This window comes from Lissotriton helveticus, chromosome 7 (genome assembly GCF_964261635.1).
Source record: "Lissotriton helveticus chromosome 7, aLisHel1.1, whole genome shotgun sequence".
Taxonomy (NCBI): Eukaryota; Metazoa; Chordata; class Amphibia; order Caudata; family Salamandridae; genus Lissotriton; species Lissotriton helveticus.
The window spans coordinates 1,819,001,985-1,819,146,163 of record NC_136068.1 but is presented as its reverse complement, the minus strand read 5'-3'; the positions used below and the strand labels follow the sequence as shown (position 1 = coordinate 1,819,146,163).

Genomic DNA, 144,179 nt, shown 5'->3' with positions numbered 1-144,179 from the left:
TAAAAGCATGTCGGTCAGTAGTAAATTCAAGATGTTATGTTGTTGTATGTGTACGCAGGACTCCTAGCTGGAGGAGGCCTGCTCGCTTCCTCCAGAAGGAACCTCTGGCCACACTATGTATATTAAATTTGGCCCTGCTGCCATAATGTTTTCCTCGTTTTGGGTGAAATACACCAAGAAAGTACCGCGGAGTTACAGTGGCCATTTTTTGGCTCCTTTGATTCCCCAGTCCTTGCAAACTTAGAGGAGCAATTAATTAAAAGAAAAACGCGCCCATCCATGTTTGAGTTTGTCCGATTTTGGAGGAAAGAGGTAGAACAGAGAGCTAGGAAACAGAAGGCGCAAGAAAGAAAACAAGAACGAATGTCTATGGCCGACCACGCCAGAGAAAATTTGCAAAATAGAATGACCAAATCGGTAGAAATAGCCGATAGGGAGCATGGGGCCCGGGTACAGAAATGTTATCCAGTCCGTGAGGAAAAAGTAAAGGTCGATATAGAGGGGGGAGAAGAAAGTGATTCCTTGCTTGATACCATGCTAGAAAGCCCTCCTGCAAATGCCCCAATGTACCCTGCCCTGACGCCTCACACCCCGCATGTCCCCCTACCACCACCCGTTCCAGCCCCCACTGCCCCTCCTACCGTTTCCCCTGTCACACCAGCCAAACAAGACTTATGTAAATTATTTAATTCCCCCCGATTAGCCTCCTTACGCTCAGCAGTCAGCTTTTCGTCCCTTCAAGAGAAAGACCTACAGAGGCAACAGTGTGAATGTTGGATGAATAACAAAGATATGTATTCCTTTAAAGATATATGGTCCACCTTTTCACAATGGACAATTATGGAACAAACCACCTGGGCTGAATACATGTGTGCTTTGGTCATGCAAAAATTTGAAAATGTGTCTGTTCAGATACCTAGAGGATTGATGGACCTTAGGTCACAAATAAAAAGGGGTGATGTTCAGGGAGAGGGGATGTTTGGGGCTATATCTGTTTTAGTAGCTTACCGTGACATGACTGGCTTTTCAAATGCCCCTTTAGAAACAGCTATGCTAATGAGAGAGGCGGCCCCTGTCTTTGTTAGTGCACTTACCGACGCCCAAAATAATGGCCGAGGGGCTGTCGAAGCACACTGGCGCAGACTCTGGGTTCATGTTCCTTGGAAAAGGTCAGAACTACTGCAGTTAAAAGGACAGTTACCAGATCCCCGGAAGAATCCGGCTGCCTTTTACAGAGAATTAGGTCAGATTATATCTGCAGGTACTCTCGTTCTTGAGGATATAGATTTACTTTTTGGTGCGGTTGTACCCACTGAAATATGGGACAAGATTCGGCATACTGATCATGAAGTGGCATTGGGAGGTAAATGGGCTGACCTAGAGGCTATGGAAGAAGCAAGGGTAGGAGGGACTAAACCAGAAGCTGCCATACTGACTTTGCCCGGTAAAATAATGACGTTATGAAAACACTTTTACCAGAAACTGTCATCAATTGGGATAAAATAAACGCCTGTAGACAGCGAAAAGATGAAAATGTGGCTGACTTCTTTACCCGTTTTGAGACTGAATAAAAGGGACATAGTGGTCTGGATCCCCGGACCCCAGGTTCTGGCACAGTGTTTGTCGACAAATTTGTCAGCAACTTACTTCCCGAGATCTCTGCCAGGTTTAAGAAGGTTGAGAGTACATGGTCTGCCCAAACTATGACCGGTATCTTGGCTATGGCTCGATATCATGAGAATAGGGAGAACGAAGATAAAGATTAGGAAAGTAAGAAGGTTAGGGATCTTAAGACTAAGGCACTTCTGCAGCAGGCTAATCCTCTCCGAGGTCCCGATGCCCGCGGAAATTTTTGACCGCAATCCCAACCCCCTCCAAGGGCTCGCCAGTCCACCCCCTCCAGTCCTCAAGGTACGGGAGCCCTCCAAACCGATCAGTGTACTTATTGTAAGGGGTACGGCCATTGGATAGATGAGTGTCCTGTATTAGCAGAAAACATAAGAACAGGGAGGACTCGGACTCGCGCTCCCAGGGAAGCGACGCCGACTCGGGATCATGGCCCGCCCCATCCACGGGATAAAGAACCTAGGCCCAGGGATGACGCCCCATCCGGCAGCGCCCGACCAACAGGTTTGATGGTAACGAAGCAACACGCACTTATTATAATGATGATTATGACGAAGTTGATGAGACAGGATCCTACCAAGCATAGGACAGCCAGGAAAGGGGTATTACCAGAGTGCAAATTCCAGTGGATCAAAAGGGCCCGTATGTTAAAATGTCAGTTGTGGGGAATGATAAGAATTCTCTTTTGGATACTGGGCCACCAGGTCTTCTATTGCACGTCTGTCAGTCCCAGAGGCACCCCTTTCTGGCAATATGAATGTCTCCGTGGGTTTTGCAGGGACGCCCGTGATCAGTCCTGTCTCTGAACCCCTCCCTCTCGATATTGGCCCTGCACATTTTGATGCTCCCTTGGTCCTTACTACAGGTTGCAGTGAGAACTTGCTAGGTTTGGATTTACTAAAAGCCCTGTATGCGACCATATCATGTAGTCCCCAAGGTGTATCCCTAACAATCTCTCCGACTGCAGCTTCCTACATGTATCTGTCCGGTCCCCTGCTACTAGAGTTGCAGTCTTTACCTTCCTCCCTCTGGGCATCATCAGACACTGATGTAGGGTGTCTCAACATACCCCCTCATGTGGTACGCATCCAGCCAGGTGTACTTCTCCCCCGCCTTCGGCAGTATCCACTGCCCGCGGAAGGAGAAATGGCCCTGTTGACAATAATATCTGAATTGATGGACAAGGGCCTAGTGGAGGAGACACGTGGCAATATCTGTAACAGTCCCATTATTCCTGTTCTTAAAAAGACTAATGGAGATGCTCTCTCCCCTAAAATATACAGATTTGTGATTGACCTGAGAGCCCTTAACAAAATAACAATATCCCAATATCCTGTTGTCCCCGACATCACTGCCCTCTTGACGATGGTTCCCTCTGAAGCCACACACTTCTCTGTCATTGACCTGAAGAACGCCTTCTTCAGCGTACCCATACATCCTGACAGCAGACAATTTTTTGGTTTCTCCCTTGGTGGGCGGAGTTTCAGTTTCTGACGCGCCCCTCAAGGATTTACCAAGAGCCCCAGTATCTACAGCCAAGCCTTAAGAAGCCAACTAGATTCCTTGGAACTTCCTAACAATTCAACACTATTGCAGTATGTAGACGACCTCCTCATTGCTGCAAATTCTGCCCCAACATGTGAAGAAGCTACTCTCTGTCTGTTACGCCACCTTGCCCTCCACAACCACAAAGTCTCTTTAAAAAAGCTTCAGTTTTGTCAAGAGAAGGTGACCTATTTAGGTCATCTCCTCTCGAAGGAGGGAAGGCAGCTCACCGCTGATCGTGTAGCCATTATCAATGATATGACGGCCCCACAAGCACAAAAGCAGGTACGAATTTTCATAGGCCTAACCTCATACTGTAGACAGTGGATTTCTAATTTTTCGGCCATGGTCAAACCCCTTCTTGCCCTCACCACCAAGGATGTATCAGACAGTTCCTTTCCATGGACTACAGAGCATGCGCAGGCCTTCAAAGATTTGAAGAGGGCCCTGTGTACTGGTCCAGTCCTCGGTACCCCTGACTATAGCAAACAAATGTTTCTTTTTGTACATGAGACAGATGGTTGTGCATGCGCAGTCCTGGCCCAGATGTTTGGAGGTCACCATCGGCCATGTGCCTATTTTTCAGCCACCTTAGATCCTGTTGCGAGGGCTCTCCCAGGATGCCTACGGGCGACAGCTGCGGCCTCATGGTCCGTCAGAGTGCGGGAATCATCATGAACTCCCCTCTGACTCTGATGGTCCCCCATTCTGTAGACACCCTCCTTAAGAACACCAAGACACAGTACCTCACTAGCGCACGACTTACAGGGTATGAACTAACACTCTTTGCCAGCCACATTAACATCAAAAGATGCACTGCACTACCCCCCACCACATTACTCCCACTGGACACTCCAGATGCCCGCTTAGACCAACATGACTGCATATTAAGGACAGAGGACAAGACAAAGGGACGGGTTGACTTACAGAATACCCTGATAGAGGACCCAGAGGTACACTATATGTGGACGGATCATGTCTCAGAAGGCCAGATGGTAACACCTCAGCGGCCTATGCACTCACAACATTAGAAAAGGTAGTCAAAACAGCTCAGATTCTGCAGTGCTCTGCCCAGGCAGCAGAACTAGTGGCACTCACTAGAGCCTGTGAGTTAAGCAAGGGTATAACGGTAAATATCTACACCGACAGTCAGTATGCCTTCGGGGTGGCCCACAACTTCGGGAGGTTATGGAAAGAAAGGAATTTCCTTACTTCCCATGGGACCAAGATCCAACATGGCCCCCTAATACACCGACTGTTAGACTTTCTGTCACTCCCCAAAAAGGTGGCCATTATGAAATGTCAAGCCCATAAGAAGGTGACAGACGATGTCGGGAAAGGCAATGCTCTGGCTGATCAGACAGCCAGACAAACAGCGCTGAGGAAGAGGGAAGGAATGTATGTAGGAGGTCCCACTAGGTGGGTGACAGAAGGGGGCATGGTTGAAAATACAGTACAAAGTGTGCTTGACATTCAGTCCCATACTATTCCTGAAGAACTAAGAGTGTGGGAAGATCACTTAGCAAAGGAGGGAAGTGATGGTTGCTGGGTCAGTACAACCACGGAGAGACAATGGATGTTGCCTGACAGTCACGTACTGGCAGTAGTTACAATGGCCCATGGTCCTGCCCACATTAGCGCGAAAGGAATTTGCAAACTGTTGGAACCTACATGGTACAACTCCAAAATACCAGCATATGCTGAAAAGCTGGTTAAAACATATATGGTTTGCCTAATGTACAACCCCGGAAAAGGCACCGTTACTCCTAAGGGAGGATTCTCTCCTCCTACCTTCCCGTTTGAAGTCCTCCAAATGGACTCCATCCAGATGGACAGGTACGTTAACTTAAAATATGTCCTAGTAGTGGTCTGTGCATTCACCCGATGGGTGGAAGCCTACCCCGTCAAAGACTGCACTGGTATCACTACCGCCAAAGTACTACTCAAGGAGTACTTCCCACGCTTTGGTTTGCCCCGCTTGGTCTGGAGCGACAACGGGACACACTTTACAGCTCAAATCATGGACCATGTCTATACAGCAATAGGCATAAAACAAAAATTTCACACCGCCAACTACCCCCAGTCAGCAGGCCTAGTGGAGGTATACAATGGCATCCTAAAAACTAAAATGGCCAAAATAGTAGTTGAGACCGGTGTCACTTGGGTTTTTGCTCTGCCCTTGGCCCTACTGTCCACTAGAACAACGGCCCACACCAGGATAGGATTATCACCACATGAGTGTTCGGGAGGCCTGCCAATGTCTGGGGTGTCCCTCGACCTAAGAAACTGTCAGATGTTGAATACCCTGTATTGACTGTTTACCTGTACAATCTAACCAACAACTTTTGTACTCTTGGTCACCAGGTGCACGAGGCCATACCGGACAAAAGCGAGGGCTCAGGACACGTCATCCAACCTGGCGACTGGGTCCTGGTGAGGAACTTCCAGCGACCAAGAGCCTCGAGCCCTGCTGGACACAACCCCGCCAAGTCCTATTGGCCACCCGCACGGCTGTGAAAGTGGATGGTCGAAAAAACTGGGTCCACTCTACCCACTGCCGGCGTGTCCCTCTGCCTCTCCCCTACAATCAATGGGTGAGGGAAGGACTGGGAGACACAGAGACAGAGACAGTTCCAACCTTTGTCCCATTCAGCAATGCCAGGCTGCATTCCACATCCACTGAAGCGGATAGTGACAGCGTCCTAAGAGGAAGGGTGGAGCCCTCCCTTAACACTGCTCAGCATCAAGAACAACTGTTTCCTGATCATACCGTCCCTGCTTCCGACAGGTATAATCTACGTTCCAGAGGGAAGGCTTGCCCTTGACTTCGCCAGGTGCCAAAGGCTGTAGGGCTGTGATCCTCCCAGGCTGAGAGTAGTGTCATTTGTAAGACTGAGGTAAACCAAAAGGGCCCTTGGCCACTGCATCTGGTGAAACAACCACCAATCACAGACAGCCACTAGGGGTCCCTGGCTTAGCACAATGGCCGCCTTCCCAAACACCCGTATCCAGAAATGAAATGCCAGTCTCCGACATAGCAGATGCTTCCTGGTCACCGTGGTGACGCTATTTGTCTCCCTCCTCCTATCAATCCTTGGTTGGCTCTTACTGATCTACCATCCTGCTACGTCACCAACTTCTATCCCGACAGAACATCAGTACTATTCCTTAGCAGCCCACGAATTACCCCGCCATGCAGAATTTTTCAATAACACCTTCATCCAAATGTTGCATCACCACCAACTGATCAGGAACACTTCCAACTGCTGGGTGTGCGGACTGATGCCACATTCCATGCTACATCCTGTCCCATTCTTTCCTTATCCATTTTCCATCTCTCGGCCTTGTCTTGCATGGTGGATGTTGATGCAGGAGGCCTTCACTGTCAACGGCACTGCCAATCCTGTCCTTGGAACATTCCGTGATGACTTCTGGTGGAACAGATCTGGCAATACCAGTGCTCCTTTTTGCCGACCAGCTCTTCCACATTGCTACTACCACCAGATGAGCTTGGTGAGATGGTAGTATTCAATTCCACCACTCGACAAACATTTTCCAGGTTCCGCACAAGAAAGATACTGCCTAATGAAAGAGACACTTTGAACGTCATAAATGTACAAGGCCGTGTCTGCATCCATGGCCTAGGGACTAAGAAAGTTGGCACCAGTATATGTGACATTACTAAGACACTAAACTCCACATCTCCTCCAAAGTTGGTGGGATCCCCCAACACCTATTTTATCTGCGGGACTGCCGCCTACACTTGGCTCCCCCGTAACTGGTCTGGTACCTGCTATCTGGCCTTCCTCCTTCCACCAACATATTCCACCCATGGAGGTTACCATCTGACAATGAAGGGTGCCCTGCGCTGCTCATGTAGAGGGGCAGAAGATACAGCAGGCCAGGAAGCTGGGGACTTCTTTAAAGGTATGCTTCCATTCTGGGGCCCCATGGCAAACAGTCGAGCTATACGAGGACTGACCAGGGTCCTTGAGGCCTCCATCACAGTAACAGCTGGTGCCCTTTCCAACATCACTTCAGAGCTGCAGGCTCCAAAATCGCATAGTCCTGGACGTCATCCTGGCTGATCGTGGTGGCGTATGTAAATTGATCGGCTCCATCTGCTGTGTGTATATCCCAGACAACGCACCTACAGTGTACGATGCCATCCAACGTCTGCATCGTCTCTCTTCCGAAGTGCATCTGGATGAAGGTAACTGGTCCCTCACCGGCTGGATCTGGGGCCTTCTTTCCCAGTGGGGTTGGAGGGTCCTCACCTTCCTTACCTTAGGAGTAGCTGTCCTGGTCTCCTGCTGTCTGTGTTTTCAGTGCCTGCCAGTGCTCTGTACTATGTGTGCCCAGACCATCAAGCCTCCGCCATCAAGCATTCACAACACTAATATGATGGTAATGGTCCAGCAAGAAACAGTTGGGCTTATGAACATTGACATTTCATGAAGTATTTGCCACTCTATGGCAAAAGGAGGGACTGAGGAAATGTATTTTTTGAACGACAATCATTGTTACAGGACTCCATTAATTTTTACATTGCCATCTTGTGGCAAACACTTTCCACATGACCCACCTGATAATTTTTCATGATGTACGAAGAAAATCTATCAAAACGACAAAAAAACAATTCTTGCAGGCCTGCATTTCTGATCAGGAACCGTCACCTGCCCAACCCCCTGTTCTCTGCAGAGTCATCAGAAAGCCACAAGTCCCTCAACCCGGGTAAATGAATCATTCTTCCTCTCCTGCTCCCAGCCTGATAACACATCCTTGACATCTTGATCAGGTTATCTGGACAATGGTCTGACTGCTGAACTTAAATCCAGACAATCGGAGAATGGCTCGTAAAGCCAGGGCTTTTTGATCAAGGCAGCTGGGCAAAGAAACCTGAGGAAACCAAGCCCCTATCAAAGCAAAACTAACATTTGGCTGTGTACCTTCCCTTGACCAGATCACCAACTGCAAACACCACCTGGATCCGGCTAATCAACTACAAACACTGCTCTGATTGGACAATGGTCTTGCAGCCAAAAGACTGGAATTTGAAACATATAAAAGGCTTGTTAGCTACGGATTTAAGTAGCAGCCTCCTCTGTCTTGTCTTTGACTGGCTTTGGACTCTGTTCCATAGCCCGGGCTATTGAAATATATCTGGGTTCCTCCTGCAGACGAAGGCTCCTGTGTCTCCTTTTACTACGTATGAAGGGTATGGAAGATTTGGGCGGTTCCCCTGCCGCCGGGACCCTGTAAGTGGGTTAATCCGGTTCTTCAGGTGTTTTAGGGTTCAGGGAAGGGTATCTGTAAGGTGTAATAGGGGTTTTAGGTTTCAGGGTTGAGTTAAGGTTCAGGGAAGGGTAGCATTAAACAGTAAGGGTTTTTGGTTGACAGACAGGTACGAGTAATGGAAATTAAGGATGTTTTTTAAGGGATGAGGGATGGGAAGGAGCTTTTTTTAACTTTGAGGAAGGGTAGCATTCTGCAGTAGTAAGGGTTTTTAGTGTTTAGTGTTCACTGAAGGTTAGAGTTAATGTGTGGTAAGAAGGTTTTGGGGTTCATAATGATAGTGTTAAGGGGTTCCAAGGGTTTTTAGGGTGCAGGGAAGGGTAGCACTAAGGGACCATAAGGTTTTTTTTAGGATTCAGGGTAGGGTAAATAAAAATTAGTGTATATTAAATAGGTACATTATTTTAATTTAATATCTAAAATTTTTACATTTGAAGTAAATTAAACATATTAGTAAGGCAATTGTCTAAATTAAATAATACATTAAAATTAATAAGTAAATCAACGTTTGGAGTAGCTTAAATAGTCTTTCCTGCCCATACATCTTAAAACTAAGAATTAGAAAGAAACAAACCATTCTCTCAAGGAGTGTCATGTTAAGTTATCTCTGAAGTGGATGATGGAAGTGGAATGGGAGGATGCAGAGCTGCAATAGAACAGCACATACCTATTGACTGCCCTCCTCCCATCTATGCTGCTGCCAGAGAAGAATAAACACCTACATTATCTAGGCGACGTATAACATTGCAGTAGCATCTGTTCGCCCAAAAGAGCAAGTTCTGTAGAAAAACAATAGTCGGATTTGGTAAAGAGCTCACAAGTTTATAAACAAATGATTAGAGCTCTTGAAGGGTAACTACTTTTTCTGTAGACACACATAAACTGTGCCCAATCATTACATGTACTCCTGTCCATCAACATGCGGGAAGTGCCAAAGCCCCCATCTGTAGTACTTTTGAAAGCTCTTTTTTACGTTAATCACATAAGTGTAGAGTGCCACCAAGCCTCTATGATGTAAAGTATCGCACGTAGCAGCCCAAGGGATGGGCGCGGCACGAGGGTATAAATAAAAGGCAGAGTGATCACTCATGATCACTTTGCGATACCCTCTGGGATACTGTGGGGCTTATTTACAAGCCTCTTGCAACACTTTTGCATCTTTTTTAACATGGGAAAAGTGACGTACGGGTGGCGCAAGGGGGTGTGTGTCTGTACAAGAGATGGATAAGTAAACTAAATATAAGTATAAACCAATGTCACCATGTTTAGGGGAGAAATACATGCGCCGTAGCACTGGTTAGCAGTAGTAAAGTGTTCAGAGTCCTTTTGGGGAATACCACCATAAGGATGGCAGGTATAACAATTATGGGTGACGTTATGATTTTTATCATTTGAGCACTGCATGCATCAGAGTAACTTTGTTTTGCAGCAGACAGGATGAACAGCACCTCATACTTAAGTTTTGCTTGTTGCTAAGCAATATTTGGCTTACGGAGAAAATAGTGCATCACAGGGTAACACATCACATCAATCTGAGAGCATTATTAAAATCTTAATATCAGCATTATAAAATAGAATGCACATTCATTTCCTTTTTACATCCTCTTGAGGGCAGGCAGGGCCAGAGGGCCCGGCCAACATGCATTACTCTGAAACAAACAGAAAGGTTATTAAATATTAAGGCAACATTCACAGGAATGACACACCAGTTATTGTGAATCAAACACCTGGGAGCTGATTAGCTCATTCTCCCCCTGGGAGCACCGTCTGGCGATTTGTTCATGAACCACCATGGGCAAGAAGCAAGGGCTAGAAAACATGGACCACTTTCAGGTCAGTTCCCCCTCTAACCTAGCCCATATCCAAAAACCCACTCAGGAAGAGAGTTGTGATAATAAACTAAGGGCACTCTGGCATCTGAATACCATTCATTGACAATGTTCCGTCACAGAGTGAGATGGTCAGTGGTAGATGCACCTTACTCCTAGTAAACAATTGTGCACATCACATACCCAAGTCCAATTTCAATGAGCCAGATCAGACCACAAACTAAATGTGGTCTTGCCACTGGTCCAATCAGCTGCTCAGAATTCTGTGAGACCCTTTAACTTTGTTGCTTTTGGTGGCCTTATGTAGAGCTTGATATTTTCCTGACACAACTGGTAGTGGAACCCATTCCCAATATACCCACCATGTCTCAAACCACACAAAAACCCTTTGTCACTGGTATTTCCTAGGAGATTATGTAATGCTGCCTACTTTCCCGGTTCAGCACTCACTGGTTGACCACACCAGAGCCTTCTATTGTTGGCCATATAATGACTGTAGTCCGTGTTATATCATGTTATGTTACATTGATGAATATAGTGCACTAAGCAGGTATCCAGGTGCTTGGGAATGTGTGTGTGTGTGTAGTCCCCAAGAAAGTCAAAGTCTTCAGATTCTTGCGAAACTCAAGAAGTGAGGAGGCGGCTCTGATGTGTTGAGGGAGGTTGTTCCATGTCTTGGGTGCAATGTAGGAGCTTTTGCTGATGGGAGTGTGTGCTTGTGAGAGTGAGGTAGAGCGTAGGTGTCTGGTGTCTGGTGAGTTGGCGAAAGTGTATGCGGCTGTTCACGTATTTTGGTCCTGTACTGTGTAGAGTAATAATTTTCTTTATTTAGATATAAAAACAATATCTTTAAAAGTTTTCCCAAATCACATTATATACAGTTTTATGAATAAAAATAATTAAAAGAGTAGAAAGAGTAAAATTTGACCATAACCATACTTGCTACAAAATTTCAATTTGTGGTGTGACCCTCCCAGTCGTTACAAGATCTATTAAAGTACATATTCAATCTAAACAGTGAGCAACGGGGCCTTAGCAGTTTCCATTTTATCTAAATTGCAATACGCTTGCTGAATAAATTTGGCCAATTTTATATTTAAAACAATATTATCCGAAGACAAAGCAGCAATAATGGCATGCCTACAAGTCCGAACTCCCAACCTGTTCCATTCTGACCTAAGCAAACACCTGCGTTGGGAATTGAAAGAGCGACAGATACAAACCACATGCAAAATTGTTTCTGTTTCTAATCCGCATCCTCTACATGTTGTGTTCTCCTTCTTACGACGCCAGGTGGGTAGATTTTGAAGAAAGCGCCAATCTCCCATTCTTAGGGCGATAAAGCAACGCTTTAAATAGAGTGAAAATGTCGTAGAGAGGTACATGGCAGGGGATAGCCATTTGTAGGAGTTGACTACTGCCCAGGAATGACTGCCTTTCGTGAGAAGAGTTTTATCTGTAGCAAGGGATGTCAGTCTTACACATTTTTTAATTGTGTTTTTAAAGGAAGTCTGACTGGGGTTAAGGGCCCAGAGGTCGGCAGCAGACATTTGATGGAAGTAATCTTTCAAAAAGCAGCCGAATGATCCCCCTGGATTGATCTCATTAATTTCTTTCCAGACTAGAGATTCTAGAGTACCTGGTTCAGCCTGTCTTAATTTATGGCAAAGCTTGAGATATGTACCAACATTAGAGGCTTCGTAATTGGTTAACCCCAGCTCTAATCTAATCTGTGCAGGGGATGCGGTACTCGGCAAATGAAGTACTTTTTTGTAGATTTTAGTTGTATGTTTATTTAAAACAGTATTCATTTTACCTTTGAAGATCTCTATGCCATATGAAAGTGTTGGCCCGATCTTTGCTCTAAGAACTTCCAGTAGAGGAGAAAAAGTTGGACTGCAAAGTTTCTTCGATAGCTTAGCCAAAGATACCACTAGAGCCGTGGCTTTGGCAGCGATCACACTACTCTGCTTTATAAAGCAGCCCCTGGAATCCAGATAGACACCTAAATATTTATATATTAGGCCAGTTGAAAGACTTATTTTGTTAATTGACCAGCCACCACCACAATAACGTTTCTTACCAAATGGAACTATCAAGGTCTTTTTCATGTTAATTTCTAATTGATTGCTGATCGTGTATTGCGTTAATGAGTCAAGGAGCCTTTGTAACCCTACCCTTGTGAGGCTGAACAGGGCCAGGTCATGGTCATATAAAAGATTACATAGTGCCATACCTCCTACTTTGGGCGGGTGACTGTTTACCTTATCTAAGGTAATTGACAGATCAGCTATAAATAGGTTGAAGAGAAGGGGGGCCAGCACGCATCCCTGCTTGACACCACGTGAGGTCATGATTTTTCGCGAGAGATGCGTGCCGGACCCTAACTTCACTCGAACCCATGTATTAGAATACAATTGAATGATAGGGTTCAGGATTTTATCTGGAATTCCCCACTGGCTCAGTTTTTTCCAGAGTGCCGCCCTGGGAACCCTATCAAATGCTGCTTTAAAATCGACAAAGCAGCAAAATGCCATCCTAGATGTTGAGAGAGCTTTGTCGATGATGGTGGAAACTGCTAGTAGGTTTGTCATGGTTCCTGAGTTGGCAACAAACCCTGTTTGATTCAGAGGAATCAGATTATGATCCTTTGCCCATTGCCTAAGGTCCTCCAAGATGAGCCCTGCATAATGTTTCGCCTCTATGCCCAGAAGAGCAATTAATGTACTGTGTAGAGCTTTGTATGTGCATGTGAGAAGTTTGAATTGGCTGTGCTTGTGAATGAGGTGAAAATGAAGCTTCCTGAGGTGTGGTGTGCTGTGGGTGTGGCATGGGAGATCACATATGAGTCTTGCAGCGTTGCTCTGGAAATTCTGGAATCTGTGTAGGAGTTGTTTGGGGATTCCAATATAGAGAGTGTTGCTGTAGTCCATCCTGCTGGTGATGACTGCTTGTACTTTGGTCCACCTGGTGTCCTGAGGTAACCATTTGAAGATATTTCATAGCATGCGTAGGTGCACATTCCGTTGACTTGAGCTGTCATGTTGAGCATGTCATCTAGGATGATCCCTCGATTTCTTGTGTGGTCTGTGGGTGTGGGCGATGGTCCTGCCTCTGATGACCATCAGGTGGAGTTCCAAGGGGAAGCCTTGTTGCCAAAAGACTTGTACTGCCGTCTCCTCAGAGTGGAGCTGCAGGCAGTTGGTTTGCATCCAGTCTGCTACCACAGACATGAAATTGGTGAATTTGGTTCTGGTGGTAGTTGTCTTGTCTGTCAAGGTGAGGATGATTTGGGTGTCATTGGCTTAGGAGATGACGGTGATAACTTGTGATCGGAAGATGTTGGCGAGCAGTGTCATATATGCTGAAAAGGGTGGGGCTGATGGATAATCCCTGTGGGAATGGCATCACCAATTTTTTGGTCTTTGACGTGAAGGGTGGCAACCTGACCCTTTGTAATCCCCTGAGACCCCGGGGTTGAGAAGGTAGAACTCTAAGACCTTACCGATCAGTACAGACACAACCAGGCTTGTGTTTTATGGGCAAAACCCTGTTTATTCACACGAGTAGAGACCACGTAATACAGCCAGCAATAAGTCAGTGGGCTACACTCCTCTTTGTACAACCGTCCTCTGCACGAATGCCGGTCCCGGCATTCCCCAACAGAGGACACCGTGCTAAGAAGTGGCCGGCAATGCCACTCGAGTTAGAGGGTGAGAACACCGCGTCCTGGTTAATTCGTCCTCCGCATTGATGTCGGTCCCGACACCATCCAACGGAGGGCAACGTAAAGTATAGAAAAGCAAAGGTTCTTAGCCAGCGCTGATTCCTCAAGCGTGACCGGAAAGCAAAGATAAACTGTCTGTCTAATCCCACTTGTTTAGTTACCCTCGAACGGGGATAGAGGGTCTTGGTTTGCCTAGGCGCTGGTTCAGTGCGCTCGATAACCCTCGAGCGGGGACTGAAGCTCAGCTGGCCCCTTAGGGCTTGTATTCAAACGTCTTGCAAACCCTCGAGCGGGGACTGGGTTTGAAGCGCTGCTTTGCGCTTCTCCACTGGCTCGAAACCCTCGAGCGGGGACTGGGGTTAGAAGCGTAGCTTCGCGCTATTCTTAACGCTCGATACCCTCGAGCGGGGACTGGGGTTAGAAGCGTAGCTTCGCGCTATTCTTAGCGCTCGATACCCTCGAGCGGGGACTGGGGTTAGAAGCGTAGCTTCGCGCTATTCTTAGCGCTCGATACCCTCGAGCGGGGACTGGCGTCGGGGACAAAGCTTCACGCAGTTCTAAGTGCTCTAAACCCTCGAGCGGGGACTGGCGTCTGGGACAAGGCTTCGCGCAGTTCAAGTGCGTGTATCACTTGGTTGCAGGGACAAGGTCAAGTGCGCTGTTGTCTCGGCAAGGAGACGTTCCTCGGGTCTGTGGCTCACCTCGGTTGTTGCACAGCGTCCAGCTGTGTTCCCGGAATATCCGACATCTGCCTCGGCTCCTTCGGTCGGCTTTATGCCTTTACTTCCGCCTGGTTGCTGTGCGCATGCGCCGCGCACAGGATGCTGGGAAATGTAGTTCCAGGCGTGTTGGCTCCGGGGCTTGTAGTTCGGGAGGGTCCTGGCTGCGCTGTCGATCCGCGTACACCGTTCTGTGTCTTAACAGTACATCCCCCTTCCACCGATGGCCTCACCACAGGGCCAGGTTTTTCCGGATGTTTCCTGTGAAACGCGGACACCAACCGCGGCGCGCACAATCCGGACACCGGCTCCCACGACTGTTCCTCCGGCCCATATCCTTTCCACGCCACCAGATACCAGAGCTTGCCCCGACGCCATTTGGAATCCCTGATACCTGCGACCTCATACTCCCGGTCGGCTTCCACCTGAACAGGAGAAGGGGCAGACCGTATGGCCGAGCGTGCTGGTTTGAGCAGTGACACGTGAAACACCGGATGTATCCGCATGCTGGCCGGTAGCTCCAATCTCATAGTCACCGGGCTGAGACAAGCCTTGATCTTATAAGGTCCGATGAATCGTGGGTGGAACACGCTGTGCTTGCGAAACCTCAGGTTCTTGGAAGACACCCACACGTACTCCCCCGGCCTGTAAAGCGGACCCGGCTGCCGTCTACGGTCCGCGTACGCCTTATACGCCTCCTTGGCCTCCTCCAGACATCGTCTGGTGTTTAAGATCGTGTCCTTGATATGAGCTACCCTTCTGTTGGTAGCGGGCACTCCCGAATGGGCCACAGGATGGACCAGCGGAAGGAACCTGGGATGATGCCCATAGTTGCAGTAGAAAGGTGATACCTTCGTGGAGCTGTGTGTGGCATTATTGTATGCGATTTCAGCAAGCCACAGTTGATCCACCCACTCTTCCTTGCCCTGTTCGACGAAACAGCGGAGGTACTGCTTCAATGTTTGATTAAGGCATTCTGTCTGGCCGTCCGTCTGGGGATGGTAGCTGGTGGATAACGCCGAGGTAACGTGGAGAGCAGAACACCAAGACTTCCAGAACCGTGCCGTGAACTGCGATCCGCGGTCCGACACAATCACACTGGGTAGGCCATGGACGCGCACTATTTCTTTCAGGAGCGTGACAGCCAGTTGCCCTGCCGTTGGTACCCCTTTGCAGGCGATGAACCTACCCATCTTGGTGAGGTAATCTACCACGACGAGAATGACGGTACACCCCTGGTCCTTCGGCATGACGACTATGAAGTCCAAGGAAATGCGTTCCCATGGTCGTACAGGGGTTGGTAGAGGTTGTAGGAGTCCCTGGGGTCTCCTATGATCCGATTTCATGGCAGCGCACACAGAACACGCGGCGACCCAGCCACGAACATCAGCACGTACCGAAGGCCACCAGAACTGTCGCAACACATAGTCCACCGTTTTTTCCAGCCCTAGGTGTCCTGCGCTAGGTGACTCATGACACCACACGAACACCTGTTTCCTCAGTGTAGCCGTGGGAACCAGTATGCAACCACCTTTCACCGGTATCCCGTCCGTAACCCTCCATTCCTCGTGGCGGCGAAGCCATGTTCTCCACTCGAAGGTGCGAATTCCGTCTTGGATTCCACGGAGGAACGCCCCCGGCTGAATCGCTCCCACCACCGCACTCGGAGAGATGATGGGCCAGACGTTTGGCTTCGGACTCCCCGTACTGCTGGACTGTCTTGATAGGCATCGGCTTTTTTGTTCTTAGTACCTGGCCTGTACGTGATGGTGAAGTGGAACCCTGAGAAGTACTGCATCCACCTCAATTGACGCGGAGACAGCTGCCTGGCCGCTGTCATGAATTGGAGGTTCCTATGGTCCGTGAACACTGTGACCACGTGTCTGGCCCCCATCAGCAAGTGTCTCCATTCTGTGAAGGCTTCCTTAATTGCCAACAGCTCTTTCTCTGCTACATGGTAGTTCCGCTCTGCATCGTTTAGTTTCCTGGACATGAAAGCTACCGGATGAAGCACTCCGGTCCCCTGGTTTCTTTGCGAGAGGATGGCCCCTACCGCCAGATCAGAGGCGTCCGCTTCCACGATGTACTGCAGATCCGGGTCGGGATGTGCCAGCACCGGAGCAGTGATGAAGGACTGTTTTAACGCCTCAAAGGCTCCCTGTGCCACTGCGTCCCATGAAAACGTAGACGATTTCCTTAGTAGATGGGTGATGGGAGCCACCAAACCAGAAAACCCCTCGATGAACCTTCGGTAAAAGTTGGCAAAGCCAAGGAAGCTCTACACTTCCTTAACGTTCTTAGGGGCCGGCCAGGCTACCACCGCCTTCACCTTCCTTTCGGCCATCGTCTGTCCATTAGGGCTTAGCATCACCCCCAAGAACTCCACTGAGGTGACGTGGAAGTCGCATTTACGGAGCTTGCAGTATAGGAAGTTTTCCCGAAGCCTCTGAAGGACCGAGGAGACGTGTTTCACATGATCCTCACTGCTATCGGAATACACAAGAATGTCGTCTATGTAGACGACGACATACACGTCCAATATGTCGCTTAGCACATCGTTCAGGAAAAACTGAAACGCCGCAGGGGCGTTACAAAGCCCGAAAGGCATCACTTTGTATTCGAAGAGGCCGAATCGTGTCTTGAAGGCCGTCTTCCATTCGTCCCCACCACGCCTGCGGACGAGGTGGTATGCCCCTTTCAAGTCCAGCTTGGTATACACCTTGGCGCCCTTGACCTGTTCCAGTAGTACGTTGATGAGTGGCAGTGGGTATCTGTTTTTGACGGGGATGGCGTTCAAAGCCCTAAAGTCCACACAAGCGCGTAGTTCTCCATTGGCTTTCGGGATAAAAAAAAGAGGGGAGGCCGCCAGTGATCTTGATGGCCTTATGAACCCCAGCCTAAGCATTGTGTCTAAATAGGAACGAAGGTGGTTGTTCTCGGGCTCCGATAACGCGTACAGTCTCCCGCTAGGAATATTGGCCCCAGGAACCAAATCGATCTGGCAGTCATATATCTTGTGCGGCGGAAGCGTTTCTGCTTGCATATCATCAAAGACGTCCTGGTATTCCTGATATGCTTTTGGGAGTGTCACTTCTTTCTCGGCTGCCGTGGCCACCGCATACCCCCGTGTCTCTTCCGTTGTTGCGTGCGTTGTTGTTGCTCCGCAGAACTGTGAACAGTAAGGGGAGTCCATCCGTACTTCCTGGGTTTCCCAGTTGACTGAAGGGTTATGTTTCTTCAGCCATGGTAACCCTAAGATGACTCCATACTGCGGGGCACGGATGATCTTGAAGTCCATGTCCTCTTGATGCTGTGGCCCATAACACACCTCCAGGTTCCCCGTGTGATGACTGATGGGCCCCGAAACCAACCTGCGCCCATCCACCGCATAGACGTCCTCTGGATCCGAACAGGGTAGAAGCGTGACCCCTATTCGTTCTGCTTCTTTTTCGTCCATGAACAGTCCCGTGGCTCCAGAGTGCACCATAGCGGAGACAGAGATCCATTCTTCCTGCACCTTTACACATAGCGGAATAAACAAGTGACGGGATCTGGTCAAGTCGCGCCGCTGTATGGAAGGGATGTATCCATGACTCCAGGAATCCCCTTCTTTGTTCCAGGAGTCCTTTAGTTTTCCGCCCCCTTCTCCACTGTCGCGGTGGACAGTCGACTAGGGCGCAGTGACATAGTGTCCCTTCTTTCCGCAGTATAAGCAAAGGCCCTGTTTCCTGCGGGACTCTTTCTCCGTCGCTGTTAGACTGGCTCTGACGGCCCCGATGTCCATGGGTTCATTCCGAGGAGCCGGAAGCGGTTCGCTGGAACCGTGAAGGCCCAAAGTTGGAGGGGTCTTCTCCTTCCTGGGTCCAACCACACGACGTTCGCTTAATCGATGTTCTAGGCGCAGAGCCAGGCTGATCAGATCTTCGCAATGCGCGGGTTGGGGGTCAATCTGCGCGATCACGTCTTTCAGCTCTTCGCTCAATCCCTGGTGGAATAGCGCAGTTTGTTTAGCCGGTGGCCATTTGGTTTCGGCGATAAGACGCCGGAACGCATTCAGATACTGCACGAGTCCCGTGGCCCCTTGTTTCAGCTGTAGCAATTCTCTGTCAGCTGTGTAGGAATCAGCTCTCCTGTCGAACACCTTGACAAATTCCTCCTGAAAGGCTTCCCAATCCTACAGAAGGGGATCGTCCCTGCTCACCAAAGGCACGGCCCATTGAGCCGCGTTACCGGCCAAATACGAGATCATGAATGCCACCCTCGCCTGATTTGTCGGAAAGGATTTAGGCTTACAGGAGAAGTGAAGAGCCACCTGTGTTATAAACACCTGAACCGTTGACGGGTCGCCACTGTATCTTTCAGGTGTGGCCAAGGGGATGGCTACTGGCATTTCCACCACTACCGCAGCTTGTTGTCCTGTGCTATGAGCCCCTGCATTGAAGGGATTCCGCTGCAAATGATCCATCCTAGCCTTCAAATCCGCGGCTTCTTGTCGTGACGCGGCTAACTCAGTCTGTACGTCAAGCAATGCTGCCAATACGTCGTCCATTGCCGCCATGTTACCTTCTTCAACCAGGAGATGGATTGGGTTTGTAGGTCGGATATTATGTAATCCCCTGAGACCCCGGGGTTGAGAAGGTAGAACTCTAAGACCTTACCGATCAGTACAGACACAACCAGGCTTGTGTTTTATGGGCAAAACCCTGTTTATTCACACGAGTAGAGACCACGTAATACAGCCAGCAATAAGTCAGTGGGCTACACTCCTCTTTGTCCAACCGTCCTCTGCACGAATGCCGGTCCCGGCATTCCCCAACAGAGGACACCGTGCTAAGAAGTGGCCGGCAATGCCACTCGAGTTAGAGGGTGAGAACACCGTGTCCTGGTTAATTCGTCCTCCGCATTGATGTCGGTCCCGACACCATCCAACGGAGGGCAACGTAAAGTATAGAAAAGCAAAGGTTCTTAGCCAGCGCTGATTCCTCAAGCGTGACCGGAAAGCAAAGATAAACTGTCTGTCTAATCCCACTTGTTCAGTTACCCTCGAACGGGGATAGAGGGTCTTGGTTTGCCTAGGCGCTGGTTCAGTGCGCTCGATAACCCTCGAGCGGGGACTGAAGCTCAGCTGGCCCCTTAGGGCTTGTATTCAAACGTCTTGCAAACCCTCGAGCGGGGACTGGGTTTGAAGCGCTGCTTTGCGCTTCTCCACAGGCTCGAAACCCTCGAGCGGGGACTGGGGTTAGAAGCGTAGCTTCGCGCTATTCTTAGCGCTCGATACCCTCGAGCGGGGACTGGGGTTAGAAGCGTAGCTTCGCGCTATTCTTAGCGCTCGATACCCTCGAGCTGGGACTGGGGTTAGAAGCGTAGCTTCGCGCTATTCTTAGCGCTCGATACCCTCGAGCGGGGACTGGCGTCGGGGACAAAGCTTCACGCAGTTCTAAGTGCTCGAAACCCTCGAGCGGGGACTGGCGTCTGGGACAAGGCTTCGCGCAGTTCAAGTGCGTGTATCACTTGGTTGCAGGGACAAGGTCAAGTGCGCTGTTGTCTCGGCAAGGAGACGTTCCTCGGGTCTGTGGCTCACCTCGGTTGTTGCACAGCATCCAGCTGTGTTCCCGGAATATCCGACGTCTGCCTCGGCTCCTTCGGTCGGCTTTATGCCTTTACTTCTGCCTGGTTGCTGTGCGCCGCGCACAGGATGCTGGGAAATGTAGTTCCCGGCGTGTTGGCTCCGGGGCTTGTAGTTCGGGAGGGTCCTGGCTGCGCTGTCGATCCGCGTACACCGTTCTGTGTCTTAAATAACACCCTTTGGGTTCTTCCAGTGATGAAGAAACAGATCCATTTGAGAGCAGATTCTTATATGCCAATCTCGTGGAGTCTGCTGAGGAGGGTGTTATGTAACAGTAACAGTGCTGAAGGGCAAGGAGAGGTCAAGGAGGGTGAGGGACTCTGTTTCTCTATGGTCCAGGATGATTTGAATGTCATTGATAGCTGTGATGAGTGTTGTTTTGGTGCTGTGTTTTTTTTCTGAATCCTGATTGAGTGTTGTCTGGAAGATGTGAAGTTTGCGGTGGGTTGTGAGTTGCTTGTTGATGACCTTCTCTATAACTTTGGCTGGGTAGGGGAGCAGGGAGATAGTTCAGAAGTTGCTTAGTTGATTTCTGCAAGTTTTCATTCATCGGGATAGTGGCAGATGTGATAGAGGTGCTCATGATGTGTGTCGGGGTTAGGAGTCCTAACTTTCCTACTCCTAAATGCCCTTTGTGAATACCAAAAGTCGTAAAGTTAGGATTTTGTCTCAGTTTAGGGGTATTAAAGTAAGGAATCCTATTTTTACTACTCCTAAATGGCTTTTGTGAATACCGAAAGTTTTAAAGTTAGGATTTTGTCTCAGATTACTTTTGTGAATTGGGCACAGAGATATTACACTTCAATGCGCCATTTTTGTTGATACTCTTGCTTGAAATCAACCCCTCTGCTGCAAAATGACTTTTGAAGGTAATCCGACCCAAACCGGTTCTGAAGCTTTAGATCACTTGACCTGTAGTGTAGTGAATCCTTATGATCAGGGCTAGTAAGCAACCATACATGCAGGCTCCTAGAAATGAGGGAGCATCGCCAGAAGCCTGCACTTTCTGCTGGAGGCTGTGAGCCTGTCTACTGAGAAAGGGAATAAGCTAGCCCTGAAAAAGAGACTGTCCATGAGGAGAAGCCCAGTGTTTCCACCGTGAGGAGAACCCAGAGAATGCTGACTACAGCAGAGATGGAAGCCAGGAGCAACTCGTGCTGGGGTCCCACAGTCTCTCTGAGTGGTTCCAGTGTTGTGCCAAGACTTTGCAAGAACAAGCATCAATGTGTCATCCACCAATCTTACATAATCCTGAAACGCTGGTGCTGATGCAAGGAGCAGGAGCAATGTGACTGCCAGAGCAGATGCTCAGATTGATTCGGAGGCTCCGTCTGCCAAAGGCACACCATCACAAGGTATCATCTGCTGCTTTTTCTGGAAACACAACAACAGCAGCACAATCAATAAAGAACTCCAGGCTCAAGGGAGCCCACCACAGGCACATCTATGTCTGGGGCTAGGAGAGAAAACCTGTGGTGATGGTGATGCAATGATACTGGGTGTGGGTTTTGCTTCCTTTTATTCAAGTAGGGTTAGCTGCCACTATTCAATAGTCAAAAGTGCAGCTTATCTCATCCCACGCACCAGCATAGACCTGTCACATCTCATTGGTTGTCATGCATTTGGAAAGGGTGGGCATGTCTTGGTTAAATTCCTTCTCACTCCTTGAATGAGTAGTCTGCAGAAATAGATGAACATGGCACTGAAGCATCCCTGACATCAGCGAAGAGAGAAGAGTTGAGCTGTGTCTGTCAAAAGAAGTCTGGAAGGATCCAGCGGCCCGGAGCAAACATCAGGGACAATAAAGCAGCAGGTGGGTGAAGAATGGAACTGAAAAATGAGGGAATGATGAAAGGGATGCTACACAGCGATCACTTACACATGCGTCCTTATGTTTGATTTATACAGGAACTGACATCACAGGAAAAGGTTTAACTCCATCTTGAAGTGCAGACTCAAGGTAGTAATCTCTGGACACACCACCAGCTTGGAAAACAACATTTTTAAGGCTTTATCAATCACCTTCTTTCAACACATGCATCCGCTAGGTCACAGAAAAAAAGAGTCCCAAATTTGACACCCAGGGACCACTTGCAGTGACCTACAAGGACCCATCTGCTTCCAGTCACCAACTCACCCCCCCCCCCAAGAAACTATCAACAAAGGGCGCCAGACCCACCAAGCGCCAAGAAGAAACCCACCTGTGCTAACCAGGACTACTGGGGATCAACCAGGTACTAGGCCGTGCCACCTCTGCGAACTTCTGTCTGCACCTGAGCCTGCGCTGCCCTGCCTAATCCCCTTTGCTGTACTACCCTGCCTGCACTGCTGGCTAAACGCTCTGGTTGCCTCCAGCGCTAGCCTTCTGGACTGACCTGATGAGCGCTCCCTCCATAGAGCTCGAACTATAACTGCTGTGTCCCCGAGGCGCTATACTCCTCCAGCGCCATCCTGCCTGCCATCTGTGTGTCCCAAGGCGCGGCGATGTCGACGCACTACCGGGGAACTCACCACCGCCGCCCGGGCCGACTGTGTGCCTCTGCTGCCCCTGATGCGGCTCAGCCCCTTTAGCGGCGCCGGTGTCATCTTCATTAGCCTTGGCGGCCCCCGGTACCAGGAGAAGGCTGCCGCCTAAGTGCTGAGGGCTGAATTCACCGCCGCAGCCCGGCCCAACTGTGCAGAGTTCCCGCGGCAGCCCCTGAAGCCGTGAGAAGGCCGCCGCGAATTCCAGTCAGGCCGCCACGAATTCCAGTCAGCCCGCGCTAGGCCTTGGAGGCCGGGACACTCACCCCACGTGACGGGGGCACCCGGCCTTGTCATTGGCCATGCCCCCATCCATAGCCGCACAGCCATTGGCTGCAGTTGACATGCCCCCCTGGAGCCGCTCCGCGATTGGCCGTTGTGGCCGGGAACCTCCCTGCCAGCCTCCAGATTGGCTCCCGGGCCGCAGACGTCCCGGAAGGCCCGAGAACCATAAACACCACTGCCAGAGGGTTCCGGAACCAGGACGAGCCCCTCCTGCCAATCCCGATGAGCTCGCCAGCCTGCACACCTCCGCAAAGGGCTGAAGAGGCCTGAAGAGATAAGGTTAACCCCTGGGGAGGAGGGCGGAAGGCCGGAGGAGGCCTCGAGTTCGCCCCTTCCCTGGGGAAGACTGTGGCAGGGCCCCGTTGGCCCTATTTGGCCCCTCTAAGCACTGGACCTGGGCCAGGGCCCCTGAAGACCTTGTGGGGGCCTCAATTGACAAAAGTTAACCCCTGCCCGGGGTACAGTTGAATGCCAGTCACAGTAGCCTTATGCATGGCTTATGTTGGGATTAATGAAATTCTCATTTTCAGCCTGATGCATTGCTTATTCTTGCCTAGTGAAATCAACACCTTGGCTTGATGCCTGGCTTATTAGTGCCTAATGAAATATTTAGTGCTGGGTAATGGAATGGTTATGATTTCCTGCTAAAATGGTTATTCCCAATTAAATGTTCTTCTTGATTAAGGAGATGTTTACCCTGGCATGAGGAAGTGTTTATTTCTGCGCAAAGTGATTAATGAAGGGTTTACTTCAGATTACTGAGTTGTTTTACTCCAGCCTCATGAAATGTTTTGCTCTTGTTTAATAACATGCTGATTCCTGACGCGCTGAAATGTTTATTGCTAAGTAATGAAATCCTATTCCCTTAATGAAATGGTTATTGCAATATGCTGCATTGATTATTGAACTGCTCCCTTCACTCTCTTGATGAAATACTTGATGAGTGCTTAATTTGTGCCGGTGCTTTCCGGTGCTTAGGACCGGCACTTAAATATCAGGGCCGGGTCTACTGCGCGCACACACACTGATGATTTGTTTTTGTAAAAATAAATATACGGCATTCGGTATATACCTTTATTGTTGAACTTGTACTCTGTGCAGCCACAGGCCCGGCCGACGGCCGCAGCGTGTTTTTTTCATGTATATCATATGTATGATGATGAGGATTATCCCGCCGGCCGCCGAGTGCAGTGCGAGTCATAACGTCATCACTGGCGTCAGCGTCAGGGCGTTTAAACGGTTTGAGTGCGAGTTGCGAGTGAGTGCCGTGCCCCCGTCTGCAGCCCTGCCAAGTGTCACACATCTGGTGTGACACTAACGCATTTTTAGTTACATTACCCCATTACCGCATGTTAAAGAATTGTCACGCAAATAAGCGTATTTAAAAGCTAAGTGCATTTTCAGTATTTGAGGTTGTCACTGTCAAGCCTGATTAAAACAGAGTCTGTGGCAGCTCCAGCAGGCTTGGGAATCAGCTGAGCTACGGCAGGTTTAGTACAATGTATCCCGGTTGAATGTAACTGCCCCGGCTTGGCTCTTACTGGCAGGCTGATGTCATCACGGTGAGACGTCACTGCAGAAGCGCGCGCAGTTTATTTTGGGCGCTCGATGCGGCTGGATAGTTTGCGGGCGGCGCAGCATGTCATCATCTTTAGAGGTAGCGCTGCCTATAACTACGGCACCGTCCACCGGCTTTCATCTGCTCGGGCACCACGTGCTAGCTATTGTTATTACCGCCCCCTTTGAATCATGAAATATCTTACTGTAGCCGATCGTCGTGGAGTGAAGTCAGTGACACCGGGGCCGCCTGGACAGACTGGAGGTGGAGGGCCCTTCTTCTGTGAGGTTTGTGAAATTTTGCTAATACAATATGTCCGACTGGTCGTGGTCAGTGGGAGAGAGAGCCTGTGTGCGCGAAGTTGAGATGCTGGCTGAGCCCCCACGTGCAGCTCCCTTCCACCGTACCTCGGTCATCTCTCCTCGGTGAAGCCTTGGGAGAGGTCGCGGGGCTCTGAAGCGACTGGAAAGGTTTTTTGTTGTTTGGTAAAAGAGCCCCCCACCCACTCCCTCATTGGGCCTCCTTGTTTGTTCGGAGCGTCACTCTTCCTCACAAGTAGAGGAAAAGAGATAAGAAGCAGCACATGAAGGCCACGGCGGATCTTTCACTTATTCAGAAACAGTCTGCCCGGGTCAGGGCAGCTAGCACAGCACATCAATCCCCACTAGCTTCTTATTAAATAGAACAAACTGTGCCGTGTTTATTCACGACGTTGAAATAAATGCCATTGATTACTTTCGATTTATTAGGGCATATTAAACTGCAGAGAACTTTAACCATTTAAACTAATAAAAACAGACAGTGCAAACATACCTGAGAGTGAAGTGTGGCTCATCTCAATCATATGCCTACCCAGACACCTACTAGCAAATGCACTCCATTCTAGACTCATTCTGAGTTTGCCTATGCCCCTGTCACTCACACAGTAGTCTCTGCTTTGTTTTTCAGTTTCGTTATAGCTCAGGTCACTGGTGGCTGTTGAGTGAGACTGAGTCACTCAGCTGATTATAATGACATTTTCAACCACTTCCAAGCTGCTTTATCTAATTTCTATAATTTTAGCTAGAGTCTGATCAATGGAAGTTGTTTATATTTCTTATGTTTTGCAGCAGTTAACTTAGTTTCTCATTCCTCAAATGTGTGCAATTTCTGATATTATTTTTTCCCTCCTCTTCATTGCTTAATTTTGCTCACGAGACAGCGTCACTCATAGTCATTGAAATGTCACTCATAAATGTAGTGTCCTGCTAGGACACAGTCTAGTTGTTCTGTGTGTAACCCTACACTAAACACCCACCCACCACAGACGTCACTGGGTCAGGTGACGCTGGTAATAAAAGAGCCAGAGCGCACGTGCACGTGGCCAGATCTGCTATCCCCTAACTGGTGTCCGTGTGTCTCATTCCTTACACCATGTGGGCCTAGGGCCCAACACTACATTGGCGACGAGGCAGTAACGCAATGCCATGCGTGCCAGCTGCATGCGAAACATTGTGGGGAAAGATGAGGGAGCTGAGAGGCGACATCGCGCCCCCCCTCCTCCACAGGATCGGCGCCGGCCGCCGAGAGGCCCGCGGGGCGTGTGCTGTGCCCGCACCTCTCTGACCTGCTGCAAGCCGCCCTGCCGTGGCGGTGCCCCCGAGGAGAAGATCGGACCGACCGGAGCCCACCCGCGTCGGCCGCGACTGAGCCCCTGCCTGGGGTGAAGAGGGAGCCGTGCAGAGCCCACCTGCATCGGCCGCCACCGAGCCAGGACTGGTAGCCGAACGCTACAACCTCCGCGGAGCCTACCCGCGTGAAGGAAGCCAGCCAGCCGAAGGTGAGCGGAGGGGGCCGCGCCAGCCTAGAGCGACCCCCGTGACCTTATCATAAGCGGTGCCCACCCGCGGATCAAGAGAGGCCCGCCGGCCGAAGGTGAGCCTGTAGCCGTGACCGGCACCGAAAGCGGAGCCCACCCGCAACGGTCACCACAGTGCAAATGGCGGCTGCTTGCCAGCGCCGCCCGTGAACACACCCCAAAGCGGAGCCCACCCGCTATAAACATAAACTGTGACCCAAACAGCGCGAGTGGCGCCAGACACTGTCCCTGCATTAAAGCAAGACTCGCGGAGCCCACCCGCGGCCTGCCTGTGGCGCTTCCTGTCCCCTGCAGCGCAGCAAGTGTGGTGCGCGGCTGCTGCTGCGGGGGTGAAAGAACGTTAAAGTGAGAAGCGGAGCCCACCCGCAGTAAAGCGCAAACATTTTCCCCGTCCCCGCAAGGGAAACAAACTGTGCCAGCAAACAGAGGATCAGCGCCGACACCCCTCCCCGCTGCGCAGCGTGAGTGAGTGGCGAGCTGCGGCGGCGGGGTGAAGGATGGTAAAGACTGCACCCACCGGCGCTAATAAGAGCCCCTACACGGCAGGGGGTTAACGTTAACAACCTTAAAGCCACGAGTGAAAATGGAGGCTGTCGCAGCAAGGGGACCTAGAAATGCGACCGCGTCTAGCCAGCACACAACTGTGGTAGTAAAAAGTTGAATTGCACAGGGAAGCGGGCCAAAACAATGAATCAAAGTGAGTGCCGCAGCTAAGGACATGGCGAGTGGTTTCTGCCGCACTTACTCCACGAGATTAGTGTGTTTCACCCTCCTCCCCCGCGCCGCCTGAACTAAAGATAAATGCTTACCAGATGACGGAAAGCGGTGCTGCTGCCCGGCGAGAGGGCCTCCAGCGATGTCCATTGGGTGCAAAGAAGCAGCACCCGCCACGACTTGCCTTCCGCTCCTCTGCCCTCAACTACACCTGCAAAACCTTGAAGGCAAGCATCACGGAACCGAGCTAGGTTCCAGAAGCAAAGCACACGACCGCAAATTGCATCAGGAAACCCGCAGTGCCATCTAGTGGCCATTCTGAGCAACTGCGCCCCAGCAATAAAGAAACGTACCACAGAACGAGTATGGACTAAAGCATTCAGGGACAATCAGGCAGAGACAGTCCCAGGTTACTGTGACCCACTAAAAGAAAAAAAAACAAGCATTGCACAAACCCACAATGGGTCAACAGCAGCAAGGGGCAACAGACTGAGTAACGCCCCAAGGAACCAAAGCAGCAAGTACCCAACGACTCGCAACAAGCGTCCAAGAATTCCACACCCGCACGACAGGACTGCGCCGGAACATGCCAGGAATCAAGGGCGCCAAAGTGACGCTGCACAGCGACACGCCAACGCCACGGGACAGCACACAAAGGTCCCCAACAGAGACAGCGATGTTTCGCAGCAACCGGAGCGCCATCGTCAGCACGCATGGCAGCATGCACCAGAGTTGCACCAGGAGCGGTGACGCAACCCTCCTCCGCGCAGACAAAGCGCGCCAACACCAAAACACCGTGACGGTGAATAGCGACCACAAAGAAAATAGCACAGCATGACAACTCATGCCCAAGATGAAAACCGACCACCCAGTCTGGTCACCAAGGAAAGAAAAGCAACAACAGAGAAGATCGCGACAACTAGCCCAGTCAGAGAAGAGAAGAACACCATGCCGGAGAGCTATGCCCAAACCAGAACGAAACAGGTGGAGCGCACGCCGCCTGGGGAAGACTGGTCGGGAAGGCCAACGACAGCAAGAGGACCAGACCACGTCGCAAGAAGGAACATGGAAAGAAAGGGCGCGACGCCATAAAGAAAAGGAAGAAGGGACAGGAAGATACGATGACAGGTCTAGTCACCAAGCCAAGTGAAGACAGTGTCCTACCACATGGACAAGACCAAGAGGACGACATGTAGAGGGCCCGCTACATGGAGAAGCCTGGTTAGCATGAGTAAGCAAGAAAGAAGACCGGACCGCGTCGAGGAAGTGAACGAAGAGGAAGAATGGAGAATCACATCACTCCACAGAGGAGGAGAGAGAACTACAGCACACAGGAACATCGGTGCTGTCCAAGGAGCATCGTAACAATCAGCACACAGGAACATCGGTGCTGTCCAAGGAACATCGCAACATCCGTGTGGATCCCAGTAATCCCTACAACCTGCATTCGAAGAGACCAACCACTGATGAACTGCATGGGTGCCCCGTGAACCTGAAGCTTACCGAAGCAGAGCATACCCGAGCACTAGACAATCCACCCTTGTGGACTACACAAGACTCGACTGTGGCCATGTCCGAAGTTCGGCAGCGACCCGTACAGCCCACGCGATCAAGTGGCGGTCCAGGGGACAAGGGCCTCTGCCGCATATCCTGTGAGAGAGGAATCCGGATGGGAGAGGTGCAGCAGCGGCAGCTCCACGACAGGCGACAGGAAGCATGAAGGCCCCAGGTAATCACCTGGCACCGAGAAACGGTCTGTTGAAGACACTGAACCCATGTCCTAACGGCAAGACCATCCTGGCGGATGACGTCAACACCCCCGAGGACATCATGAGAGACTTGGCGGTGAGTCCGTTGGCAGTTCGGCAGCGACGCCTTTGCGCGGCTCATGCGAAGCCCGCACGGTCCACCCGGTCCCATCGTGTCCGGCAAGAGGGTCCTCCCAGCGTCTCTAGTGAGAGAAGAGTCCAAGCAGGAGAGGCCAGTCTTCGAGGCTCCAGTGAGAGAGGAGTCTGGCAAGGAAGGCAAGTCGGAAGTTACTTGGCCGGACGGAGATGTGAAGGCATCAAGATCAGCAAATCCAAAGAAAGACCCCTCGTGACATAGTCGTCTCCTACAACCAACAAGCGTTGTCATCCACTGGACTTGGAACACCTGCGAGACCCCTCAAGGGTCACACCCTTTTTGCTCCCAAAGTGATGAACACTGTATATATAAGCGTCAACACAGCAAGACAAGGATGATCTGAAGTACACCGCCGAGGTGAAGCTCATCGGACTGACTTTGTAGTCCTGGAACTTTCAACATTCTCCCAGCTGATCGCCTGAAGAAGATCTGTTGGGGCTATCAACTGTTATTGTTCTGTTTTCTTGCAGGTTGGACATTCGCTTTTCCTTTCATTAAAGTTTGGGAGGAATGTAGTGTCCTGCTAGGACACAGTCTAGTTGTTCTGTGTGTAACCCTACACTAAACACCCACCCACCACAGACGTCACTGGGTCAGGTGACGCTGGTAATAAAAGAGCCAGAGCGCACGTGCTCGTGGCCAGATCTGCTATCCCCTAACTGGTGTCCGTGTGTCTCATTCCTTACACCATGTGGGCCTAGGGCCCAACACTACAATAATTACTCTAAAATTATTAAAATGTCACACATAGCAATTTGAAACCTTGGCAGCTATGCGTCTGCCACGACTCACATTTCTTCATAATCACTGTCTGACTGAACGTGAGGTAGCACTAGCAGCCCTGCTGCCCCTGCCCAGGCCCAGACCAAGTGAGAATATATATTGAATAGTACCATATAAATATAAAATATGTGCCAGCAGCCAAGTTTCGTTTCATCATGAGGGCGGAAGCAGAGTTTTTGACAGTTTCTGTTTGCCAGTGGGTGGGCGGGCCACGGAAGTTCGGAACACGCACAATTATGTATTTCGGCGGGCCACAGGGCCAGGCTGGAGCCAGGTTCTGATGGGGGTAGGCAGGGGCTGTGCGCGCGCAGATTGTTTTCACTTTGGCTCAGGCAGGCCGCCACCAGTTGCCACGCCCCATCATAACCTGCGCAACATCGGCAGGCGCCAGCTCCCCACAGCGAGTCATCCACACATTAAGTTAGCCTGGCGGTCCCCGCGCGACCTACAACGACGACGAAGCCGAAGGGCAGAGCTCAGCTGGGTGTTCCTGGCTGTGCTGCAAGTGGAACTGTGTCTGGTCTGGTGTGGCAGCCTAGCTAGTACTGTGAACACCTCACAGCCTCAACGGTCGTCTGGCACTGCCAACTGCAGTGCGGCGGCAGCCTGGTAGCAAGAAGGTAGCACGCAGAAGTACCACTGAGCAGTCAGTGCAGTTACAGTGACAGTGCAGCTAGATAAGCTAGCAGTGTATGTCCCTGCCCACCGACCCACCACGAGTGAGGTAAGAACGAAGATAGAAATTAAGTTAAGCAAAGCACTTACAGTTTTAAGTTAAGCTCTGCAACAGTAATTTCATTAATTGTAAACTAACTAACTAGGGTTGCCAATTCATGCCGAATGCCGTCACCGTCCAGATACCGGCGACAGCATAAGAAAGGTGCGGGGCCCGGGAGAGTGATTTTCCTAATGAGGAAGAAATAATACACACGGGACGTTTATGGATCATTTTATTTTACTTTACGGACATCAAATACCCGAGCAAGCAAAGACCGTGGCACTGATGTGCCAGCGCCACACCGGAGAAGGGCGATGTGTGTGATAGAGTCAGACATGAAATGCAGGGGTCACTTAGGTTTAGCTCGGGCCTAATCCCACAATAGTGTCTCAGGCTCGTTTCATGTCAGGGCTCTGTGTAATTGTAGGGCTTCATCGTGTCTGCTTCACGGGCTTCGTGGCACTCTAGTTCCTAATTTAACAGCAATCTGGATTTATCAAAGCGCACCAATCTGGCGCAGCCGCCTCTGTTTCTTTGGCAAATGGCTTCTGACATCTCGCCTCGTACCTCTGTGTTTTAGGGAATAGAATGGGATGTAAGCAATACCTCTCACAAACCACCATCACCACAAGCACCACGGCACCCCTCATTCAGCATGGCACGCATTGTATCATTGTAATATTCTGAACAACACATTCATTACGCAAGGTATTTTTATTAGGAATGTTGATGTAAGTCAGTCTATTTTCGGATCTTACTCATGGAGTTTAGCTTGTCTCTCTGCACTCCAGCTTTTGGTTACAAGAAGCAGAGAGAGAGGTGAAGTAACTTGCCATGGATCATCATGCCTACATTAACTATGGACAACTTTAAGATGAAATCACACCTTATTTATCGTTGGGTGGTGTAGTTGAACATAAATGTTTGTGCAAAGCAAATGGAAAAGTGCCATCAACATAACTCAGAGTCATCATGTATTACATTCATTAGTCCACCTAAGACTGTATTTCAAATGCCACTGGTTGACTTTTGCTGTTTACGTCTAGAATCCTTTAGCTCATTGTAAATATGAGGTAGCAGCTCCTGAAGCTCCACATCTTCTCTCTTCCTCTTCCTCCCAGTTGCTTTTGTCAGCTGCTTTCTCCCCCCCCCCATTTGCAGTCATTAATGTAATTCCCCTTCATAAAAAGAAATAAGCATATCACTGGAATTGCAATTAGCAGTAGAGGAGTGCGTATAATTCCCAAATGCCCAGTCCTAGTACCAGTAAGTTTTCTACGAACTGCAGAAAATCCTTTCCCTATTGGCTGACTCACTGAGGCCTGTCGCTTTGACATGTAATCATGAAGTGAGGCACACTTGCAGAAGGGACACTTGAAGAGCCACAGTGATCACATTCAAAATACATAGGTTATATAACTCCCAAATTTTTTGGCTAGCGGTTTAGCTCATGTAAAACAAAATTCTAAACATAACATATTCTTAGAAAAATGTCGGTTCTACAAATAAGCCCCACAAGGCACTGCGATGCTTTTCTATAAATCAACATCTGAAGGGCATGGATGCCAATTCACCAAAACGCAAAGGGTAGAGAAAGTGACATTACACACCCTTTGACCTTCACTTTCACTCACACATGCATTCACACATACACACACAATCTCACGTAAACATACACTATCCCATTAGCGCACACACACAATGATAATTGCAAAGCATTTTGTTACTTACCTCAGCTGCCAGAGAAGGTCTAATTCCAACCAACTGTACTCCCTTTTTAGGTCGAGCTGGTAAACTGCATCCGAAGGATGCAGGTGTCCAGCTGGAGACCTAATGTTGCCTGTCTCGGGGAAAGGAGGACAAGAGGGTGTTACGAGCTTTTTTCCTGGATTTGGGTGCGCAAACGCGCACGTTCCGTCCCGCACCCCGCCGTGCACTTCCCTCCCATACTCCCAGCAAGTCAGCCTAACGCGCATGCATGCACACAGACACACACACGCGCGCACACGCACTTACACTTACACAGACACGCAGGCACCCAGACAGGCAAACCCCCCCCCCACAGTCACACACACACACGCATACACACAGACTCCAAGACACATACACACACACGCACGCACGCTCACACACAGCCCGCCGCCGCACGCGCGCGCACACACACATGCCCCCCGCCCTCGCAGCCCAGCAACAAGGCGAAGCCCCACTCACCGGCTTCCTTGGTGCAGCGGCTCTCACCGGCAGCAGGACTCTTCCTCCCTTCTTCGGCACCGGGGCGCAGGGTAGGCTCCTGCCTGCTCCGGTGCTCCAAACAATCGCGGCTCTTCCGTGGGAGGCGGGGTAGGCTCCCGCCCTCCTACTTCCTGTTTCCGGTTGTCCCGCCCGGCCTGCCTGACTTCCTGGTCGCAGGCCGGCGGCGCGAGTTCTGGGCGGACTGCAGCACGTGCTCTCGCGAAGATTTCCCTGCCCTCGGAGTTGTTGTAAGGTAAAAGAAAACTGCAACGAATGCTTCACTTGGCTCCCTAATGCTTCTAAACGTCATTCTGCCAGCGAAAGGTTTCTATCTGACACAGCTATCTGTCACGCTAGCTGAAGGCGGCCATCTTTCTTAGCTTTTCAACAATCAAAAACACATCTTTTTAGATCTGGAGTTTGGCAACAAACCTGTCAATACCTCATGGCAACAATATACATAGAGCGGGCTTTGGGTCTTCCCTTATCAATTACTCGCTTATTTGATCAGTCTTTTTCAGCGATTGGTTTGTAACTTTGTCAATTGCTTATTAGCTGAGCCCATTGGAATATTCATCTCTCAACTAATGCTGTTGACTATTTGAGTGTATCCTTTTGCCTCACTTGAGTGATTGTTTTGAAATGCATAAGTAACTATTTTACAACTATAGCCCTCTCTGTCAGCACCTGCTAACTCACTGTGGCATTCAGATACGCCAAAACAGAGTTGTATTCAGACAGTTGCAGTAAACTAAATGAGCAACAAATATGTGCTGGCAGGTGATTCTCTCACCTCAGTGGCCCTTAAAACACACATGGTGACTATACATTGTCCTTAATGACCACACGCGGTACATAGGGGAGCTGCATGGGCTAGAGATACATTCAAAAGAGCGTGAGCTTCGATCTTGGGGTCCTAAGAGTGTAAATGTCCTGATCTCCTTTTTGGCAGTGTGTATTCCTGCATGCAGCTGTGGACATAGTAGGAGAGGGAAAGTGTGAATGGGGTTACATCTAGACCTCACATAGGGATACTCCATTCACTGTGTAGATTAGATTTTATAGGTCCCGAAGACTGGCCACTAGATCATTCCTTGACTGACAAAGGCTTGAAACATGTGGACTTAGATGATTATTTCTAGTGGACAGCGTCGTTATTTTTAATATAAGCAAGTGGACTCTGTCATTAAAATTATTTTTTGAGAGGACACCTTGTGCTATTTTTAGATTACGCAAACACTTTTGCACTAGCTCACACCAATCTACACCACTAGCCACATGCCCAGCCTTCACAGATGGCAAGAATAAAGATCTCCGGTAAAGTGCCCCCTTGATGGTGCCCTTCGGGCATTGCAGCGCTGGCCCAATGTGGAGCAAAAGCCCGATGATGAAGCATGGCACTCATCTGGGTGTGTGAAGGCACTTATTTCTAAAGAAGTGCCCCCAAGGCTGACCCTATAGGACATGTTCGACCTGTAGTAGCAACCTTCTCTCTCTCTCTCTCTCTCTCTCTCTCTCTCTCTCTCTCTCTCTCTCTCTCTCTCTCTCTCTCTCTCTCTCTCTCTCACACTCTCTCTCTCTCTCTCACACTCTCTCACTCTCTCACTCTCTCACTCTCTCTCTCTCTCTCTCTCTCTCTCTCTCCGGTAACTGCATACCACTTGTAGAAAGCTCAGTTTGCTAGGAGCATGTATGCTGAACCTGAATACGCTCCTAGTCCCCCATATTTGATAAACATAGTAGGGCCCATCTTAAAGGGGCCCTCCCTGGCACAGGAATAACGATCCTCTTTACCCAGTCCTCATCTCCACCAATCAGCAATATTAAGCATTCTAGAAGATTGTTTGGTTTGTTGAAATCTGCAAGAGTGATCAGTTGTATTATGATATCATTCACTGGACTTCCCCTTTAAGCCAGTGTTGGCCCTTGAGAAAGTTATGTGCATCAACCAGTTCTTTATGCCTCTCTCATTGGACTACACTACTGTACTGTAAAAGAGGACACAAGTCAGACCCTTAAGTCACACAAGTGCTAAATCAGCTTAATGATACACATGGCTTTTTTGGTCGAGCTGGAGTTAGCATCCAAAGGATGTGTCCAGCTGGAGACCTAATGTTGCCTGTCTCGGGGCAAGGAAGGACAAGAGGGTGTTACGAGCTTGAAAGCCGGATTTGTGTGCGCGAACGCGCACGTTCCGTCCCGCGCCGTGCACTTCCCTCCCATACTCCCAGCAAGTCAACCTAACGCGCATTCATGCACACAGACACACACACGCGCGCACACGCACTTACACTTACACAGACACGCAGGCACCCAGACAGGCAACCCCCTCCCCCCCCATAGTCACACACACACACGCATACACACAGACTCCAAGACACATACACACACACACGCACGCACGCTCACACACATACACAGCCCGCCGCCGCACGCGCGCGCACACACACACATGCCCCCCGCCCTCGCAGCTCAGCAACAAGGCGAAGCCCCACTCACCGGCTTCCTTGGTGCAGCGGCTCTCATCGGCAGCTGTAGGGCCCGGCAGCAGGACTCTTCCTCCCTTCTTCGGCACCGGGGCGCAGGGTAGGCTCCTGCCTGCTCCGGTGCTCCAAACAATCGCGGCTCTTCCGTGGGAGGCGGGGTAGGCTCCCGCCCTCCTACTTCCTGTTTCCGGTTGTCCCGCCCGGCCTGCCTGACTTCCTGGTCGCAGGCCGGCGGCGTGAGCTCTGGACGGACTGTAGCACACGCTCTCGCGAAGATTTCCCTGCCCTCGCAGTTGTTGTAAGGTAAGAGAAAACTGCAACGAATGCTTCACTTGGCTCCCTAATGCTTCTAAGCACTGTTCTGTTTTTGTGAGATACATTGTCTGGAAGGACGTTGTCTTTCCTCACAGAATCAACCATTCAACAACAACTGGTTCAAATATACGCTATCAATATTTCAAGCTTTATTGCAAATGTCACAAAAAGATGTTAATATTTCACTTCTGTTCTTGGATTTTCGTCACAATAAAATACACTGAACATAATTTCACAAAAGTTCTTTAGAAAAGTTTAAGCTATTGCCATTATAAATTACAATCATTTTTATTTAAGTATTCATTATTTAAAAAAATTAAACGCCATTGTTATTTGTAATATCAATACATCTAAGTCATGTAAATACAAAACATATTGCATTACAAATGCTATAGGTATCACATTTGCGAAAGTTATAACTATTGGCATTGTATATGACAAAGCTATTAATTTAGCTATTTAAAAAAAAAAAAACATAAATAAAAACTTTGCCATTTACAATACCAATAGCTCAAACTTTCCTAATGCGAGACCTATTGCATTGCAAATGCTTGTTATTGCACTAATAGTGAATAACGTAATTATTCACTAGTAGTGTAATTAAAAAAATGATAGAAAACAGAAAGTGGAGCCCCATCCGACATCCATAAGGAACTGCTGCTTCTTTGTTCCTGACACTGATTTTGCCACCTCAGAAGCCAGGGGTCGCAGCGGCGATACCTAAATGATGTCCATGCTTACCGACCAGTGTTGTAAATCAATGACTGGCACTTACCTACTGTGGTAAAAAGGGCAGGAGTGCCCAGAGTATTATCTTATCAGAGGGGAAAAGAAGAGTGTACTTTACATGTGTGAACAGGGACTGGAGGTCATGAACATGGCACACAGATGTTACGCAGTTTTCCACTGAAAGCAGATTAATATTACTGAAAGCCATTGGTTCCTCAGGCCTGTGCTTCTGTGTATAAGACTAGTGTTTTCACAACATTTTATTTTATTTCGTCACATAACTTAAGCAATGTCAAAGTTGTACCTTTGAAATCATAGACTCTGTTAAAAATGGCATGCCCTACCGCCAGTATTGTCGTTGCCCCCAAATCAGCACACAGAGCCCTAAAATTGTCCCTTTTCAATGCAATAGTGGTTTTAGCTAATTTATTCCAAACTTTATCTTTTTCATAATGGTTCACAGGGAACCTCCTATCAAAACCTTACAAAGGCTCCCTTTCTGAAATTCAGATCAGGTATTATATTTGACTTTTAGCAGTGCCACTTGACGATGTGGGTGGGGCTAATAGAGTAAGTGGGTGGAGCCAGAAACAAGTGGGTGTGGCCTTCGACAAACATTTCAGCACCTGCACTTCATATTTTACAAATTAAGCACTGAGATATTGATGCCTTGATTATTGATCACCCTGAACCTTGATCTAGATAAAAGCTATTTGATTTTTACTCAAACTTACTGGTGTGGTCAGTCATTGTGTGCGTTTCCTGCCTCAGTGGATGTGGTCACTTTACACCTAAGCTTTCGGGTGCCTACCTGCTCGCGCCAAGCTACCCCCGGGGAACTTGCGACCCCAGTTCCTTCAGAGCCGTTAAAAAATTTGTCTGAAACTTTTTGATCAAATGGAGAGGAATATGCAGGGATAATTTTATTATGTTTGTGGTATTGTCGGTTTACTTTTACTCCAGCGATTCTATTCTGTTGCGCACTTCAGCTGAAGAGAATGAATGCTCTCTCTTAAGTATTATTATATAGGTGATGTTTTTCATTTGTACTTGTATCTTTATCTCAAGTATTAGTCTTCGAGACGTATGTACGCTTCTTTTGAAGGAATTCATTGTAAAGTATTTAAATTTGAATTTGCATTTGCACTCTAGTTAACCATAACAACTCTCTCTATAATTGTATTTCTCGGACCTCAATTGAATCTGCATTTGCACCTTTTTTTTTATTTCTTTTTTTTGGGGGGGAGTATGGCCCCCTTTCCAATCTATATGGTTTAGGTGATGACCCCTGCTAATGTAGAAAATAAGCTTGCTGAGTCTGTAGTATATTACTAAATGCACTTAAATTTTGATGATTTGATCATTTGTACATTTATATAAAAAACTGGCGATTTTACGATTTTATCTATTGCACAGCGTTAATTGTATTCAGTTGTATATATCTGCTTATTTATGTCTGTTCTAACTTCTATTTTTCTATTCTGCTCAGTAAAAAAAAAATATTTAGGATGTGAAAGTTGATGATTTTCCATATTGTTGCTAAATTATCTGATATTATATTGATAATCCTAGTGCAAGAGGTATTCAGTATATTAGCACATAAGAAATGCTAATTACTTTATAACACAAACATCTGTGTACCTCTTTGGTGGGTGACTGGGACCAGCTCCTTAATCAGACCCTGAAATCGATTGTCTGGCAGGTCTGTCAGTTTTGAAACATCCCTAAACTCCTAAAATGAGTAAAGGAAGGTGGTGGGAAGTACCTGTCTGCTGCTCTGATCTCCATAGGGACGCAGGATGTAGCCACATCCCTGGGAGTCCAGTATGTAACTGGGAATCACCGCTCAAGGAGGTGGGAGGTACACAAGTGCAGATGACGGGGTGCCAACATCTGTGTACAAAGTGCCTTCAGAGTTTGGAGGAATCATCAGCAGAGGTAAAGAGGGGGTTGAAGTTCCTGCGCCATTTATTCATCGTGGGGATGGCAGACGCAAGTCTTCTCATGGTGTGCGGTTGGCTCGCCAGTCGAGCCTTTGAGCAGGTTGTTCATGCTACAGATGTGTGGAGGTGCCCAGACAATGATCTGCACATGAGGGAGCAAAGCCCTGCTGCTGCACTCTGAGCCGACAGATACAGGAGAAGTTCAAGGTGAGCGCCTTCTGGAAGCACTTTTCGACAACAAGCTAGCGATGAGTACAACAAGCTAGCGATGAGTACAACAAGCTAGTGAGGAATACAACAGGCTAGCCATGAGTACAACAAGCTAGCCATGAGTACAACAAGCTAGCCAAGAGTACAATAAGCTAGCCATGAGTACAAGCAAGCCATGAGTAGAACAAGCTAGCTATAAGTACAACAAGCTAGCCATGAGTACAACAAGCAAGCCATGAGTACAACAAGCTAGCGATGAGTACAACAAGCTAGCCATGAGTACAACAAGCAAGCCATGAGTACAACAAGCTAACGATGAGTACAACAAGCTAGCCATGAGTACAACAAGCTAGCGATGAATACAACAGGCTAGCCATGAGTACAACAAGCTAGCAATGAATACAACAGGCTAGCCATGAGTACAACAAGCTAGCCATGAGTACAACAAGCTAGTGATGAATACAACAGGCTAGCCCTGAGTACAACAAGCTAGCCATGAGTACAACAAGCTAGTGATGAATACAACAGGCTAACCATGAGTACAACAAGCTAGCGATAAGTACAACAAGCTAGCCATGAGTACAAAAAGCTAGCGATGAGTACAATATCAATATATTGCTGTATTGAGTGAGCACAGTCACAATGTCATGCTGCTGCTTTATACTATATAAAGCATAGTCAACAAGCTGGCCATTAGTGCACACTGCCATGGCACATACAGGAGTGGTTATTGTCTAAAACTGGTAGCCATCCGCTCTGCTAGTCCAGGAGTGGACATTTGTTCTTACGGCTCAGTCGGTTACCTCCTCTTGGCATCGGCACCTATAGTGGGATTCTGTGTAAATCACTGCATCTCTTTTTTAAAGTTTAAAGTTTATTGAGAGAAAAAAGGACATTACAATATTAGCAAGAAAAAGCATGTAAAAGAAACTTACAATGGAGATGTACATTACATAATAAAATATAATCCATAACTAGTAAGGGATTAAAAAGGGGGAGAGGAAAGAGAAGAAGGGAGAAAGAAAAATAAAGGGAGGGCGGGGTTTCATATAAAAACATTATAATTAAAAACATTACCTGAAACATATTTCTAAATCACCAATGAAAAGACATAATGAAAAAATTGTATATAATATATTCATTGAAATAGAAGAATCAAAAGGGAAAAAAGGAGTAATATCATACAAGAAAACAATTGGAGTATAGGAAGAGGAGACAACAGCAACATTTTGGAGGTTTCCTAACTTCATCCAGAGTGTTTTTGCTTTTTTTTTGTAGACTGGTTTCAACTAGTTTCCGGTGTCAACACCACTCTGTGTACAACACCTCCTGTTTGAAGTGCTCCTATTCCAATATAAATATTCTCTGTAAAGTGCCCCAACGCTCCCTGTGGTAGAAACAGGCCACACAAACTGTCTAAAATAATTTATCTCCCAATCTTTTCCAAATGTAAATGAAATACTATACATAAAGTGAGAACTGCATTTGCATTTTAATGAAAACCTAAAACAACAGACGCCTTCAATGGGCTGATTCATGATATGAACAAAGTATTTGAAATAAAGAAGAAATAGCAGGAACACAGATGTATCTAAATGACCTATAGTGAGTTTCACTGCCTTTGGTGAGCCGGACGCCTCTTTTTCCCTGGCATCCGTATTGGAATACGTTGGATACAGGCAATGCATCCATAACTCTGGTCAGACAGCAGATGTCACCACACACTTTGTTTTCAACTTTTTTTTCATTTCTTGCCAACTTCCTGAAGATGATGATTTTTTTTTTAAACTGCGTAAAAATCATACGTTGAATTTGTCAGATAATAAGATTAAAATTCTATGTTTTGCTGCATATTTCCGGAAACATATGTTCGGACGATTGTATCCACATGCAATCTAGTGAGCAATTCAAAATTTGGAGAAGTTTAAAGAGGCCACCTGGGGAATGATGTAACAATTCTCAAAACCCCTGCAGACGTCATCAAACAACGTAACACTTTGGAATGCTTATTGTAGCAATGCAGGAGTGAAAAACAACGTTCAGAGTCATTGCTGTCATCAAAACAACCGATTTCCTACAGGTCTTCCAACTCCAGATCTGTGAATATTAGCCTTTTCACCTTAGTAATAATAATTCGCAATAGCTCCTCGAACAGACGCAAAGAAAGTAGCATATTACTGTGTCCACTTTACAAGGTCTGATGGCATTTTGTTCATTGGCTGTAAGCTTCTCACACCAAGATGGCCGCCAGCAGCAGTCCCAGCAGCAGGGGGCTGTTGGCCAAGTCCATGGGGCCACCACTAATTGGAGGGCGTGTGCTTGTGGGCGCTGTAGTGGGCGGGGGGACACTGTTGCACAACTCCCCGGAACAGATGACGCGTTTGAGGTTGTACCGCACTCCCACGCGGCCAACAATTACCAGCGTCTCGAAGGGGCCCCAGCGCCCGCAATCTTTGTAGAAAAGGGTCAGGAACTCTTCGTCACCTTGGGGGGAAACAGAAACAGCCATAAGGGATTCTGAACATGAAAGGTTGGCAGTGCACTGGCGCCTCCTGGAGGTGGAGAAATCATAGGTCACTGAGACTGCTTTAAAGAACTGTTGCATAACTTTTCGATACAATAAATTGAACCATGAGGCAAAACGCCTCACCAGCACCCTGGAAAGTGAGAGACCAGCTTATCTTGAATCAAACAATGGGGCAGAGCTACAAGAAAGTGCCGCAGTGCGGCACTGCAACACATGTCACTTTTTCCTCCTGTAATGCACCGTTTGCTACCTCTTGTATTTCGTTTGCTCACAATTGTCACTTTTGCCTCATGTAACTTAACGTTTGCTTTTGTAATTTGTTCACTTGCAATGTTCTCCTCATGTATCAGTTCTGTTCCATTGTGAAGCGATCTGACACCTTTGGGTGAAGTCTGCGCTATATAAAAACGCTAAAATAAAATAAAAAATACAAAGAAAAAATAGCCCTTTGTCTGTGCCACGCTGCTGCACTTTCAGAGCAGGCTGCTGCCTCATGTAACTTAACGTTTGCCTTTGTAATTTGTTCACTTGTAATCAGGGCTTTAAGTGGGATGAAAAAACTGGCGGGTCTCTCTAAGGGGCGTGGCCTGTGGAATTAGGGGCGTGGCTTTAAAACACTTACGCTAAAAATCTGTGTTTAGCATAGTATGCCGCCCGACTTGTATTTTGCTGTTTCTGTAATTGTTTCTAGATATGTGATACAAAAAGTAGCATCATACCTACAACCCGTCAGGACTATTGACTTTGTCAATATTTATTAGTTGCATAAGGTAAATAAGCTGCATCTATGCTTTGTTACATATAATATTGAAAAAGCTTCCAATTTAAGCCCTGGTGACCCTACCACTATGTTGCTGCTCTTGCGTTTTAGAAAGAGAAGGGAATTCTTCTTGACTCTTTAAAGGATTTCCCTCCCCCCACAACGCTCACCTGGCATGACGTCATGCCGTACCTTCTCCAGTGAGCAGTGTGGGCAGCACACATCGACGTGCCTGCTGTCTCGAAACGGGCCTCTATTAGCTGTTTTGCGCCCTGGCACTTTTTACTGGACTGCAGTGACAGCAAACTGCTGTCAATGCAGTCGGGAAAAAAATCAGACCGCCTGTGCCAGGGCTCAAAACAGAGCCCGATAGAGACCCGTTTCGAGCCCCCCTTAAAAAAACTGCCGGTGCTCAGACCCCTTGAGACCCGGCCCACTTAAAGCCCTGCTTGTAATGTTCTCCTCATGTATCAGTTCTGTTCCTATTGTGAAGCGCTCTGACACCTTCGGGTGAAGTCTGCGCTATATAAAAACGCATAAAATAAAATAAACAATAAAAATAAAAAATAAAAATAGCCTTTTGGCTGTGCCACGCTGCTGCACTTTCAGAGCACAGGAATGCAACATATCTACAATGATATGTTGCATTCCTGTGCTCTCCCCTGCGCTGGCGCACAAACAGCTGCCATGCGCCGGCACAGGCACCCTTACACCATGGTGCAACGATGCCTGTGCCCTGGGGAGATTGTTTTTGTGCAGGAAGGGGCACCTTCCTTCACAAAACACTAACTACAGGTTTTTCCTCTTACAATGCGTGCTGTAGAATGCATCAGGCATTGAAAGAGGGAAAAACAATGAGAAATGATTACATTTCTCCTCGTTGAGCCTGGCTACGCCACCTCTAGGGTGGTGTAGCAAACTGACGCATTTCCAGGTTTATGATTTATCGTAAATCTGGAAATGTGTCTGGTTCCATGGGTGTTGCATTGGAACACCCACAGCAACACCCATAGAACGCCCCTTTCACGGAAAGTGCTGCATGTAAAGGGGCCATATTTACAGGGACAGAAAAAGCCACGCAGGGTGGCTTTTCCTATCCTTGTAAATATGGGGCAATGAAATGTGCTGTCAGTGCATCACAAAAAGTGACGTACTGGCAGCACAAGGGGCTTCAGTGAAGTTGGGATTAAAATTTTTAAAAAGCCTGCACTGTTGTTGTTACTTCCTCACTTGACTACAATCTCTGGGATTGACAATAAATGTCTTGGGAGTCTGGCCTATGAATGGCTGTTCCCCAAACCCACAGATATTTTAGAGATACAGGCCTATTGGAAAAGCTTTAGCTGTGTTTTGACAGGAGAATTGCCGGTATTGCTCACACAGTTGTAGAGGAGGCACCAGTGTGTAATGATGTGATGGAATGCGAAGGGGAGTTTTAGTGGAACGTGAAATGTGAAGGGAAGCTAGAATACATTTTGTCAGTCGATGGAATTACATCTAGAAGCAACTATCACACAGTGGTACTCACGCATCTGTATGGCCAGGTATCCCTCAGCACACTGGTCCCCGGAGCAGTTCATTATGGGTGCGCAGTGATTGGCGCACTGGTCTGCGGTGATGCCAAGACAGGTGTAGCACTGCACAGAGGTGTTCAGCGGGGAGGAATCTGCAACACACACAATGCTCCCATCAGACCCAATCGCATTTTGCGATGCAGGGCGCGCTACGAAATTCGTTTTATTTATTAAATTGTTTACTTACCTTCAATTATCCATACTCCGGTTTTTAGCAATACCCCCCACCCTGCCCCTCCCCCGCCCCGCCTCTCCGCCCCCACCGAAACTCCCTCCACGGGCCGTGGGTGTCGCAGGGATAGTCCTGGTTGAGTAGAACTTGGCTCTGTAACATGGTGCACAATGTTCTCCACCCTTTATGGTACCTGTCCAGGTGAATTCTCTTCATTCATATATTCTCTTGCACTGATTCTTTACATCAAGTTTCCTTATTGTGAAGTCGAATAATAATAGACGTGTAACCTACCTTGCATAAAATAAACCAGTAATCAGTCAATCTTTTTGCCAGTGATAAGCATTTAGAATAAAAATAACGTTCATAATCACAACAGACAACAGCAATTTTCTCCAGAAAGAGACAAATTGCTGATTACCAAGAAAAAACAATGGGGTATATTAGCAACAACTTGCGATAGCTATGGCAAACCGCGTCTAGCACGATTTTTTTTTATCGCCTCCTATCGCTGGACTTTATCGTGGAGATAACGCAGTATTACCAACTTTTATCTCCTTGGCGATAAAGAATCCAGCGGTAGCGGCGAATCCCATTTTTAACGTGAGATTTCCAGCGATAAAAATCCTATCGCTAAGGAAAATCTCGCCAATAGGCAGGTGGAGACTTAGCCGTAGATTCCACCTGCCATTGACTATTATGGTTAAGTCAGGTTTTTACCATGGGTAAAATCCTGGCACTAATCACGGTGAGCGCACATTTTTTTATCACGTCACGGGTATTGCTAATAGGCGATAGCTGTGTTAGCGACTGCTTTCAGTCGCTACCAGTTTAGGTACGCCCACTTTGCATGTCATTAGCGATAAATATGGCTGACATGCAAAGCAGGCCCCAAACCGGTCGCTATCGCCTGGAAGCTGTCACTAACTACTGTTAGCGACAGCTTGGTAATTGGCCGATAAAAAAATTGCTGCTTTATCGGCAAAAAGTGCCGCTAAAGCGGCGATCTGGTCCTTGCTAATATGCCCCAATAAGTTTAAAATGAAAACGAGGATGCGAGAAACTGGATTTGCGCAGCTTGGTCAGCATAACCAGAAGAGTTTCAGAAATACAAAGTGATGCCTCTTCATTTCGCTTCCTTTGAGTGTATCTCTACTCCAAAGGTTGCCAGGCAGTTTGCCACCGTAGCAGCCTGAGGGAATCAAGACACTGTACCCACCAGCATGTTTAATTTTGCAGTAAACTGTTCATTACCTACACATCCCCTGTTCCAGGCATTACTAAGAGGGTGATTTATACGTTGACAGATGGAATTTACTCTGTCGGCGTGATTGAGTAAATTACTATGTCACCCTCACAGAGTAACCGCCCGCCAAATTTAGAAATGACCATCAGTCATTGCTGAAGCTTTGGCAGAAACCGCCATCACAGCGTTTACTGTCAATGTTTTTTTAAGTTTGACGCACAGCCCCATCAACATGACAAAGCAGCTGATCAATCTTGTTTCTATTCTCAAAAAGAAAACCCAGAAAAAAACTCCCCCCCCCCCACACTCCCATTCTTGGCTTTTTACTGCTCCTTACCACCACAGTTTATCTGGCGGTGATGGGCAGTTAAAAATGGATATATGTCTGCCCATCTATATTGGACTGGCAGACATATAGGCAATTCTATGCTGGCCCATACTCCATCGGGCTACTGGAAAAGTTTGGCTCGGCGGTCACAGAGTAGTCTCTGACATCGCCCAACTATGGTCCGAACGCATCTAAATTTAGCGGGCGGACCATTATGTTGGCAGTAAGGGTACTACGTTGCCATTGTGACAGACTGTGCTCACTGCCAATAGATAAGTCAGGCCCTAAGTGAGGTGAATACTACCTCCAGAGACAGGAAACAAAACACCAATGCTAGAATAGTAAACCCCGCCCACCTTCAGTAGGGTGCTATAATATGAATAGCATTCCCAGCCTCTTCTTTTTGTTACCTTTTTTGCAGGATGACGACGTGGGAATGCAGAGATTGTTGATAGCCCCAATCTCCATCTTTGTTGCAGGGGGTTCTTCACCTACCAGGCTTCAAGGGGTGGGTGGACTTGGAGCCCACGACGCAAGTGCAGGAAGAATTAGAAATGATTCCCAGATCAATTTTACACATGATAAGTGTGTGGATTGTCACATACCTCTATAGTTTGCCAATTCTACTGTCCTGGGCACATCATTGGGAGTGGTGATGTGCACTGGACAAATTTTTCTCACTATATTGTGGTTTTGTGTGTTTTTGGAAAAGGGACGCTGCCTTTTCATCACCGTGCAAGTGTGAGAGAGGGTATATGTGTTTAAAGTTCTCTAGACATGAGTGCAACTTCCCTTTCTCACAGGCTTTTAGTGGGTGCATAAGCAGTGATAACATTAGGAAGGTATTCCTTTTAGTATGAAGGCTTGGTGGCATGCGCAGTAGTAGGAAACCTTACGCCTGATCATATTTTAATTTTGGGAAATTCATCTGGCTTGTTTGGCTCTCCTTCGTGTTTTAAGGTGGTTTTTTCTTATTCTGAATGCCTTGGTGTGTGCCAAATAGTGGATGGGGTGAGTACTAATATTGGCAAACACTCTAGTAAGAGGAGTCACCTGTATCCTTTAACGTTCTCCCCTTCAAGATGTCCCCCACCCCTCTAAAAAGATCAAGAGAGTCCAAAGTGGAGGATGAAGAATAAAGCATTAGAAGTGTTGGTGTGGAGACTGTTGCTGCATGAAAATGGAAGAAAGGAGATTCAGCTAACAAAGAGTGTGTCGACCAGAGTAATTTATATTCTGACTTGTCTAGGTCAGAGAATAGTGAGAACTCTTTATGTCCCTGTGGATCAGAAGGGAAAATATGTGTCAAGGGATCTATGCCCAATTTTCTGGCTCATGTGAAGGAAATCATGGGTTTTTCCTGTAGAAGAGGCTCCTAGTTAATCTCAAAAAACTTTGGTAAGGCAGCTCAACAAATCACTTAATGTTCGAGTGTCCATTCACCCATATGATTTTGATGTCATTATAATTGAAAGGAACTATCCAGAAAGAATAAATCTTCCAAGATTGATGCCAAGACTTTAACCTTTAGAGGTGATGGAGAAAAAGCTCTCTTCGTGTGGACACACCAGTGCAAGCTAAGTAGGGAGATTGCCCATGGCAGAAGACAATATTTTAAAGAACCAGCAGAAAAGAAGGTAGATTTCACCTTTAATATTAATTATTCTGGTTTCCATCTGTACCTTCAAGCAGTTATTTATGAAGCTTACACATTCAGTTTTTGTTAACTGATTTTAAGGCATTTCTCAAAGGTGTTCAGAAGGTCAGAAGTGTTCTGAATTATTGGAGGGTGTAGGGTATTCCCAAACTTTTTGCCTTTAACCTCCTATGTTTGCTGATCTAGTTTTGTTGGCATTAGGAGTCTGTGCACTTTACCACTGTTGACCAGTGCTAATTTGCTTGCACTCTCTCCTTTAAACTAGGCCTGGGCAGAGTTGGTGGGGTTCTGCTACACAGAGCTCCATAAAGTGACAAAAAACTCTTCTCGGCTCCACTGAGCTCCGCAAGTGGTGTATTGAGGAAAGTTGCACCCCTTGCGCTAACTTTTAGTGCCAGGCATTTGACCAGCGCTGTAAAAAGCACACAAGGCACTGCGCACAGCGCAAGAGGGTGCAGGTTCTTTATGTCACTCCAGTAGATGTTCTACTTGTGAGGAATCTTCCTCAACATGAGCGGCAAGTTTCTCAAAGCGAGCAGCAATGACCTGCCATGACTGCCCACTTTGTGAAAACTCACCAGGAGGTGATCTAGCATTGGATTTTCCTCGATCGCCAACTTAACATAAGCAAGCCGTGACAGATGAAAAACTCGGCTCTGCATCGCTGCACAGAGCTTTTCAGAACCTTACGCAGAGCGTGGAGTGGGAAAAACTCTGCAAACTCCGCGAGCAGAGCGGAGTTTACTGCCCAGGCCTACTTTGAACATGGTAAGATTGGCTTCCACCCAATTGGCTCATTTAATTTACTTGTAAATGCCTAGTGAAGTGGTACTACCTTGACCCAGGGTATGTTTATTAAATGCTGCTACTGGGCCTGCGGTACAAAAGGGGTGGTGATGGACGGAGCATCCGAACCAATCAAACACTCACACCCAGTCAAAAGATCTGGGTTTGATCCATCACCGTTCTTTAGCCCACTCTGCCACCCCAGTTCAGACATGGCTATATGCAAATCAGTCTGACCCTGTGCCTCATGGGAACAGTCCAGCCCGAACTGCCAAGCCATGCCTTCCCTGGACCGGAAACAAGCTTCCGAGGACCGGTTTCTGGCATTCCAGCCGTCTTCAGCCCGGCTTGCTTGAATCCAGTGGCAAAGTGAGCAAGGGACTCACGTCTGAGCATACCCTGCCACACTTATGGCGGCCAAAGCGGTGCAAAAGGGGTGGTGATGGACGGAGCATCCGAACCAATCAAACACTCACACCCAGTCAAAAGATCTGGGTTTGATCCATCACCGTTCTTTAGCCCACTCTGCCACCCCAGTTCAGACATGGCTATATGCAAATCAGTCTGACCCTGTGCCTCATGGGAACAGTCCAGCCCGAACTGCCAAGCCATGCCTTCCCTGGACCGGAAACAAGCTTCCGAGGACCGGTTTCTGGCATTCCAGCCGTCTTCAGCCCGGCTTGCTTGAATCCAGTGGCAAAGTGAGCAAGGGACTCACGTCTGAGCATACCCTGCCACACTTATGGCAGCCAAAGCGGTACAAAAGGGGTGGTGATGGACGGAGCATCCGAACCAATCAAACACTCACACCCAGTCAAAAGATCTGGGTTTGATCCATCACCGTTCTTTAGCCCACTCTGCCACCCCAGTTCAGACATGGCTATATGCAAATCAGTCTGACCCTGTGCCTCATGGGAACAGTCCAGCCCGAACTGCCAAGCCATGCCTTCCCTGGACCGGAAACAAGCTTCCGAGGCCCGGTTTCTGGCATTCCAGCCGTCTTCAGCCTGGCTTGCTTGAATCCAGTGGCAACGTGAGCAAGGGACTCACGTTTGAGCATACCTTGCCACACTTATGGCGGCCAAAGCGGTACAAAAGGGGTGGTGATGGACGGAGCATCCGAACCAATCAAACACTCACACCCAGTCAAAAGATCTGGGTTTGATCCATCACCGTTCTTTAGCCCACTCTGCCACCCCAGTTCAGACATGGCTATATGCAAATCAGTCTGACCCTGTGCCTCATGGGAACAGTCCAGCCCGAACTGCCAAGCCATGCCTTCCCTGGAACGGAAACAAGCTTCCGAGGACCGGTTTCTGGCATTCCAGCCGTCTTCAGCCCGGCTTGCTTGAATCCAGTGGCAAAGTGAGCAAGGGACTCACGTCTGAGCATACCCTGCCACACTTATGGCGGCCAAAGCGGTACAAAAGGGGTGGTGATGGACGGAGCATCCGAACCAATCAAACACTCACACCCAGTCAAAAGATCTGGGTTTGATCCATCACCGTTCTTTAGCCCACTCTGCCACCCCAGTTCAGACATGGCTATATGCAAATTAGTCTGACCCTGTGCCTCATGGGAACAGTCCAGCCCGAACTGCCAAGCCATGCCTTCCCTGGACCGGAAACAAGCTTCCGAGGACCGGTTTCTGGCATTCCAGCCGTCTTCAGCCCGGCTTGCTGAATCCAGTGGCAAAGTGAGCAAGGGACTCACGTCTGAGCATACCCTGCCACACTTATGGCGGCCAAAGCGGTACAAAAGGGGTGGTGATGGACGGAGCATCCGAACCAATCAAACACTCACACCCAGTCAAAAGATCTGGGTTTGATCCATCACCGTTCTTTAGCCCACTCTGCCACCCCAGTTCAGACATGGCTATATGCAAATCAGTCTGACCCTGTGCCTCATGGGAACAGTCCAGCCCGAACTGCCAAGCCATGCCTTCCCTGGACCGGAAACAAGCTTCCGAGGACCGGTTTCTGGCATTCCAGCCGTCTTCAGCCCGGCTTGCTTGAATCCAGTGGCAAAGTGAGCAAGGGACTCACGTCTGAGCATACCCTGCCACACTTATGGCGGCCAAAGCGGTACAAAAGGGGTGGTGATGGACGGAGCATCCGAACCAATCAAACACTCACACCCAGTCAGAAGATCTGGGTTTGATCCATCACCGTTCTTTAGCCCACTCTGCCACCCCAGTTCAGACATGGCTATATGCAAATCAGTCTGACCCTGTGCCTCATGGGAACAGTCCAGCCCGAACTGCCAAGGCATGCCTTCCCTGGACCGGAAACAAGCTTCCGAGGCCCGGTTTCTGGCATTCCAGCCGTCTTCAGCCCGGCTTGCTTGAATCCAGTGGCAAAGTGAGCAAGGGACTCACGTCTGAGCATACCCTGCCACACTTATGGCGGCCAAAGCGGTACAAAAGGGGTGGTGATGGACGGAGCATCCGAACCAATCAAACACTCACACCCAGTCAAAAGATCGGGGTTTGATCCATCACCGTTCTTTAGCTCACTCTGCCACCCCAGTTCAGACATGGCTATATGCAAATCAGTCTGACCCTGTGCCTCATGGGAACAGTCCAGCCCGAACTGCCAAGCCATGCCTTCCCTGGACCGGAAACAAGCTTCCGAGGACCGGTTTCTGGCATTCCAGCCGTCTTCAGCCCGGCTTGCTTGAATCCAGTGGCAAAGTGAGCAAGGGACTCACGTCTGAGCATACCCTGCCACACTTGTGGCGGCCAAAGCGGTACAAAAGGGGTGGTGATGGACGGAGCATCCGAACCAATCAAACACTCACACCCAGTCAAAAGATCTGGGTTTGATCCAACACCGTTCTTTAGCCCACTCTGCCACCCCAGTTCAGACATGGCTATATGCAAATCAGTCTGACCCTGTGCCTCATTGGAACAGTCCTGCCCGAACTGCCAAGCCATGCCTTCCCTGGACCGGAAACAAGCTTCCGAGGACCGGTTTCTGGCATTCCAGCCGTCTTCAGCCCGGCTTTCTTGAATCCAGTGGCAAAGTGAGCAAGGGACTCACGTCTGTGCATACCCTGCCACACTTATGGCGGCCAAAGCGGTACAAAAGGGGTGGTGATGGACGGAGCATCCGAACCAATCAAACACTCACACCCAGTCAAAAGATCTGGGTTTGATCCATCACCGTTCTTTAGCCCACTCTGCCACCCCAGTTCAGACATGGCTATATGCAAATCAGTCTGACCCTGTGCCTCATGGGAACAGTCCTGCCCGAACTGCCAAGCCATGCCTTCCCTGGACCGGAAACAAGCTTCCGAGGCCCGGTTTCTGGCATTCCAGCCGTCTTCTGCCCGGCTTGCTTGAATCCAGTGGCAAAGTGAGCAAGGGACTCACGTCTGAGCATACCCTGCCACACTTATGGCGGCCAAAGCGGTACAAAAGGAGTGGTGATGGACAGAGCATCCGAACCAATCAAACACTCACACCCAGTCAAAAGATCTTTTGGCCGCTTTTGGCCGCCATAAGTATGGAAGGGTATGCTCAGACGTGAGTCCCTTGCTCACTTTGCCACTGGATTCAAGCAAGCCGGGCTGAAGACGGCTGGAATGCCAGAAACCGGTCCTCGGAAGCTTGTTTCCGGTCCAGGGAAGACATGGCTTGGCAGTTCGGGCTGGACTGTTCCCATGAGGCACAGGGTCAGACTATTTGCATGTAGCCATGTCTGAACTGGGGTGGCAGAGTGGGCTAAAGAACGGTGATGGATCAAACCCAGATCTTTTGACTGGGTGTGAGTATTTGATTGATTCAAATGCTCCGTCCATCACCACCCCCTTTTGTACCGCTACTGGGCCTGCAGCACTGCTGGACCACCCACTTAAGTAGCCCTTTAAACATGCCTCAGGCCTGCCATTGCAACCTGTTGGTGCAGTTTTAAACTGCTATTTCGACCTGGAAAAAGATAGTTGTTTCCAGGCCTCAACTTTCCTTTCTAATACATATATGTCACTCCTATTCTAGGTCAAACGCAGCCCAGAGAGTTGGGTGCATTATATTTAATAAGTTGGCTATGTACTTTTAAGTCTTACATGTTCGGGTAGTGAAACACCCTTACATTTGTTTTTTTACTACTGCAAGGCCTACCTCTCGAATAGGATAGCTTTGGGTTAACTAGTTACATTTAATAAGTGATACCTTTCAATTGCGGGTAGGTAGGAATGTCAAGTTTGGTGTCTGCACAATTGTAATTTAAAAACCTCTTTACAGATAAAGTTGGATTTTAAGTTACAAATCCCGAAAATGCCACTTTTAGAAAGTTGGTATTTTCTTGTCCTAACTGTTAAGGGCCTGCAGCCTGTGTGCTGGGTCACACGACTAAATATAGCTGGCAGTTGGTCTTTGTGTATTACTCCCAGACAGCGAGACAAAGGTCGACTAGGTGATGGCAGGATGAGCCATTTCTTACTTGATAAAGGGCAGAGAATTCACCTATCACACTGTAAGATCACAAAGGGTTTCACAGTAGCCTTTTGTGTCTAGAGACAAGCTGGAGCCAGAGAAAGGAGACAGGAATTTTCGGACACCTCTGTTGGGGGAGGACTCAACAAATTTGTCCCACTTAAAATTGGGCACCAGGTGAATGTAGTCAACCCTCCCTCCCTACTCTTCTGATCCCTTCTGGACCTGTGGATGACTCAGAAGAAGGACTGCTCTGCTGCAGGGACTGCTCTGCTACTCTGCTGCTTTGCTGTCCTGTTGCCTGAGTGAGAATGGCTGGATCTGCACCTTGAACCCAGGACCACTCGAGTGACTCCAAGGGCTAGATGACTAGCCTCCTGATCAGAGCCTCAAGGACAGAAAAAGCTCCAACCCTCTAGAACTCTGCACCTGGACTCTGCCTGCTATGAGTCTTTGGATTTTTGGTGTTTTGGTGTTAACTAATTTATAACATTTTACCCTATTTTTCTAGATTGGTTTTGGATTTTCCTTGTGCTTTGTTTTCACTTGATTTCTGTTTGTGCACTGCATGTTTACTTAACACATTGCATCTGCATTAATCCAGACTGCTTTTCTGCCAAGCTTCGAGAAGGTTAAGCAGAAATTAATATATGGACTTCAGTGGTTCACCTTGACGTGGATTATGGGTGTTGCTTGAGTAGGGTTTCACCCACTCAACCAACAACACAATTTCTCATAAAGGACATGGAACGACAAACTGAGTTTGTCTCAAATATTTCTTTAGATGCAGTTAGAGTCTCAAACTTTGCATATTGTGCTTCAGCATCATGACGGAATTTGTTTCTCAAGGAGTAAAAAACTGATTTGGAGCTGAGACCAGCAGTGCTCAGCATGCGTTTTGAAGGAGTGCTAATTTTTGTAAAAAATGTGGAAGGGAAAACAAAACAAAATCTTCAAAGAGAGACAGCATTCCTTCTCTTTTAGAAAATGTCAGAGCAAATCCTAAAGTTCTCCCAAACAGAGATCTTAATTTGGGCAAATGTCTGGATGGCTACAGAGTACGTACAATTCCTCAAGGTTCCAGCTGAAACGTTTTCCCAAGAAATTTCATAAAAAACAGAAGCAGCGCTCATGCAATAAAGATCCTCATTCCTGACTGCCAGAATCCAGGAGTTCGGTGACCTAGAGTTGCTGGTGGGTGGGAGGATTCACCACTTCCTGGAGGAATAGAAAATATCCACTTCAGCTGTTTGAATCTTGTGAAGAGAGGCTTCCAAATAGAAGTATAGGTACAAGAACTGCCGCTAACTAACGTTAGTGTTAGTTAGCGGCAGTTCTCTTAACGTGGCCTAGCACCAAATACTATCACCCTGATAGCGATGTATTTACAATACGTCACTACATGGCGATAGTTTCAGGTAGCCGCGGTGAAAACTGCTGCTAACACTAGCATGAAAACGATACAAATTCTGACATCAGTGGGCGAAAACTGACGAAAGCCCAATTTGCGGGCAAAAAACTCACTTTAGTCAGTCGAACTTCACCTTTTTTGCCTCCTGAGGCAAATTAGCCAATAAGTCCACCTCTAATAAAAAAAATAAAAGAAAAGCAATGGATTGCAAAATGGAGCAGGCATGGAAATGTGCAGCACAGATGAACAACCTCCCAAACCCCCCCAACAGCCAGGATGACCAGCCAGATTACCAGGGAAAGAGGACATGCAGAATCAGGACTACATATATGAAAAGAGGCACATCGCTGGGGAAAACCTGCGATGCATCACTTTTCATAGCGCCCTCCTTGCAACACCATGGCAGCCAAAACCTTGAAAGTGCTGACAGTCCCCGTGGCCTGGTTGCCTTGCTGTGCCAGCATCAGGGACGCCTAGTGGGATGCGGAGCTGCTGTGGAGTTGCTCGCCCATGGTGGTAAACATTGAGGCGTCAGCGATCGCCCTTACCTGATGGTGAAGTCTTCCAGGTCAGATGGGAGACACGTTGCTGACCTGTGTGAGAAGACCGCCTGGTCCCCCTTGGAGCTGTGACTGATAGAGGCACTCCTGCACACCAACATATGGAGTTCTGCGTCGCATACCACACCCCACCACTACACCGGGGTGCATAGAGGAAAATTACCAATGGTGGGCAGTGCCTCTCTGCATCACAGGCCGGAGAATGTTGCACTGTCCAGGCACTGAACTTGTGTGGTAGGAGCGCTGCAACTTCATGCATAAGGGTGCCCTGTTGCATCACATCTTCATTTGCAAGGGCTGTCGGTCTTCACTTACCATGAGGACATACTGCTTTATGCATCATCGGAAAAGGAAATTCTGCGTTGATTACTAAACCATAAAGTTAACTTTGAATCATGATGGATTTCTGTTGAGTCATCTAAAATGTCAGCTAACTCCCTTAAAGAACATGTTGCTCATTGATGCAAGATTCAGGACAGCTCTGGGCAACTCTGTGTATTTCTGCCACAAAAAAGAGACACAATCGCCTTTAGCATCTATTTACTGCACTGTTTATTTTTCAAGAAAGGGCTGAATGCCGATTGAAGGAGCTACAGGGGCATATGGCAGAAACAGGCCTTACTGTTCAGTGTGTGATACTGCAACTTCATCTTTTACTTTGGTACCTTCCCTGGCATTGTATTCAGCAACCAAACCCATGGGGGCATTAACACTGGTGATACAGGAGATCAAGTCAGAGCTGCAATGGTGCTTCTTGAGTCCATGGAGCCTGTGCAAAGGAATCTTGGTGCATCCAGGTCTGCCAAAGGGTTTGACCATAGACACCATTACCAAGGTTGTGGTGTTCTTTCAGTCCAAGCAAGATGGCCCCCATCAGAGACTTACGGATGCTTGAACTGGAAGGAGCTGCCACCAGTTTATCGTACTCTCCTTTACTTCCATCGACAGGTGCAACTTGTTAGTGGGATCAGACTACACGGAGACAGCGGCATACAAAAAGTATCACTCATTCAAGACCCTTGAGCAAGGTGGGGTTTCGTTGGGATTATGGGCAGAGAAGCACATGGTGATTTCAGCAAACCATCTCAGAGGCCTGGACAACTCAAGAGAGAGTCAACCGTGCAGAGGGTTCACACTGTCTCAGAATATATCCCTGTCCAAGACGACCTTTCATAAGGTGTGCTGAACGTTTGGCACCCATTACACGGATCTGTTGCTTCCAGGAGCAACTCCCTTCATCCAAGATTATGCTCCTGTTTTCCAGAACAGACAAGTGGATGCTCTACTATTGGAGTAGCCACAGAGACTTTGTATGCCTACCCTACATTTCCTCTGATTCCAGAATGACATCTAAAGATACAGGAGGTGGACTTGTAGGTGGCAGGGGGGATCTCATTTTGGTCACAGAAGTCATGGTTCCCACTTCTCAAGTCCATGGTTCTTTTTTCTTCACTAAATCCTCTTCTTTACTAGTTTGATCTAAATGCTCTCAATCTTTCTCTTACGCTTGTATATCGGTTTGAAAGTTGAAAGGTCGAATTTGCAGGAAAAACATCCTCTTCCCTATTTGGCTGAAGCAATTCAGGATTCTAGAAGACTTTCAACTATAATATCATATTCCACAGATTTGGGATGTATTTCAAATCCGGTGTCCTCCACGTGCTGTGCCTCCTATTTCTTATACGTTGTCATGTACACTACAATTTCTATAGTCTGAATTTCACATGAATGTATCTCTCTCCACTCTTAAAGCACAGTGTTTTGTAGCTCTTTTGAGGACGCAGATGGACTGGTGGAAAGATTGTTTACATGGTTTTCAGTTTTCAATTTTGAGACCAACCTCTTTCTTGTCCTTCTGCTCCATTCTGGGGTCTTCGTTTAGTCTTGAAGTCTCTTCAATCTATTCCATTTGAGCATTTACCTACAGCAGATTTGAAGTTTCTTTCTTACAAAGTTGTCTTTCTGGTGGCTCCAATTACACCAGCAGGGAGAATTGGAGAATGAGCTGGTCTTTTGTGTAGGCCTACTTTTCTAAAATTGTTGGAGGATGAGGGATTTTTAAAACCTGATCATCACTTTCTACCTGCTGCAAACTTTTCTCTCCATTCTTCTGAAGAAATTCTTCTTCCACCTTCCTTTCTCCTTCTTCTGACGAGAAAGGTTATTGCATTGTCTGGATGTTAAACCTGCATTTTCAATTTATCTTGATAGATGTATGGGTTACAGAAGTTAGACAGTTTGTAACATTTGGTCTGGCTGGAAAAGGTAACCAGGCATCTAAATTGACATTAAGCTGATGTATTAAAAAGGCTACTTTGTTTGTCTATTTGGGGCAGGAACAATCGTCACTGGAGGGTGTTTAAGGAAGGTGAACAAGTAGATTTTTAATTTCTTGAACTGTGATCCATATTGTGCCTCTTCGTGGGATTTGTAAAGCTGGACCCTGGGCCACTGGGGAAACAACCTTTAGAACGCAACTTTTACAACGCACTACCATTACAACGAAACTTTTACAACGCAACATCCATTACATAGCATGCCATTACAACGCAACCATTACAACGCATGACACTACAATGCATACCATTACAACGCATGTCATTACAACGCAGTCATTACAATGCATACCATTACAACGCATACCGTTACCATCCAACACTTGCCTTACTGTTGCACCCCCTGGAGTTAGAATAGTAATTTTTACCCCTACACTATTCAATACTTACCATACATGCAATGTAATGTTATGCGTTGGAATGGTATGCGTTGTAAAGGTAGTATGCGTTGTAATGGAATGTGTCGTAAAGGTAGTTTTTAAAAATTCGTTGTAATGGCATGTGTTGTAATGGAATGCGTTGTAATGGATGTTGCGTTGTAAAAAATGCGTTGTAAAGGTGTGCGTTGTAAAAGTATGGGTTGTAACGTCATACAACCGGGCCACTGTGAACACCTTCATTCGATATGATCGGCTGCAGAATATCCTCAGTATACGAGAGAACTTTGGTTGAGGAGTGTTGCACTCTGCAAGAGTATAATACGTTTTATTCTTAGTCCCAATTACCCTTCTGCCAGTGATTTCGCCCCATCCCCCTCCCTGGTTTCCAGGCCTTTGCCTATGCTTGGGAATGAAGGAAGGTGTTGGACATGCTATTCCCATCATGCGCCCAGCTGAGGTTGAGCTGGGTTTACTATTCGAGCAGCACTCTTTTGTTTCCCCTCTCTGGAGGTGGGATTCATCTCACGTTGGCCATCATGTACTCAAATGCAATCGGTAAAAGCCGTCACACTTTGCGGACCAACTTTATTTATGTCTTTTGCGATCCGACCTATGTACTTATAGGACAGTTCAGAAAATTGTCAATCGTAGTGGGTCGCAAATCGACCTACCTCATTAATAATAATAAGTAAGGTCACAAATTGAGACCCACTATGATTGGGTAAAATCACAGACATGGTGGCATGCTGGGGTCTTCACTGTGTCTCTGATTGCTTTTAAGTGAAGCAATCTTGTTTTTAATGCACATTAGGCCATAAGTAAAGAGTGGGATGAGGATGAGTTGGATTAAGAGTAATGAAGGATCACTGTGAGTAGTCGGTACCACTCAGAAGCACACACGTCTTTCAGGAGAGCTGGCAGTGCTGTCCTCCTTAGCAGTGACTGAGCTAACACCAGGGAGGAACAAAACTTGAGATGCACATTGAGTTCCCTGTGACTCTCATATTGCGGTGTTTTGGACTCTGTATCCATGTTGTGCTTTTCCTTCTTGAGGACAGTGATTCAGCACTTTTACTATTACATTGTATTGTAATTGCATTTATATAGTGCTTACTACCACCAACGAGACTCTGAAGTGCTTTATTGCAGGTGACACACTACTTGTTAACTCAAAGTCGGTGGCTAACCCAGTGGTTATTGATTATTGTGGTAAAAATGTTGGTTGTTGAGTTAGTCTTATGCTCTGTGAAAACTGAAACATTTCCTCTAGTTTCTGACGGCGGATAAAGTCACTTGAAGTTAGTTGTAATTATTAGTGAGTTTATGCAAGAAAATAAAATAAAAAGCACTTGGGGCATGAACACTCCTCTGACCCATTCCACTCTTTTAAGGTGGAACAATGCACACAAACCAGTCTTTCTTACCATCAGAGTGATGCCGGGCAATCATGCTCAGGAGAAGAGTTCTCTTACTATTGTCCAACCTTTGCATCCTACCTTCTAAGAAGCAGGGAAGGCAGATGTGCACCTTTGAAAGGTTTTACATGGCCAGTGTGTTCGCCCTGATGAGCTGCAGGTCCTTCTACCGTGGCAACGCGCAGATCAAGAGTGTTCACCCCAGCCACTGCCTCTCCTAAAGTACCAGTCCCCATGGCCATCCAGTTCCAAGACCACAGACCTGGTCTATGTGAAGGGGGTTCTTCCTGCTACTGTTGCCTCAGAGAGGCTGGGTACCTTCAGTCTCCTTGGCAGCAGCATCCTTCCATCCTTTCAGGACTCAGATGTCTTCAGCTGGCTTTTGCTAGGATGGATAGCTCTTTCACATGGGCAGTACAAGGACGGTCAGCCGCACAGCTTTAATCAGGGCACAGGAAACGCCATTTTGAAACTTCATTACTAATGAAGGGGCTATGCAGAACAAATGAGCCATCCCATGAAGCCCTCACTGCTTCTTTCTGCCTATGCAAGTACCTATCTATTATATCTATCTGTCTATCTGTCTGTCTATCTATCTATCTATCTATCTATCTATCTATCTATCTATCTATCTATCTATCTATCTATCTATCTATCTATCTATCTATCTATCTATCTATCTATCTATCTATCTATCTATCTATCTATCTATCTATCTATCTATCTATCTATCTATCTATCTATCTATCTATCTATCTATCTATCTATCTATCTATCTATCTATCTATCTACCTACCTACCTACCTACCTACCTATCTACCTACCTACCTACCTACCTACCTACCTACCTACCTACCTACCTACCTATCTACCTACCTACCTACCTACCTACCTACCTACCTACCTACCTACCTATCTATCTATCTATCTATCTATCTATCTATCTATCTATCTATCTATCTATCTATCTATCTATCTATCTATCTAGCTATATTTTTATATTTTATATTTATAAAGTTTTATGTAGAGCAAGCTTGACCCAAGAGGGAATCAGAGCACTTTACATTTGGGATTGTTGCGTTTAAAGTTACATCAGTTACAAGAGCATGGTAAGGTACAGTGCACATAAACAATGTTGCAAGAATTCGTAGGAGGGAGGGGAGTAAGGAGTAATAGCAATACTTCTTTCTGTCTGTCTATCTATCTATCTGTCTGTCTATCTATCTATCTATCTATCTATCTATCTATCTATCTATCTATCTATCTATCTATCTATCTATCTATCTATCTATCTATCTATCTATCTATCTATCTATCTATCTATCTATCTATCTATCTATCTATCTATCTATCTGTCTGTCTGTCTGTCTGTCTATCTATCTATCTATCTATCTATCTATCTATCTATCTATCTATCTATCTATCTATCTATCTATCTATCTATGTCTGTCTGTCTGTCTGCTCGTGTCTGGCTAAATTGTTATTCACTGTATTATTTTTATCCTTCTGGTAGGAGCCAAAGAAGTGCTCATAGTTATTTTACTTTCCTTAGACACACCTTGCAATCTCGCCCCTTTATCCAACGCGCTCAATTCTAGTGACTCACATCTACAACATCCAGAAAACATGAGGCTGTTGAATGGAAGCCAAGACCTGGAGGCCTGGTGTACACATGAACCCTACCTGTATTCCTCTCATTGACAGTCCTTCTGAATCACTTTCTTAATGAACATGGTGAAGCATCTGTTGTGTGGTTCTCATGTGTTTGATTTGCATGTTGTAAACTGGACTCATCTTAGCGCACGAGCCTTCGTGGGTGATCTTCCTACAGGCCAGAGGGTCAAAGCTTCAGTGCTTTGGCCAGAACCCTGGATCTCGCTTGTGCACCTGAATCTTGCTTTTCTAAGTCCCCTTTCAAAACTCTTTGGCCTCCCCTCATATTCTCTCCACCAGCGACACCCATAGCAGCAGTGCGGACGCAGGCGTGTTACCATGTAAGTGCCATGAACATGGAATACTCCTAGTGCAACTGTCTACGGGACTTGGGATGCAGATTGCACCCCCCTAGGCGGCCTCTGGATTATGGTAATCCACTGCAAACATTCAAGTCCACGCTTTTCCTGCAGAACCCCGCAGGTCTCGTCAGCAAGTCCTGGAGTGGGTTGTTTTTTCTGTAACAGATACAGAATCTCACTTTGACTCCTCTTACTATCAAAGAGCACAATTTATGATAGAATTTCCTGTGGAGGCCAGTTCTATCCAGTGCAACTAGTCCTTTCAAATCAGTCATCATGGATGAGAATAAGGGGGTTTGAGGTAAAGTAAAGGTTTTTAAACAAAAAAAACTCCTGGGTATTTTTATTTATTTATTTATTTATGGTATTTATAAAGCGCTCTGCAACCCTACGGGCATCCTGGCGCTATCAAATATAACTGGAACGGTATGCATCATGGTATTGGATAGGTGGACATTTTATTCTGGGGCAGTTAGACTTTAGGGAAGAGCCATGTTTTTACCTTTTTTCAAAAGCCATCAGTTCGTCTGTTTTCCTGATAGCAATAGGGAGGCTATTCCAGAGATGGGCTGCCGCTATACTAAAGGCTCTACCACCATAAGTGGCTTTCTTGATCCTGGGTATATTGATGAGGTTAGTGGAGGAGGATCGAAGGGTCCGAGTGGGTTTATACCATTTGAATTTGTTTTGTAATGGTAAGGGGCCCATCCCATGCACTGCCTTAAAGACAGTGCATAGGGATTTAAAGAGGATCCTCTGACGTACTGGCAGCCAATGTAGTTCAGCCAGTGCAAGAGTGGTGGAGGATCTTCGTCCTCGGGAAAGTGCCATTTTGGCTGCTGCCGCCTGGATGCTCTGAAGTCTGGAGATCAAGTAGGCAGGGGATTCCAGTAACAGGGCGTTACAATAGTCCAGGCGGCTGAGAATGGTGCTCCTGACTATGGTGGTTCTGGCCTGTGCTGGTAAAAGGGGCAGCAGCTTTCGAAGGCCTCGCATTAGGGCGAAGCAGCTGCTCACCTGCTTGTGGACATTGGTCTCTAGGCTCAGGCTGTCATTAAAGCTGACCCCTAGGTTCCTCACTGATTTTACTGGAGTTAATTGCTCCCCTGGCTCCAGAGGCCAAAAGTCAGCGGGCAGGCTTCTAGTGATTCTACCTACTTTGCAGTGCATTATCTCGGTTTTATCACTATTAAATTGTAGTGAGTTCTTGTTTAACCAAGATGCCATTTCCAACATGCAGGTGTGGAAGGTCTCGAGTGAATCTGCATGAGCACCATCAAGAGAAATCATCAGCTGCGTGTCATCCGCATAGTTGATCACGCTAATGCCGTGAGCCTTGATGATGCCCATCAGGGGTTGCATGTACACGTTAAAAAGTATTGGACTGATTGCAGAACCCTGTGGGACCCCATGTGGGACTGTAGCAAACTCAGACTGGTATGGAGGGAGTGCTACTGCCTGCCATCTATCCGTCAGATAGGAGCGGAGCCAGTCGAGCGCAACTCCCCCTACTCAGAGACTTTCCAGTCTTGTCAGCAGAATGTCGTGACTCACCGTATCGAATGCGGCGGACAGGTCCAGCAGAATTAAGATGGCTGATTCTCCCCTGTCCGCCCTCATTCGCAGGTTGTCCAGGACCGTCAGCAGAGCTGACTCGGTTCCATGAGCTGGTCTGAAACCGAATTGCTCCTCTTCAAGGATGTTGTTAGTTTCTAGGAAGAGGGACAATGATCTGCTGACCAGCCGTTCCATGATCTTGATTGGATACGGCAGAAGCGATGTAGGTCGATAGTTTTTATGGCAGTTGGGGTCCAAATTTGATTTCTTCAGTAAGGGGGTGACAACTGCCAATTTCCAGTCTTTTGGTACAATACCTGTGTCAAGGGATTGATTACACAGCCGACGAAGTACTGGAAAGAATTCATCCCCAAACTCCTTTACTATTTTATGAGGTAGGGGGTCCAGTGGGGATCCTGATGTTATATTGAGGGCTGTTTGTACAAACTCTTGTTCTGTCGGGGTCTCGAATTTATCCAGGATAGCCTTTGGTCTTTCCTTTCCCTCGATCTTCTTCCTGTTCTCTATATTGCTATTACGCTGCACTAAGGAAGTGGGGGCATCCTTCATGCCCTCAATGATCTTGGTAATTTTTTCCTTGAAAAAGGAGGCCAAACCGTCACATAGTTCCTGTGAGGGTTTAATTTTGCTATTAGCACATTCAGGATGCTACAGCTCTTTTACTATCTTAAAGATGTCATGTGACTTATTGGAGCTTTTTAAGATTAAGTCTGCATAGTAATTTGCTTTGGCTGTGGTAATCTCTTTCTTGTACTGAATAATTGTCTGCCTCCAAAGTAGTCTATCTTGCTCTTAATAGTTTTTCCTCCAATGCCTCTCCGCCTTTTTACAGATGTTTTTCAGCTCTTTCAATGTTTCCGTGTACCAGGGCGCGGAAGCATTGCCTCTTTTCTTGATTGCTTTCAGCGGTGCGATATAGTCAAGTTTTCTAGTTACCTCATTGCATAGTAGGCGATAGTTCATGGTAATATCGTTCTCTGGGTTGAACAAATTCCCCACTTGAAAGAGGTTAGACTTCTCTTCCTCTTTTCTTTTTAGTAAACCCTTCCAATCGCGGCTAATGAAGGTCCTGGTCTGCGTGTTTGCCAGTCCTGTATTAACCAAGGTATGGATATTGAATATTAGGAGATGGTGGTCTGACCATCCTACTGGTTGTATTGTTCCCATGGTTATGAGATCTTCTGCGGCGCATATTAAATCCAGAATGTTTCCCTCCCTATGTGTGGGGGTAGTTATCCATTGTTTTAATCCTAGATTGGTACAGGATTGTGTGACATTATGAAAGGCCGTGTCTAGTTGGCCATTGGTCCACAAGTTAAAATCTCCCAGTATCAATAGTCTGCTATGTGAGATTGACATCCCATCCAAATGATTTAATTGGGGCCATTGAGTCAGGCTAAGAGTGGGAATGTACAGCAAGGAGTGAGAATGGACCCAATAACTCTTCGATTTGGTGTCTGACACCCACTTCACGCTTCCTCCCACCGTCAACGCCACAATAGGATACTCACCAAAACTAATGTTTGCCAGTGGGAACAGAGTGTTCTCAAACTGGCGGCTGTTGCAGAGGTTGGTGTCGCAAGCCTCGATATCCGTCACCGTCATGAGTGCCTGACGCGTTGTCTCAAGGGGGGACGCGCTAGTGGAATTGAAGCCACACCCCTTGGTGAGGACTCTCAAGGAGGCGAAACCTGAAAAAACACAAAGGAGACCCAAATCACTTGAGCACCATCATGAATATTCCTTTTTGTCTGGGCGCTGACGAGACTGAAAGCAAGAATGTGTATATTTGGGCCTGATTTAGATCTTGGAGGAAGAGTTACTCCATCACAACGTGACAGATATTCCGTCTGCCGAAATATAAATTCCACAGGATATAATGGGATTTATATTTCGGCAGACGGGATATCCGTCACCATTGAGATGGAGTAACCCGTCCTAAGGGCCTGATTTAGATCTCGCCAGATGGGTTACTCAATCAAAACGGTAACATATATCCGTCCACCGAAGTATAAATCGCTTAGGATATAATGGGGTTTATATTTCGGTAGAAGGGATATCCGTCACCGTTGAGATCGAGAAACCCGTCCTAAGGGCCTGATTTAGATCTGGGCAGATGGGTTACTCTATCACAACGGTGAAATATATCCGTCTACCGAAGTATAAATCACTTAGGATATAATGGGGTTTATATTTCGGCAGACGGGATATCCGTCACCGTTGATATGGGGTAACCCGTCCTAAGGGGCTGATTTAGATCTCAGCAGATGAGCTACTCTATCACAATGGTAACAGATATCCCATCAACCGAAGTAGAAATCCCATAGGATATAATGGGGTTTATATTTCAGCGGAGTGGATATATGTCACCGTTGAGATGGAGTAACCCATCCTAAGGGCCTGATTAAGATCTGGACAGATGGGTTACTCCATCACAACAGTGACATATATCCCGTCCACCGAAGTATAAATCCCTTAGGGTATAATGGGGTTTATATTTCAGCGGAGTGGATATCCGTCAGCGTTGAGATGGAGTAGCCCGTCCTAAGGGCCTGATTAAGATCTCGGCAGATGGGTTACTCAATCAAAACGGTGACATATATCCGTCCACCGAAGTATAAATCGCTTAGGATATAATGGGGTTTATATTTCGGCAGAAGGGATATCCATCACCGTTGAGATCGAGTAACCCGCCCTAAGGACCTGATTTAGATCTCGGCAGATGGGTTACTCCATCACAATGGTGACATATATCCGTCCACGGAAATATAAATCGCTTAGGATATAATGGGATTTATATTTCCGCAGAGGGGATATCCGTCACCGTTGAGACGGGGTAACCCGTCCTAAGGGGCTGATTTAGATCTCGGCAGATGAGTTACTCTATCACAACGGTGACAGATATACCGTCAACCGAAGTATAAATCCCATAGGATATAATGGGGTTTATATTTCAGCGGAGTGGATATCCATCACCGTTGAGATGGAGTAACCTGTCCTAAGGGCCTGATTAAGATCTTGGCAGATGGGTTACCCTATCACAACGGTGACAGATATCCATCCATCGAAGTATAAATCCCTTAGGATATAATGGGGTTTTTAGGTCTCGGCCTGATCCAGCGCATGCACTGGTCTGGCGAGACATTTAGTAGGACTTTTAAAAGTGCTACATTCCCGGCGACCAGCTTAGTAGAACGCGCAAAAGAGCGCGCGCGCATGTGCGTAATAGCAAGCTGGAGGCCGTCAAGGTAGCACTTGCGGTGATGCGCGTGCACACCACGCGCATCACCACTCACATTTTTTTTGCAATCGCTTGGCGCATTTGCCGCGTTCGCACACAACTCCCGCTTCTCCCCCTCCACCACGTCACGCATGGCCGATGCTTGTTCAGAGTTATATTCAAGGAGGTCTACATCCCCATCAGCGCCCTGCTTGTTTTTCATAGAGAGAAGGATTTCTAGATGGAGTTTGTTTCAGCTGTGCATACGTCCTCTTGGGATGGAGGTCTGGTCAGCAGTGTCACAGGGAAGTGGAGCTATCAGGTCAGTGACGAGTAATTGGGATCGGAGGGATGCCGTCAGAGTGGCTGGCACCACAAACAAACTGGCAGTCGCCTGACTTTTATCCACCCAGGCAGCCACAGACTCTCCCTGCAGTCAGCAATCTTTGTTGGGAGATGGGTGCTGATAAGCCAGGTTTGGCTCTAAAGATGGCAGCAGTTTAAGCATTTTGGGCCTCATTTATGAGAAATGACGCATCGCTGTGTGAAAGCAGCGATGCGTCACTTCTCAGTGCGCACTCCTTGCGATATACCTGATGCGTCATATATACTGTATGACGCATCATGTCGCAAGGCGTTACAGATATGTCAGTATTTCTGATGTATCTGTATGGTGCAAAAGTGACGCATTACTGGAGTGTGTCACAAAAGTGACGCAACTCCAGCAATGCGTCCTTTCACATGGGGCAAGCCCCATGTGAAAGGGCCTGCGTCAGTCTTAAGCTTGCTGTGAGGCAGGCTTAAGATTTTTACGCAACAGCGTCCTAGAAGTGACGCAGTGAAATCTCATAGATTTCACTGCGTCACTTCTACGAGGCTTTTTGCGGGGGAACGCCCCCCTGCATACATTATACCTGACGCAGGTATAATGTAGAGCAGGGGTTTACAAAATGATGCATCTGCTTAGATGAGTCACTTTGTAAATAGTGCGCAACAGGAGGCATGTTTTACGCCGCCGATGAGTCACAAAAAGTGACGCATTGGAAGCTCAAAATGGATGCAAGGCCTCATAAATGAGGCCCTTTGTATCTGGATACTAGACGAGTGTGTCGGAGCAGGTCCAGTAATGTTCTTTCTTTTCAACAATGATACTTTATTGGTGGGGTCTACGCTTCTACTAAACCGGCAAATTACAGAGAATTGTTGCTTCAGCCAGATGCCATGACAGCAAAGGTGACAGAGAAAAGTCATCACGGGCAAAATAGACATTCAACAGAGACAAAGTTAATCTATAATTTAGCGTGTGTTTGCTTTTGCATACCCGTCTTTTTCCAGTGGCCTGATCAGCTAAGACATGTCTGAATGTGACTCCCTCTGATGTCTGATTTTGATATGAAGTTTGTGCAATTGGGGATTTCATTGGCTTTCAACTGTTGTTACTCTCCATCTGCAAATTTGACGGCCATCAAATCCCCTGTCTGGATAATTGAGCCCAACTCTATTTAACATCTTCATGACCCCTCTGGCGGCTCTGGCGGAGTCTTTCGGGGCTCAGATCGTTTCCTACGCCGATGACACCCAGCTCCTCTTCACATGTGAGAGGGGTGCGGATTTCGATGGAGGTAGGATCCAGGGTTGCCTTGAGGCTGTATTTCAGTGGTTCCAACATAACAGCCTCAAGTGCAACCCGGATAAATCCGAGGTCCTCTTTTTCGGGTGCAGTTCGGATCCGGACTGGAAAGTGTGGTGGCCAGAGAACATGTTTCCACCAGCAAGTTTGTCCCAGGTGGCAAAAAACCTTGGGATTAAGATTGACAACGGCCTCACACTGCGCTCACAGATAATTGGCCTTACGGGCACCTGTTTTGGTTTGCTCCGGATGTTGCGTAAGTTTCTCCCTTTGTTATCGGAGGAACACAGGAAGATCACAGTGCAGGCGATAATTGGCTCGAGAATTGACTATTCTAACGCTCTCTATCTCGGCCTGCCAGAATATCTGCTTCAACGGTTACAGGTGGTCCAGAACTCTGCAGCTCGGGCCATCTTTGGACTATCTCGCCGTGCTAGAGCCTCGGGTCTCCTGGAGGCACTGCACTGGCTTCCTGTCCGGAAGCGGATAATTTTTAAGACCCTGACTCTGGCGCACAAAGCTCTGCACGCCTCCGGTGCGAAATACCTCCAAAAAAGACTGACCTTCTACCACCCAGCCAGGCCGCCGAGGTCAGAATCCTTGTTCCTTGCTGCAGTGCCTCGTGTGAAGAGGGCACGCATTGGAGGCCGCTCTTTTAGACTACTGGCGCCCCAGTTGTGGAATAAGCTGCCAGTGGCCCTGCGCAGCATTTCAAACTTGTTGGCTTTTAAGAAGGGGCTTAAAACCTGGCTTTTTACTTCTTAGTTTTTTCTGGCCTCCGTTGGTTTTTTTCTGTTTTCTATCTGTTTTCCTCTTGTTATGTTGTGAGATTGGTGTGCAAAACAAAGCGCCGGGACACTCTTTGAGTAGCCGTGCGCTATATAAAATCCCAGTATAACATAACATACGAGAGAGTAATTTGCTAAAAAACGTGCAATAAAGGTCCCTGCTCACACACAAGCATAGCACCCAGCCGTCTTCATTTCAGGACAGTATCCTCTAAACAGCAATTCTTTTACTCTATTGACACATGCTCAGTTGAAGTCTGTAGCGTGTGAATAAGAGGTCTATCAATGTTCGGTTTGGCCATGAATTAAGTCGGAATATATTTATGTTAGCCCACTCACCTGCGGCTGCATGAACACATGATTTACTGTTTGTTTCCACATGTAAGCAGCTTTATGAATGTGGCAATGCCTTCAGCTGTGCGTATTGGTGATCATTTGTCTCAACAAGATCTCCAGTGATGTAACATGGGGGCTAAATATGGATTTATATATGAGGCTGGACTTTTTAGAGCTGAACCATTGTGTTCTAGGAAGAGGTGCAACAACTGGGGAGAGGATGTGGTCCACAGGCTAGATTGACGACTTTGGTGCTGGAAACCATGGTTCGAGCCTTGGGGTCGCGTCCATATCCTGTGATTCTGGGCAAATCACTTAGGGGCATATTATCAAGGAGGTCGATAAGAGATTATCGCCGCTTTAGCTGCCGCTAAGCGGCGATAATTCTATTGCACTATTATCACGACAGCTTTTAGGCGATAGCGAGCGGTTTAGGGCCCGCTTTGCATGTCAGCGATATTTATCGCTAATGACATGCAAAGTGGGCGTACCCAACCTGTTAGTGACTAAACACAGTCGCTAACATCACTATCGCCTATTATCAACGCAGGCGTAGCGATGGAAATATTCGTGCTAAGCGCGAATATCTCCAAAAGCTAACGCCTGCTCAGACCAGTTCTTAGCCATTATATCCAATGGGAGGTGGATATTAAAGGTAAATCCCTATTGGCGTTAATGCGTGAATATCGCTGTATTCTCAGCGATATTCACGCATTTCGCCGCTATCCCCGGATATTTTATCGCTTTAGAGATAAACGTTGCTAATAGCATGTTATCTCTGCGATAATATCCGGCGATGCTTGGCGATAAAAAAAAACTCGGTAAGCCCATTTAGCAATAAATATCGCTAGTTGTTGGTAATATGCCCCTTAATCTCCCCGTGCCTGAATGTGTAACATAACTGGTGCTCATGTAAAGTGCTCCAATACCTTCGGATCGAGTTCGCACTATATAAATCTGCATTTAAAAAATCTGTGAGCATCTCAGAGGAAGCTCTTGAATTACTTTACCTTGGGACAAGGATTGGAGCTCTATGGGCAATCAGCATCCAGATCTGATATCAGAAAAAGACATCTATGTAACATCTAAAACAAGCATTGGCATAGCCAGTAGGTCTTGCTTTTGGGACCTTCTAAGTATTTAGTTATGCAGCACAATATCCTTGTTATTTCAGCGGACGGGATTTCCATCATCGTTGTGATGGAATAACCCGTCCGACGAGATCTAAATCAGGCCCGCAATCTTCAGAGTGCGCTCCAAGCACCTCCCTTCTCAAGTGGCTCGTGTGTGTTCTCCTTTGAAGCGACAAAGGCTTTTTCTCGAAAGGAAAATAATATTTGTATTAATCGTTATGTAATTATTATAGGTTCCCCAATCTTACACTATTTCTGTGTAAGTTAGTTTCATTAAATTACTATTAGTAAGCCAAGACTGTGGCGGTAGAATGGTTACTAGGAAAGCCAAAATGAAAAGCAACCTTCAGTTAAGACTATGCTGCAATGGACCTGCAGAACTATGGGATGGACAGGGAACTGCAGAACTATGATGGACAGGGCAGTACTGAGCTATGATGGACAGGGCAGTACAGAACTATGATGGACAGGGCAGTACTGAGCTGTGATGGACAGGGCAGTACTTAGCTGTGACGGACAGGGCAGTACAGAGCTGTGATGGACAGGGCAGTACTGAGCTGTGATGGACAGGGGAGTACAGAGCTGTGATGGACAGGGCAGTACTTATCTGTGAAGGACAGGGCAGTACAGAACTATGATGGACAGGGCAGTACAGAGCTGTGATGGACAGGGCAGTACAGAGCTGTGATGGACAGGGCAGTACTGAGCTGTGATGGACAGGGCAGTACAGAGCTGTGATGGACAGGGCAGTACTTATCTGTGATGGACAGGGCAGTACAGAACTATGATGGACAGGGCAGTACAGAGCTGTGATGGACAGGGCAGTACTTAGCTGTGATGGACAGGGCAGTACAGAGCTGTGATGGACAGGGCAGTACTGAGCTGTGATGGACAGGGCAGTACTGAGCTGTGATGGACAGGGCAGTACTGAGCTGAGATGGACAGGGCAGTACTTAGCTGTGATGGACAGGGCAGTACTCAGCTGTGATGGACAGGGCAGTACTTAGCTGTGCTGGACAGGGCAGTACAGAGCTGTGATGGACAGGGCAGTACTGAGCTGTTATGGACAGGGCAGTACTTAGCTGTGCTGGACAGGGCAGCACTGAGCTGTGATGGACAGGACAGTACTTAGCTGAGATGGACAGGGCAGTACTGAGCTGTGATGGACAGGGCAGTACTTAGCTGTGCTGGACAGGGCAGTACAGAGCTGTGATGGACAGGGCAGTACTGAGCTGTGATGGACAGGGCAGTACTTAGCTGTGACGGACAGGGCAGTACAGAGCTGTGATGGACAGGGCAGTACTTAGCTGTGATGGACAGGGCAGTACTGAGCTGTGATGGACAGGGCAGTACTGAGCTGTGATGGACAGGGCAGTACTGAGCTGTGATGGACAGGGCAGTACTGAGCTATGATGGACAGGGCAGTACAGAGCTGTGATGGACAGGGCAGTACTTATCTGTGATGGACAGGGCAGTACAGAACTATGATGGATAGGGCAGTACAGAGCTGTGATGGACAGGGCAGTACTTAGCTGTGATGGACAGGGCAGTACAGAGCTGTGATGGACAGGGCAGTACTTAGCTGTGATGGACAGGGCAGTACTGAGCTGTGATGGACAGGGCAGTACAGAGCTGTGATGGACAGGGCAGTACTTATCTGTGATGGACAGGGCAGTACAGAACTATGATGGACAGGGCAGTACAGAGCTGTGATGGACAGGGCAGTACTTAGCTGTGATGGACAGGGCAGTACTGAGCTGTGATGGACAGGGCAGTACTGAGCTGTGATGGACAGGGCAGTACTGAGCTGTGATGGACAGGGCAGTACTGAGCTATGATGGACAGGGCAGTACTTAGCCGTGATTGACAGGGCTGCAAAGGAAGGACTGAAAACCTGTCCCTTTAATAGTCATCCCTCAGCAACTTCTCTGGGGACTGGGCCGCCGGCCTGGTCTTAGTCACTCCCTATCAGAGCCTTCATTCATCCATGCATTATGTAGCTAGGATGGACCGTTACCTTCTCCATCCCCTACTAGTCAGGAAGCAGCCACTGGGCCCAAGAGTATATGGTGCATTTTTGCACCAGAGCAGATTTTAGGTAAGTTGGGTCCTGTGCGGTGCAACATGCTGCCTTGCAAGTAATTTAGAGTCGTTTTCAACAGCGTCGAAACGCTTTCTTTGAAAGATAGTGCATTTTGATCCCACCCTGCCATCTAGCGGTGAACATTTAAACATACAGACTCACTGAACGTAGCAGATAGTTTGCAAGTAAATAAGGAATGTTCGGCGGACGTCGGCAGAGGAAAGAAAATGAGAAAGTAGGGGAGGAGCTAGATAAATAAAAATACCCCCACTTTAAACCATGTCACAAATATCTCTGGTCAAGTGAGCCCAGTAGTCATTCTGCTCCCACTGGAGAATTCTGACGTTGTTAAATTTTCTTCCTTACTTCTCACCATCCTTCTTTCAGTCTTTTGCCATTCTCTATTTTGCTTTTTGTCTTTTCCCATCATGCTTTTCTACCTCCAGTCCTTGCTGCACTTTAATTTATCCATCCATCCATCGGTTCATCTTTTTTATCCATTCTTTCTTCTCGCCATCTTTCCCTTTTTCCTTCCTTTTCATCCATCATTCCTACCACATCCATCCTTCCTCTCTTCCTTCCATCCAACCGTTCTCCTCCCTTTTCACTCATAACTCTATCTTTTCTCTCCATCCGTCCTTCTCTCCTTTCACCCTTTTTTCAGTCCAGCAACCATCCATCCATCCATCTATCTTTACATATATTCATCCATTTATCTATCCTCCCTCCCTCCATCCTCCTACCCCTCCTTCCATGCATTCATCCATCCAGCGCTCATCCATTCATCCGTCTCTACATCAATTCGTCCATTTATCTATCCTCCCTCCATCCTTCTCTTCATCCTCCTCCCCGTCCATCCCGCCATTTATACAGCCATCATTCTCTCATCCATCCATCCATGCATTTGATCCATCCATTGCTACATCAAATCATCCCTTAATCTTTCCTCCCTCCTTCCTACTCCCACTCAATCCCGGCATTCGTCCATCCATCCTTCTCTCATCCATCCATCCATCTCTACATCAATATATCCATTCTCTCTTCAACCTTCTCTCCATCCTCCTCCCTCCTCATCCATGCATTTATTCATCCACCCTACTCTCATCCATTCATCCATGCATTGACCCATCCATTAATCTTTCCTCCCTCCATCCTACTCCCCCTCCATCTCGACATTCATCCATCCATCCTTCTGTCATACATCCTTCCATCTCTACATCAATTAATCCGTTTTATCTTCATCTTTCTCTCCATCCTCCTCTCCATCCATTGCTGCATTTATCCATCCATCCATCCATCTCTACATCAATTCATCCATTTTTCTATCTCTCTCCATCTTCCACACCCTCCATCCCTGCATTCATTCATCCATCCTTCCTTCTCTCATCCATCCATCCATCTGTACATCAATTCATCCATTTATCAATTCTCTCTTCATCCATCCTAATAATATGCTCCATGGAATTCCAATTGAAGCCCATGTTTGATGTGAAGAACATCTAACATGGGCTTCAATTGGAATTCCATAGAGCATATTATCAAGCCCATTATCGCCATTTTAGCGGTAGTTTTCTGCCACTAAAGCGGCGATAATTATATCGCCTGTCTTGATAATATGCCCCTGAGTGCCCAGTGAAGCCCCCACCCCAGCCCTGGAGCCCCCAAACTGCTAAAGTGGTGGGTGACCGACGCCCCTGTTACAGAAGGAACAGTGGGTCTTAGACAACGATACGAGCGCCCAAAGGAGGGGTGGAGGGGTGTAGCGGATACAGGGAGGGGGCAGTGGGAAAGAGGGACAGGCAGCTGAGAAGTTGGGGAGTGCGAAGAAGGGCTCGGGGATCAGGCAGTGTGAGAGGAGAGGGAAAGTGAAAGCGAAGGAGGACAAGGCAATGTGGACAGGCAAAGTGAAAACAAGGGGGTGGCGGAGATGACAAGAAAGTGGTAAAGTGGTAAAGCAGCGAACACATATAAATGGGAAGTGAGAGAGACTGGAGTGAAAGGGGACGAACTTCTGGGACCCAAAGGACCAATAACGGGGCAGTGTAACCATCCAGGAAATGACATGGGCTTGATGGGCAGCCCGCCCAACCAATAGCAGATGATGGAAAACTCATAAACAGGGTCGGCCCTACGATATGTGGGGCCCCGGGCAGAATAGGAACATGTGTGGCCCCTAGGCAGATACGACGCAGGATCGGATCGGGTTGGCTACGAAAGTTATTTTTTTTCCTTTAAATTAAAATGACCCCTGCCCCCACAGTTAACAAGTAACAACCATTGACAAAACGCAGCCGCAGGCCACTCATGCCGGCCGCGACAGGGTTTTGTCAATGGTTGTTAGCAATTTAAGCTAAATGAGTAACTACAATAAAATAATTTTTTATTTTATTGTTGTTTTGACCAATAAGTAACTCCTTCACACACACTTGCATAAAATCACAACTGCAATGCAGGACCATTGCTCTTTGTGTTCTGCAGAGAGGCCATATTTTGAATGGTCAAGTAATCTGAACACCTTTTTGAACCACAGACAGGCACAGTGTGAAAGTTGTACTGCCTGCAGTATCAACTCCAAAGTGCTCAACTGCAGCCTGTTATAAAAACCTGGAGGCGACTCAGTACAACGGGTGGATCATCCAAGAGTAAAATGCTGTGAAATAAAATACACAAACACACGACTCTTGGTGGCCAGCGGCCCTTGGAAAAGCACCCATCCCAACGGACCACGCACGGAACCTGGGCGTCATCCTGGACTCCTCACTCTCGATGATCAGACAAGCCAACGCCGTCTCATCATCTTGCTTCAACATTCTTCGCATGCTCAAAAAACCATTTCGCTGGATCCCCATCGAAACCAGAAAAACGGTCACCCACGCACTGGTTACAAGCCGCCTGGACTACGGAAACACACTATACGCCGGTACTACCGCAAAACTTCAGAAAAAACTACAACGCATCCAGAACGCATCTGCCAGACTCATACTAGACATCCCGCGTAAAGATCACATCTGTGGTCACCTGAAAAACCTCCACTGGCTCCCTGTCAATAAGAGGATAACATTCCGCCTCCTCACCCACGCACACAAAGCACTTTACGAACTTGGACCCGAAGGCCTCAACGCGCGACTCTCCTTCTACACCCCCCCCCCTGCCAGCTACGCGCTTCCAATCAAGCCCTTGCTGCTGTTCCTCGCATCAACAAAACCACCATGGGAGGAAGATCCTTCTGCTACCGGGCAGCTAAAACCTGGAACTCACTCCCTATTCACCTTCGCCTCACTCAAAACCACCTAGCATTCAGAAAGCAACTTAAAACCTGGATATTCGACAAGTAATTCCCCACCCTTCTTCAAGCGCCTTGAGACCCTCTGGGTATGTAGTGCGCTATATAAATTATTTGACTTGACTTGACTTGACATGCTAGAAATAGCTAGCACTCTTGGGAATGCAACTTTCAGTAAAGCATGGGAGATGAATAAGTAACATCTACAGCTTCCTTGTATATAATATTGAAAATGCCCCAGTTCTGACATGATGAGGCTGTGAAAGAACTATAACGAGTCTCACTGAAGTTGCATTAAAGGTAGCGAAGGGTGGCACTTCTGCAGTTAAGATTTGTTTTTTCCCTCTGAGGGTGAGGGCGAAAATGGAGAGAGGGCCTGTCTCATCACCTGCTTTTCAGAACTTTCATTACTTGTGCAGACACTGGATCAATGTGTTTGCAGGCAAAGTTAAGGACATGAATATAGGGCCCCTTTTCAATGTCCATTTTAATTTACTACCGGGTCTAAGACTTGAGTGACCCAGCAAACTTTAAACCCTGTTCCTTCCACTTTTGTATGCGGATTCTGCTCCTCTGTGTGCACCTGTTGTCTCAATGCTGCACACACACCTATCTGCTCCCCCCCACTGTATTCCATTTGTCTTGCCCCTTTTATTCGCCTCTCTGCTCCCTTTCCACTCGGTGAGCAGTTTCCATTGTGATGCGCTGCCATCGCCACTCTATCCTTTGCTTTGCCCTTGCAGGATATCCTGCTTTTCATTCATACAGGGGCAGGGCCACTTCACAGGCAAGTGCACTTAAATTATCTGTCTGATTGCTGTCATCAACATGCAGATACAGCCATTAGGCCCACAGAGACGGGCCAGCAGGGGAGACGGATATAAAGAAGAAAACATATAAACTCTTAGGGGGACCCCTGTGCCTCGAAACTCTGGAGTATTTAAAGGTGCAAGGCCCCATGGCTGCGAGAAGATGCGGGGCCCTGGGCAGCTGCCAACGTTGCCCATGCCTGGCACTGGGCTGCCCCCAAACCCACTTTCCACATGCTTCTGCTTGAACTTTTTAAAGTATTCACGCCAAGAGGTCCCCAACAGACAAGGCTGCCAGTAGCAAGTCCTAAACACAGGATCTGAAATAGTGGGAAAAGGAGAAAGGTCTCCAGTGTTTCTGCGCATCTCCCCAGTTGTCCTGCCCATCTCTCCAGTTGTCCCCGCCCTTCTCTCCAGTTGTCCCCGCCCTTCTCTCCAGTTGTCCCGCCCAACTCCCCTGTTGTCCCCGCCCATCTCCCCAGTTGTCCTCGCCCCTCTCCTGTCTCCTCCCAGCAGGCATGGCTTACTTATGTTAAAGGTGGTGATGGTTTGAAGACACACATCGTTGGTGTAGGGGCATGTGATGACTTCAGCCCTGCCTGGGGTGCAGCCCCCGTCCCCAGTGTCTTTGCAGCGGAAGCACTGCAGGGCATGAGTACCTGGAAAGGGATGAAAAGAGCAAGCGTCAGCACACGTCAGTGAGCATTCTATCAATGTAGCCAGGGCAAAAGTCTTATACAAAGAAGTGGGTGGACTGATCTAGTTTGGCAGTATGCAAGTCACATCAGCAAGTGACATCACGGCGCACAACATCACGGCGCGTGACATACAGCGCACAACATCACACATGACATCACAGGAATTGACATCATAGAAAGTAGCATCACAAGCCACGACTTTGAAGGACGTGGCATCACAAGAAGTGACTTCAGATCTAAAGCCCACACATATATGTTTAGCAGGTCTATCATGTGTACGTTTGAGCGCATCGCGAGGACAATAGCACACAGAGCTATGGAAGATGATATGTGACTTCTACACCTTGCAATTCCCCAGTTTTATGTAACACATCCTGTACATTCATTTACAAACTTATATAATTTCTTGTACATGTAATATACACATGTTGATGTAAGCGCTCTGACACCCTGCATTGGAATGAGTACGGCTATACAGGGAAAAATAGTGGTACTTAATTTATTTCAAAGCCTCCTCAGAGAAAGTAAGCAATTTGCAATTTGCTTTGTGTAAATGCTGTAAAAGAGCAACACATCTGATATTCTTACAGTGCCTGCATATCTCCTGAACAGGGAATGAACAAAGTGAAAAGATGCATCTCTTAAGTATGTGTGAAGTGCTAACAAGGTGTGAGCCTTTGTTTCCCCTCCTCTTCATTTGCATCAGGTGTGAGGCTCCTGACTCCTCCCAGCCAAGAGACTCCAACAAGAGGAGGCTTGATGACCCCCTCAAATTCGGCCTTTCATATGGGCCCAGCAGCAGTCTTAAATAAGAAATCCCCGTCCCCACCTGCACGTTGTTGGTTGTTGCAGATCAAAAGCAGGCAAAGTGCAGGCGCTGCTGAAAGCATCCAGGTGCTTGGAAATTACACCAGGACGAGTTCAGCATATTATTCAGTGGGGCCCAATTTTCTTGGCAGGGTGGACGGAGTTCACCCTCTGAAAAAAGTGGGTGGATGCCGTCCACCCGCGTGTACCCCCGACTCGTGCCCTGAATGTAGCGTTAGAAGGTTTAAGAGCTTTCAAGTGCTTTACAATACTGGTCCAGAGAAATCAGTAAATATCCCTGAAAAGCTGAGAGAGGCAGCCATGACCCATGTTCACGAACATCCCCTCGCTGCCAACCTCACCGATGGGCATTTCCCAGGCTCCTCGGCGCCCAAACACTCCAGTTCTCACCTCACAATTATTGCTGAATTTAAAGTTTTTTGCATTTATTGCACTTTTGTTTGGTACTTACCTAGCCGTTGCCAACAACTGTGCAATACAAATATATGGAAAATACAGAAATATGCAGGATAAAATCTAATAACACATTCCCCTTCCCCTAAAAAACAGAATAAGAAGGCTGTTGAAATAAAAGGAAACACACAAAAGAAAACCAAGACAATCTTCAGTCCAGCTTTTTTATCATGAAATATAGCCTCTAAAAAAAATAAAGCAAAGAGAGCATGTGGGCCTGACTGCTGCAGAAATTATATCCTTTTGACATGCTAATGTGTAATACCCATCTGTTTGTTTCTTCCATTGGATTTACTGCACTGATGTTACATGAGTGGGGCCTTGCAAGGACGGCACAACACAGCAACTCTCTTAAGTGCCTCTCATCCATTGGACAGTTTAAAACCTTGCAACATGATCCACATGCTTCACCACCACCCCTAACTCACACACTTCCCACCCTAAACAGACACAAGCAAAATAAACAACATGCCACTCTTCATAACTACGCATCTCCATATCCACTGCCCAACAAGGCTACTCTACAAAAACAACACAGTGCACCAACTCACTCTCAAAAACCATCTCCACTACGCAGACCCATCAAAATGCCTTCTTGGCCTGCTGACGAGGAACACAATACAGAAAAGCTACACGATTTCTATCCTTGTACGGCTAATACCAGCACTAATGAGACACCTGATACAAATCCACAAAATACTGCTCACTCTTCCACAAAATAAAGTCCCACTATCACCATAGCACATTCTCTAAACTAACTTATAATAAATGCTCACTCACTCTCTGAAAACAAGCATCACATCTACGACCTTCTCACTGACACACAGCCTGACTTACTCTTCATAACTGAATCATGTTTGGGAGATGACACAGCTCCAGTCCTGCATGAAGCCATTCCTCTAAGTTATCAAACTATGACACAAAATTGCAGAAGCAAAAGAGGAGGTGGCCTAGCTACTGTATACAAGCAAACATTAAATATCACTACGTCTCCATACATGGTTGTGAGGCCCCCTTCCCCAAATGCCACCCTACAACATCTTCCTCCTGTAACTTCCTACTCCGTTACAGACTACCACCTAGCAATGCAACATTTCCAGACACGCTTCTCAGCACAGTTTCAAACCTGATAACACTATACTCCAACCTTTGCATTCTTTGTGATCTAAACTTTTGGTTTGACAAACCCAATAAGCCCCATCCGAAAAAAATAATTGCTGGCCTAGATGCACTGAATCTACATCAGATTGTCCACAAACCCACACAGATCTCTGCACACATCCTAGATATCATTTTTGGAAATATAGAACAAGTTACCTTTCAAATTATGACTCCAGTCACATGGTCAGACCACCATGTGCTTGCTTTCCAACATAAAACAACACAAAGCAACACACCTAAAACCACCTTACATGCATCCACCTATCGACCATGGAACAACCTCAATGTTGAACACTTAGAAACACAACTAACATACAATAAAGATGTAGGCACAATAAATTCAACACAAAAACTATATGAGTGGTTACTGAAGCTATTTGTACATTAATACCACTAAGGAAATCAAAAAAGGACAAAGGAAAACAGGCCCCGTGGAGAAATACAGAGCTAAAAGAGATAAAACAGTAAATTAGAAAGCTGGAACGCGCCTGGCTGAAAACAAACACCAATCAAGACAAACTTCACCTAAAATAACTTAATAGATTATACAAGTCAGGAATCGAAAAAGCTATAAAAAAAAGGATACTACTCAGACAAAATTCAAATTGCTAAATGTGCAAATAAAGAATTCCATAGTATTCTCAACTAATTTAAAAAACCGAGGGGCAGATTTACAAGCCCCCTGTGCCACCAGTAAGTCACTTTTTGTGACATACTGGAGGAGCATTTCACTTCTCCATATTTACATGGAGAGGAAAAGTCACCCTGCGTGACTTTTCCTCTCCTAGTAAATACAGCACCTTCACACACAGCACTTTGCGTGAAAGGGGCGTTCCATGGGTGTTGCTGTGGGTGTTCCCACGCAACACCCATGGAACAAGACATAAATGCATGTCAATGCTACGCCTCCACAGGGGAGGCATAGCGAGGTGCAACAAGCAAAAATTTTTTAATTTCTCCTCATTTATTTCCTCTTTCAAAGCGTGCTACATTCTGCAGCACACATTGAAAGAGGAAAATGCCTGTAGTGATTGTTTTTGTGCAGGAAGGTGCCCCTTCCTGCACAAAAACAATCTCCCCATGACGCAGGCATCCTTGCACCATGGTGCAGTTTGTGCACCAGAGCAGGCGAGAGCACAGGAATGCAACATATTATTGTAAATATGTCGCATTTCTGTGCTTCGGAAGTGCTGCAGCCAGGCGCAGCCCAAGGGCTTCAGTTGCTTCCCTGCAGCACTTCCGTGTAGATCTGCCCCCAAATTGCTTAGATGGAACTCATCCAATCACTCAAGAATTTGCTGTAAAAATGGCAAATCATTACACAACCAAAGCAGAAATGCGGGACTCCTATTTAAAACAAAGGAAAACCACCAGCACTGACTCTTTTCTAAAAACAACTTCCAAGAGTAGGCTACCCCACCCTCTACATTCCTTCCAACAAATATCACACAATAAATTAATGGATCTGGTCGAAGCAAGCAGACATACCGGCAGCATTTCTGATCCATTACCACCACAAACCTTCAAGAAAATTCTTCTAACTACCTCTGCTGCCACAACAGTAAGAATAATCATCAAGAATTCCTTAACCACGGGAATAGTTCCATAGGACGTAAAAACGTCATATATACACCCATTACTAACCTTGACACGCTTAACCCTGACAACTACAGCACAATCACAAATGGACCTTTCCTGGGCAAACTGATAGAAAGAGCAGCATTCTCCCAGATTTCACAATTCATTGAAGATAATTCCATACTTTCAGAATTCCAAACAGGATTCCGTCCAGGTTAAGGCACAGAATCTGCCCTCGTTGCTATCTGGGATGACCTTAAGACTGCCAGTTGACCAGAACGGGGTTTCTGCACTTCTTCTCTTGGACCTCTCGGCTGCCTTTGACATGGTTGACCATGACATTCTAATACAAAGACTCCACAAAGCTGGCATAGAGGGGACTGCCCTAGGCTGCATCACGTCCTACTTTCAAAACAGAACTAATTTCATCCAAACCCCCCTTTCTCATCCAAACCGTACTTCACAAAAGCAGGGGTCCCTCAAGGCTCAATCATATCGCCCATGCTTTTCAACATCTACATGAAGTCATTACTGGCAAGGATCGACTAATTTCACCTCATGTGCTACAAATATGCAAATGACAAACAAATACTCACAACATTTTCAGTTGCCTCAGAGCTGTGGATCAGAGGATGACATGGAGTCATCTCAACTTGAATGCTTCCATAATGGAAAAACTCACATGTGATGACTGGAAAAATTATGACCCACTGGCTGTGTGGCCTGACAATCTGGGAACACTGCTTAACCACTTGGATGCTAATGACAAGGGTAACTCGTCATGGAGTGCCCACTCATTTCAATGGAAATTACATGAAATCGTTAATCAGTCCACAGCATCCAAGTGGTTTAAAGTCACTACGGAAGTAAGAAACCTCAGAATTACCATAGCCTCCAAGCTATCAATGAATGCCCAAGTGGACAAACTAGCAAGATTAAGCTTCATTACTATGAAAACTCTGAGACGCATCTTCCCTCACCTGGGGTTTCCACACATGCTTCAAGCTACTATCCCTCTTGTACTGTCTAGACTCGATTACGCCAATAGCCTCTACCACGGATCATCTTTAAAAACTATGACAAGACTAGAACGGATTCAGAACTCTCCTGCCAGACTATTCCTACATGTAAAGCCACAAGCCCACATCTCGCCTGCCCTACATTGTTTACCGGTTGCCAGAAGATCCACCTTCAAGCCGCTTTGTATCACCCACAAAGTGATACATGGGACAGGCCCGCTCTTCATCAGGCATAAAACCACCAAATACATTCAACAAAGGAATCTCAACTCTAGACTGGACAAGCATCTTATCTTCAGAAGACGACTCAAGAGTAACCACCATACTCAAATCTAAATATACAGCAAATCCCTGTGTATATAAGCATGTATTTGGATTATATGTATGTATCTAGATATGTCTATACCTTTGTATAAATGTGTATAATAAATTATGTTTATGAATATATAGCTATTCATTAGGTCTGCTTAACAAATGTACATATTTATGGTTAAATTATTCTATGTATATAGGTCACTTCATAAATAAGTACATTTTTATCATAACTATTTATCTACAATTGCTTCACGACTGAATTATTAAGAGGAAAAAAATGGAACAAAAATTAAAAGCAAATACATTTGCTTAAAGTACAGCAACACCTAAAAGTATGAATATAATAAATACAACCTAAATCTAGATATATTACCTTCCTTATACCACCCATGTACTTTTGCATCTTTATACTTATTACTTTACTTCTAATTTAGCATCTCCAATGCACTACCTTATATCTCACCCTATACCTCTCTGAATATATTCTCTACCGCCACTGTCTGACTCATCCCAAATCCCATTCTACTACTATGATCCCCAAAATAACCTTTTCTAGACTCTTTCCACCTCTACCTCTCCTTGCATCATCTCAAGCCTTTTTTACCATTCAGATCTCCCGAAACAAGTCTTTCTAAACCCTTCCCTCATGTATCCCTCCTAGACCCATCCGATATCTCATCTCGCTCCCCAATCCACTTCTAGAGACTCCTCGCTCTTCCATCTCTCCTTTGCTCACCCCAAAGCTCCTCCTCTGCTATGATCTCCAAATAACATTTTCTAGACTGGTCCCTCTTCTTTCCCTCCACTATCCTTCTCAATCCAACTAACAGACACATATCCTCAACTCAATTTCATATTTCCCTATACCAATTCCCCACTAATACCTTTTGGGTTACAGAGTGGCATGCTACTCGCCGAAAAACACCTTGACGCCTCGATGGGGGTAGTAAGCACTATACGAATGCAATTGCAATTATAATTACAACTCATGTGGTTCTGTATAGTGTGCCTGCTGATGTACCTCGTGCAATAGTGCACATTGGTGTAAGTTTGGCACACTGACCCTTTTTATGCAGATCAATGCTTAGCCGTTCTTGCCAGCAGGAGGAATAGAAGCATGTGTTCCAGCCCAGTCCGTTTTCCATCTCTTTACTATTTCTATTCTTATTTCCAACCTAATATGAATCATTTGTCTACTTTATCCATTGTTACGCGTGAGATATTGGTGTTGTGCCATCTGATATAAAGACTGGTGCCCTAATGTGCAGGCTCTTCAGCCATGACTCTGCCTACTCCGGCTGGTGCCATGTAGAGCCATTGTGACAGAGCTTCTCTGGTGGCTGCCATCTTTCCTCTTGGTCATAGTGTCTTGTTTGCTTCAATGGACAGTTCAGCCCTGGTGTCTGCCTTCAGCCAGCGCGGAGCCTTTGCTGCACGTGAAGCCCTTCTGGTATCTCACCCTCCCTGCAGCAGTTATGGCCCCCTCGTGCTGCTGCAAAGGGTGGCTTTGGCAACCTCCGGGTTTCAGACTCGTCTGAAGGACAGCATAGATCATAGGTACTCACAAACATCTGCCCAGGGGCCACAAAGAATGGTCTGTGGTGAATCCAATGGTTGCACTGATGCCAGCAGGGTGGCAGTAGGGGGTCTGGGTGGGGCAGGGATTGTGTAAGGAGGTCTAAAAAAATATTAAATAAAGTGGCAATCATTTACTTGCAGGTTAATAAATGCTTGACCGTTTATTTAACATCTTTTTCTGAATGTTGGAGCTCAGCAACTGAACAGCAGGGGGGGAGGGTGCACGTAAAGGACAAGAGGGCCGCAACAGATCCTGTTTCATTCAGGGGTGGAGTGACCAATAACCTCATTGGGCACCTGCCCAGTCTGTCATCTGCAGCAGGACCACCAGCACCGCCCCCTGCCTCCGATGAATAAAGGCTGCTTCACTGGATTTTCCACAAGAAGAGATAACATGTCACAGTGATGATTAACCAACATGTCCTTAGGAAAAACACAGCTCTATGTGTATATGTGTGTGGGTTTGTGTGTGTGTTGCTGTCCCTCTTCTATGTTTGTGAGGGATATATAAAGAAAGATTTAAGAGCCCGATTTGAACAAGATCATGAATAATCCCGCCACCCCACAAGATCGATTCCACAATTTGTGATAAGCTACAACTTTGTAGCACAACAAGAACAAAATGTTGACCACCACCAACCCTCAAGCTTGGCCCCTTCTATCGGTGGCCTGGCTGCAAACCTCAAGAACTACTAACATCTCTACTGTGGTGTAGTCAATTGTGGATGAGGATGGGCCCATTACTTGAATGCAAACTAGCTTCTAAGCACTGTATGTAAATCTTGAGAAAAAATTTACTATACAAAGGGAAAAGTACTGGACTTGTCTATACGGGACTACTGGAAAAAAAATTTCACTATACAAATGGAAAAAGTCTGGATTTTTCTACTCTTGCCCGCATCCGAGGCAGCCATATTTGAATGGGATTTGGAAAAATATAATATAATACTTTCAAAATGGGTTAAATTGATGTTAGGGCATCCCTTGTGGCTATATTTGAATAGAATTTGTAAAAAGCCCGGCTTACGGGTAAACCGAGGAGGTATTGGCTCGTACCTCTGTGCAAAAATTTGGGGTTTCGGCACTGTATGCAAGCGCTCAGAGTGTTAAAGTCAGACACAACGGGATTTATTGTATTTGCCGTTTCGCAATCCTTGCCAGCTATGTGGCACATGCGCTGAAGCTTTTTTGATTGAGTCCAAGTCTGGAATGGCAGCCAATGGCTCCCCACTGTTTTTTATAAATGTCATTGTTTTTTATAAATTCTTTCTACCATTTTAACGTGGCTCTGACATGTATGAATTTTGCTTAACTGTGTCTTTTGGAAAATGTTTTAGAAACTATTTCTGTACTAGCTGGTTTTTATCGTTACCTATGTGTACTGTTTTTTATATGCTTTTAGCCTACTTTTTATGGTATGTTACCGAAATAAAGTTTTCTTGATGATGAAAAATCTAATCCTATCAAAGATGGCTACTGTGAATCCAGGCACCTCTGTGGTAGCCATCTTTGAATGCAGCTTATTTTATTTCTAAAAATAATGTTTGCAGATTGCCACTGTGTAAGCATGCATGTTCTTGGAAGCCATATTCCTTAAAACAAAAAGCATTATCAAAATCTGGCCATTTTATAGCCCAGACCTGTTGTGTCTGCCAGTATTAAGGTTTTCGATGTTGCGCAAAGTTATCAGCATACACATTTTGAAGACTGAACTATCACCATAGAGTATTAACCATTTTAGCTGAATCAAAAAAAAAATTGATAGCGCCATTTCATGTCCATGCTGGTAACTTCAACCATGATCAGTATTCTTATATAGTCCTGAAGTATGCCTCACACTTCTTAAAAGATAACAATTAGAATTGGGCAGAAACATGTTGATCCTTGACCGATTGGTTTGTACGTTTCCACCTTTTTTTCTTTCACTACTATCCCTAAGAGACAGAATAAAGTTATTCTTTCCTCCACCAAGATGTAGTTTTACTTACAGCTGGTTCACATCTGCACTCCACTCCACCCACACACACCTATAGCTCACATCAGGACCCCTCAGGATTCCACTTTGAAGTGCTGCTTTCTCTTAGTGCAAGTTGTAGTCCACAGCCCGAGCGTCTACATGTGGTGTGAGGAGGACCTCGGTGGTGAAGCATGCCACCCACGAGTGGGTGAGGGTTTTTGTCCTTAACCCAGGAATGTGCCCATAGAAGCAGAGACAGAAACACAGACAATCCATAGGGCCTCAAAGATCACGTGCTCCTTTGTGAGTTGTGATGTGAAATCTTTAGCATATTTTACATGAGGCTTTATTTTACTGTCTGTCTGTGCACCAAGACCAGCTGCTGCTCTTTCCTTCTGCACTTTTTGCTCTCTAACTGAAAAGAGCACTCTGCCCACACGGGGTGAGGGAAGGGGGGCTGATGGCTGCAACAAAACCTAGTGAAGAACTTTCATTCTACCCATGCTCTATCTATCTCTCTCTCGCTCCCTTTCTCTTTCTCTCTCTCTCTCTCTCTCTCTCTCTCTCTCTCTCTCTCTCTCTCTCTCTCTCTCTCTGTCGGTATGTCCACACAGGATTGACAACTGCAACCAAATCCACTGAAGGTATTTCATTCTACCCATCTCTCTCTCTCTCCCTCTCTCTCCCTTTCACTCCCCCTCTCTCTCTTTCTCACTCTCTCTCACCTTCTTTCCCTCTCTTCCTCTTTCTCTCTCTCTGTTGCACTCTCTCCTTTTATCACTCTCTCTCTTTATCTCCCTCTCTCTCTTTCTCTCTCTCTCCCTCGCTTTCTCGTTCTCTCTCCCTCTCTCTCTTTCATTCTTTCTTTCTCTCTCTCGCCCTCTCTCTTTCTCTATCCTTCTCTTTCTCTCTGTCACTCTTTCTCCCTCCCTCTGTCTCACTCTGACCCACTCTGGGCTGACAGCTGCAACCTAACAAAGTGCAGGTCTGTCATTCTACCCATTTTCTCTCTTGCTGACGTCAGAGGACACATTGCTCCTGGGTCTGGGAATTGCCCCCTTACCAGGAGCAGGCAGCTACAGGTTGTGTGTCCCCTCAACGCGATGGCTCAGCGTGTTAACCTGCAGCTTTCTCTTCCAACCCTACCAGCAGGTGCAGCTCACAACAGCTCTCGTGTGATGCCACCCTGTCCCCCAAGAACCTCGAGTCTGATAACAGTGACGTCACTCAGAACCAGGCACAAGTAAGTGTTAAACCGCTACAAAATGATGATGAGAGATGTGTGGGTAAAAAGTAAAGTAAAGTCCACATTTGTAAAGCACACAATCACCCGTAAGGGTCTCTAGGCGCTGGGGGCCGTCGGGAAGATTAAGCGAGCTATTGCCCAGAGTCACATGGTGCTGGGCTGACCTGCCGCCGGAGCCGGGGATCGAACCGTGATCCCCAGATTCCAGCGTCAGTCGCCCTGGCCGGTAAGGAAGTCGACTGGCATCCAACGGGCACTGGAGCGAGGTTAGGTACACGGCCCGCTGTGCCACCCTTCTGTGCCCAGTCAGAAGCAATTCAGAAAACTTCGAGAAAAATCGGGTAATGTTTACCAGAATGGTGGCCCAGGGCAGCGCAACAAGCAAGCAAGTCAGCCTTCTGCGCTGCCCTGCATCACAGGGAATGGCTAGGAACGCACCATAGTCATCCAATACCGCGCATTCCTGCCTGTTACCCCTGCACTGACGTCGCTTCAGTAGCCTAGCGCCTGCATTACAGGCAGGATTGTTTTGTGCAGGAATAAGCACCTTCCTGCACCAAAGCAATCCACAGAGGCATGTTCCCCTTTCTGCAGCACAAATAGCAAGAGAAAAATCAAAGAGAAATAAACATATTCCTTCTGTTGCCGCCGCTTCCGCCCCACCCGACCACCCGTGCTGCCCAGGTCGCCCTCTCAGCAGGTGGCGGCGCTGCGCCCAGCTCAGTTACAGACCTCTCTCTCTCTCTCTCCATCACTGGCGCTCAGTCTTATGTCCACTCCTGTTCTGTGCTCTGAGGCCTCGGAGCCGCGCCCTCCCCGGCACTCCCCCCTCTCCACTGGGACCGCAGTTGGCAACAAAGTCAGATCTTAGGGTTTTTACAGGATGGGGGCGGTTCTGATGTCAAACAGGACATATTTAAGTGGGGCGCGCCACTTTCAACCCCACGAGACAAACAAAGAAGGCGTGTATTGAGGTGACAGACAGACAGACGGACTCAGGGCGCACACAACGAGGGTGAGATCACGCAGGCTATACGTGCTATACATTTAGATCACAAAGCAGTCCCTCGGGTTACACAAACCGTGGTAAACACGTGTCCCTTCTAGAAGCAGAATTATATGAGCCTCGAATATCGCGTCGACCTGCCATGTCAGACTCAAGGTGCACAGATCCGAAAATATGAGGTCTAGGCAGGGGTGGCTCATGATGATTCTTTTTTTTTTTTTTTAAATTCTTTTTATTGTTGCATCAGTAGTATCACCTCTATGGAAAAAGGCAGACATACGGAAGGGTGTCAACATTCCGCCCTATCCGCCAAGAACGCAACTTTTCTCAGTAATTACATCATATCATATCCTGCAGTAATAGATTTGCTTTCAAACGAGCAAGAGTAGGAACAAACAAACCAAAACCCAACAGAATCCCCGGAACAGCCTCCCGCCAACCCTTCACACCCCCCCCTACCCCTTGGTCCCCACCCTCTCTCGACGTGTCTCACCCGACAGTCTCGCCCACAAGAACAGGTATTAATGTAGTCACATAATACTCATGAGTCCCCACTGTGCACACCATCTCGCCCAGGCGTTCCCCACCCACAATTTACTAGTCCACAAGGTGGCAATCTAGTCCATGGAATTGTCTCCATTTACCCCATATTCTCCTGAATTTTTTGGGGCAGCCCCGTGCACGATAAGTAACTCTCTCCGCCGCCATGTACAGATCCAGGCCCCTCCGCCATTCTTCCATATTCGGCTTTTCGGGCGCTCCCCAGCATCTGGCGATGTCTCTTTTTGCTACCACTAAGGCCAGTACCAGAAAGATAGTCAAGGGGCGGGGCAGGTCCACCTCTGTGATCGTACCCAACAATGCCAGTCTAGGGTCGCGTGGTAAGGCCACCTCCAATACATTCTCCAGTTCCTGAAACACCTCCTCCCAGTATTCTTGAATTATTTCACACCCCCATAGTGTATGGAAGAAATCACCTGTGTGTCGATGGCATCTAAGGCATGCTGTGTCTGGTATCCTTCCCATTTTAAAGAGTCGTACCCTGTCAAAGTAAGATCTGTGCAGTATTTTAAATTGGATGAGGCGGAGTCTGGACTTAATAGCCACCTCACGGGGGTGCATGAGGGCGAGTTCCCAGTCTAAATCCTCCATGTCCCCCACATCCGCCTCCCACCTATCTCGTAGGGCTTGCAGGTCACCCAGCATATTGTTGGTTAGAGTCTTATACGTTAGGGATATCGCCCCACCCTGCATCTGTTCCTGCAGCAGTCTACCCTCCAGTGGTGTGTACTCTGGGAGATCTGCCAGTGTAATGTTTTGTGCGCTCCATGCATGTTTCAGTTGTAGATATTTGTAGTACTGAGTAGTATGTAGGCCAAAGTCTGCTCTGAGTGCCTGAAAGGTCTTTAATTCCCCTTTTGCAATCACGTCCCCTACAGTGGAGATGCCTATGTCATCCCATCTCCTAAAGCCTTTCAGTTTATTCAGCTCTCCTAGCCACTTGCAGCACCACAATGGTGTCTGACGAGTGACCCTCTTGTCCCAACCCATTCTTTTTGTTGCCCTACGCCACGCCGTCAACGTTATCCTAGTGGCGGGAAGGAAGTGCTGGCCTACCGACTCCCCATATAGGTAATGTAATATAGATTTGCGTGACCATTGAGACCTTTCCAGCGCATAGGTGGGGTGATCGGCCGCCGCATGTAGCCACTCGTTAATCGGTGCGAGGTGTTCCGCCCAGTAGTACGCCTCTAGGTTGGGAAGCGAGATACCCCCGCTATATTGGTGGCGCTGCAGCGTGGTAAGGGCTACACGAGGTTGTTTTCCCAGCCACAGGAAGGCGCGCAGGTCCGCATGTATTTTAGTCAAAGTCGCCAACGGTAGGGGATAATACTCATTCTGGAGTGCATATAGAAACTTGGGTAGTAGGACCATTTTATACAGTGCGGCTCGACCTAATAGGGTGAGCGAGAGTTGCCTCCATCTGTCCATTTCTGACCTTGTTTCCACCATGATCCGAGCTACATTTGCAGTGTAGGAGCGTTCCTTATCTAGCGTTATATATACGCCCAGGTATTGGAAGCCGTCTGTCGTATGAATAAGCTGCCCTGGAAGGCACTCATGACGCTCCTTGCCTTGTGGGTCATAAAGGACCGATTTGTGCCAATTGATCGTGTGTCCCGCCCTCGCCCCGAATTCGCCTAGCTCCCCGAACAGTGCTGGAATTGTCCTGTCTGGGTCAGTCACGAACAATAGTACGTCATCGGCATACAGAGATATTTTTTCCTGCGTGCCGTCAGTAGTACCCCATCTAAAACCTCTGATATCCTGATTCTGTCTAATCCGTATCGCTAAAATTTCAATCGTAAGGGTAAACAGGAGGGGGGACAATGGGCAGCCCTGGCGTGTACCCCTACCAATGGGGAACTCACGGGACAACCGTCCATTGATCCGCACTCTCGCCCTCGGGCTGGAGTACAGGAGCCAGACCCACTGCATGTATTTGGGTCCAATCCCAAAACGTCGGAGGGTCTCCATCAGGAAGGGCCAGTGGACTGCATCAAATGCCTTCTCCGCATCTAATGAGAGGAACCAGTGGGGTTCACTGCTCTCACGGACCTCCTGTAGCCAGTTGTGTGTGCGACGGAGATTCAATTTGGTCGCCCTATCCGGAAGGAAACCGGACTGGTCCATATGCACCAACTCCGTTATCACCTGTCGTAACCGCCGAGCCAGGATAGTGGCCAGTATTTTCGTCTCCGTATTTAGGAGGGAGATTGGGCGGTAGGAGGAGCAGTCGTTTTTGGGTTTGCCCTCTTTGTAGATTGGGATAATAGTGGCCAAGGCCAGATCTGGCGGAAAACTCCCTGCATGGTATGCGTCCGTGAAGAGGGTCTTCATGTGTCGCTGTAACAGATCCGCCGTACGTTTAAAAAATTCTGCCGGGAAGCCATTGGGCCCGGGAGTCTTCCCCGGTTTCAACGCCGTTACAGCTTCAGAGATTTCGTCCAGCGTCAGATCCGCCTCCAGGGCTGCAGTAGCCTCCGCGGATAACGTCGGCAACTCCATATCACCTAAGTAGCGTTGGGCGTCCTCACTGTCGCCCAGGTCCCTGGCCCTGTAGAAGTCCTCGTAATAGGCCGCGAAGGCCTCTGCTATGTCTCTATCCGTGTTCACCTGCCTGTTCCCTGTTAACGAGATCTGATCCACCCATCTCGCTGCAGTTTCCCTCCTACTCAGCCAGGCTAAAAGTTTGCCCGACTTGTCACCGACATCATATAGCCGATGCAACGTCGCCAGTGCCTGAGTGCGCGCCTCGTCCGTGACCAATTCTCTGTATCGTCTCTGTGCGTCAATCAATTTCCTGAGGCGGGTCTCGCCCTTCTGTTGGTGATACTCCGTTTCTAAATTTAAAATGGAGACCTCTTCACTCGCTACCTGACCCTGACGCGACCTCCTAGCATCTCCCAGCCTAGTTTGAACGCGGTCTCTCAGGACTGGTTTCATTGCCTCCCATAGGGTAACACCAGAGGCCACCGAACCCTCATTTTCGGCCATGTACACCCGTATGTCCGCACGCACGCCCTTAAGTATTGCCGGAGTTTGGATGTCCCATGCCGCTAATCGCCATTGTGACTGCCTCTCCCCTCTGCCTCGTCCCACCTGCACTAATAGGGGGGAGTGGTCGGAGATCCCCCGCGCCTTGTATTCTGCTAGGTCTCCGACCGCGATATCCTGCCTGGACATAAAAATATAATCCAACCTGGAGAAGACCTTGTGTGCCCCGGAGTAAAAGGAATAGGCTACCTGTGTTGGATGGAGCCAACGCCATATGTCGGTGAGGCCGAAGGTATTCATTTGCCGGGCTAGGGCAGTTGTGGACCCCAGTGAGCGTGAAGTCCCCGATCTATCTTGTGTAGTGCACATGACATCATTAAAGTCCCCCCCCACTACTTGAGTTGTGTCAGCCGTATCTAGTAGGATAGTAGCAACCGCCTTCAGTGTGAGAGCCTGCAACTTGGGTGGGGCGTACACTGATATTATCGTGAACCTACGTCTTCTCCACAACCCCTGGACTCCCGCATATGTGCCCTGTGGGTCTAACCAAGTGCGTGTAATCGTGAATGGCGCCGACTTTTTTATAAGGATCGCCACCCCCCTGGAGTCTGCCGTGTATCCTGCATGTGCCAGGACAGTATATCTTCCTCGCGCAATAAATGCGCACTGGTTCCCCCTAAGGTGCGTTTCCTGGAGGAGGACGACATCTGGTGTCAGTCGTTTGAGGTACGCACTAACCAAACCTCTTTTAATTTTCGACCCCAGGCCATTCACATTCCAGCTTAGCACCGTGAATCCTGTGTCACCCGTGGGTGTAGCGTCTAGTGTACTTGCCATTGTGTTGCTCTGAACTTTCCCTGGGTGGGACCGTGACTTAGGGATGTCACCAACTGTGGGCTGGCATGTCTCTGCTGTTCCTGAACGGGCTCCCCCCTCCCCCCCATAACCTTTGTAGACCCCAACCGGGGGCAATATAAGAACCAACTCCCCTCCGCCCCCCCCTCCCCACCTCCCTCCCCTTCCAGTTGCATCCCTATCCGGGCCTGAACCATCCAAGGGAGAAGGTCTGTCGCCCTCCCGCACATCCCTCCCCACGCTAAACAAGAACCAACACTGAGAACTTAAAGAACAGTAGGGGGGTGCGTGTCAACTTGCTTGCTCCGTTTCGCCGAGACGTCATCCTCTCCGATCCCCATTCAGCCATGTTCACGAATGCGAGTCCTGAGTGTCCGTAATCATCTCTTGGCCTGAAGACTCTTGTTCCAATTGCTGGATCACCGTGACCAGCGGATGTTCCGAGTTGTCCATTGGTATGTCTCCTTCTCCTCCAGACATGTGGGCTTCCGAGTCCTCCACCTCATCGCCTTCGGATCGGGTTCTATTCCTCAGGCAGCTGAATCTCGAGCCCGCCACCAAGTCATTACTCGGGGACGCCGACCTGTTCCCTCTCTCACCCTCCTTGTCTCGCGTGCGGTACGGCGTCGCCGGGGCTTTCTTCTGCACCCTCCGCGCACCCCTTCGCTGTGGTTTCGGCATCTCCCAGAGCGGCCCCTCTCGTATCGTCTTGTCCAGGGCAGCTCGGCCTGCCGCCTCTCTACTATTCAGAATGGGCCTCTCTTCGAGCCATTGCCACACATCTTCCGGGTGGGCAAAGAAGATGGATTTGTCTTTATAGACTACCCTGAGTTTGGCAGGGAAGAGGAGCATGTAAGAAATGTTCAAAGACCTCAGCTTTGCCTTGACTGAGTCGAACGAGCGACGCTGCTTCGAGACCTCCTGACTGTAATCTGGAAAAATCATGATGGAGGCATTCTCCAGACGGATTTCCCCCAGCTTCCTGGCCTCACGCAGGATCAGGTCTCTGTCCGCGTAGTTCAAGAAGCGCGCTATGACAGGTCTCGGCCGCGCTCCCTCCGGGGGTTTGGCGAGGAGCGCCCTGTGCGCCCTTTCGATGATGAAGCACTGGGAGAATCGTGCCGTTGGGAAGGTAGTTTTCAGCCAGTTTAGGAGAAAGGCGGACATGTTCCCATCCTCAATCCCTTCTCTAAAGCCCACAAAGCGAAGGTTATTGCGTCTGGACCTATTTTCGGCATCATCCACCTTCCACAGCAGTTGGCGATGAGAGGCCTGCAGTTCCGCCATGTCCTTCTTGAGTGTTGTAATCGCCTCCTCATTGTCAGTCAAGCGAGATTCGGTCACCGTAACCCTCTCGGTTAAGTTGCGGAAGTCCTGCCGTAGCAGCGTCACTTCGGATCTCACCTCTCCAATCTTCGTTTCCAGGGCCGTCCGAGACGCCTGTATATCGGTCCTGGACGCTTGAATGGCCTCCAGTAGCATGGCCGTGTCGTTGCGCGCGCCGTTCTGCTGAGACTGCTGTGCCGCCCCGGACCGCGTTGCAGTGAAGTCGTCCATGGGGCCCCGCTTCGAGGCCCCGGGAGTCCGGTCACCTTTCCCCATGCTGATATCGCGCCTCTCCAGGCCCTGCGGCGCAGATGTGCCCAGCCCCGGGCAGCGGGTGGCAGTAAAGTCACTCCGGGCGGCCCCGTTTGCAGAGACTCGCCCGCGGGTCCCCTGGCACCTCTCTCGCCTCAGTCCTAAGGGTCCCCTGGCTGCTCACCGTGATCTGGTGGTCGTCATGCGTAAGTTAGGGTCGGGTGGTCAAGACCTCTCCACGGGCCCCATCAAATTGCCTCCTCACCGGGGGGATCTCGGTCTCCTCACTCCTCGTGGCACTCGCCCCTCAGGCACACACCCTCGATAGTGGCTGTCAAGCTGGGTGACAAAGCAGCTCGGCCGCCATGTTGGTAAAGGCGGGGACCGAGTGCAAGTCAGAGGCAGACTCCCGGCTCCTGCGTGGTCGGCTCCCGGCTCCTGTGCCTCGGGCTCACCTCCGTTGCGGTCCGTCTGTGTCTCCCTGTTCGTCCGCCACTTGGGGATGGTCGCGGTGGGGGCTACCCGTCTGCCTCGTCCGCCTCACACTCCGCCGGCCGCCATCTTGGTGTAGGTGGCCGGTCGGCAGTGTCAGCCTCGGATTGCCCTCCGCTCTCCAGCGGCAGAATCCCGGTCCCGCTTGGCCGCCAGGGGGGGGCGGGGTGGTCTCGGCGCCCCCAGTAGCCGGGCACTGTGTGGTAGGAGTGGAAGGTGAGGCACTAGGGGCGCCGCGTTTCACCGCGCGCCGCGGTCTTCAGCATGGCCGCCGGGGAGCTTCTGGGACTGCAATGTCCGTTACTCGGTGAAGGCAGCTCCGCACTATCGCTGGGGGGATTCCTCCGGGTAACAGGACGTCGTTTCTCCGTTGTGGCATGTGTTAGGGCCCATGGGTGATCTGTATCGTCGGATAATCGTGCTGCTCGGCCGGAGCTCCGGCAAGGCACGTCTAGTCGGCCATGTTGCTGGCCACGCCCCGGCTCATGATGATTCTGACTCAAATAAATCTGTCTCCCAGAGTACACATGTGCTAAACTGAGGCTTTGGACAGCAGACCTGTCCCTCGAGGTACACTGCTCTTATCATGGGAGCCATTAAACACAACACAAGACAAACCAAGCGAGTCGCCCAGGATCACACTGAGAGTCAGCCAGGAGCTCAGGCCTCGGTATTGGAAGCTCAGACCCTGCGATCAACCCCATTCACTCTTCCCAGGATCACACTGAGAGTCAGCCTGGGCTCAGGCCTTGGCAAAGGAAGTTCAGTCCCTGGGATACACCCAATTGAATTCAGATTGTGAATTGAGTGCATATGTTCTGTACACCTGTTTTGATGTTAACTATCAGTATTGTAGTCCATACACAATACCGACTCCTCTTTGTAATTAGTTTATCTTCCAAAATATTGGTTATGGACCACTCTTGCATTCCCGTATTGCACCCAGGTCCGATTGACTTTTTGGGTTACCCCATCATTTATAACGACCACCCAATTGACTCCGCCCAGGATCACCATGAGAGTCAGCCAGGAGCTCAGGCCTCGGCATTGGAGGCTCAGCCCCCGCTCTACACCCCATTGACTCCGCCCAGGATCACACCGAGAGTCAGCCAGGAGCTCAGGCCTCGGCATTGGAGGCTCAGCCCCCGCTCTACACCCCATTGACTCCGCCCAGGATCACACCGAGAGCCAGCCAGGAGCTCAGGCCTCGGTATTAGAGGCTCAGCCCCAGTGATACACCCCATTGACTCCGCCCAGGATCACACTGAGAGTCAGCCAGGAGCTCAGGCCTCGGTATTAGAGGCTCAGCCCCAGTGATACACCCCATTGACTCTGCCCAGGATCACACTAAGAGTCAGTCAGGACTCAGGCCTCGGTATTAGAGGCTCAGCCCCTGCGATACACCCCATTGACTCCGCCCAGGATCACTCTGAGAGTCAGCCAGGAGCTCCGGCCTCGGCATTGGAGGCTCAGCCCCAGTGATACACCCCATTGATTCCGCCCAGGATCACACTGAGGGTCAGCTAGGAGCTCAGGCCTCGGTATTAGAGGCTCAGCCCCAGTGATACACCCCATTGACTCCGCCCAGCATCACACTGAGAGTCAGCAAGGAGCTCAGGCATTGATATTGGAGGCTCAGCCCCAGTGATACACCCCATTGACTCCGCCCAGGATCACTCTGAGAGTCAGCCAGGAGCTCAGGCCTCAGCATTGGAGGCTCAGCCCCAGTGATACACCCCATTGACTCCGCCCAGGATCACTCTGAGAGTCAGTCAGGACTCAGGCCTCGGTATTAGAGGCTCAGCCCCAGTGATACACTCCATTGACTCCGCCCAGGATCACTCTGAGAGTCAGTCAGGACTCAGGCCTCGGCATTGGAGGCTCAGCCCCAGTGATACACCCCATTGACTCCGCCCAGGATCACTCTGAGAGTCAGTCAGGACTCAGGCCTCGATATTAGAGGCTCAGCCCCAGTGATACACCCCATTGACTCCGCCCAGGATCACACTGAGAGTCAGCCAGGAGCTCAGGCCTCGGCACTGGAGGCTCAGCCCCTAAGATACACCCCATTGACTCCGCCCAGGATCACACTGAGAGTCAGCAAGGAGCTCAGGCATCGATATTGGAGGCTGAGCCCCTGCGATGTGGAAAAGTAAATTTTGCCATGTTCTGTGTCCCTACGCCCCATCCATCATATGTTATGCGTGCATGATTAAATATGCATATGTACTCCCCATGTCCGATTAATGACGCAATTACAGTTGTGTCCACCTCTAGTATGCCAGTTTCCAGTCCTCGTGAATACTACGAATGTCAGGCCTATGTAAAGTTACGTTGCCACGTTTCCCAGTGTGCACGTTATTTCATTATAAAGTCCCCGTTTCTAGGCCTCAAAAGGGCCCGGACATCAGATTCAGCTCCTGTCTCCTGAAGCCTCGCTGAGGAGCGATACAGCCCCCACCTGTATCCTCGACCCTTCACTTACTTCCTGCCTCTCAGTGCCCGGTGCAGCCTGGCTCAGCCTCTGAGTCTGCCAAAAGTATGTTATAGTTCCAGTTATCAGTTCAGTCCTCCTTCTCTGCATTCCTAAGCTACTGAACTGCATCAATAGTTTCCGTCATTGTCTAGCCTTCACGTCTCCATGTTAGAGAAATACTGTATTTAATGGTCATTTAATATTCTTCATCACGCACTACATGTAGAATAATGCATGGTCCAGTCTTAGAATCAAGTTAGCCTCTCCCCTCATGACTTCTAGTTTATATCAACATGTTCCCTAAACATCAGATACGAGATAGGGTTTAGGTACATGTCGCTCCAACCCTCCAGACTTTAGTCTCTGCTCCTAGCACAGAGTTCGTAGCCCCCAGCTTCTCCTAGTAATACGTCATTGCCAGTTTGCGCGCACCACCAGGTTAGAGGTCCCGGCTCCTTAGGTAGCCCCTCCTATGTTTCCGCCCATTCATGACATATTCTGTTACGTTTGCACCACATGTCTATGTATACGCCCTGTTACACCTCTTTTTCCTCTTATCTTTCGCGACTGCTACGCGTCACGCCTCCTGCTCCACCCACTGCTACGCCTACTGCAATGTAATGCTATGTGTTTGCGTTATGTATATAAACTCATGTATTGTTATTAAAAGTTAGCGCGCTCATCCCAGACCCAGCCCCAGCAGCTGCTGGGCCCTCTTTTCCCCTGCTGGGCCTCTTTTCCCCTGCTGGGCCCCTGTTCCTATGCAGGTCGTCCTGTTCCTGTCCTTATGCTGTAATAAACCTGCAAACTCCTACTACCTCGAATCTTGACTCTTATTTATTGAGCTATCTGTTATGATATATGCCTAGTCAAAAATAGGGTATTATTTATTTATTTACCACATAATGGCGCCCGAATAGGGACTTGCCCTTTCCCCACGCGTCGGTGAAGCCACGCCGACCCCCTGACCCTCTGCAGTCGTGACGGAACTCTTCTGCGCAGTGGCAGATATTTCTGCTCAAGTATCCCTCAGGCCCACGGAGGAGACGGAGGAGGCGGTCCAGCATCCGAACGAGACGGTGGAGGAACGCGGCGAGTCCCGACCAGAGCCCAAGCCAAGAGTCCAAGGTCCGAGGTATCCGGAGGCCCACCCGTAACTGAAGTCCGAAGTTCGTCGCCCGTCCAGTCCAGTCCGAGGCCTCCCGTTCTTGCTGCCCGGTGAGTACCATTACTGGGGTAGTATCTAGACAGGGTCAGTCTAAATTGACTCCTGGTCCGTGGGTTGGTGGTACCCAGGCCCACTAACGAAGTGTTCACCTAGGTGGATACGGGTCTTGATGCGTCCCTTTATGGGACCGGTATGTTCCGTACTGTTTCAGCAGTGCATCCAGTAACTCTAGTCTGTTCCGTTCTCGAGAAATTCTGTTCTGTTTCTGTTCTTAGTATTCCAGGTAATATTCTGTCCGAACTGTTATGTTCTGATGTTGTTCAATGTATTTCCAATGTCGTGGTATGCCTGAATTGTTTTCCCAATTGTTATTGTTTTTCGTGTATTGTATTGTGTTCCGATTCAAGTTTACAATGTCTCTCTTTTCGAGATTACGTCAGTTAAAAACTAGAAAGGGTTTGTTAGAAGAAGCAGTTCCTGTTCCGCCTAGGGACAGTCCAGGTCATTTTATGTATCAGAAACATGGCATAAGCGCCATATTGTATCTAGATTTATGGGTAGATTATACCAAACAGTTAGAAGAAAAGTATAGATGGCCCGCATCGGGTACATGGGATGCCGAGTGCATCATGCGAGTAGAAGAAGCATTATGGAAAAAGAAAGCCAGACAGTCACAGAAAGATGCCATCGAGTTATGGCGCAAAGAAGCTCATAAAAGAACCGAAAAAGAAATCAGAAAGTCAGAACTAAGTAGAGAATCCCAAGAACGAGCCCAAGAAAGAGAATTAATCGAGATTGGTGAACAAGTCAAAGCCGAACAATCAGACAGACAGAGGCATGCCCTTATTAAGGGTATGTATCCTCTTCTTGCCGAAGGCTTGCCAAAAGCGACCCCAGAGGCATCCAGTAATTTCCCGCCACCATTAGTTCCGACCAAGCTACGTCACAAACAGACCGCAGCTGATATTTTCATTTCGTCCTATTTGGACGACACAGTCCCCGAATATGCAAATCCTGTTCGCGCTCCGCCAGTCCCTGTAAATCAGGTAATTCCTGCTCCTCCAGACACCGGGGTGCCCTTAACAGCTCCCCCGGGTCAGCCCGCCATACAAGTCCAGCCCACGTTACAATTACCGACCCTGCCAGGACGGAAAGCATCAGTCGATGATTCCAGTCTAGGGGCCGCAGAAGGAGGTCTTCCTCAAACTCCGCCGCCACACAAACGTTTATCAGCACTCGAATTACATGCTCAAGCATCACAGCGTACTCCCAAGAGTAATAAGTCTGTTACAGAGATCAGGCAAAGCCTTGGCGAATGTGTCTATGACCCAGTTCCAGGCGAGTTTAATATGGTTTTATATTCCGTACGCGTAAGGAGGGTGACCGAGTATCTAGTCACCCTACCCAATATGAAAGAAGATCTAGACAGGATATATCGTTTCATCCGTACAGGGGATGATCCAGAAAGTATTAGTGATGCCATGTCTCAAAGGAAAGCCGAGATTCAGCGCATGATATTAAAGTTCTTAATTAACTGTCTAATAAGAGAACAAGATAACCCGTCTAAAGATCCAGCCGAAATGAAAACTCTGACAAAGTGGAGTGATAATATAGCCGAAGGAAGGCACAATACTATTGGTGCCATGGAAAGTATGTACAAGAAAATCCGTAGAGAGATAATAAAGATACACGAACAGCGTAAAGCAGCACAAGTAAGTGAGAAAGAAAATACCTCTGATCCTGAAGAGGAAGACGACGAGAATACCGCCAGAATAGCGTATGTAGGAAAATCTAGATTTCCAGATCACCATTTACGTCTAGAACACAAGTCTATTTTCCATCATCCAGCACCAGAACAAGGTTCCCTAGAACAAGTATTTCAAGCTACCGATCACATTCTGAAATCACGAATCGGTTACAGTGAATTAAGTACCATGCATGAACAAGAAATAGCCCGATCAGCAGTCCGATGGATTACTGATTCTACCACTTTTCCAGACGAAATAGTGGCACAAATGTTTCTGAAAATGCCCCCAGCCGAGCAACGACTGGTGGGTATGTATATGATCCAGCACCTCATTACTTTGTATGAGGGTCAGCACTCTGATCCAGGTCCGTTACATGATATCCTGAACGAGTTACTCCAGTATAGATGGAGAGGTCTAGGTACCGATTTAATTAGTGTCATTCTAGAACAGCGTCACAAATATAGAACGTTTCTGAACCCGCATTTTGTTCATGTCTCACCCCCAGAAAGTAAATCATTCTACATAGACAGACACAATCCGTTACGAGAAGTCCACCCAGTTAAAGGAACGGGTGGCGAAATGCAGCGAGTGTTTGTATACACTCCAATTACAAAGATGGAACTCCTCGAGATGAAGAAATTAATTCCCTGTCATGACAAAGACCCAGCAGGGTTCCATAGAGAATTAAAAGACATGCTCCGTATGGGAGAATACACGTACCCAGATATCATTAAAATGTTAAAGGTCCTGTTGCCCGCAGGGGTGTATGAAAAGCTAAAGGAAAAAGAATGGGAGGTGGGAGAGAAAAAGATCGATTGGGCAGTTCTAGAAGCTGAAGACAAGGCACGAGTACCAGGTACCGGTCTTGGAGATAAATGTAAAGAATTACCAGAATTATTGATTCAAGTTTTACCCAGATTATTGACAACTAGAAAGGAAGACTGGGATGCAATCTCAGCCTGTAAACAGAAGCAAGACGAAGATATTAGTGATTTTTATTCTAGATTTGAAAAATGTTTCAGTATCAACAGTGGTCTCAAGACAAGTAGTGAGTCATACCCTCACCTTTTTGTTACTAAATTAGTCGAGAATTCAAGCCCACCAATTAAAAATCGAGTTCTGAAAGTCGAAAGTACCTGGCAAGCTAATACTCCGTCCCAGATGCTCCAGATGCTCCAGTACCACCAGAATAGAATCAGGGAAGAGCAAGAACACGAAAGAAAACGTATGAAAGACACGAAAATGAAAGTGCTAGTTGCACAATCTGTTCCTCAAGACAGTCAGAAAAGGGGTCCGAATCAAGCCAGTCATCCTGCAGCTCCCGTGAAAGGGAACTGCAATTATTGTAAACAGCCAGGTCATTTTATAAATGAGTGTGCAGTTCTGAAGCACAACATAGCTACCGGTAAGACTAAAGAAAGACCACGTCCGCCTAGACAAGAACAAGTCTCACAGACTCTTCAGTCACAGAATGCACCACAGACAGTTACAGTACCGCAGCCTATTGCTGCAACACAGCATGTTACATCGCAGATGTACCAGTATGCACAGTCTGAGTATCCAGAGTACCAACAGTATTCATGAAACAGCCTAGAGGGGGGGGTAGGCTTGCCTCTCATCGAGATACCTGTAGATCAAGAAGGTCCCTATGTCCACAGTCAAGTATTAGGGAAAGACAGAAAGTTTTTGATCGATACAGGGGCAAGTAGGACCACAATTAGTCATGCCGAAGTTCCAGGGGCTCCGCTCTCAGGCTCAAGAAATGTTTCCCTTGGATTTTCAGGAAAGCCTATCGTTAACGAGATATCAAAGCCAGTTACTCTAGAAGTAGGTCCATTGTCCCGTACTACTGATCTGTTACTTACTAAATCATGTCCAGAAAACCTATTAGGCATTAAGACACTGAAAGAGTTAGGTGCAGTCATATGCTGCTCCCCAGAGGGAATACGTCTGTTCCTACGTGACTTTAAGGGTCACTATGTATTACGAGATTTTGATTCAAGATTGTCTCAAGTCCCGCAGCATTTATGGGCGCAAGGTCCAACTGATGTAGGTTATATGCAAATCACACCCTATCGTGTGACTCTCAAGCCAGGTGTAGTGTTACCACGAATCAGACAGTACAGATTGCCACCTGAGGCTGTAGCAGCCTTATCCAAAATTATTGACGAGCTCATCGCTCAAGGAGTAGTTGTAGAAACTGACTCCAATGTATGTAATTCTCCGATCATTCCAGTCATGAAACGTACTGATCCAAATGCACCCCCAGTATATCGATTAGTGATTGATTTACGAGAGCTTAATAAATGTATTATTCCGCAGTACCCAGTTGTCCCAGACATCTCTTCCCTATTGACAGCCATTGATTCCGAAGCCACGTTCTTCACTGTCATAGACCTCAAGAACGCATTTTTCAGTGTTCCTATTCATCCAGACAGCCAGTTTCTTTTCGGATTTTGTTTAAATGGAAGGAGCTATATGTTCACACGCGCTCCTCAAGGTTTCACAGAAAGTCCTAGTATTTACAGTCAAGCACTCAAGAGACAACTAGACAACATTCACATGCCAACTGACACTGCCCTGCTCCAATATGTCGATGATCTACTGATCACAGCCCGTTCTGAACGTGCTTGCGAGCGGGCATCCCTTACAGTTCTGTATTTCCTAGCCGAGATGGGGCACAAGGTGTCCCCTTCGAAGCTTCAATTCTGTGTCCAGCAAGTGGTCTACTTAGGACACTTACTGTCCAAGAGGGGTAGGCAGTTGACACCAGACCGTATCCAGTTAATAGCGAGTCTTCCTCAGCCCAGAACCCAGAAGGAGGTACGTGCCTTTATCGGCCTTACTTCTTATTGCAGACAATGGATTCCCCAGTATGCATTTCTAGCCAAGCCACTGATACAGTTAACGACACAGGAGGCAGCCGTATCGACTGTCCTCCCTTGGACATCTGAACATACACTTAGTTTCAATGAGTTAAAGAAAGCTTTATGTCAAGCCCCAGTTCTAGCTACACCGAACTACAGTAAGCCTTTTACACTTTTCGTTACTGAACGTGAAGGTACAGCATTATCTGTTCTCACACAAGATCAAGCAGGACAATACAAGCCCTGTGCTTATTTTTCGAGCACACTAGATCCAGTCGCCCAGGCGTTGCCTGCGTGCCTCAAGTCAGTTGCAGCCACAGCACTAGCTATCAGACAAAGTGATTCCATAGTCTTAGGACATACCCTGACAGTACAAGTTCCACATTCTGTGGAAGTTCTTTTAAACCGAACACAGACTCAGCACTTGACAATTGCACGTTTAACAGGTTATGAATTGACACTGTTCCAGCCACACATAGAAATTAGACGCTGCAACGTCCTGAATCCTGCTACACTGTTACCATCAGTTAGTTCAAATCCAACCACACACGACTGTGTGGAAGTAGTTAACATTACGACAAAACCAAGACAAGACCTGACAGACATTCCGTTACCAGATCCTGACCTGACACTTTATGTGGATGGTTCATGTATGAGAACTAGTACAGGAGAACTAGTCGCCGCGTATGCAGTAACTACTGACACCGAAGTTATTGAAACACACCGTATTGATACCCTGTCCGCTCAAGCAGCAGAGCTAGTTGCTCTGACACAAGCCTGCATACATGCCAAGAACCTGAAAGTTAATGTTTACACAGATTCACGTTACGCTTTTGGAGTCGTACACGACTTTGGAGTGCTCTGGCAGGAGAGAGGTTTCATGACTTCTCATGGAACCAAGATTCAGCATGGTCTCCTTATTCAAGCTCTGTTAGATGCCATACACTTACCGACATCTATCGCTATCATGAAGTGCAAAGCACATACGAAAGTTACTGACATTATTTCCCAAGGTAACGATCTAGCAGATCGCACAGCCAAGCTTACAGCACAGACTCCAGACATTCCAGTTAACATGACACATACTCCAGATCCGATTACATGTATGACAGTTAAGGACCCTACACAAGATGTCATAGATATCCAGTTACATGCTACTCCCGATGAAATCAAGAAATGGTCCGAACAAGGAGGGGTCCAGACAGATCAAGGATGGTTAACGAAGGGTAGAGCCACATGGTTTCTCCCCGACTCTATGGTTCAAGTCATTATTAATACCGCACATAGTCCAGCACATTTAGGAGAAAAAGCTATGTTAGACAGTATCCAGAACATTTGGTTCAACAAGCATTTACGAGCTGCAGCCAAGCAGAAAGTCCGTACCTGTATGATATGTTGTCAGTTTAATCCAGGCAAAAGTGTCCCGGTGGAACAAGGTGGTTTCCAGCCCCCTGACCACCCTTTTGAAGTCCTCCAGATGGATTATATTCAGATGGAGCGATGTCGAGGTTTCAAGTATGTCCTTGTAGTTGTATGCGCTTTGTCCAGATGGACAGAAGCATATCCAGTCCCAGATTACACAGCCGCGACCACTGCCAAGCAGTTGGTTCGTGAATTCTTCCCTCGATATGGACTCCCTAGAGTCGTATATTCTGATAACGGCCAGCCATTCTCCTCAGAACTAATGAAGCACGTTTCCCTGTTGTTAGGGTACCAGTGGAAGTTTCATTGTGTACGCCATCCTGAAGCAGCCGGTCTAGTCGAGAGACATAATCAGACTCTGAAAATCCGTATTGCAAAAGTGTGTAAAGATAAGGGTGTGGACTGGCTAGTAGCTCTGCCAGTCGCTTTGTTTTATATGCGCATGGTCGCACATTCCAGATCAGGTCTGTCCCCGTATGAGGTCGTATTCGGCCGCCCCCCTAACATGTGGGGTACTCCTAGACCCCGAAGTATTACCGATGTTTCAAGTAATATGCTGACAGATTACCTAGCTTCCTTGATGTCTGCCCTCAACTCATGTCGTTCACAGGTTGCTGCCGCATTTCCAGACAATACCGAGGTGGCACCGCACGAAATCGTTCCAGGTTCCATGGTGATGGTCCGGAATTTTGACAGATCAAGTCCGCTGGAGCCTCGATGGAAGGAGCCCCGTCAGGTCCTCCTTACCACCCGTACAGCCGTGAAGTTGGAAGGCCGAAAAGGATGGATACACCTTTCTCACGTTAAACTTTTTAAAGGACTGAAACCCGTCTTTAAAAACATTTCCCAGGATTCGAAGGATTGCCAAAACATTGTTCCTAAGGACTGTCCCGCAAATGACATTGATACAACCCCTCCCTTGGTAGAGAAAACTCCGCAGCAGGAGTATAAGTTAAAGCTCCGGTCTAGTAAAATAAGTCAGCCAGTTTGATTGTCTAAGTCCTCCCCTAGGTGAAACGGTTAGACTGTTTCTGACATGTATAAAATAGACCCCCATAGTGAGAGAGTCAGTCAAAGCTCAATTCAATGTATCGTTTTTCTAAGTTTCATATTATTTCTCAGCATTTTGATTTCCTGCACCAGTTATGCCTTTTTCCTGTATTTTCCAGTTTCTCATGTAAATAAGTCTGCTAATGCTACAGTAGAGCACACGTTTAGTGATCTGCCTCCTCACGAATATTCATACCGCCTCGCTATGCGTAATAATTCATTTATCCGTATGTTACATTACTCACACCAGACCAGCAATGCCACTAATTGTTGGGTGTGTGGTCGACTCCCCCCTTTCCAGACACCGAAGGGAGTTCTGCCACTCTTTCCTTATCCATTCTCACATAATGGTTCGTGTGGAGCATGGTCCACGTTAACGTCATCCTCAACAGATATGTCTTTTCTTAACAGTACATGTTTTCCAGACAAGCAAGGTCTCCCCCACAGAACAGGTTTAGATCTAGAAAATGAAGTATATAATTTAGGTAATTATTCATCGAATTTCATGGTCTTGAATGTTCAGTCTGATACTACTCCAGACTTACCTGCTATTTCAGTACTACCAGTCAAAGGCGAATTATGTGTCCGAAATAAGGGTTCCGTACATGTAGGACATAGTGAATGTACTACTGTTGTCCAGTATAGTGACAGTGGGAAATCTATTTTCAAAGCTTCACGTCATTCATATTTTGTTTGTGGTCAAACCGCATATGTTCGTCTGCCCCTCGATTGGGAGGGAACCTGTTACATTGCCTTCCTACTGCCACCTGTTTTCCTAGCCCCACCTGACTACCATAGGAATTCCTTCCTAGTACATACTAGACACAAGAGAAACCTCCCGATTGTCGATTATACTGAAACCGCTGCAGAGCAATTTATTGATATAGATAAAGGTGTGTTCCCTTATTTAGGCACAGTTGTAAATAGTAAGCTAATCCGTAGATTAACAAGAACCCTTGAAGCAGTAGTAGATGAGACTGCCTCCGCTCTAGGTAACTTAACCGAAGAGCAATCCTTTATGAGAATTGTCGTTTTACAGAATCGTCTCGTCCTTGACGTCATACTGGCCGATAGGGGCGGGGCCTGTAGAGTCATCGGATCTAGTTGCTGCATTTTCATTCCAAATAACGCACCGTCTGTTTATTCAGCTATAACCAGACTCCATAAAATTGCCCATCTGTTACACCAAGATCCAGGCACCTGGACATGGTCCGGTTGGTTCTGGAATATAATTTCCGCCTGGGGATGGAAAGTCTTGTCCTTTCTAGGTATCGCAGTAGCGATCATATTTAGCTGCTGCCTCTGTATACAATGTGGCCCTGCGATTTGCGGCATTTGTGCTACCTCTTGTATTCCTAGTTCCAAGCCCCGTTCTAAATCCCGTTCCAGGATAATTCGAGACGAGCAAATGATACTGTATGAAATGATAGACGGTATCATGAATATTGATGTTTCCTGATGAAACGTAGTGACAAGGAGGGAATGTGGAAAAGTAAATTTTGCCATGTTCTGTGTCCCTACGCCCCATCCATCATATGTTATGCGTGCATGATTAAATATGCATATGTACTCCCCATGTCCGATTAATGACGCAATTACAGTTGTGTCCACCTCTAGTATGCCAGTTTCCAGTCCTCGTGAATACTACGAATGTCAGGCCTATGTAAAGTTACGTTGCCACGTTTCCCAGTGTGCACGTTATTTCATTATAAAGTCCCCGTTTCTAGGCCTCAAAAGGGCCCGGACATCAGATTCAGCTCCTGTCTCCTGAAGCCTCGCTGAGGAGCGATACAGCCCCCACCTGTATCCTCGACCCTTCACTTACTTCCTGCCTCTCAGTGCCCGGTGCAGCCTGGCTCAGCCTCTGAGTCTGCCAAAAGTATGTTATAGTTCCAGTTATCAGTTCAGTCCTCCTTCTCTGCATTCCTAAGCTACTGAACTGCATCAATAGTTTCCGTCATTGTCTAGCCTTCACGTCTCCATGTTAGAGAAATACTGTATTTAATGGTCATTTAATATTCTTCATCACGCACTACATGTAGAATAATGCATGGTCCAGTCTTAGAATCAAGTTAGCCTCTCCCCTCATGACTTCTAGTTTATATCAACATGTTCCCTAAACATCAGATACGAGATAGGGTTTAGGTACATGTCGCTCCAACCCTCCAGACTTTAGTCTCTGCTCCTAGCACAGAGTTCGTAGCCCCCAGCTTCTCCTAGTAATACGTCATTGCCAGTTTGCGCGCACCACCAGGTTAGAGGTCCCGGCTCCTTAGGTAGCCCCTCCTATGTTTCCGCCCATTCATGACATATTCTGTTACGTTTGCACCACATGTCTATGTATACGCCCTGTTACACCTCTTTTTCCTCTTATCTTTCGCGACTGCTACGCGTCACGCCTCCTGCTCCACCCACTGCTACGCCTACTGCAATGTAATGCTATGTGTTTGCGTTATGTATATAAACTCATGTATTGTTATTAAAAGTTAGCGCGCTCATCCCAGACCCAGCCCCAGCAGCTGCTGGGCCCTCTTTTCCCCTGCTGGGCCTCTTTTCCCCTGCTGGGCCCCTGTTCCTATGCAGGTCGTCCTGTTCCTGTCCTTATGCTGTAATAAACCTGCAAACTCCTACTACCTCGAATCTTGACTCTTATTTATTGAGCTATCTGTTATGATATATGCCTAGTCAAAAATAGGGTATTATTTATTTATTTACCACAGCGAAACACCCTATTGACTCGGCCCAGTATCATACTGAGAGTCAGCCAGGAGCTCAGGCCTCGGTATTAGAGGCTCAGCCCCTGTGAAACACCCCATTGACTCTGCCCAGGATCACACTGAGAGTCAGCCAGGAGCTCAGGCCTTAGCATTGAAAGTTCAGTCCCTGCGATACACCCAATTGACTCCGCCCAGGATCACACTGAGAGTCAGCCAGGAGCTCAGGCCTCGGTATTGGAGGCTCAGCTCCTGCGAAACACCCTATTGACTCCGCCCAGGATCATACTGAGAGTCAGCCAGGGGCTCAGGCGTATTGGAGGCTCAGCCCCTGCGAAACACCCCAATGACTTCGCCCAGGATCACACTGAGAGTCAGCCAGGAGCTCAGGCCTCGGTATTGGAGGCTCAGCCCCAGTGATACACCCCATTGACTCCGCCCAGGATCACTCCGAGAGTCAGCCAGGAGCTCAGGCCTCGGCATTGGAGGCTCAGCCCCAGTGATACACCCCATTGACTCCGCCCAGGATCACTCTGAGAGTCAGCCAGGAGCTCAGGCCTCGGCATTGGAGGTTCAGCCCCAGTGATACACCCCATTGATTCCGCCCAGGATCACACTGAGGGTCAGCCAGGAGCTCAGGCCTTGGCACTGGAGGTTCAGCCCCCGCTCTACACCCCATGGCCTCTGAATGATGCAGAATACTCTTACCAAGTCAATAGATCATGGTTTTAATCCATCACCGTTTTTTAGCTCACTGCACCATCCCAGCTCAGGCCACGGTATTAGAGGCTCAGCCCCAGTGATACACCCCATTGGCTCCGCCCAGGATCACTCTGAGAGTCAACCAGGAGCTCAGGCCTTGGCACTGGAGGTTCAGCCCCCGCTCTACACCCCATGGCCTCTCTGCCCGCTGCTGTAGTGCGTGACATCAGTTTCAGGGTCACCGGGTGTGATTTCCGAACTGCAACAGACCCGTTTCTGCGGGTTCTTCCGCCCCCCCCCCCCCGTTTCTTCTATCTCTGCACACGTCACTGCCGTCTCTTTCCAAGTGCTTGCTTTGGTTTGGGATTAGTTCGCACCCCGCCGCGAGGCCGGCCAAGCGCCTGCACCAGGGCAGGACTGGACACCGCGGTGAAGCTGTGTGACGTACAGTAAGAGCCGTGGGCACCTCGAGACTGAAACAACTACACAAAGGGGCATCCTTTACTGGATCAATAAAAAGGTTCAAGGAGATTTTCTGAACTGGGGCGGGTGTGAGGGCTGGGTGCACGAGTGGTATGCATGAACCTGCAGAGAAGAGCGGACCATGGATACAAACTGCATTTATATAGCGCTTACAACCCCTGGAGAACTGTGCAGCGCTGATTAAGGGGCATGTGGACAATGCGAATTGGCATCTCCTAGATAGGGAGTCATTGGGCAGTCTGCACCCACAGGGGGAGGGGGGCGGGGGCTGTGCATCAATCATTCTCCCTCACCGGGCAGTCTGCGCACACTGACCCTAGGTGTCATAATACTGGGGGTGGGGGAGCTGCTCGTGCACACTCTGACCCTAGGTGTCACCATACTGGGGGTGGGGGAGCTGCTCGTGCACACTCTGACCCTAGGTGTCACCATACTGGGGGTGGGTGAGCTGCTCGTGCACACTCTGACCCTAGGTGTCACCATACTGGGGGTGGGGGAGCTGCTCGTGCACACTCTGACCCTAGGTGTCACCATACTGGGGGTGGGTGAGCTGCTCGTGCACACTCTGACCCTAGGTGTCACCATACTGGGGGTGGGTGTGCTGCTCGTGCACACACTGGCCCTAGGTGTCACCATACTGGGGTGGGTGAGCTGCTCATGCACACACTGGCCCTAGGTGTCATCATACTGGGGGTGGGGGAGCTGCTCGTGCACACACTGACCCTAGGTGTCATACTGGGGGTGGGTGAGCTTCTTGTGCGCACAGGTCCCTAGGTGTCACCATACTGGGGGTGGGTGTGCTGTTCGTGCACACACTGGCCCTAGGTGTCATCATACTGGGGGTGGGTGTGCTGCTCGTGCACACACTGGCCCTAGGTGTCATCATACTGGGGTGGGTGAGCTGCTCATGCACACACTGGCCCTAGGTGTCATCATACTCGGGGTGGGTGTGCTGCTCGTGCACACACTGGCCCTAGGTGTCATCACACTGGGGTGGGTGAGCTGCTCATGCACACACTGGCCCTAGGTGTCATCATACTGGGGGTGGGGGAGCTGCTCGTGCACACACTGACCCTAGGTGTCATCATACTGGGGGTGGGTGTGCTGCTCGTGCACACACTGGCCCTAGGTGTCATCATACTGGGGTGGGTGAGCTGCTCATGCACACACTGGCCCTAGGTGTCATCATACTGGGGGTGGGGGAGCTGCTCGTGCACACACTGACCCTAGGTGTCATACTGGGGGTGGGTGAGCTGCTCGTGCGCACAGGTCCCTAGGTGTCACCATACTGGGGGTGGGTGTGCTGCTCGTGCACACACTGGCCCTAGGTGTCATCATACTGGGGGTGGGTGTGCTGCTCGTGCACACACTGGCCCTAGGTGTCACCATACTGGGGTGGGGGAGCTGCTCGTGCACACACTGACCCTAGGTGTCACCATACTGGGGGTGGGTGTGCTGCTCGTGCACACAGGTCCCTAGGTGTCATCATACTGGGGTGGGTGAGCTGCTCGTGCGCACACTGACCCTAGGTGTCATCATACTGGGGGTGGGGGAGCTGCTCGTGCACACAGGTCCCTAGGTGTCATCATACTGGGTGTGGGTGAGCTGCTCGTGCACACTCTGACCCTAGGTGTCACCATACTGGGGGTGGGTGAGCTGCTCGTGCACACACTGGCCCTAGGTGTCACCATACTGGGGGTGGGGGAGCTGCTCGTGCGCACAGGTCCCTAGGTGTCACCATACTGGGGTGGGTGAGCTGCTCATGCACACACTGGCCCTAGGTGTCATCATACTGGGGGTGGGGGAGCTGCTCGTGCACACACTGACCCTAGGTGTCATACTGGGGGTGGGTGAGCTGCTTGTGCGCACAGGTCCCTAGGTGTCACCATACTGGGGGTGGGTGTGCTGCTCGTGCACACACTGGCCCTAGGTGTCATCATACTGGGGGTGGGTGTGCTGCTCGTGCACACACTGGCCCTAGGTGTCATCATACTGGGGTGGGTGAGCTGCTCATGCACACACTGGCCCTAGGTGTCATCATACTGGGGGTGGGTGTGCTGCTCGTGCACACACTGGCCCTAGGTGTCATCACACTGGGGTGCGTGAGCTGCTCATGCACACACTGGCCCTAGGTGTCATCATACTGGGGGTGGGGGAGCTGCTCGTGCACACACTGACCCTAGGTGTCATCATACTGGGGGTGGGTGTGCTGCTCGTGCACACACTGGCCCTAGGTGTCATCATACTGGGGTGGGTGAGCTGCTCATGCACACACTGGCCCTAGGTGTCATCATACTGGGGGTGGGGGAGCTGCTCGTGCACACACTGACCCTAGGTGTCATACTGGGGGTGGGTGAGCTGCTCGTGCGCACAGGTCCCTAGGTGTCACCATACTGGGGGTGGGTGTGCTGCTCGTGCACACACTGGCCCTAGGTGTCATCATACTGGGGGTGGGTGTGCTGCTCGTGCACACACTGGCCCTAGGTGTCACCATACTGGGGTGGGGGAGCTGCTCGTGCACACACTGACCCTAGGTGTCACCATACTGGGGGTGGGTGTGCTGCTCGTGCACACAGGTCCCTAGGTGTCATCATACTGGGGTGGGTGAGCTGCTCGTGCGCACACTGACCCTAGGTGTCATCATACTGGGGGTGGGGGAGCTGCTCGTGCACACAGGTCCCTAGGTGTCATCATACTGGGTGTGGGTGAGCTGCTCGTGCACACTCTGACCCTAGGTGTCACCATACTGGGGGTGGGTGAGCTGCTCGTGCACACACTGGCCCTAGGTGTCACCATACTGGGGGTGGGGGAGCTGCTCGTGCGCACAGGTCCCTAGGTGTCACCATACTGGGGTGGGTGAGCTGCTCATGCACACACTGGCCCTAGGTGTCATCATACTGGGGGTGGGGGAGCTGCTCGTGCACACACTGACCCTAGGTGTCATACTGGGGGTGGGTGAGCTGCTTGTGCGCACAGGTCCCTAGGTGTCACCATACTGGGGGTGGGTGTGCTGCTCGTGCACACACTGGCCCTAGGTGTCATCATACTGGGGGTGGGTGTGCTGCTCGTGCACACACTGGCCCTAGGTGTCATCATACTGGGGTGGGTGAGCTGCTCATGCACACACTGGCCCTAGGTGTCATCATACTGGGGGTGGGTGTGCTGCTCGTGCACACACTGGCCCTAGGTGTCATCACACTGGGGTGCGTGAGCTGCTCATGCACACACTGGCCCTAGGTGTCATCATACTGGGGGTGGGGGAGCTGCTCGTGCACACACTGACCCTAGGTGTCATCATACTGGGGGTGGGTGTGCTGCTCGTGCACACACTGGCCCTAGGTGTCATCATACTGGGGTGGGTGAGCTGCTCATGCACACACTGGCCCTAGGTGTCATCATACTGGGGGTGGGGGAGCTGCTCGTGCACACACTGACCCTAGGTGTCATACTGGGGGTGGGTGAGCTGCTCGTGCGCACAGGTCCCTAGGTGTCACCATACTGGGGGTGGGTGTGCTGCTCGTGCACACACTGGCCCTAGGTGTCATCATACTGGGGGTGGGTGTGCTGCTCGTGCACACACTGGCCCTAGGTGTCACCATACTGGGGTGGGGGAGCTGCTCGTGCACACACTGACCCTAGGTGTCACCATACTGGGGGTGGGTGTGCTGCTCGTGCACACAGGTCCCTAGGTGTCATCATACTGGGGTGGGTGAGCTGCTCGTGCGCACACTGACCCTAGGTGTCATCATACTGGGGGTGGGGGAGCTGCTCGTGCACACAGGTCCCTAGGTGTCATCATACTGGGTGTGGGTGAGCTGCTCGTGCACACTCTGACCCTAGGTGTCACCATACTGGGGGTGGGTGAGCTGCTCGTGCACACACTGGCCCTAGGTGTCACCATACTGGGGGTGGGGGAGCTGCTCGTGCGCACAGGTCCCTAGGTGTCACCATACTGGGGGTGGGGGAGCTGCTCGTGCACACAGGTCCCTAGGTGTCATCATACTGCGTGTGGGTGAGCTGCTCGTGCACACACTGTCCCTAGGTGTCACCATACTGGGGGTGGGTGTGCTGCTCGTGCACACACTGTCCCTAGGTGTCATCATACTGGGGTGGGTGAGCTGCTCGTGCGCACACTGACCCTAGGTGTCATCATACTAGGGGAGGGTGAGCTGCTCGTGCACACTCTGACCCTAGGTGTCATCATACTGGGGGTGGGGGAGCTGCTCGTGCACACTCTGACCCTAGGTGTCATCATACTGGGGGTGGGGGAGCTGCTCGTGCACACTCTGACCCTAGGTGTCATCATACTGGGGGTGGGGGAGCTGCTCGTGCACACACTGGCCCTAGGTGTCACCATACTGGGGGTGGGTGAGCTGCTCGTGCACACTCTGACCCTAGGTGTCATCATACTGGGGGAGGGTGAGCTGCTCGTGCACACTCTGACCATAGGTGTCATCATACTGGGGGTGGGGGAGCTGCTCGTGCACACTCTGACCCTAGGTGTCATCATACTGGGGGTGGGGGAGCTGCTCGTGCACACACTGGCCCTAGGTGTCATCATACTGGGGGTGGGTGAGCTGCTTGTGCACACACTGTCCCTAGGTGTCACCATACTGGGGTGGGTGAGCTGCTCGTGCACACACTGTCCCTAGGTGTCACCATACTGGGGTGGGTGAGCTGCTCGTGCACACACTGTCCCTAGGTGTCATCATACTGGGGTGGGTGAGCTGCTCGTGCGCACACTGACCCTAGGTGTCACCATACTGGGGGTGGGTGAGCTGCTCGTGCACACACTGGCCCTAGGTGTCACCATACTGGGGGTGGGTGTGCTGCTCGTGCACACACTGGCCCTAGGTGTCACCATACTGGGGGTGGGTGAGCTGCTCGTGCACACACTGGCCCTAGGTGTCATCATACTGGGGTGGGTGAGCTGCTCGTGCACACACTGTCCCTAGGTGTCACCATACTGGGGTGGGTGAGCTGCTCGTGCGCACACTGACCCTAGGTGTTACCATACTGGGGGTGGGTGAGCTGCTCGTGCACACACTGGCCCTAGGTGTCACCATACTGGGGGTGGGTGTGCTGCTCGTGCACACACTGTCCCTAGGTGTCACCATACTGGGGTGGGTGAGCTGCTCGTGCACACACTGTCCCTAGGTGTCACCATACTGGTGTGGGTGAGCTGCTCGTGCGCACACTGACCCTAGGTGTCACCATACTGGGGGTGGGTGAGCTGCTCGTGCACACACTGGCCCTAGGTGTCACCATACTGGGGGTGGGTGTGCTGCTCGTGCACACACTGGCCCTAGGTGTCACCATACTGGGGGTGGGGGAGCTGCTCGTGCACACAGGTCCCTAGGTGTCACCATACTGGGGGTGGGTGAGCTGCTCGTGCACACAGGTCCCTAGGTGTCACCATACTGGGGGTGGGTGAGCTGCTCGTGCACACACTGGCCCTAGGTGTCATCATACTGGGGTGGGTGAGCTGCTCGTGCACACACTGTCCCTAGGTGTCACCATACTGGGGTGGGTGAGCTGCTCGTGCGCACACTGACCCTAGGTGTTACCATACTGGGGGTGGGTGAGCTGCTCGTGCACACACTGGCCCTAGGTGTCACCATACTGGGGGTGGGTGTGCTGCTCGTGCACACACTGTCCCTAGGTGTCACCATACTGGGGTGGGTGAGCTGCTCGTGCACACACTGTCCCTAGGTGTCACCATACTGGGGGTGGGTGTGCTGCTCGTGCACACACTGTCCCTAGGTGTCACCATACTGGGGTGGGTGAGCTGCTCGTGCACACACTGGCCCTAGGTGTCATCATACTGGGGTGGGTGAGCTGCTCGTGCGCACACTGACCCTAGGTGTCACCATACTGGGGGTGGGTGAGCTGCTCGTGCACACACTGGCCCTAGGTGTCACCATACTGGGGGTGGGTGTGCTGCTCGTGCACACACTGGCCCTAGGTGTCACCATACTGGGGGTGGGGGAGCTGCTCGTGCACACAGGTCCCTAGGTGTCACCATACTGGGGGTGGGTGAGCTGCTCGTGCACACAGGTCCCTAGGTGTCACCATACTGGGGGTGGGTGAGCTGCTCGTGCACACACTGGCCCTAGGTGACTCACTGTCCGGAGGGAGCTGCTTCTTTCGCACTTCTGCTCTCGGACCGCTCTCCACAGACCGCATCCATACCAGGCGCACATGTCTGTCCGCCCGTCTTTAACAACAGACCAGAGCGGCCAGAAGACAGCATCTAAACTCTACCACTAACCAGACGTAAACTTAAACTCTGGACCAAAGTTCACCCTAGCCATGGCACTGCGTCTAATGGAAGGCACTACACCGCATCGGATCTTAGCCACTACACCACATGCAACATTTGCCTCTACACCTCATATAATCTTAACCAGTACTACACATACAATCGTACCCGCTACAACACACACAGTCCTAGCCACTACACCATATATAATCCTTGCCACTACTTTACATACAGTTCTAGCCACTACACCACACATAATCCTTGCCACTGCACAACACATAATCCTTGCCACTGCACCACATATAATCCTTGCCACTGCACCACATATAATCATATGCACTACACTTCTCACTTTATCTATTCGACCACATCTAAATTTAACAACTCCACAGCTTCGCAGTTTAGCCGCACGTCTTCATAAATGTAAATGTCAGAATTTGTAAAGCGCACAGCTACCTCCACCGGAGGTGTCCCGGCGCTGTCCGTATACCGCTTAGGAACCCTTCCTGGCTTCCCTGGGAAATGTCCACTCCTGGGAACCCCCCAGGTGCAGCCAGGCATCCCAGCGATTTTGGGGCCGTTGTGGAGACTAAGTAAGCTATTGCCCAGAGTTGCAGCGTGGGACCCATGATCAGCACAGGCACTGAGGCGAGAATATCCAGTCAGGGGAATTAATGAGCCGGAGACCCGCCGAGGCAGGAATCGAACCCTGGTCCCTGGCCAGAGCTCTGCATCAAGGTCTGCCTGCTCTAACCATTGAGCCACACTTCTCCACACTTCATGTCAAACAAGCTACTGATGTTCACCCGAAGGCAACCACTGGAGCACAGGTACACGCCGTAGCAAACCCCTCCCCCTTAAGCGACCCCCCAATGTTACCACTAGTCCACGCTGCCACTCAGCCACTGAACATCTCTCATCTGGGCCACTAAGAAACATCTGTACATCTCAACACAACCACTGCCGCACCTCCCAGTCAGACCACATGTTAACCTGGGCACTGGGCCACATCAAACTTTAACCTCTGGAGCGCATTTCAACCTAACCCTGGCACACATCTCAACCTAGACCCTGGGCACCGTCCCTGCAACGCACCGCATCTCAAATTAAGTACTGGAACGCATTTCAACCTAATATGCACACTTACACTGCACTACTCATTTTATCACCCTCAGAAGGATGAAAGGCTGAGCGGTCCGAAACGGCAACTAAACTGTAAAAATAATGTCAGATACAGATCAGTGCACTGGATGCCAAGGTCCACTGTGCGCCCAGCCTAGCCAAGTGCCCCTTTAGCTGGATCTGAACGCAGCCACTGAAGGGCATATCTGCTTCCCTGGACACTGGCCAACGCCCCTATTTCACCGAAAGAAGTCAACTTCTTACCTTGGATGGCAAAGGCGCAGATGGCGAGTATCAGGGCCAGCTGGCGAGGTGTGGCACCGGCGGTGAGCATGGCTAGCAGCTGTGCACAAGATGGGGCCCCTGGTGACTGCGCGTGCACCCTGGATAAGAGATGCTTCCGGCACATATATATATACACACACTCTCCACGTTTACGTAACTGCCGACGCAGAGCTGTGGAACTGGACAGGCTTGCCTCATAAAATATTGCAAAGTTGTTTACAACACTACGTCTCTTGCCGGTTATTGCAGAATATATGCCCAAGACCCCTCCCTTCCTGGGGACAGAGATCAGAGACCTTAAAATGCACCGGGCACAGCATGCTAGGGCAGGTACATGCACCATACTCGAATAGGAAATGTTAGCATCTAGGCAGGGCCACTACAATTGTGGGATTGTGCGGATGCGGCGATTTATGCATAATTAACGATTTGCTGCATCATGTGAAGATTTTACGCCCCCTATTTTTATATACTAGCTCAAACGGTTCAAAAGCTGCTAAAAATGCAGCGACAAGTGTTGCCACGCGCTGGAAGGCACTTCACAAAACTGGACTATTCAACTTTCTGTTGTTTATTGCAATATGTGGGTGTTAAACGGGTACTAATGAGGTGCAACCAATTCACAAACAGTGCTACCAAGTTAAAAAAAAATGCTTAAATAATGAAGTGACTGTTTAAAAAAAAATACCGATTATGCCGCATAATTGGTATTTTTTTTACCACATAATTTACTCAAACCGGCTGCATAGTTCGGCATTCTCCTGTCGCATAATTCCAGCTCATACGCAGTATTAAGTTATGCCGAGGTAGGATAAGTAATGTTGGGTCGGCTCATCTCATTATACGTCATGCAGAGTAGTGTACTTTTGTAACCTGTGACATTTTATGAAGTGTTCGATGGGTCAATAATAATGTAGCCCTAAAAGGACTGCACACCGTGAGTCTGCTGAATTGGCATTCGTCTCTACTCACCCTGACACTGTCTGACCCGCCCTCATGATGGTAAATCCATCCTTTATCGGATTGAGGAGGTTAGTCCCATGAGGGATAGCTCTGCTGTCCCAGCTGCCCCCAGCTGGGGGCTCTGCCGTCTCTTATCTCGCGTGCCTCGCTCTCCCTGGCACTGGAGGTTGAAGGTCAGGCGAGGATGAGATCTGGAGGTTGCCGGACAGAGTGGGTCCTGGGGCCTTGTGGGCGCGGCCCTCCTGAGCAGGATCACAGGTGCCCGACCCTTCCAGCGAGGAGCACCCAGCGGCGAGGTGGGCCTTGGAGCTTTGTGTAGACAAACACAAGGCGAGGGTAAGACTAAGCAGAGGGGCAGAGACCCCCCCAAGAAACAGTGCCCCATGTACACCCTCCGTGCGAGTCTGAGACACTGGGGACACCGTGTGAGTCTGAGACACTGGGGCCCTCGTGTGAGTCTGAGACCCTGGGGCCACCGTGTGAGTCTGAGACACTGGGGCCCTCGTGTGAGTCTGAGACACTGGAGCCCTCGTGTGAGTCTGAGACACTGGGGTCACCGTGCGAGTCTGAGGCCCTGGGTCCACCGTGTGAGTCTGAGACACTGGGGCCCTCGTGTGAGTCTGAGACACTGGGGCCACCGTGTGAGTCTGAGACACTGGGGCCCTCGTGTGAGTCTGAGACACTGGGGCCCTCGTGTGAGTCTGAGACACTGGGGCCCTCGTGTGAGTCTGAGAAACTGGGGCCACCGTGTGAGTCTGGGGCCACCGTGTGAGTCTGAGACCCTGGGGCCACCGTGTGAGTCTGAGACACTGGGGCCACCGTGTGAGTCTGAGACACTGGGGCCACCATGTGAGTCTGAGACCCTAGGGCCACCGTGTGAGTCTGAGACCCTGGGGCCCTCGTGTGAGTCTGAGACACTGGGGCCCTCGTGTGAGTCTGAGACACTGGGGCCACCGTGTGAGTCTGAGACACTGGGGCCACTGTGTGAGTCTGAGACCCTGGGGCCACCGTGTGAGTCTGAGACACTGGGGCCCTCGTGTGAGTCTGAGACACTGGGGCCACCGTGTGAGTCTGAGACACTGGGGCCACCGCGTGAGTCTGAGACCCTGGGGCCACCGTGTGAGTCTGAGACACTGGGGCCACCGTGTGAGTCTGAGACACTGGGGCCACCGTGTGAGTCTGAGACCCTGGGGCCCTCGTGTGAGTCTGAGACACTGGGGCCCTCGTGTGAGTCTGAGACACTGTGTCCACCGTGTGAGTCTGAGACACTGGGGCCCTCGTGTGAGTCTGAGACACTGTGTCCACCGTGTGAATCTGAGACACTGGGGCCCTCGTGTGAGTCTGAGACACTGGGGCCACCGTGCGAGTCTGAGACCCAGGGGCCACCGTGCGAGTCTGAGACACTGGGGCCCTCGTGCGAGTCTGAGACACTGGGGCCACCGTGTGAGTCTGAGACACTGGGGCCACCGTGCGAGTCTGAGACACTGGGGCCCTCGTGCGAGTCTGAGACACTGGGGCCACCGTGTGAGTCTGAGACACTGGGGCCCTCGTGTGAGTCTGAGCCCCTGGGGCCACCGTGTGAGTCTGAGACCATGGGGCCCTCGTGTGAGTCTGAGACACTGGGGCCCTCGTGTGAGTCTGAGACACTGGGGTCCTTGTGTGAGTCTGAGACCCTGGGGCCCTCGTGCGAGTCTGAGACACTGGGGCCACCGTGTGAGTCTGAGACCCTGGGGCCACCGTGCGAGTCTGAGACACTGGGGCCCTCCTGTGAGTCTGAGACACTGGGGCCCTCATGTGAGTCTGAGACACTGGGCCACCGTGTGAGTCTGAGACACTGGGGCCACCGTGTGAGTCTGAGACACTGGGGCCCTCGTGTGAGTCTGAGACACTGGGGCCCTCGTGTGAGTCTGAGACCCTGGGGCCACCGTGTGAGTCTGAGACACTGGGGCCCTCGTGTGAGTCTGAGACACTGGGGCCCTCGTGTGAGTCTGAGACACTGGGGCCCTCGTGTGAGTCTGAGACACTGGGGTCACCGTGTGAGTCTGAGACACTGGGGCCCTCGTGTGAGTCTGAGACCCTGGGGCCACTGTGTGAGTCTGAGACACTGGGGCCCTCGTGTGAGTCTGAGACACTGGGGCCACCGTGTGAGTCTGAGACACTGGGGCCCTCGTGTGAGTCTGAGACACTGGGGCCCTCGTGTGAGTCTGAGACACTGGGGCCACCGTGTGAGTCTGAGACACTGGGGACACCGTGTGAGTCTGAGACCCTGGGGCCCTCGTGTGAGTCTGAGACACTGGGGCCACCGTGTGAGTCTGAGACACTGGGGCCACAGTGTGACTCTGAGACACTGGGGCCACCGTGTGAGTCTGAGACCCTGGGGCCACCGTGTGAGTCTGAGACACTGGGGCCACCGTGTGAGTCTGAGACCCTGGGGCCACCATATGAGTCTGAGACACTGTGTCCACCGTGTGAGTCTGAGACACTGGGGCCCTCGTGTGAGTCTGTGACACTGGGGCCCTCGTGTGAGTCTGAGACACTGGGGCCCTCGTGTGAGTCTGAGACACTGGGGCCCTCGTGTGAGTCTGAGACCCAGGGGCCACCGTGTGAGTCTGAGACACTGGGGCCACCGTGTGAGTCTGAGACACTGGGGCCCTCGTGTGAGTCTGAGACACTGGGGCCACCGTGTGAGTCTGAGACACTGGGGCCACCGTGTGAGTCTGAGACACTGGGGCCACCGTGTGAGTCTGAGACACTGGGGCCACCGTGTGAGTCTGAGACACTGGGGCCCTCGTGTGAGTCTGAGACACTGGGGACACCGTGTGAGTTTGAGACCCTGGGGCCCTCGTGTGAGTCTGAGACCCTGGGGCCACCGTGTGAGACTGAGACACTGGGGCCCTCATGTGAGTCTGAGACACTGGGGCCACCGTGTGACTCTGAGACACTGGGGCCACCGTGTGAGTCTGAGACCCAGGGGCCCTCGTGTGAGTCTGAGACCCTGGGGCCCTCGTGTGAGTCTGAGAGACTGGGCCCTCGTGTGAGTCTGAGACACTGGGGCCCTCGTGTGAGTCTGAGACACTGGGGCCACCGTGTGAGTCTGAGACCCTGGGGCCCTCGTGTGAGTCTGAGACCCTGGGGCCCTCGTGTGAGTCTGAGAGACTGGGCCCTCGTGTGAGTCTGAGACACTGGGGCCCTCGCGTGAGTCTGAGACCCTGGTGCCACAATTGAGTCTGAGACCCAGGGACTACGGTGTGAGTCTGAGACCCAGGGGCCACCGTGTGAGTCTGAGAGACTGGGCCCAGCGTGTGAGTCTGAGACCCAGGGGCCACCGTGTGAGTCTGAGACCCTGGGACCACGGTGTGAGTCTGAGACCCAGGGGCCACCATGTGAGTCTGAGACCCTGGGACCACCGTGTGAGTCTGAGACCCTGGGACCACCGTGTGAGTCTGAGAGACTGGGCCCAGCGTGTGAGTCTGAGACCCAGGGGCCACCGTGTGAGTCTGAGACACTGGGGCCACCGTGTGAGTCTGAGACACTGGGGCCCTCATGTGAGTCTGAGACCCTGGGGCCACCGAGTGAGTCTGAGACCCTGGGGCCACCGTGTGAGTCTGAGACCCTGAGGCCACCATGTGAGTCTGAGACACTGGGACCACCGTGTGAGTCTGAGACACTGGGGCCACCGTGTGAGTCTGAGACCCTGGGGCCACCGTGTGAGTCTGAGACACTGGGGCCACCGTGTGAGTCTGAGACACTGGGGCCACAGTGTGAGTCTGAGACACTGGGGACACAGTGTGAGTCTGAGACACTGGGGTCACTGTGTGAGTCTGAGACACTAGGGCCCTCGTGTGAGTCTGAGACACTGGGGCCCTCGTGTGAGTCTGAGACACTGGTGACACAGTGTAACTCTGAGACACTGGGGCCCTCGTGTGAGTCTGAGACACTGTGTCCACCGTGTGAGTCTGAGAGACTGGGGCCCTCATGTGAGTCTGAGACACTGGGGCCACCGTGTGAGTCTGAGACACTGGGGCCACCGTGTGAGTCTGAGACACTGGGGCCACCGTGTGAGTCTGAGACCCTGGGACCACCGTGTGAGTCTGAGAGACTGGGGCCCTCGTGTGAGTCTGAGACACTGGGGCCCTCGTGTGAGTCTGAGACACTGGGGCCCTCGTGTGAGTTTGAGACCCTGGGGCCCTCGTGTGAGTTTGAGACACTGTGTCCACCGTGTGAGTCTGAGAGACTGGGGCCCTCGTGTGAGTCTGAGACACTGTGTCCACCGTGTGAGTCTGAGAGACTGGGGCCCTCATGTGAGTCTGAGACACTGGGGCCCTCGTGTGAGTCTGAGACACTGGGGCCCTCGTGTGAGTCTGAGACACTGGGGCCCTCGTGTGAGTTTGAGACCCTGCGGCCCTCGTGCGAGTCTGAGACACTGGGGCCCTCGTGTGAGTCTGAGACCCAGGGGCCAATGTGTGAGTCTGAGACACTGGGGCCACAGTGTAAGTCTGAGACACTGGGTCCACTGTGTGAGTCTGAGAGACTGGGCACTCGTGTGAGTCTGAGACACTGGGGCCCCCGTTTGAGTCTGAGACACTGATGCCACCGTGTGAGTCTGAGAGACTGGGGCCACCGTGTGAGTCTGAGACACTGGGGCCCTCGTGTGAGTCTGAGACACTGGGGCCACCGTGTGAGTCTGAGACACTGGGGCCACCGTGTGAGTCTGAGACCCTGGGGCCACCGTGTGAGTCTGAGACACTGGGGCCACCGTGTGAGTCTGAGACACTGGGGCCACCGTGTGAGTCTGAGACCCTGGGGCCCTCGTGTGAGTCTGAGACACTGGGGCCCTCGTGCGAGTCTGAGACACTGTGTCCACCGTGTGAGTCTGAGACACTGGGGCCCTCGTGTGAGTCTGAGACACTGTGTCCACCGTGTGAATCTGAGACACTGGGGCCCTCGTGTGAGTCTGAGACACTGGGGCCACCGTGCGAGTCTGAGACCCAGGGGCCACCGTGCGAGTCTGAGACACTGGGGCCCTCGTGCGAGTCTGAGACACTGGGGCCACCGTGTGAGTCTGAGACACTGGGGCCCTCGTGCGAGTCTGAGACACTGGGGCCACCGTGTGAGTCTGAGACACTGGGGCCCTCGTGTGAGTCTGAGCCCCTGGGGCCACCGTGTGAGTCTGAGACCCTGGGGCCCTCGTGTGAGTCTGAGACACTGGGGCCCTCGTGTGAGTCTGAGACACTGGGGTCCTTGTGTGAGTCTGAGCCCCTGGGGCCCTCGTGCGAGTCTGAGACACTGGGGCCACCGTGTGAGTCTGAGACCCTGGGGCCACCGTGCGAGTCTGAGACACTGGGGCCCTCGTGTGAGTCTGAGACACTGGGGCCCTCATGTGAGTCTGAGACACTGGGCCACCGTGTGAGTCTGAGACACTGGGGCCACCGTGTGAGTCTGAGACACTGGGGCCCTCGTGTGAGTCTGAGACACAGGGGCCCTCGTGTGAGTCTGAGACCCTGGGGCCACCGTGTGAGTCTGAGACACTGGGGCCCTCGTGTGAGTCTGAGACACTGGGGCCCTCGTGTGAGTCTGAGACACTGGGGCCCTCGTGTGAGTCTGAGACACTGGGGTCACCGTGTGAGTCTGAGACACTGGGGCCACCGTGTGAGTCTGAGACACTGGGGCCCTCGTGTGAGTCTGAGACACTGGGGACACCGTGTGAGTTTGAGACCCTGGGGCCCTCGTGTGAGTCTGAGACACTGGGGACACCGTGTGAGTTTGAGACCCTGGGGCCCTCGTGTGAGTCTGAGACCCTGGGGCCACCGTGTGAGACTGAGACACTGGGGCCCTCATGTGAGTCTGAGACACTGGGGCCACCGTGTGACTCTGAGACACTGGGGCCACCGTGTGAGTCTGAGACCCAGGGGCCCTCGTGTGAGTCTGAGACCCTGGGAACCTCGTGTGAGTCTGAGAGACTGGGCCCTCGTGTGAGTCTGAGACACTGGGGCCCTCGTGTGAGTCTGAGACACTGGGGCCACCGTGTGAGTCTGAGACCCTGGGGCCCTCGTGTGAGTCTGAGACCCTGGGGCCCTCGTGTGAGTCTGAGAGACTGGGCCCTCGTGTGAGTCTGAGACACTGGGGCCCTCGCGTGAGTCTGAGACCCTGGTGCCACAATTGAGTCTGAGACCCAGGGACCACGGTGTGAGTCTGAGACCCAGGGGCCACCGTGTGAGTCTGAGAGACTGGGCCCAGCGTGTGAGTCTGAGACCCAGGGGCCACCGTGTGAGTCTGAGACCCTGGGACCACGGTGTGAGTCTGAGACCCAGGGGCCACCGTGTGAGTCTGAGACCCTGGGACCACCGTGTGAGTCTGAGACCCTGGGACCACCGTGTGAGTCTGAGAGACTGGGCCCAGCGTGTGAGTCTGAGACCCAGGGGCCACCGTGTGAGTCTGAGACACTGGGGCCACCGTGTGAGTCTGAGACACTGGGGCCCTCATGTGAGTCTGAGACCCTGGGGCCACCGAGTGAGTCTGAGACCCTGGGGCCACCGTGTGAGTCTGAGACCCTGAGGCCACCGTGTGAGTCTGAGACACTGGGGCCACCGTGTGAGTCTGAGACACTGGGGCCACCGTGTGAGTCTGAGACCCTGGGGCCACCGTGTGAGTCTGAGACACTGGGGCCACCGTGTGAGTCTGAGACACTGGGGCCACAGTGTGAGTCTGAGACACTGGGGACACAGTGTGAGTCTGAGACACTGGGGTCACCGTGTGAGTCTGAGACACTAGGGCCCTCGTGTGAGTCTGAGACACTGGGGCCCTCGTGTGAGTCTGAGACACTGGTGACACAGTGTAACTCTGAGACACTGGGGCCCTCGTGTGAGTCTGAGACACTGTGTCCACCGTGTGAGTCTGAGAGACTGGGGCCCTCATGTGAGTCTGAGACACTGGGGCCACCGTGTGAGTCTGAGACACTGGGGCCACCGTGTGAGTCTGAGACACTGGGGCCACCGTGTGAGTCTGAGACCCTGGGACCACCGTGTGAGTCTGAGAGACTGGGGCCCTCGTGTGAGTCTGAGACACTGGGGCCCTCGTGTGAGTCTGAGACACTGGGGCCCTCGTGTGAGTTTGAGACCCTGGGGCCCTCGTGTGAGTTTGAGACACTGTGTCCACCGTGTGAGTCTGAGAGACTGGGGCCCTCGTGTGAGTCTGAGACACTGTGTCCACCGTGTGAGTCTGAGAGACTGGGGCCCTCATGTGAGTCTGAGACACTGGGGCCCTCGTGTGAGTCTGAGACACTGGGGCCCTCGTGTGAGTCTGAGACACTGGGGCCCTCGTGTGAGTTTGAGACCCTGCGGCCCTCGTGCGAGTCTGAGACACTGGGGCCCTCGTGTGAGTCTGAGACCCAGGGGCCAATGTGTGAGTCTGAGACACTGGGGCCACAGTGTAAGTCTGAGACACTGGGTCCACTGTGTGAGTCTGAGAGACTGGGCACTCGTGTGAGTCTGAGACACTGGGGCCCCCGTTTGAGTCTGAGACACTGATGCCACCGTGTGAGTCTGAGAGACTGGGGCCACCGTGTGAGTCTGAGACACTGGGGCCCTCGTGTGAGTCTGAGACACTGGGGCCACCGTGTGAGTCTGAGACACTGGGGCCACCGTGTGAGTCTGAGACACTGGGGCCACCGTGTGAGTCTGAGACACTGGGGCCACCGTGTGAGTCTGAGACCCTGGGGCCCTCGTGTGAGTCTGAGACACTGGGGCCCTCGTGTGAGTCTGAGACACTGTGTCCACCGTGTGAGTCTGAGACACTGGGGCCCTCGTGTGAGTCTGAGACACTGTGTCCACCGGGTTAATCTGAGACACTGGGGCCCTCGTGTGAGTCTGAGACACTGGGGCCACCGTGCGAGTCTGAGACCCAGGGGCCACCGTGCGAGTCTGAGACACTGGGGCCCTCGTGCGAGTCTGAGACACTGGGGCCACCGTGTGAGTCTGAGACACTGGGGCCACCGTGCGAGTCTGAGACACTGGGGCCCTCGTGCGAGTCTGAGACACTGGGGCCACCGTGTGAGTCTGAGACACTGGGGCCCTCGTGTGAGTCTGAGCCCCTGGGGCCACCGTGTGAGTCTGAGACCCTGGGGCCCTCGTGTGAGTCTGAGACACTGGGGCCCTCGTGTGAGTCTGAGACACTGGGGTCCTTGTGTGAGTCTGAGACCCTGGGGCCCTCGTGCGAGTCTGAGACACTGGGGCCACCGTGTGAGTCTGAGACCCTGGGGCCACCGTGCGAGTCTGAGACACTGGGGCCCTCGTGTGAGTCTGAGACACTGGGGCCCTCATGTGAGTCTGAGACACTGGGCCACCGTGTGAGTCTGAGACACTGGGGCCACCGTGTGAGTCTGAGACACTGGGGCCCTCGTGTGAGTCTGAGACACTGGGGCCCTCGTGTGAGTCTGAGACCCTGGGGCCACCGTGTGAGTCTGAGACACTGGGGCCCTCGTGTGAGTCTGAGACACTGGGGCCCTCGTGTGAGTCTGAGACACTGGGGCCCTCGTGTGAGTCTGAGACACTGGGGTCACCGTGTGAGTCTGAGACACTGGGGCCCTCGTGTGAGTCTGGGACCCTGGGGCCACTGTGTGAGTCTGAGACACTGGGGCCCTCGTGTGAGTCTGAGACACTGGGGCCACCGTGTGAGTCTGAGACACTGGGGCCCTCGTCTGAGTCTGAGACACTGGGGCCCTCGTGTGAGTCTGAGACACTGGGGCCACCGTGTGAGTCTGAGACACTGGGGACACCGTGTGAGTCTGAGACCCTGGGGCCCTCGTGTGAGTCTGAGACACTGGGGCCACCGTGTGAGTCTGAGACACTGGGGCCACAGTGTGACTCTGAGACACTGGGGCCACCGTGTGAGTCTGAGACCCTGGGGCCACCGTGTGAGTCTGAGACACTGGGGCCACCGTGTGAGTCTGAGACCCTGGGGCCACCATATGAGTCTGAGACACTGTGTCCACCGTGTGAGTCTGAGACACTGGGGCCCTCGTGTGAGTCTGAGACACTGGGGCCCTCGTGTGAGTCTGAGACACTGGGGCCCTCATGTGAGTCTGAGACCCAGGGGCCACCATGTGAGTCTGAGACACTGGGGCCACCGTGTGAGTCTGAGACACTGGGGCCCTCGTGTGCGTCTGAGACACTGGGGCCACCGTGTGAGTCTGAGACACTGGGGCCACCGTGTGAGTCTGAGACACTGGGGCCACCGTGTGAGTCTGAGACACTGGGGCCACCGTGTGAGTCTGAGACACTGGGGCCCTCGTGTGAGTCTGAGACACTGGGGACACCGTGTGAGTTTGAGACCCTGGGGCCCTCGTGTGAGTCTGAGACCCTGGGGCCACGTGTGAGACTGAGACACTGGGGCCCTCATGTGAGTCTGAGACACTGGGGCCACCGTGTGACTCTGAGACACTGGGGCCACCGTGTGAGTCTGAGACCCTGGGGCCCTCGTGTGAGTCTGAGACCCTGGGGCCCTCGTGTGAGTCTGAGAGACTGGGCCCTCGTGTGAGTCTGAGACACTGGGGCCCTCGTGTGAGTCTGAGACACTGGGGCCACCGTGTGAGTCTGAGACCCTGGGGCCCTCGTGTGAGTCTGAGACCCTGGGGCCCTCGTGTGAGTCTGAGAGACTGGGCCCTCGTGTGAGTCTGAGACACTGGGGCCCTCGAGTGAGTATGAGACCCTGGTGCCACAATTGAGTCTGAGACCCAGGGACCACGGTGTGAGTCTGAGACCCAGGGGCCACCGTGTGAGTCTGAGAGACTGGGCCCAGCGTGTGAGTCTGAGACCCAGGGGCCACCGTGTGAGTCTGAGACCCTGGGACCACGGTGTGAGTCTGAGACCCAGGGGCCACCGTGTGAGTCTGAGACCCTGGGACCACCGTGTGAGTCTGAGACCCTGGGACCACCGTGTGAGTCTGAGAGACTGGGCCCAGCGTGTGAGTCTGAGACCCAGGGGCCACCGTGTGAGTCTGAGACACTGGGGCCACCGTGTGAGTCTGAGACACTGGGGCCACAGTGTGAGTCTGAGACCCTGGGGCCACCGAGTGAGTCTGAGACCCTGGGGCCACCGTGTGAGTCTGGGACCCTGAGGCCACCGTGTGAGTCTGAGACACTGGGGCCACCGTGTGAGTCTGAGACACTGGGGCCACCGTGTGAGTCTGAGACCCTGGGGCCACCGTGTGAGTCTGAGACACTGGGGCCACCGTGTGAGTCTGAGACACTGGGGACACAGTGTGAGTCTGAGACACTGGGGTCACCGTGTGAGTCTGAGACACTAGGGCCCTCGTGTGAGTCTGAGACACTGGGGCCCTCGTGTGAGTCTGAGACACTGGTGACACAGTGTAACTCTGAGACACTGGGGCCCTTGTGTGAGTCTGAGACACTGTGTCCACCGTGTGAGTCTGAGAGACTGGGGCCCTCATGTGAGTCTGAGACACTGGGGCCACCGTGTGAGTCTGAGACACTGGGGCCACCGTGTGAGTCTGAGACACTGGGGCCACCGTGTGAGTCTGAGACCCTGGGACCACCGTGTGAGTCTGAGAGACTGGGGCCCTCGTGTGAGTCTGAGACACTGGGGCCCTCGTGTGAGTCTGAGACACTGGGGCCCTCGTGTGAGTTTGAGACCCTGGGGCCCTCGTGTGAGTTTGAGACACTGTGTCCACCGTGTGAGTCTGAGAGACTGGGGCCCTCGTGTGAGTCTGAGACACTGTGTCCACCGTGTGAGTCTGAGAGACTGGGGCCCTCATGTGAGTCTGAGACACTGGGGCCCTCGTGTGAGTCTGAGACACTGGGGCCCTCGTGTGAGTCTGAGACACTGGGGCCCTCGTGTGAGTTTGAGACCCTGCGTCCCTCGTGCAAGTCTGAGACACTGGGGCCCTCGTGTGAGTCTGAGACCCAGGGGCCAATGTGTTAGTCTGAGACACTGGGGCCACAGTGTAAGTCTGAGACACTGGGTCCACTGTGTGAGTCTGAGAGACTGGGCCCTCGTGTGAGTCTGAGACACTGTGTCCACCGTGTGAGTCTGAGACACTGGGGCCCTCGTGTGAGTCTGAGACACTGTGTCCACCGTGTGAATCTGAGACACTGGGGCCCTCGTGTGAGTCTGAGACACTGGGGCCACCGTGCGAGTCTGAGACCCAGGGGCCACCGTGCGAGTCTGAGACACTGGGGCCCTCGTGCGAGTCTGAGACACTGGGGCCACCGTGTGAGTCTGAGACACTGGGGCCACCGTGCGAGTCTGAGACACTGGGGCCCTCGTGCGAGTCTGAGACACTGGGGCCACCGTGTGAGTCTGAGACACTGGGGCCCTCGTGTGAGTCTGAGCCCCTGGGGCCACCGTGTGAGTCTGAGACCATGGGGCCCTCGTGTGAGTCTGAGACACTGGGGCCCTCGTGTGAGTCTGAGACACTGGGGTCCTTGTGTGAGTCTGAGACCCTGGGGCCCTCGTGCGAGTCTGAGACACTGGGGCCACCGTGTGAGTCTGAGACCCTGGGGCCACCGTGCGAGTCTGAGACACTGGGGCCCTCCTGTGAGTCTGAGACACTGGGGCCCTCATGTGAGTCTGAGACACTGGGCCACCGTGTGAGTCTGAGACACTGGGGCCACCGTGTGAGTCTGAGACACTGGGGCCCTCGTGTGAGTCTGAGACACTGGGGCCCTCGTGTGAGTCTGAGACCCTGGGGCCACCGTGTGAGTCTGAGACACTGGGGCCCTCGTGTGAGTCTGAGACACTGGGGCCCTCGTGTGAGTCTGAGACACTGGGGCCCTCGTGTGAGTCTGAGACACTGGGGTCACCGTGTGAGTCTGAGACACTGGGGCCCTCGTGTGAGTCTGAGACCCTGGGGCCACTGTGTGAGTCTGAGACACTGGGGCCCTCGTGTGAGTCTGAGACACTGGGGCCACCGTGTGAGTCTGAGACACTGGGGCCCTCGTGTGAGTCTGAGACACTGGGGCCCTCGTGTGAGTCTGAGACACTGGGGCCACCGTGTGAGTCTGAGACACTGGGGACACCGTGTGAGTCTGAGACCCTGGGGCCCTCGTGTGAGTCTGAGACACTGGGGCCACCGTGTGAGTCTGAGACACTGGGGCCACAGTGTGACTCTGAGACACTGGGGCCACCGTGTGAGTCTGAGACCCTGGGGCCACCGTGTGAGTCTGAGACACTGGGGCCACCGTGTGAGTCTGAGACCCTGGGGCCACCATATGAGTCTGAGACACTGTGTCCACCGTGTGAGTCTGAGACACTGGGGCCCTCGTGTGAGTCTGTGACACTGGGGCCCTCGTGTGAGTCTGAGACACTGGGGCCCTCGTGTGAGTCTGAGACACTGGGGCCCTCGTGTGAGTCTGAGACCCAGGGGCCACCGTGTGAGTCTGAGACACTGGGGCCACCGTGTGAGTCTGAGACACTGGGGCCCTCGTGTGAGTCTGAGACACTGGGGCCACCGTGTGAGTCTGAGACACTGGGGCCACCGTGTGAGTCTGAGACACTGGGGCCACCGTGTGAGTCTGAGACACTGGGGCCACCGTGTGAGTCTGAGACACTGGGGCCCTCGTGTGAGTCTGAGACACTGGGGACACCGTGTGAGTTTGAGACCCTGGGGCCCTCGTGTGAGTCTGAGACCCTGGGGCCACCGTGTGAGACTGAGACACTGGGGCCCTCATGTGAGTCTGAGACACTGGGGCCACCGTGTGACTCTGAGACACTGGGGCCACCGTGTGAGTCTGAGACCCAGGGGCCCTCGTGTGAGTCTGAGACCCTGGGGCCCTCGTGTGAGTCTGAGAGACTGGGCCCTCGTGTGAGTCTGAGACACTGGGGCCCTCGTGTGAGTCTGAGACACTGGGGCCACCGTGTGAGTCTGAGACCCTGGGGCCCTCGTGTGAGTCTGAGACCCTGGGGCCCTCGTGTGAGTCTGAGAGACTGGGCCCTCGTGTGAGTCTGAGACACTGGGGCCCTCGCGTGAGTCTGAGACCCTGGTGCCACAATTGAGTCTGAGACCCAGGGACTACGGTGTGAGTCTGAGACCCAGGGGCCACCGTGTGAGTCTGAGAGACTGGGCCCAGCGTGTGAGTCTGAGACCCAGGGGCCACCGTGTGAGTCTGAGACCCTGGGACCACGGTGTGAGTCTGAGACCCAGGGGCCACCATGTGAGTCTGAGACCCTGGGACCACCGTGTGAGTCTGAGACCCTGGGACCACCGTGTGAGTCTGAGAGACTGGGCCCAGCGTGTGAGTCTGAGACCCAGGGGCCACCGTGTGAGTCTGAGACACTGGGGCCACCGTGTGAGTCTGAGACACTGGGGCCCTCATGTGAGTCTGAGACCCTGGGGCCACCGAGTGAGTCTGAGACCCTGGGGCCACCGTGTGAGTCTGAGACCCTGAGGCCACCGTGTGAGTCTGAGACACTGGGACCACCGTGTGAGTCTGAGACACTGGGGCCACCGTGTGAGTCTGAGACCCTGGGGCCACCGTGTGAGTCTGAGACACTGGGGCCACCGTGTGAGTCTGAGACACTGGGGCCACAGTGTGAGTCTGAGACACTGGGGACACAGTGTGAGTCTGAGACACTGGGGTCACTGTGTGAGTCTGAGACACTAGGGCCCTCGTGTGAGTCTGAGACACTGGGGCCCTCGTGTGAGTCTGAGACACTGGTGACACAGTGTAACTCTGAGACACTGGGGCCCTCGTGTGAGTCTGAGACACTGTGTCCACCGTGTGAGTCTGAGAGACTGGGGCCCTCATGTGAGTCTGAGACACTGGGGCCACCGTGTGAGTCTGAGACACTGGGGCCACCGTGTGAGTCTGAGACACTGGGGCCACCGTGTGAGTCTGAGACCCTGGGACCACCGTGTGAGTCTGAGAGACTGGGGCCCTCGTGTGAGTCTGAGACACTGGGGCCCTCGTGTGAGTCTGAGACACTGGGGCCCTCGTGTGAGTTTGAGACCCTGGGGCCCTCGTGTGAGTTTGAGACACTGTGTCCACCGTGTGAGTCTGAGAGACTGGGGCCCTCGTGTGAGTCTGAGACACTGTGTCCACCGTGTGAGTCTGAGAGACTGGGGCCCTCATGTGAGTCTGAGACACTGGGGCCCTCGTGTGAGTCTGAGACACTGGGGCCCTCGTGTGAGTCTGAGACACTGGGGCCCTCGTGTGAGTTTGAGACCCTGCGGCCCTCGTGCGAGTCTGAGACACTGGGGCCCTCGTGTGAGTCTGAGACCCAGGGGCCAATGTGTGAGTCTGAGACACTGGGGCCACAGTGTAAGTCTGAGACACTGGGTCCACTGTGTGAGTCTGAGAGACTGGGCACTCGTGTGAGTCTGAGACACTGGGGCCCCCGTTTGAGTCTGAGACACTGATGCCACCGTGTGAGTCTGAGAGACTGGGGCCACCGTGTGAGTCTGAGACACTGGGGCCCTCGTGTGAGTCTGAGACACTGGGGCCACCGTGTGAGTCTGAGACACTGGGGCCACCGTGTGAGTCTGAGACCCTGGGGCCACCGTGTGAGTCTGAGACACTGGGGCCACCGTGTGAGTCTGAGACACTGGGGCCACCGTGTGAGTCTGAGACCCTGGGGCCCTCGTGTGAGTCTGAGACACTGGGGCCCTCGTGCGAGTCTGAGACACTGTGTCCACCGTGTGAGTCTGAGACACTGGGGCCCTCGTGTGAGTCTGAGACACTGTGTCCACCGTGTGAATCTGAGACACTGGGGCCCTCGTGTGAGTCTGAGACACTGGGGCCACCGTGCGAGTCTGAGACCCAGGGGCCACCGTGCGAGTCTGAGACACTGGGGCCCTCGTGCGAGTCTGAGACACTGGGGCCACCGTGTGAGTCTGAGACACTGGGGCCCTCGTGCGAGTCTGAGACACTGGGGCCACCGTGTGAGTCTGAGACACTGGGGCCCTCGTGTGAGTCTGAGCCCCTGGGGCCACCGTGTGAGTCTGAGACCCTGGGGCCCTCGTGTGAGTCTGAGACACTGGGGCCCTCGTGTGAGTCTGAGACACTGGGGTCCTTGTGTGAGTCTGAGCCCCTGGGGCCCTCGTGCGAGTCTGAGACACTGGGGCCACCGTGTGAGTCTGAGACCCTGGGGCCACCGTGCGAGTCTGAGACACTGGGGCCCTCGTGTGAGTCTGAGACACTGGGGCCCTCATGTGAGTCTGAGACACTGGGCCACCGTGTGAGTCTGAGACACTGGGGCCACCGTGTGAGTCTGAGACACTGGGGCCCTCGTGTGAGTCTGAGACACAGGGGCCCTCGTGTGAGTCTGAGACCCTGGGGCCACCGTGTGAGTCTGAGACACTGGGGCCCTCGTGTGAGTCTGAGACACTGGGGCCCTCGTGTGAGTCTGAGACACTGGGGTCACCGTGTGAGTCTGAGACACTGGGGCCCTCGTGTGAGTCTGGGACCCTGGGGCCACTGTGTGAGTCTGAGACACTGGGGCCCTCGTGTGAGTCTGAGACACTGGGGCCACCGTGTGAGTCTGAGACACTGGGGCCCTCGTGTTAGTCTGAGACACTGGGGCCCTCGTGTGAGTCTGAGACACTGGGGCCACCGTGTGAGTCTGAGACACTGGGGACACCGTGTGAGTCTGAGACCCTGGGGCCCTCGTGTGAGTCTGAGACACTGGGGCCACCGTGTGAGTCTGAGACACTGGGGCCACAGTGTGACTCTGAGACACTGGGGCCACCGTGTGAGTCTGAGACCCTGGGGCCACCGTGTGAGTCTGAGACACTGGGGCCACCGTGTGAGTCTGAGACCCTGGGGCCACCATATGAGTCTGAGACACTGTGTCCACCGTGTGAGTCTGAGACACTGGGGCCCTCGTGTGAGTCTGAGACACTGGGGCCCTCGTGTGAGTCTGAGACACTGGGGCCCTCGTGTGAGTCTGAGACCCAGGGGCCACCGTGTGAGTCTGAGACACTGGGGCCACTGTGTGAGTCTGAGACACTGGGGCCCTCGTGTGAGTCTGAGACACTGGGGCCACCGTGTGAGTCTGAGACACTGGGGCCACCGTGTGAGTCTGAGACACTGGGGCCACCGTGTGAGTCTGAGACACTGGGGCCCTCGTGTGAGTCTGAGACACTGGGGACACCGTGTGAGTTTGAGACCCTGGGGCCCTCGTGTGAGTCTGAGACACTGGGGACACCGTGTGAGTTTGAGACCCTGGGGCCCTCGTGTGAGTCTGAGACCCTGGGGCCACCGTGTGAGACTGAGACACTGGGGCCCTCATGTGAGTCTGAGACACTGGGGCCACCGTGTGACTCTGAGACACTGGGGCCACCGTGTGAGTCTGAGACCCAGGGGCCCTCGTGTGAGTCTGAGACCCTGGGAACCTCGTGTGAGTCTGAGAGACTGGGCCCTCGTGTGAGTCTGAGACACTGGGGCCCTCGTGTGAGTCTGAGACACTGGGGCCACCGTGTGAGTCTGAGACCCTGGGGCCCTCGTGTGAGTCTGAGACCCTGGGGCCCTCGTGTGAGTCTGAGAGACTGGGCCCTCGTGTGAGTCTGAGACACTGGGGCCCTCGCGTGAGTCTGAGACCCTGGTGCCACAATTGAGTCTGAGACCCAGGGACCACGGTGTGAGTCTGAGACCCAGGGGCCACCGTGTGAGTCTGAGAGACTGGGCCCAGCGTGTGAGTCTGAGACCCAGGGGCCACCGTGTGAGTCTGAGACCCTGGGACCACGGTGTGAGTCTGAGACCCAGGGGCCACCGTGTGAGTCTGAGACCCTGGGACCACCGTGTGAGTCTGAGACCCTGGGACCACCGTGTGAGTCTGAGAGACTGGGCCCAGCGTGTGAGTCTGAGACCCAGGGGCCACCGTGTGAGTCTGAGACACTGGGGCCACCGTGTGAGTCTGAGACACTGGGGCCCTCATGTGAGTCTGAGACCCTGGGGCCACCGAGTGAGTCTGAGACCCTGGGGCCACCGTGTGAGTCTGAGACCCTGAGGCCACCGTGTGAGTCTGAGACACTGGGGCCACCGTGTGAGTCTGAGACACTGGGGCCACCGTGTGAGTCTGAGACCCTGGGGCCACCGTGTGAGTCTGAGACACTGGGGCCACCGTGTGAGTCTGAGACACTGGGGCCACAGTGTGAGTCTGAGACACTGGGGACACAGTGTGAGTCTGAGACACTGGGGTCACCGTGTGAGTCTGAGACACTAGGGCCCTCGTGTGAGTCTGAGACACTGGGGCCCTCGTGTGAGTCTGAGACACTGGTGACACAGTGTAACTCTGAGACACTGGGGCCCTCGTGTGAGTCTGAGACACTGTGTCCACCGTGTGAGTCTGAGAGACTGGGGCCCTCATGTGAGTCTGAGACACTGGGGCCACCGTGTGAGTCTGAGACACTGGGGCCACCGTGTGAGTCTGAGACACTGGGGCCACCGTGTGAGTCTGAGACCCTGGGACCACCGTGTGAGTCTGAGAGACTGGGGCCCTCGTGTGAGTCTGAGACACTGGGGCCCTCGTGTGAGTCTGAGACACTGGGGCCCTCGTGTGAGTTTGAGACCCTGGGGCCCTCGTGTGAGTTTGAGACACTGTGTCCACCGTGTGAGTCTGAGAGACTGGGGCCCTCGTGTGAGTCTGAGACACTGTGTCCACCGTGTGAGTCTGAGAGACTGGGGCCCTCATGTGAGTCTGAGACACTGGGGCCCTCGTGTGAGTCTGAGACACTGGGGCCCTCGTGTGAGTCTGAGACACTGGGGCCCTCGTGTGAGTTTGAGACCCTGCGGCCCTCGTGCGAGTCTGAGACACTGGGGCCCTCGTGTGAGTCTGAGACCCAGGGGCCAATGTGTGAGTCTGAGACACTGGGGCCACAGTGTAAATCTGAGACACTGGGTCCACTGTGTGAGTCTGAGAGACTGGGCACTCGTGTGAGTCTGAGACACTGGGGCCCCCGTTTGAGTCTGAGACACTGATGCCACCGTGTGAGTCTGAGAGACTGGGGCCACCGTGTGAGTCTGAGACACTGGGGCCCTCGTGTGAGTCTGAGACACTGGGGCCACCGTGTGAGTCTGAGACACTGGGGCCACCGTGTGAGTCTGAGACACTGGGGCCACCGTGTGAGTCTGAGACACTGGGGCCACCGTGTGAGTCTGAGACCCTGGGGCCCTCGTGTGAGTCTGAGACACTGGGGCCCTCGTGTGAGTCTGAGACACTGTGTCCACCGTGTGAGTCTGAGACACTGGGGCCCTCGTGTGAGTCTGAGACACTGTGTCCACCGTGTGAATCTGAGACACTGGGGCCCTCGTGTGAGTCTGAGACACTGGGGCCACCGTGCGAGTCTGAGACCCAGGGGCCACCGTGCGAGTCTGAGACACTGGGGCCCTCGTGCGAGTCTGAGACACTGGGGCCACCGTGTGAGTCTGAGACACTGGGGCCACCGTGCGAGTCTGAGACACTGGGGCCCTCGTGCGAGTCTGAGACACTGGGGCCACCGTGTGAGTCTGAGACACTGGGGCCCTCGTGTGAGTCTGAGCCCCTGGGGCCACCGTGTGAGTCTGAGACCCTGGGGCCCTCGTGTGAGTCTGAGACACTGGGGCCCTCGTGTGAGTCTGAGACACTGGGGTCCTTGTGTGAGTCTGAGACCCTGGGGCCCTCGTGCGAGTCTGAGACACTGGGGCCACCGTGTGAGTCTGAGACCCTGGGGCCACCGTGCGAGTCTGAGACACTGGGGCCCTCGTGTGAGTCTGAGACACTGGGGCCCTCATGTGAGTCTGAGACACTGGGCCACCGTGTGAGTCTGAGACACTGGGGCCACCGTGTGAGTCTGAGACACTGGGGCCCTCGTGTGAGTCTGAGACACTGGGGCCCTCGTGTGAGTCTGAGACCCTGGGGCCACCGTGTGAGTCTGAGACACTGGGGCCCTCGTGTGAGTCTGAGACACTGGGGCCCTCGTGTGAGTCTGAGACACTGGGGCCCTCGTGTGAGTCTGAGACACTGGGGTCACCGTGTGAGTCTGAGACACTGGGGCCCTCGTGTGAGTCTGGGACCCTGGGGCCACTGTGTGAGTCTGAGACACTGGGGCCCTCGTGTGAGTCTGAGACACTGGGGCCACCGTGTGAGTCTGAGACACTGGGGCCCTCGTCTGAGTCTGAGACACTGGGGCCCTCGTGTGAGTCTGAGACACTGGGGCCACCGTGTGAGTCTGAGACACTGGGGACACCGTGTGAGTCTGAGACCCTGGGGCCCTCGTGTGAGTCTGAGACACTGGGGCCACCGTGTGAGTCTGAGACACTGGGGCCACAGTGTGACTCTGAGACACTGGGGCCACCGTGTGAGTCTGAGACCCTGGGGCCACCGTGTGAGTCTGAGACACTGGGGCCACCGTGTGAGTCTGAGACCCTGGGGCCACCATATGAGTCTGAGACACTGTGTCCACCGTGTGAGTCTGAGACACTGGGGCCCTCGTGTGAGTCTGAGACACTGGGGCCCTCGTGTGAGTCTGAGACACTGGGGCCCTCGTGTGAGTCTGAGACACTGGGGCCCTCATGTGAGTCTGAGACCCAGGGGCCACCGTGTGAGTCTGAGACACTGGGGCCACCGTGTGAGTCTGAGACACTGGGGCCCTCGTGTGCGTCTGAGACACTGGGGCCACCGTGTGAGTCTGAGACACTGGGGCCACCGTGTGAGTCTGAGACACTGGGGCCACCGTGTGAGTCTGAGACACTGGGGCCACCGTGTGAGTCTGAGACACTGGGGCCCTCGTGTGAGTCTGAGACACTGGGGACACCGTGTGAGTTTGAGACCCTGGGGCCCTCGTGTGAGTCTGAGACCCTGGGGCCACGTGTGAGACTGAGACACTGGGGCCCTCATGTGAGTCTGAGACACTGGGGCCACCGTGTGACTCTGAGACACTGGGGCCACCGTGTGAGTCTGAGACCCAGGGGCCCTCGTGTGAGTCTGAGACCCTGGGGCCCTCGTGTGAGTCTGAGAGACTGGGCCCTCGTGTGAGTCTGAGACACTGGGGCCCTCGTGTGAGTCTGAGACACTGGGGCCACCGTGTGAGTCTGAGACCCTGGGGCCCTCGTGTGAGTCTGAGACCCTGGGGCCCTCGTGTGAGTCTGAGAGACTGGGCCCTCGTGTGAGTCTGAGACACTGGGGCCCTCGAGTGAGTATGAGACCCTGGTGCCACAATTGAGTCTGAGACCCAGGGACCACGGTGTGAGTCTGAGACCCAGGGGCCACCGTGTGAGTCTGAGAGACTGGGCCCAGCGTGTGAGTCTGAGACCCAGGGGCCACCGTGTGAGTCTGAGACCCTGGGACCACGGTGTGAGTCTGAGACCCAGGGGCCACCGTGTGAGTCTGAGACCCTGGGACCACCGTGTGAGTCTGAGACCCTGGGACCACCGTGTGAGTCTGAGAGACTGGGCCCAGCGTGTGAGTCTGAGACCCAGGGGCCACCGTGTGAGTCTGAGACACTGGGGCCACCGTGTGAGTCTGAGACACTGGGGCCACAGTGTGAGTCTGAGACCCTGGGGCCACCGAGTGAGTCTGAGACCCTGGGGCCACCGTGTGAGTCTGGGACCCTGAGGCCACCGTGTGAGTCTGAGACACTGGGGCCACCGTGTGAGTCTGAGACACTGGGGCCACCGTGTGAGTCTGAGACCCTGGGGCCACCGTGTGAGTCTGAGACACTGGGGCCACCGTGTGAGTCTGAGACACTGGGGACACAGTGTGAGTCTGAGACACTGGGGTCACCGTGTGAGTCTGAGACACTAGGGCCCTCGTGTGAGTCTGAGACACTGGGGCCCTCGTGTGAGTCTGAGACACTGGTGACACAGTGTAACTCTGAGACACTGGGGCCCTTGTGTGAGTCTGAGACACTGTGTCCACCGTGTGAGTCTGAGAGACTGGGGCCCTCATGTGAGTCTGAGACACTGGGGCCACCGTGTGAGTCTGAGACACTGGGGCCACCGTGTGAGTCTGAGACACTGGGGCCACCGTGTGAGTCTGAGACCCTGGGACCACCGTGTGAGTCTGAGAGACTGGGGCCCTCGTGTGAGTCTGAGACACTGGGGCCCTCGTGTGAGTCTGAGACACTGGGGCCCTCGTGTGAGTTTGAGACCCTGGGGCCCTCGTGTGAGTTTGAGACACTGTGTCCACCGTGTGAGTCTGAGAGACTGGGGCCCTCGTGTGAGTCTGAGACACTGTGTCCACCGTGTGAGTCTGAGAGACTGGGGCCCTCATGTGAGTCTGAGACACTGGGGCCCTCGTGTGAGTCTGAGACACTGGGGCCCTCGTGTGAGTCTGAGACACTGGGGCCCTCGTGTGAGTTTGAGACCCTGCGTCCCTCGTGCGAGTCTGAGACACTGGGGCCCTCGTGTGAGTCTGAGACCCAGGGGCCAATGTGTTAGTCTGAGACACTGGGGCCACAGTGTAAGTCTGAGACACTGGGTCCACTGTGTGAGTCTGAGAGACTGGGCACTCGTGTGAGTCTGAGACACTGGGGCCCCCGTTTGAGTCTGAGACACTGATGCCACCGTGTGAGTCTGAGAGACTGGGCCCTCGTGTGAGTCTGAGACACTGGGGCCCTCGTGTGAGTCTGAGACACTGGTGACACAGTGTAACTCTGAGACCCTGGGGTCACCGTGTGAGTTTGAGACCCTGGGGCCCTCGTGTGAGTCTGAGACCCAGGGGCCAATGTGGGAGTCTGAGACACTGGTGCCCTCGTATGAGTCTGAGACCCTGGTGCCACCGTGTAAGTCTGAGACACTGGGTCCACTGTGTGAGTCTGAGAGACTGGGCACTCGTGTGAGTCTGAGACACTGGGGCCCTCGTGTGAGTCTGAGACACTGAGGCCAACGTGTGAGTCTGAGACACTGGGGCCACCGTGTGAGTCTGAGACACTGGGGCCCTCGTGTGAGTCTAAGACACTGGGGCCCTCGTGTGAGTCTGAGACCCTGGGGCCACTGTGTGAGTCTGAGAAACTGGGGTCACCGTGTGAGTCTGAGACACTGGGCCCTCGTGTGAGTCTGAGACACTGGGCCCTCGTGTGAGTCTGAGACACTGGGGCCACAGTGTGAGTCTGAGACACTGGGGCCCTCGTGTGAGTCTGAGACACTGGGGTCACCGTGTGAGTCTGAGACCCTGGGGCCCTCGTGTGAGTCTGAGACACTGGTGCCACTCTGTGAATCTGAGACACTGGGGCCCTTGTGTGAGTCTGAGACACTGTGTCCACCGTGTGAGTCTGAGAGACTGGGGCCCTCATGTGAGTCTGAGACACTGGGGCCACCGTGTGAGTCTGAGACACTGGGGCCACCGTGTGAGTCTGAGACACTGGGGCCACCGTGTGAGTCTGAGACCCTGGGACCACCGTGTGAGTCTGAGAGACTGGGGCCCTCGTGTGAGTCTGAGACACTGGGGCCCTCGTGTGAGTCTGAGACACTGGGGCCCTCGTGTGAGTTTGAGACCATGGGGCCCTCGTGTGAGTTTGAGACACTGTGTCCACCGTGTGAGTCTGAGAGACTGGGGCCCTCGTGTGAGTCTGAGACACTGTGTCCACCGTGTGAGTCTGAGAGACTGGGGCCCTCATGTGAGTTTGAGACACTGTGTCCACCGTGTGAGTCTGAGAGACTGGGGCCCTCGTGTGAGTCTGAGACACTGTGTCCACCGTGTGAGTCTGAAAGACTGGGGCCCTCATGTGAGTCTGAGACACTGGGGCCCTCGTGTGAGTCTGAGACACTGGGGCCCTCGTGTGAGTCTGAGACACTGGGGCCCTCGTGTGAGTTTGAGACCCTGCGTCCCTCGTGCGAGTCTGAGACACTGGGGCCCTCGTGTGAGTCTGAGACCCAGGGGCCAATGTGTGAGTCTGAGACACTGGGGCCACAGTGTAAGTCTGAGACACTGGGTCCACCGTGTGAGTCTGAGACACTGGGGCCACAGTGTGACTCTGAGACACTGGGGCCACCGTGTGAGTCTGAGACCCTGGGGCCACCGTGTGAGTCTGAGACACTGGGGCCACCGTGTGAGTCTGAGACCCTGGGGCCACCATATGAGTCTGAGACACTGTGTCCACCGTGTGAGTCTGAGACACTGGGGCCCTCGTGTGAGTCTGAGACACTGGGGCCCCCGTGTGAGTCTGAGACACTGGGGCCCTCGTGTGAGTCTGAGACACTGGGGCCCTCATGTGAGTCTGAGACCCAGGGGCCACCGTGTGAGTCTGAGACACTGGGGCCACCGTGTGAGTCTGAGACACTGGGGCCCTCGTGTGCGTCTGAGACACTGGGGCCACCGTGTGAGTCTGAGACACTGGGGCCACCGTGTGAGTCTGAGAAACTGGGGCCACCGTGTGAGTCTGAGACACTGGGGCCACCGTGTGAGTCTGAGACACTGGGGCCCTCGTGTGAGTCTGAGACACTGGGGACACCGTGTGAGTTTGAGACCCTGGGGCCCTCGTGTGAGTCTGAGACCCTGGGGCCACCGTGTGAGACTGAGACACTGGGGCCCTCATGTGAGTCTGAGACACTGGGGCCACCGTGTGACTCTGAGACACTGGGGCCACCGTGTGAGTCTGAGACCCAGGGGCCCTCGTGTGAGTCTGAGACCCTGGGGCCCTCGTGTGAGTCTGAGAGACTGGGCCCTCATGTGAGTCTGAGACACTGGGGCCCTCGTGTGAGTCTGAGACACTGGGGCCACCGTGTGAGTCTGAGACCCTGGGGCCCTCGTGTGAGTCTGAGACCCTGGGGCCCTCGTGTGAGTCTGAGAGACTGGGCCCTCGTGTGAGTCTGAGACACTGGGGCCCTCGAGTGAGTATGAGACCCTGGTGCCACAATTGAGTCTGAGACCCAGGGACCACGGTGTGAGTCTGAGACCCAGGGGCCACCGTGTGAGTCTGAGAGACTGGGCCCAGCGTGTGAGTCTGAGACCCAGGGGCCACCGTGTGAGTCTGAGACCCTGGGACCACGGTGTGAGTCTGAGACCCAGGGGCCACCGTGTGAGTCTGAGACCCTGGGACCACCGTGTGAGTCTGAGACCCTGGGACCACCGTGTGAGTCTTAGAGACTGGGCCCAGCGTGTGAGTCTGAGACCCAGGGGCCACCGTGTGAGTCTGAGACACTGGGGCCACCGTGTGAGTCTGAGACACTGGGGCCACCGTGTGAGTCTGAGACCCTGGGGCCACCGAGTGAGTCTGAGACCCTGGGGCCACCGTGTGAGTCTGAGACCCTGAGGCCACCGTGTGAGTCTGAGACACTGGGGCCACCGTGTGAGTCTGAGACACTGGGGCCACCGTGTGAGTCTGAGACCCTGGGGCCACCGTGTGAGTCTGAGACACTGGGGCCACCGTGTGAGTCTGAGACACTGGGGACACAGTGTGAGTCTGAGACACTGGGGTCACCGTGTGAGTCTGAGACACTAGGGCCCTCGTGTGAGTCTGAGACACTGGGGCCCTCGTGTGTGTGTCTGAGACACTGGTGACACAGTGTAACTGAGACACTGGGGCCCTTGTGTGAGTCTGAGACACTGTGTCCACCGTGTGAGTCTGAGAGACTGGGGCCCTCATGTGAGTCTGAGACACTGGGGCCACCGTGTGAGTCTGAGACACTGGGGCCACCGTGTGAGTCTGAGACACTGGGGCCACCGTGTGAGTCTGAGACCCTGGGACCACCGTGTGAGTCTGAGAGACTGGGGCCCTCGTGTGAGTCTGAGACACTGGGGCCCTCGTGTGAGTCTGAGACACTGGGGCCCTCGTGTGAGTTTGAGACCCTGGGGCCCTCGTGTGAGTTTGAGACACTGTGTCCACCGTGTGAGTCTGAGAGACTGGGGCCCTCGTGTGAGTCTGAGACACTGTGTCCACCGTGTGAGTCTGAGAGACTGGGGCCCTCATGTGAGTCTGAGACACTGGGGCCCTCGTGTGAGTCTGAGACACTGGGGCCCTCGTGTGAGTCTGAGACACTGGGGCCCTCGTGTGAGTTTGAGACCCTGCGTCCCTCGTGCGAGTCAGAGACACTGGGGCCCTCGTGTGAGTCTGAGACCCAGGGGCCAATGTGTGAGTCTGAGACACTGGGGCCACAGTGTAAGTCTGAGACACTGGGTCCACTGTGTGAGTCTGAGAGACTGGGCACTCGTGTGAGTCTGAGACACTGGGGCCCCCGTTTGAGTCTGAGACACTGATGCCACCGTGTGAGTCTGAGAGACTGGGCCCTCGTGTGAGTCTGAGACACTGGGGCCCTCGTGTGAGTCTGAGACACTGGTGACACAGTGTAACTCTGAGACCCTGGGGTCACCGTGTGAGTTTGAGACCCTGGGGCCCTCGTGTGAGTCTGAGACCCAGGGGCCAATGTGGGAGTCTGAGACACTGGTGCCCTCGTATGAGTCTGAGACCCTGGTGCCACCGTGTAAGTCTGAGACACTGGGTCCACTGTGTGAGTCTGAGAGACTGGGCACTCGTGTGAGTCTGAGACACTGGGGCCCTCGTGTGAGTCTGAGACACTGAGGCCAACGTGTGAGTCTGAGACACTGGGGCCACCGTGTGAGTCTGAGACACTGGGGCCCTCGTGTGAGTCTAAGACACTGGGGCCCTCGTGTGAGTCTGAGACCCTGGGGCCACTGTGTGAGTCTGAGAAACTGGGGTCACCGTGTGAGTCTGAGACACTGGGCCCTCGTGTGAGTCTGAGACACTGGGCCCTCGTGTGAGTCTGAGACACTGGGGCCACAGTGTGAGTCTGAGACACTGGGGCCCTCGTGTGAGTCTGAGACACTGGGGTCACCGTGTGAGTCTGAGACCCTGGGGCCCTCGTGTGAGTCTGAGACACTGGTGCCACTCTGTGAATCTGAGACACTGGGGCCCTTGTGTGAGTCTGAGACACTGTGTCCACCGTGTGAGTCTGAGAGACTGGGGCCCTCATGTGAGTCTGAGACACTGGGGCCACCGTGTGAGTCTGAGACACTGGGGCCACCGTGTGAGTCTGAGACACTGGGGCCACCGTGTGAGTCTGAGACCCTGGGACCACCGTGTGAGTCTGAGAGACTGGGGCCCTCGTGTGAGTCTGAGACACTGGGGCCCTCGTGTGAGTCTGAGACACTGGGGCCCTCGTGTGAGTTTGAGACCCTGGGGCCCTCGTGTGAGTTTGAGACACTGTGTCCACCGTGTGAGTCTGAGAGACTGGGGCCCTCGTGTGAGTCTGAGACACTGTGTCCACCGTGTGAGTCTGAGAGACTGGGGCCCTCATGTGAGTCTGAGACACTGTGTCCACCGTGTGAGTCTGAGAGACTGGGGCCCTCATGTGAGTCTGAGACACTGGGGCCCTCGTGTGAGTCTGAGACACTGGGGCCCTCGTGTGAGTCTGAGACACTGGGGCCCTCGTGTGAGTTTGAGACCCTGGGGCCCTCGTGTGAGTTTGAGACACTGTGTCCACCGTGTGAGTCTGAGAGACTGGGGCCCTCGTGTGAGTCTGAGACACTGTGTCCACCGTGTGAGTCTGAGAGACTGGGGCCCTCATGTGAGTCTGAGACACTGGGGCCCTCGTGTGAGTCTGAGACACTGGGGCCCTCGTGTGAGTCTGAGACACTGGGGCCCTCGTGTGAGTTTGAGACCCTGCGTCCCTCGTGCGAGTCTGAGACACTGGGGCCCTCGTGTGAGTCTGAGACCCAGGGGCCAATGTGTGAGTCTGAGACACTGGGGCCACAGTGTAAGTCTGAGACACTGGGTCCACTGTGTGAGTCTGAGAGACTGGGCACTCGTGTGAGTCTGAGACACTGGGGCCCCCGTTTGAGTCTGAGACACTGATGCCACCGTGTGAGTCTGAGAGACTGGGCCCTCGTGTGAGTCTGAGACACTGGGGCCCTCGTGTGAGTCTGAGACACTGGTGACACAGTGTAACTCTGAGACCCTGGGGTCACCGTGTGAGTTTGAGACCCTGGGGCCCTCGTGTGAGTCTGAGACCCAGGGGCCAATGTGTGAGTCTGAGACACTGGTGCCCTCGTATGAGTCTGAGACCCTGGGGCCACCGTGTAAGTCTGAGACACTGGGTCCACTGTGTGAGTCTGAGAGACTGGGCACTCGTGTGAGTCTGAGACACTGGGGCCCTCGTGTGAGTCTGAGACACTGAGGCCAACGTGTGAGTCTGAGACACTGGGGCCACCGTGTGAGTCTGAGACACTGGGGCCCTTGTGTGAGTCTAAGACACTGGGGCCCTCGTGTGAGTCTGAGACCCTGGGGCCACTGTGTGAGTCTGAGAAACTGGGGTCACCGTGTGAGTCTGAGACACTGGGCCCTCGTGTGAGTCTGAGACACTGGGCCCTCGTGTGAGTCTGAGACACTGGGGCCACAGTGTGAGTCTGAGACACTGGGGCCCTCGTGTGAGTCTGAGACACTGGGGTCACCGTGTGAGTCTGAGACCCTGGGGCCCTCGTGTGAGTCTGAGACACTGGTGCCACTCTGTGAATCTGAGACACTGGGGCCCTTGTGTGAGTCTGAGACACTGTGTCCACCGTGTGAGTCTGAGAGACTGGGGCCCTCATGTGAGTCTGAGACACTGGGGCCACCGTGTGA

The 144,179-nt window shown here is 51.0% G+C and overlaps 1 protein-coding gene across 1 annotated transcript; it reads right to left on the bottom strand.

Moving 5' to 3' along the window:
• Positions 1-40,094: 40,094 nt before the first annotated feature.
• Positions 40,095-115,931, bottom strand: LOC144770801 (ly6/PLAUR domain-containing protein 3-like). The gene is made up of 5 exons (XM_078655560.1): positions 115,689-115,931; positions 75,616-75,747; positions 63,318-63,497; positions 43,442-43,579; positions 40,095-41,110 (listed from the first exon to the last, which is right to left on the bottom strand). The coding sequence occupies exons 1-5, from the start codon at positions 115,831-115,833 to the stop codon at positions 40,857-40,859; spliced, it is 849 nt and encodes a 282-aa protein (XP_078511686.1). The 5' UTR covers positions 115,834-115,931; the 3' UTR covers positions 40,095-40,856.
• Positions 115,932-144,179: the final 28,248 nt, after the last annotated feature.

Coding starts and splice junctions, on each gene's coding strand:
- LOC144770801 (XM_078655560.1), bottom strand. CDS start 115,833: ATGTGCCGGAAGCATCTCTTATCCAGGGTGCACGCGCAGTCACCAGGG. Junction 75,748..115,688: donor CTGCGCCTTTGCCATCCAAG/GTAAGAAGTTGA, acceptor ATCCCTTTCCAG/GTACTCATGCCCTGCAGTGC. Junction 41,111..43,441: donor ATACCTGGCCATACAGATGC/GTGAGTACCACT, acceptor TTTCCCCCCAAG/GTGACGAAGAGTTCCTGACC.